This window comes from Cantharellus anzutake (genome assembly GCF_015039405.1).
Source record: "Cantharellus anzutake strain C23 chromosome Unknown EI90scaffold_77, whole genome shotgun sequence".
Classification (NCBI taxonomy): domain Eukaryota; kingdom Fungi; phylum Basidiomycota; class Agaricomycetes; order Cantharellales; family Hydnaceae; genus Cantharellus; species Cantharellus anzutake.
In genome coordinates this window covers 1-112,417 of record NW_024067027.1, presented here as the reverse complement: position 1 = coordinate 112,417, position 112,417 = coordinate 1, and the positions used below count along the sequence as shown (strand labels likewise).

Genomic DNA, 112,417 nt, shown 5'->3' with positions numbered 1-112,417 from the left:
CCTTCCACCGCTGTTCCGTACTTCGTACTCAGACACCGCTCGTACCTTTGCTCCGAGCCTCCGTCACAGTCCCTACCTCGGACTTTGACTCCACCTCGGTCTTAGTCCATTGCATTGGTGACCTCATACTATGTAAACACCATTGCCAATATCCCTTGGACTTTCAACCCCACCTCCGTAACCTCCGTAAGCTCCGCAACCTCCGAGCTTCGCGGATCGCCTTCGGCACTTTCGCTGCTTGTAATGTATCTCTCGCATTTTCCCCTCATCCCTATTTGGACTACTGCTTCTTCCCATTCTAGCCAGTTAGTCATCACCCCCACTTCTCCTCATCCTCCTGCCCCTCTGGGCCTCGCCCTCCCTACCTCCTTTCAGACGTATCACAGGTCCTGCCTTATGACCTTCGGTACCGCTCCACTTCTTTTACCCTTTGTTCCCGTTCGGACGTCTTCGTTCCGATTCGGTTTCCCTTTGTTTCCTTGTGCTTTTGCCCCCTCCATTATATATATCGGCGCTTGTACATACTCATTTTGGTTCAGTCCAAAATCGACCTGAAATGCCCCCTAGAGACTTCCTGCTCACCTACTGTGAAATTAAGGACCAAATGGACAAACAGCAATGGCACAGCGCTCCGCTTGAGTCGCTGAGGCCAAGGTCCCTCCACGCTAAGTCTCCGATTCCACTCCGGAGTCGTCTGTATCCGCCCGGTTCTAACAGGAAGCACAGGCTTGAGACCACCCCACTCCCACAGCCCATACCCATCCGCAATGTCGATGGCACCCCGAACGAGAATGGGGCCATAACCGAAGAACTGGAGGCCCTCCTGACGTTCGGACGACATACAGAGTGGGCCTGCTTTGCAGTTGCAAACCTGGGACGCCAATCCCTCATCATAGGGCACTCATGGTTGCTGCATCACAACCCAGAGGTGGACTGGGCACGACAGAAGGTCGTCATGTCCCGCTGCCCATCCTCTTGCAGGGGGCCACGAGTGGGAGACAACCAAGACCTCACGGTAGAGCCCGGAGACGGGATCTATGCTGCGATCATTCCCCCGGGGTGGGGACACGACCTGAGAGCAACCACGATGCCATCTCAGCAGATGGCCCAGGAGGCCCATGACCCAGGGGCAGAGCCCGTGCCGTTCGAGACGTTGGTACCAGAGCACTACCAGGACTTCCGGGACGTGTTCTCTAAGGAAGCCTTTGACCAGCTACCCCCCCGAAAGCCCTGGGACCACGCCATAGACCTGGTACCAGATGCGAAGCTACCCAGAGGAAAGACCTTCCCTCTCTTGCGACCTGAGCAGAAAGAACTGGACGAGTTCTTACGGGAGAACCTGCAGAACGGATGTATACGCCTGTCCAAATCCCCGATGGGGGTGCCAGTCTTCTTTGTCAAGAAGAAGGACGGGTCGTTGTGCTTGGTCCAAGACTATCAAAAACTGAACGAGATCACGGTCAAGAACTTGTACCTGCTCCCCCTCATCTCAGACGTTCTCGCCCGCCTTTGCAATGCCAAGTACTTTTCGGCCCTGGACCTACGTTGGGGGTTCAACAACATCCAGATCAAAGATGGGGACGAGTGGAAGGCAGCGTTCGCGACCAACCGGGGGTTATTCGAACCCATGGTGATGTTTTTCGGCCTGTGCAACTCCCCTGCGACCTTCCAGACCATGATGAACGACATCCTTCGGGATTTCATCGACCGGGAAGTCATCATTTGCTACATGGACGACATCCTCATCTTCACCGCAACCCTAGAGGAACATTGGAGGGTAGTACGGGAGGTCCTGGAGATGCTGCAAAGGAGGAAGCTCTTCCTGAAGCCCGAGAAATGTAAGTTCGAGCGGACACGGATCAAGTACTTGGGTGTCATATCCCGGAATCCCGACCCTGCGCACTCCCACCACACCACACCTTCCTAACAACTTCACCATCCCCTACACCATGCCTCCCCACTCCCCAAGTCACCTTCCCTCCTGACTGTCTCAGCTCCGGTCTGGTTGCGGCACACCGAACCTTGGCTACTCCCATCCGGAAGCTCGGTCCCGAGTCGGAACATTCAGAGACCCCGGATTTGCTCCGATATCCCGACGGACCTCCAACATCCCGTGACATGCCCTTAAACCATTCCTCCACCCATTTCATTTATTTGAGTCACCTAACATCCTTTGGATATGCAACTCCGGTTTCGGAGTTACCCGCATCCTTCGGTGATCTCCCTCACATTATCACTTATTAGTCACCTTCCATTCTTAGCACGACTACCTTCTTACTACCATTCAGTCGGCTAACCCCCTTTGCCCATTTGTCTTCCCCATTCATTTTCTGGCCTCCAACTCCACCCTCCTTGGCCCGACACCTCGGTTCCCCGTTTAAGATATCGTTCAGGACCTTTCGGTACCTCTTGGTATCATTTGGCACCTTTTGGTGTTGCCCCATTGTCATTCGGACTTTGACTAAGTCCTTCCCATTCCCCTTTATAAATACCCATAGATTAGAACCTGTAGTTCCTCAGTTCTAATCTCGACTAAAATGCCACCCAAAGTCCCTCTGAGTGAATCCTGTTCCTGTTCTACAAGATACCTCAGACATAAGAAATACAAGGACTAACTGAGACGTAACGGAGGCACAGCGCTCCCTCCGAGTCGCTGAGGCCGCGTCCTTCTTAGAGCCTCTTGTACCACCCAGCAGAACCAGGCTCCCTGAGAAGCTTCGGTTCACTACCGGAGCCCTCGGACCCCCCTCTAGTTGAGCCCCACCTGCATTCGGACTCACGCATTTACGCCCCCCCTTCGAACTCCGGGGTTTTTGACATTGGGCCTCATCATCTCTGAGGGCAATGTGGCGATGGATCCGGTGAAAGTCTGTGGAGTTCTTGACTGGCCGATCCCAACCAAAGTGAAGGAGGTGCAGTCCTTCCTAGGGTTCGTGAACTTCTATCGCCGGTTCATCAAGGACTTCTCAGAGAAAGCACGCCCCCTCCATAAGCTGACCCGGAAAACTCAAGCCTGGAATTGGGGCCCGGATGAGGACGGTGCCTTCCAAGCCCTTAAAGAAGCCATCACCACTGCACCCGTCCTCTCCTTCCCTTCAGACTCCGGCCGCTTCAAGCTCGAATGCGACGCTTCGAACTTCGCAACCGGTGCAGTCCTCTCCCAGCTCCAGTCGGATGGGGAGTTCCACCCAGTAGCGTTCATGTCCAAAAGTTTCACGGACATAGAACGCAACTATGAAGTGTACAACAAGGAAATGCTGGCGATCGTCCGAGCCCTCGAAGAGTGGCAGCACTTCCTAGAGGGCACTGAAGAGAAGCTTGAGATCTACACCGATCACCGCAACCTGAGCTATTTCCGGACGGCCCAGAGGCTGAATTGACGCCAAGCTAGATGGACCCTCTTCCTCTCCCGCTTCCACTTCACCCTCGTCCACTGTCCTGGGAAGCTCATGGGAAAGCCAGATGCACTCTCCCATCGTGCTGACCACCCGAAGGGGAGAGATGACAACGAGGGGCTAACTCTTCTCCAACCCGCCTGGTTTGAAGCCCGTGCGACAGAGGCAGTTTCGGTGGAAGGTGAAGAGGTGGATATTCTGGGAAGGATACGTGAGGCAAAGGACCACGACGAGAAGGTAGTGAAGGCCATGCGAGAGCTAGGAGAAGGGACGTTAAGGTCGGATGAATGGGAGAAGCAGGGTGACCTGATCCTGTACCGGGGAAGGGTGTATGTCCCAAAAGACCCCCAACTCCGCCATGATCTGGTATGGCTACACCACGACTCATGGGCGACGGGGCACCCAGGGTGATGGAAAACCCTGGAACTTGTCTCCCATGACTACTGGTGGCCCCGGATGGCTGAGTATGTCGGGCGATACGTACGCAGATGCAACACCTGCAATCGCATCAAGTCCTTCCCCTCACGAAAGGTCGGGAAGCTTACCCCGAATAAGATCCCCACCCATCGTTGGCAGGTCATCTCAGTGGACATGATAGGGGAGCTCCCAGAGTCCAGGGGATACAATGCCATCCTGGTCGTAGTGGACCGGCTGTCCAAACGCATCCATGCGGTCCCCACTGTGATGACTGTGGATTCGGAGGGTATTGCACAACTCTTCTTGGAGCATGTCTGGAGACACCACGGGCTCCCTGAGGAAATCCTCAGCGATAGGGGGAGCGCTGTAGGAGAAATAACGGTCACACTATGGAAACCCATTATGGAAATATGCCAGATAAATCACAAAACCTCATATGACAAGTAGATATAAGAAAACTGAAGGACACGAATTTTTACGAATTTTTACGAATTATTATGACTATACACGATAAATCGAAAGAAAGAAAAATAGCAAAAATACTTCAAGCTTACCATCAACGAGACGGAATTCCCGGGGGAATTTATAGCAAATATTAAAACAAGAATTAGGACAATCGACCAAGATTTGACTATAAAAACAATTAGAGAACCTCCACGGAAACTACTTTCCCATGTCCGCACACGTAGCCAAGGATGGAAGTACCACGGAACAAAGATTCCTCAGGAACTAATGCAAAATTCAAAGTCGTGTTTATAATAGGAAATGTAGATGTCCCCCAAACGGACCCAATGAGAGTAATTACAGGGGAAACTACCCATAAACGACGGAGATATGACTAAAACTCCTGCAAAATGAGGACAATATCTAAAAGGCAAGCGCGAAAATTAACCAGTAACGACCGAGACAAGCTTGATAGGCCATTAGAAAGGAAGGGATCTAATCTTAATCCTCCCAAATTTTCATAATAAAAGGATCATGCGTTAATGAGATATCCAATAATGGGAATAGCGACATCAAAAGTCCGAGCTCAGGGAAAAGACGATGTTTGCGTAGGATCCATAATTAAAACATACAACGAAATTTACACGGAAATTATTAAAAATGGGGAACTATATTTATGCAAATTTTCAGCCCAAACGGTCCAGCCGTTGTGAAGTTATACCCATGACGGGAATATAGAAAATCCGCATCATGTGTAATGACACGTGAGGGTGGTGATGTGCAGGGAACCGGCCGTCGGAACCGAGATCCGCACTTCGGCAGATCGCGAAGACCAATTTCCATCCAAATAAGGAAGAGCCCGGTCAAAACAAAGCATGGAAAGTGCAAAACTGTCAGAACCGTGCGAAGGTTCGCCGAGGGTAGCCATAGGCGACCGAGCGTTGCCCGCTAGTGGTAAAGGCGTCCTACACCCGACCGAGCTTTAGCAAGGGATAAACCCCACTGATCTCGAGGCCGAGGCTACTTAGGCAAGTGAGCCGGGATTTCGGCTTCAACGACTCTAGGAGGAGCGTTGCACCTCGTTCTCGACGCGGTCCCGATACTTCAGAAGGTCAGAGGTCTCACGGGGACAGAGGTAAGCTTTGGGGGGTAATTCTAGTTGATTTCGAACTACAGTACAAGCATTAGTTACAAGCTGTATATAAGCGCTAGGGAACTGAATAGGGAATAAGTCGCCAGATCTCGCGGAGATTGCGGGCGGAGAAAAGAAGGAGGAAAACAAACAAAGGGCACGTGTTCAAGACAGCGAAGGTCAAGCGTGACCTTCGCCGCGAGGTAACAAGGTGCAGAGAAACATGGGACAACAGGTCGTGGCGCTCTGCGCCGCTAGGTCGTTCAACGACAATTAGGAGAGGGGTTGTGGAGAGGTGGCGGGAAGTGGTTAGACGGTGACGGGTGGTGAGTGGAGTGTGCAGGGAGTGTTCGGGCATGGGAGAAGGTCAGGGAGGAGGTCATCTGGCCCTGGGGAACGCTGGGTCGTGACAAAAACAACCTTAGATCATGAGGGAAAAATCTGAAATAAATCACAGAAGCCCATATGAAAGAAATAAAAACCCGTGCATATCATAAATCCCGAACAATTAAACGGAAACGGCGCCCGCATACGAACGACTATGGGAATGACGCATGTGATTACCGAATGTGCGCGCAAACTTTTGCTAACTCAACGAATACCAGGAAATAGGACACAACCTTAGTACCATTGGAAAGGTGGGAATAAATGAAAATTTATGATACCAAGAACGAGAGAAAACATCCAGAAATGAATGAGATATAGGGACATGAAGTTAGAAACCTGAAAACGCGCGGGAAAACAGCTTCAAGAGGTCCAGAGTCCTAAATAAAATACATAAAAATATGATATCTTCAAGGACGGCCTACTATAGCAACAAACAATACATATGGAGGATTAGGATGTGATAATACAAAGGGGAATCAGGGAATATGAACGAAATTCATGAAAACCACTAAACTACGACAGACCATGGCGGGAATTTTAGGGAACGATATTCTAATGAGGTGGAGAGCTATAACACATTCATTTGAGTAATTCTTGACTACTAGCAACTTTTTCTTTCAGTTTTAAACCTGAATAATTCACTCATTTACCATTTCAGTCTCATTTTAACTAAATGTCACTAAATAAAAATGGAATAAATCAGCTGAAGGTCTCAGCACAGCCATACGCATAGTAATGCGAAGTTTGAATTCAGAATCATCGAGTCATAGCAAATTTAATGGTATATATAGGGAATTTGAAATAGGTAACTGCGGCAAATGCAGTGCAGCCAAGTTCTAATTAACCATTAAAATAGCTTAGGCGAGGGAGGACAATAAGGATTCTAGGCGCAGTCTGACCGCAGTAGAACTGCAGTTCAGCGCAGCAAAAGCGCAGTAGAACTATAGCGTGAAATTTTCATTTTTTATTCAGTTTGAGAAAAATACACTGTAAATATGCGACTTTTCGCCCCCCTTAGAGAAGTAAGAAAATAGAGTATTATTTTTCTCAAGCATTTCTGGTTGTCACTCCAGTGCGAAAAAGTGATATACAGTTAAGATTGCCACTGTAGTAAAAGGCAGCAATTAAGGAGAGAAATATTAAGTAGATATTTCAACAGGAGAGCTGGTTAACACTCCAGATTTCAAAGTGTAAACACAAAACAGTTATCTTGCTACTGTTAAAACAAGCAATAAAATAAGACAAAAATAAAATAAACCCAAGGGACACTCCAGACACAATCCAAATTCATTAACTGAATAGAATCTTTGAAACTTCACCAAGTAGAAGATTAAATTCAAGTTTAAATCCAAATTAAACAACGCTACACAGAATTACACCTAGACAAATTAATAAATTTCAATAAAGAAACAGCTCTGCAGGGCTCGGTTTATCTGTAAGTCAATTCCCAGGAACTTTGAAACTAACCCATAAAAATAGAATTAGCCAAAACACTCGGATTGGTACTATATTTACAATAAATAACACTAGTACACTTCCCCATCCTAACTAAAGAACCAGGGAACAGCTTGGTGGTGGTCTTGTCCGAACCTCCCAACTGACCTTCCTTCGTTCTCTCCTTCAGCGCCTTTGTCTCCCGCTTCTCGAAGGAGCTCGCAGACCTCCTAGGCATCAAGCTGACCCCTTCAACGCCCTACCACCCCCAGACGGATGGTCAGATGGAACGGGTCAACCAAGAGATCGAGGCCTACCTCCGGGTGTTCGTCAACCACCGCCAAGACAACTGGGCAGACTGGCTCCTGCTAGCAGAATTTTCCTACAACAACCACGTTCACTCCTCCACTCACCGAACCCCCTTTGAACTCGACACTGGCCAACACCCTAGGATGGGGACAGAACCCACGCGCACATCCGAGGTGGAAGCCACCGATGCATTCTCGTCAAGGATGATGAAAATGCAAGAGGAGGCAAAGGCAGCCCTAGAGCATGCAGCGGACGAGATGGCATGATATTACGACAGGGACCGTGACCCGGCCCCTAAGTATCGAGAGGGTGACCAAGTCTGGCTCAATGCCCACAACTACACGACCGACCGTCCAACTAAAAAACTGGACCACAAGTGGCTTGGCCCCTTTAAGATCACTCAAGTCATCTCCCCTGCCACCATTAAGCTCCAGCTCACCGCCCAACAGAAGGGAATCCACCCAGTCGTGTCCGTGACGAACGTCAGGCCACACCTCCCGGACAGTATTGCAGAAAGACCCACTGACCCACACCCAGGCCCGGAACTAGTAGAAGGAGAAGAAGAGTATGAGGTTGAGAAGATATTGAACTCTAAGTGGCTACGCCGGAAACTTTGGTATCTGGTAAAGTTCACTGGCTGGCCAAACTCTGAAAACCAATGGCTCCAGCGGGACCACCTAGCCCATGCCCCCGACCGGATTGAAGAATTTCACAGGACGCACCCCCAAGCCCCAGGGAGAGAAAGGGAGAACCACCTGGCCGCTTTGAGGCGAAGCGGCTTAAGGGGGGGGTGATGTCAGGGCACACCTGCCTGACCCGGCTCCACCCAGCCCAACCTGACCCGGTACCCTGCTGCCCACCCTTCCTTGCCTCCTCCCCCTTTCCCTTCCTCCCTCCTCATCCTCCCCTCCTCACTTCCTCCTTATCCTACTTCTTCTTTATTTCTCTCTTTATTCTACATGGATGACTTTCTTTGTATCAATGTACCATTGACCCATCTGCAGCGCGCCCACCATGCACCCGGACTGGGCACCTCGGGTGACTTCCCGCTGTGCCCAGTACGCGTGCCTGCACCGGATGCCCTCGGGATCTCCCACAGAGATACCCGGGTGGTTACGGCTGCGTGTGAGGGTGACGTGGCATCCATCATGTGATCTAAGCCGCATGTATATAAACAAACCTGAAGTGGGAACCAAAGAAGTAGCCTTCTTCTCAACTTTCCACTTCAGTCTAAGTGGCCAGGGACCACTGTCCCGCATCAGGCCTGTCAGTACGCATGCCCGATCCGCCCCCCGCCAGGCTCTCAGCCCCAGACGCTACACCCGGGCCCCTCAACCCTGGACAAGTCCCTGACAGGCACCTAAACATGCCCGCAAGGGCAAGGTCGCATCTGCAGCGACAATAAAGAAAAACAAGCAGTTTATAAAGAAACCACAATCTCCCATCATGGGAGATTCAAATCAACAGCTGTCATCAGAGACAATGAGGATCAACATGATCCGGAAAGAGCAACCACCTCAGGGCTGGTCCCTGAAGGTTTTAAAAACTTACATGGAGTAAGTGCAAGGCCCAATACCCCTAGAACTCCACGTCACATCGATCTCACCCAAGCTGGGGAAGATCTCTTACCTCCTCAGGAGGTGATCGACTTGTGTGATAAACATGTAAGCCTGAAAAGCTGATTGGATAGAGTCGCAGGAAACTCCAGGGCCCCCTGGAGTCCTCCCCCATGTCCCCAAGTCAAGCCCCAAAGGCAGACAAAGGGAAACAGAGGGAAGAACCTCCATGTCAGCTATCTGAAAAACTACTGGACTTGTTCCAGGTTCCATCTAAATGGAGGACAGAAAACGAAGACCAACTTCTTCTCAGGCTAAAAGCCCAAGAAGGCACAAAGAAACACCCTGAGAGCAGGATCTCCCAGAGCGTGGAAGCTCCAAAAGAACTTCCGCTGTTTACACTACCCCACACCATGCCAGACAAGGCAAGGTCGCCAACCTCAGAGGAGGTCTCCGAGATCATGAAGAGGAGGCGAACAGAAATGAGGGAGTTCGCTGTGGAAGCCTTACAGAAAAGTAAGGAAAAACCAGTGAACAGACCCCTCTATGAAAGGGAAGCACCCTCCACAATGGCCTCACCTAAACAAAGCGAGCATGGAGTTTTTACTCCAAGAACCCCTTCTGGAACCCCCAGAAGTGGCAATGTCAACTGGGGAGAGTCACTGCTCACCCAGCCAAATTTCCTCCTGGAAAACCAGGAATTGTGCATAATAAATGCGATAAACTCGATCCAAAAAAAGATCGAGGAAACGAGCCATAATAGCATGGCTCGTCTAGAGATCACTCTAGAAAGAATGGCCAACGCAATTGACACATTGACTGACAAAATCAGCGAGCAGATGGACTTGCTGAAGGAAATAAACTTCTCACAAAATAGTGAGGAAACAAAAAAATATCCCTGGGCCATGGGCCAGGACAAAACCAGAACTCATGAAAAATTCACGAAAAGAACAACCAGTGAAAGTACACTGGAGTATCATCAGCAACTTGACAGAGATGCTAAGGAGATCCTTCTCCCAAGGATAGGAGAAGATGATGCCGAAAGAAGGCACCGTTCAGAAATCAGGAGGAGAATTGGCATGTACCAAAGGTTTGGCCAAACATCCACCTTCGATGAACCTCTCAAACAGAGAGGTAACACAACCACACTCTCTCAAAACAATGAGAGAATCCAGATACAACTTCAGGCGAGATCACCCAGAACTAAAGAAACGCTGCAAGGAAAATTCCCTCCAGTGAAAACCCCCCAAAGGAGGGATCTCCATTGGATAGCAGCCCCATGAAGGCAGGGGAGCAAGAGGAGTACCTGGAGAAATGGTACGAAAAGGCCATAAGAATGGCTGAAGTGAGAATACTCACCCCCTACCCAGAGGGAGTGAAGCCTGAAGCTCTAAAGAATGGGCCAGCTTTCCCTGACAAGAAATGGTCAGGGGAGAATGACATGGAGTTGTTCTGGCAGTGGCTCACAGAACTACTGGGATTCCTCACCTTGCGAGGATGCAAAGGTCCCCAATTCAACGAAGTCCATCTGGACTGGTTAATTCGTGGATTAGGGGGACCCATGTTCAACCTTGGAATAAGACTCCGAGATGAAACTCTCCTCAGAGGAGACAAGGGCATGTTCCTCGAAGTTCTCAACATACTGATGAGAACTTTCATCAAAGCCTCTGCCACATTGAATGCGACAAAGAAATACTGCAACGTTAAATACGAAGTGGAAAAAGGCCTAAACAGTTCTACTTAGAACTGTCTAAAGCAGCATCCCAGATGGTGATGCTACCAGACCAGGCATCCTTCAATGCCAGGTTTTTAAACAACATTCCCCTTGAATGGAAGAGGGAAATGATCGCTCATGACAGAATCAGAGTGGACTTCTCCTCAAATGAGGAGATGTTAAAAGCAATATCTTGTGTAGATGAGATAATTGATGGGCTGAAGATGTCTTCAGCCTGCAAATCGGGATATTATACCCAAACAACCACCATGGCAACCATGGGCCATGGTAGAGCTCTCCCATCAGGAAAGAAGGCTGAAGAGCCGAAACCCAGATGGAAAGAGGATATATATCCTCGAAAAATTTGAGGAAAACCAACCAAAAGTCAGTCCCAATTTGCGGCAAATGCGGCAAAATAGGGCAAATGAAAGATTGCCCAAAATATAATGCAACGAGCGATGAAAAACCAAGGTGCATAGCCACCATGGAAATCGCAAACACATCAGAAGAAGAGTCAGAAGACTCATCAGATGAAAAACCAGAGAACAACTCTGGTGACTCCGGAGCATCAAGCTTCGAAGTAGAGGACCCATATGAGGGACCTCAATACTCAGGGTGAGGAAGTTAACATCGGGACCATAAGGATGGGCCCAATGTCAGTCATCGATCACAATGACATAAATTATAGAATCAAACTGGCTGTAGCATGCCAGTTAGAAAACACAGCAGATGAGAAAGTTGCCAAAGCCTTGGTGGAAGCACCAAGAAAAGACGCCTTGGGGAAATACACCAAAGTACCCAAGGAAAACAAGGAGAAAGGGAAGAAGGACCAAAAGTCCAACGAAACCCAAACCCCCTTATTCAATGCGAAATTCTGCATCTCAAAAGATGCAGGAAAATACCCCACAAACAGACCACTCTCAACAAAGAGAATGCTGATGGCTCACATAAAAATAGCAGGTGTGAAAGCCTACACGCTATTTGACAGTGGAGCTGAAACGGATGCTATATCGCCGGTCTTCATCCATGCAGTCCATATCCCAATTCTCCAATTGGAGAACCCAGTTGTCCTTCAAATGGGGATGAGAGGAACAAGATCACAGATCCTGTTCAGAACAAATGTGGACGTTGAGATCAATGGCCACATAGAAAAACACTACTTTGATGTAATTAACATCGATAGATATGACGCCATATTCAGTGCCCCCTGGTTAAACAAAAACCAGGTAAGTTTAGACTTCCGGTCCCACAAAGTGAGAACGGTGAACAAGGGTAACATAGACACCCTTGGAACCAGTGAAGACCATGTGACGAGATCACATGGGTGGAAAACTCAAGCAAGGGCTCAAGAACAGCCAAAAAAGAAGCTCCCCTGACAGGGAGGCGAGACTAAAACACACCTCAGGGTAATTGAAAGAAAGTACCCTGAAGGTTGGCCCAATCCTAGTCCAGAAGGACTAGAACTTCCAGATGTACCACATCTGGAAGGACTCTCCATGAACAGCCCTGAGTTTGAAACACTCAGGGAGTGGTGGAGAGAGAAATTTGAAACCATAATGGTGCCAGTGCCATTAGAAATGCCTCCCTTGAGGGAGGTGAACCATCAAATCCCATTAAAGGATCTGAACAAGAAATTTCGGGAAAACACCCGGAGATGTCCTGCAGCACTGCAGGAAGCACTAGCAACCAAAATAGATCGCTATGTAAAAGCAGGATGGTGGTATCCCACAAGCAGTGAGCAAGCATGCCCACTACTATGCATCCACAAAGCAGATGGATCTTTGCACATGGTAATCGATGCGAGAAATCGTAATTCAAACATGATCCTCGACGTCACACCAATGCCAGACATGCGACTGATCCAAGAATCAGTTGCCAGAGCAACATACCGATCCAAGATCGATATGTCAGATGCATATGAACAAATACGCATGGATCCAGACGACATTCTCTACGCCCCACGGGACATACAACTCAAACAAGATGCAGCAAGGAGACTGCAATGCTCCCTGTACTTTCCAGTGCGTGTTGACCTGGGAACTATGAGGAGAAGTAGGCAGATGCCTACACATCTGGTTTGACGATATATTCACTAGCACAAGCTCGGTGGAGAACCACAATAAAGCACTATTGTGGTTGTTTGCTCACCTCAAGGGGGAAAATGTCATATCCATCCCCAGCCATTGACTTCTGATCCCTCCGACTCCTCCGCTCTGCCTCTGCTCCTTCTTCACTAACCTCAGAGCTCCCGTATTCCGCAATCCCCTTGGTACCCCTCGATGGTCACCACCCCCTCCTTTCAATTTATTACCTACACCTCCCTAAGTACGGAGCCCTGAAGGCTTCCAGACAGCTCCAACGTCCACTAGTGCACTCCCGCCTCCGCTGGCCAGTACACTCGCTTGCCCTGCAGAGCCCACCTTCAGGTCTATCCCTCCTTTCCATTTCTGGGTTATCGCCTGCCTTTCCGTTAACCCCGTAACCCAACTCGTCAGTAATATTCAATCGGCTAATGTTTAACCCCATTAGCTCCACTCCGCTCGGCTCCACCATTTGCAGACCCGCCTTCGCTGTAACTATATATACCCAACTTGTACATAGGTTACACTTCAGTAATAAAATCGACTAGAGTTTATCCCCCTCAGTTCTGGTTGCCAGCTTAGTAAGTTAGGGCACGGACGTGTTACTTGGCACAGCGCTCCTGGCACAAGTCGCTGAGGCCAAAGCCCTCCGCCATGGAGACACTCCTTCGTCTCGACCTGGTCTCTGACAGCAAAGTTTTATATAAGCCAGAAAAAATTCCAGCCATTTGCTCCAATCCTAGACATTCTAGGAAGCCACATGGATGAACAAGGCATCCATGCTGAAGGGGAGAACGAAGGAAGGTCAGTTGGGAGGTTCAAACGAGACCACCACCAAGCTGTTCCCTGGTTCTTTAGTTAGGATGGGGAAGTGTACTAGTAATATTTGTTGTAGTTATAGTACCAATCCGAGTGTTTTGGCTAATTCTATTTTATGGGTTAGTCTAAAAGTTTCTGAGAATTGACTTACAGATAAACCGAGCCCTGCGGAGCTGTTCCTCTATTGTAATTTCTTAATTTGTCTGGGTGCAATTCTGTGTAGAGTTGTTTAATTTGGATTTTAACTTGAATTAAATCTTCCACTTGGTGAAGTTTCAAAGATTCTACTCAGTTAATGGATTTAGATTGTGTCTGGAGTGTCCCTTAAGTTTGTTTCATTTTTGTCTTATTTTATTGCTTGTTTTAACAGTAGCAAAATAACTGTTTTGTGTTTACACTTTGAAATCTGGAGTGTTAACCAGCTCTCCTGTTGAAATATCTACTTAATATTTCTCTCCTTAATTGCTGCCTTTTACTACAGTGGCAATCTTAACTGTATATCACTTTTTCGTGCTGGAGTGACAACCAGAAATGCTTGAGGAAAATAATACTCTATTTTCTTACTTCTCTGAGGGGGGCGAAAAGTCGCAGAAAGGGTCTCCCTTTTATACTCCTTGGGTTGCCTTCCTTTTTCACACTCTACCTTGTATTTACAGGATTCATTTACAGTGTATTTTCCTCAAACTGAATAAAAAATGAAAATTTCACACTATAGTTCTACTGCGCTCTGCTGCAGCTCTACTGCAGTCAGACTGCGCCTAGAATCCTTATTGTCCTTCCTTGCCTAAGCTATTTTAATGGTTAATTAGAACTTGACTGCACTGCATTTGTCGCAGTTTTTCTATTTCAAATTCCTCATATTTACCATTAAGTTCACTATGACTCGGTCATTCTGAATTCAAACTTCGCATTACTTTGCATATGGCTGCACTGAGACCTTCAGCTGATTTATTCTATTTTTATTCAGTAAGATTTAGTTGAAATGAGACTTGAAATGGTAAATGAGTGAATTATTCAGGTTTAGAACTGAAAGAAAAAGTTGCTAGTAGTCAAGAATTGCTCAAATGAATGTATTATAGCTCTCCACTTCATTAGAATATCGTTCCCTAAAATTCCCACCATGGTCCATCGTAGTTTAGTGGATTTCGTGGATTTGTCCATCTCCCCTGATTCCCTTTTGTATTATCACATCCTAGTCCTCCATATGTATTGTTCGTTGTTATAGTAGGTCGTCCTCGAAGATATCATATTGTATTTTATTTGGGGCTCTGGACCTCTTGAAGCTGTCTTCCTGTCAGGGACGTGTCCAGGGTAGAGGAGGCCTGGGTGAGATGCCTGACACTAGAAGTCAAGCAGGGTGTGGAGCAGGCATGTGTACTGGCGGGCCTGACTCAGGAGACAGTCCCTGGCCACTTAGACTGAAGTGGAAAAGGGTGTTATTATTATTGAAAGGGAATGCTATGCTACTTACCTGAAGTGGAAAAGGGTGAGAAGAAGGCTACTTCTTCGGTTCCCACTTCAGGTATGTTTATATACATGCGGCTTGGGTCACATGATGGGTGCCATGTCATCCTCGCATACAGCCATAGTCACCCAGGTGTCCCTGAAGACGTCTGCTGTGAACGCGCAAGCTGGACATAGCAGGGGGTTGCCTGAAGCGCCCAGGCTGGGCGTGTCGTGAGCACGCTGCAGGTGGGTCAATGGTACATTGATACAGAGAAAGGTCGTCCATGTAGAATAAAGAGAAAGTGAAATAAATGAAGAGGAAGTGAAATGGGGAAGGAAAGAAAGAGGAAGGGGGAGGAGGTAGAAGAAGACTGGGTGGCAGGGTACCGGGTGAAGTGGGGCCGGGTGGGGCCGGGTGGGGCTGGGTCAGGTGGGTGTGCCCTGACACTCCCCTGTGACCAACTGACCCACGCCCCCGACTGAATTAAGGAGTTCCACCAGACACACCCCCATGCCCCAGGGAGAGAAAGGGAGAACCCCTTGGCTGCTTCGAGGCAAAGCGGCTTAAGGGGGGGGTGATGTCAGTGTTACAGATACAGAGTCTCCAATGACCATATCCATAACATAGTCAAAGACTTCCCCTCTCTATCGCTCCCCCTCTCTCTCTCTTTCGCCCTCTATCCCAATACCCTACCCTCCTTACTTGTTCTACTCCTTTCCCCCCCTCGTGCAAAGCTTTCCCCATTGGGGTTTTGGTGCTGGCCAAGGTTACTTGTGTTTTGCAGGATTTCCTGCGACCTTTCCATTTGTAGATAGTCACGCATCTTGTATGGAAACTGCCAAAGGCGGTTCCTGCTAACTACAACTACTCTCTACAACTGTCTTGTGTGCTGTCCCTTGTAACAACCCCTTCTTGTGACTCAACTGAACCTGTGTGACTGTACAACTCGCAACATGTCCTATAAGTCTGGTTATGTTGAGTCCTCTAGCGGTCCTTGCCGTGAGAACTCGAAGTCGCGAGTCGAAGACTCTCAACTTGTATATCATCCTATGGAACCTGTATCCTATGGGACTTCATCACTCAGCTCTCCCCCCAGTGCTCAACGGACGACGTCATACCACAATCTTAGAGATCGTGAATACTCTGAGGCCCACATTCCCGTGATGCCAGTATGCTCGCTACACAAGTGCCAAGTAGCCATCCATCCATCGTCTGTTCCCTCCCTTGTCAGTCATCATATTCCCTCACCAACAGTGTGTTCCCTTTGGGAATGCCAAGTCACCGAAGGCCCCACTAGTCAGTCCTCATTGTACACTCATGATATCAACCCGCTACTGGTACATTCGCGCTGTGAACGCCAAGTAACCGATGGCAACTATACAAAGTTTTCACCCACCTCATGAGCCACAACCGCACACATGGTACGCTCCATTGAGGAGTGCCAAGTACCCATGGCTGACCCATCCATCCTGATGTCTCCGACTACCTACCTGTCAGGGCACACCTGCCTGACCCGGCCCCAGCTGACCCAATCCCCTGTCACCCACCTGACCCAGTTCCCCGCTACCTACTCCTTCCCTACCTCCTCTCCCCTTTTCTCTTCCTCTCTTTCTCCCTCCTTTCTCTTTCCTTACTTATTACATGGACGACTTCTCTCCTATCAGTGTACCATTGGCCCGGCTGCACTACGACATGCCCGGACCCACCAGGTGGCCTCCCACTCACTGGGCGCTCCTGGGATCTCTTGCAGAGATACCCAGACGGACATGGCTGTGTGCACAGATGACGTGGCCTTAACTACATGTATATAAACACAGCCTAAGTGGGAACTGAGAAGCAACCTTCTTCTCACACTTCCCACTTTAGGCAAGTAGATTACATTCCCCCTGATAATAATATGTAATAACACACTTCCCACTTTAGCCTAAGTGGCCAGGGACCCTTGTCTGCTTCAGGCCCATTGTTACGCATGCCTGCTGAAAGAGGGCTTGCAGCTCTCTATGCCGACACAGCTCGTGGGGGACAAACTCTCCAAAACTCCTACTTCTTGACTAGACTTCACTATGCTCTCGATCCTAAACTCCATGGTGGGTTCTCCGGGATTTCCGCAAGGTCCGGGCTCAGTGTCCACTACTCACTCGTTGTGAGCTAGATCACTGCCCTTATTCCTACTGTTGGAATTCTACACACTCACACCCTCTCTAGCGCGTCCTAGCACCTTAGAGAAAATTGGGGGAGGGGAGAACTTCTTTTCCAAAATCCGGTATGTACAGGATTATAAGAAATAATTATTTTTAGAAATAATAGATGGGGAATATTGGTACCATATGGCACCTGGATACCTTATTAGGCGAAATAATAAAAAAGGGTAACAGTAACAATAAAAGAATATCAATCAATATCTGAAATGATGGCAAAATATGAAAATAAAAGAAAATAAGCGATTTCTCAACGGATTTACAGAATTAAGATTCGAAATTGGAAATGTGACTGAATAGAACTATTATGCAGCCAATGAGCATTTTTACCAATTTATTAGACGCCGTGGGAACGAGTGAGGCTGGAATTCTGGGTTGCCACTTGAGATTCCATGCCCGCACATGCCCATGACTGTTAGAACCGGGCGGAAACAGACGACTCCGGAGTGGAATCGGAGACTTAGCGTGGAGGGACCTTGGCCTCAGCGACTCAAGCGGAGCGCTGTGCCATTGCTGTTTGTCCATTTGGTCCTTAATTTCACAGTAGGTGAGCAGGAAGTCTCTAGGGGGCATTTCAGGTCGATTTCGGACTAAACCAAAACGAGTATGTACAAGCGCCGATATATATAATGGAAGGGGCAAAAGCACAAGGAAAACAAAGGGTAACCGAATCGGAATGAAGATGTCCGAACGGGAACAAAGGGTAGAAGGAGCGGAGCGGTACCGAAGGTCATAAGGCAGGACCTGTGATATGTCCGAAAGGAGGTAGGGAGGGCGAGGCCCAGAGGGGCAGGAGGATGAGGGGAAGTGGGGATGATGACTAACTGGCTAGAATAGGAAGAAGCAGTAGTCCAAATAGGGATGAGGGGAAAACGCGAGAAATACATTACAAGTGGCGAGAGTGCTGAAGGCGATCCGCGAAGCTTGGGGGTTGCAGAGCTTATGGAGGTTACAGAGGCGGGGTTGAAAGTCCGAGGGATATTGGCAATGGTGTTTACGTAGTATGAGGTTACCAATGCAATGGACTAAGACCGAGGTGGAGTCAAAGTCCGAGGTAGGGACTATGACGGAGGCTCGGAGCAAGGTACGAGCAGTGTCCAAGTGCAAAGTACGGGACAGCGGTGGAAGGTCGTAACTTGGCGGAAGGGTGGCGGAGGAGTAACAGAGGGAGGAGAGAGGGGAAAGGTAAGGGAGAAGGAGTGGCGGAAAGGAGAGTAGTCAGGTCCGAAGGTGAGTATCGGAGCGGACAGGGGAAGCGTAGGAGGATGACGGGAGGGTGGAGGTGTTGTGAAGGGGGAGCGGAGTAGTAGGAGGGTGGCGAGAGGGGTGGTGTTCAGTCTGAGGTGAGTATCGGAGCGGACGGAGATAGGGTCGGAGAGGTAAGGAGGAGATGTGTTGCCAGGACCGAAGGTGAGTATCAGAACGGCAGCGGTAGGTTATGACTCCGGAGGTGAAGAGGGTGGAGGTCCGGAAGTCGGGTCGGGGTCGGGTATGCACGGATATGACAGTGACCTGCTGTGCCTAACTTCTCCAACACGGAACTCCATCAAATCTCCACCGATTGGGACGTTCTTGATATCGTCAGAATCGTACGAATTAGGACTGTTTTTAGATACCAAATTTGTACCGAGTCATCGCGTGAATGAAAGTCGTTTCCTAATCATAGAATCGGGTATCCGAGCCGGGTCTGTGCGTGGGCGATTATCCCACCTACACCGCGCTACACCCTGCCAGGCCCTCAGCCCCAGGCGATATACCCAGATGCTCTCGACCCTGGGTCAGTCCCTGACACTACCATCAATTCCTTAATAGCTCACTACATCACCAACCATGATCGATGGGAATTTGATCATCCACTCCCATGCAAGACTGGGAACACTCATCGATTACATATCCCGTTATGGTACAGACTGGATACAACGATCGTCATCCCTCTATAAGAACGGATCGAGGAAAGGGGAGTTCTCCCCATCCTCGTAACAGTCAGGGCACACCCGCGCCACCCGGCTCCACCCAGCTCCACCCAGCTCCACCCGGTTCCACTCCACCCGCTACCCCCTTCTCCCCCTTCCTATTTCCTCCTCCTTCTACTTCCCCCCTCTTTCCATCCTTCCTCTGTATCATTCTTTATTCTTTCTATTTCTATTTACATGGACAACTTTCCTTGATCGATGTACCATTGACCCGCCCACAGTCCACACACGACACACCCAGCCCTGGATACTCCAGATGACCCCCAGGTGTACCCAGCACGCACGCCTGCAGCAGATCTCTTCAGGATCCCCACAGGGATACCCGGATGGCTGGGGCTGTGCATGAGGATGACATGGCAATCCTCATGTGACCCAAGCACCATGTATATAAACATACCTGGGGTGGGAACCAAAGAAGCAATCTTCTTCTCACTATTCCCACTTCAGGGACATCTGCCTGTGCCGGACCTGCTGCCATACATGCTCGCTTCATACCTACCAGGCCCTCAGCGCTGGGCGATATACCCGGATGCTCTCGACCCCGGACCGGTCCCTGACAGAAAGGAGGGGTCTTGAATGAGGGAGATGAGAACATCAAATGTGCAAGGTGAGATACGGAGATTTCGACGGAAGCGCACAGGGTCATCATCTTTGTAACATATGAGGACAAGCCCTAGCTGGCTACATTTTGAAACCTCATGTGGAAATAGGACACAGGTGGAAAGGAGGCCAGAGAGAAAGGATCATGCATGGAACATGGACTGGAAGTAGGAGTGATGGAGAGACTGCAGAGCATGGCCACATTCAGCATTAGATGACAAAGATAGACCGGAGGTGTTGTGGTTGCCACTGTTATCACCATTGTCACCATTGTTGTTGGTGCTGCTGCTACTGCTACTGCTACTGCCACTACCGCTTGACATGAATGTCACACTGTTGTCACTGGAGTTGTCAGTGTTTGAACTAGAACTCAAAGAGCGGTTCCTTGATCTTAGACGTTGGCATTGTTGATGGTGATGTGCATGTATTCGAAGAGTGTGCTGGAGGGCTGCATGTATGAGGAGCTGGCAGTCGGAAGTAGATGGCATTCAGAAGTATAGTGATTGCATGACCACGGAACGGAACGGACTTATGAGATCCGGGTCCGAGCTACTTTGGACACACTTTAGAACCACCCCAACTTTGAATGCCCTTGAAGTGACCTAAACTCAACCTAAACTCGCTCTAAACTCGGGCCCCACTTGAGGTGGAATTTAGGTCAATTTCAAACTACTTTGGAAACCAGTTTAGCCCCACTTTAATCAACTGTGAGGCCCCCTATTATGTATTGCCCCACATGTTTGGGATTTGTGTACCACTTCGAGTTCATTTTTGCAGAAACAAGGTTGGGCTATGATTAGGTAAGTCTACCATGTTTTTCCCTTGACTGGGCTCAATAATGACAAAGTGCTGAGTGCGCGATACAAAGTTCCAACATAATTTTAGCACATAAGGACAAGAAGGGGCTGGGCTGGGATAATTTTGGGTGGGGTTAACTACTACATTTGTTTTGGATTTTTTCTGTGTTGGGTTGGGGAGGGGTGTGGTGATTAGAGCCCTTGAAGCAAGCCTTGTTTCCTGTGGGAAGACAGGGGCCGGAAAGTGCCGTAGCACTGCCATACTACATTTCGGAGGAGCGAAGTGTCGCATGTGATCTTTTGTATTGAGTACAGAACGTGAGAACGTTTATCGACTGGATACGTTTTTTCCATTGATTCCTCTAATTGCATAAATATGCCAGTGCGTGTCGCAGTCGTTGAACAAGTAGTTTCTCCTTATTTAGCACCTCTATCCACTTCATTCGGGGACTATGTAACGAATGAAACCACCTAGCTTCGGCCCAACTTTCCGGCTCTGGGATGTGGAGAAAGTGTTTAAGTACTGCATCGCTTGCGTTGCGTCATGTTCCCCGTGCGCCAGACGCTTCCTTTTGGGGCTCCGGACCGTAAGGCACGTCAATGAATGCGTGAATATGTTTTGTCTTATTTTTACAGAATGTATATATGTAACACATAAGATCCTTTTTTATGTAAGTCACAGCCCAGCCTAATCTAGGCCTCAAAGGCGTAATGTATTGCTCAATTCTGGAATAGAAAATGAAATCAGGGCGCACCTACAAGTATAAGCGAAGCTGAATTGCACTTATAATTGAAGATTCGGGTTACCATCCGGTATTAGTATTGAATGTACTGCCGGTTGGGATGTCTCTTGGCGGGGGCACAGGTCGTTGAGCGATCGAGGGAGATCGGGAGTGGAGTAACTAGCGGACGAGGTTCAATACTTCTTCCCTCGGTGGGGACTGCCTTCGGTGCCACGGGCTGTCGATCCGAGATTCGCTAGAGAAAGACTGATTATTCCGATCCGGAATATTTGATGGCAGACGATCGGTGACCCACTAGCTGGCGAAGGGGGCTAGTACCTTTGAGAAATGACCGGGTGGACCTCCAAGCACCGTCCGATCATCAAGCCGATTCCTGGATGTAAAGCTAGCGCTCTGTGGGGCAGGCCGCATGTCTGGGTTTTGAGATAGCCGACTTGGTGAAGACTTTAACCAACTTCAAGGTGAACAGCTTTCTTTGGGCGTCACCAAAGCGCCAGTCGGGAAATGCTGCTTTCGCTTCAGACTGCCAGTGTCCAGACGATGCCAATTGGCATGAATAAAGCCGAAGATTTTAGCGGCAATCAGCGACAAGTATATACATACGATAAAGTTTCAATGGAGGAGGTGCTTCCCCTGGAAGTAAATTCACTCACTGCCCCAACCATTTGTTCGTCAAGGACCGGGAAAACACTGCATGAATTTGCAGCGAGGCGCGCAAGCGATCCGAGGCTACCGTGCACCAAATCTATTCTTCTTGGGTTGTCAAAAATGATTTAAGAGAAGGGGGGCCCATCATTCCTTCGGCCTTGTACTTCGCCAGCTAGTTCCTCCGACTACGTTCGCCCGATGCCTTCATCTTCATGCTTTGTTTGCCGATTGAGAGGAAAGGTGCGTGCTTTACACTGTGAACACACTTTTACGACTTGCATGTTTCTTCTCGGTCTCCATCCAACGTTTTCTCAGGGCTCGCTCGCCTTGGGGTGACGCACAATATTATCATGAGCAGCATAGATCCGAGGATCTTGTGCATCCGGTCATTCAAAAGGCCAACTCCGTCAGCTCAACCACCCAACTTCCAACGTAGTCCGGCCCATTTCTCATCCAACAGTTCTGACCCATGCGAGTGGACCTTTTCCTCACCGGTTTTTTTTCTTGAACTCTGTAGAGATGCGTTTGGCTTCCAAATCACCAAGGCTGTGATGCGTGCAAGTGGATGCGAGTTGAGTGCATTGCGTGTCCGATCAAGATCCCCAATGCAGTCAGGGTAAGTATTTTGACGGGTGCGCCGATGGTTCACCTCACAAATGAAGTTTGGGAAACATACAGGCGTCTGTGAGAGCCCAGGAATGTCTGCAGGAGGTTAGAGTACTGGCTGCTACTAGACATACCAGACGTGAAGGCGTAGAGACAGGTGCGTGGCGTGCTACATAGTTCATGTCCCTTGCATGCTTTATCTAACACCCATTTCCTCCATCATTCTGTAGCGCCTCTTCCAAAAACACGCGATTTTCTCTCAGGTTTGCAATCGAACTCTGGGGATGACACCCGTCAGCTTGCAAGTGGTTCAGGAACACTGGCACCGTCCACTATTACTTCTCCGACCCCCTTTCACGCATCGCAGAGTAACGCGGAGAATCTTTCGTTGGATGGACCACTCCCTATTGCAGTCTCATCAACAAATAACTTGGGCACCATCCCTTTCCTTGGTAATACCTCTTCCACTTCGACGATGATCCTCCCAACGCCTGTACTCGGGTTGTCTCCACATGCGCTCGGTGGGAATAGGGAAGGGCCCATCCTGGACGCCTCATCCCTCGCTTACTCGGAGCATCTTCCCCATGGTGAATTTGCCTTCCCCAACCTCGCATCTTCCTTCTTCGACATCACTCCTCACTGGGGAATGTCAACTTATAATAGCGAAAACTTCGACCCTACTACTGCAACGTCATCGCACCGCGCTGCCAACGATGAACTTCCTGCTGGACCATCTCGCGCTCGCGACCCACCATTGAATAGCACGCCGGCTGAAACTCGCCTAGAAACGTGTTCGAGTTCCTCGACGAACTCGGATGCTTATATTTGGCTTTCTGGTTTGGCTGGGAGTATGGGATATCGTCTTGTTCCGCTTTGAAGTTACTGTTTCTTTTTTTTCCCGAATGTGATCTCCTAGACTTTTTTTTTTTACCCTATGGTTCTAGTGTGAGTGTCCTTTTTCCATTTCAGAATATCCAACTGAACGTCGCCGAGATACAGATAGTTCTGCCATCTTATCGTCGTCTGTAGTAACTATTTCCCCGTTTTGGAACATTTCTGTAGTTTTTATTCCTGAGTGCTTGTACGTCAGACTCGTAATCTTCTGGTACCGCTGTTTTCCCCTTCTCGACTCTCTGTGGCACATGTGCTTGCTATACATCCACTTGGCATCGAGACCGCCGAAATGTTCATTGTCTGCATTTGTCAGTACCTTCTAGCGTCCATTCAGTTAAAAACTGTGTCTAATCACATTTCCAAACAACTTTCTACCTACCATACGCAGTCTCTTCCAGATTGTAACATTCGCGCCACTGATGCGCGCGCACTTGCCTCTTGGCTCCGGCCGAAGCGGCCTGGCCTTCAGACCCCTGAGCAAAATGCCAAATCAGAGAAGCACGTTGACAATCGTTTGACAGCTCTCTTTAACCCCAAATCTACCTAACTGGAAGAGTATGTGCGTGGTTTTAAATAAAACCGTTTTCGATGACCGGTATCATAGCTTCCAGGGCGTGATGGGGTGGTACCCTTTTATATACTTCCACCCACTACCCACTGAACTCATTCTGACTTGACGAGGCGACTGGCGGCACGGGACGGCCCGGGGAACCCCGACAAACTTTTCCCACGAACAAGAAACCATGCCTCAGTTCAGAGTACGTGAGCTGGCCGCTTGCATATCGAAGCTATCTACCCTGAAACCCGATCTGGATACCAACCTGTAGCCTGGCCTCAGTGGGCTGTAGCACAGCTTCGGTTATGAGCAGCTCCTCAAGTACAGTGAACCGGCAGTTTTGATGATCCAACAAGAACACGACGACGGCCCCGGCCCGCCAGCACGTCAACTGAAACAGCCAGTATGTCCGTGCTGTGCTCACTTTACGGCCGTTGCTAGAATGTTACTATTAGCAAGTCAAACAAATCTGCCGGCTCATCGCTGGGGGAGAGAACGGTTCCGTACATTCACATAGCTTTCGCTCAATATAGGCGTTGATCCGCTTTCACCTTCCCCAATCTCATCTTCCACACACATTTTTTTCCTATCGAGCTCGTCAGTCTTCAGTCCCTACCCCTTTCCCCCTTTCAAATGGCTTGCCTGTGATTCTGGTGCCATCTCACAACACCAGGTTCAACACACGCGGGTGATTTGCTCTCTTGCCGCTTCATCTCTGGACTTGGCACTCTTAGAGAGCTGGTGTGGAAACGTGGTCTCGCACAACCGGTTTATATAATTCATAGCAGCTCAAGCTGCTTACACGTGCAGGGTCCTTTATAGAAGGTCAATATGGCAATTATAAGTAGAGTGGGGTACTGTGCTACTAGGCACAACGGGTGAGTTTCGACATCGGCTCCTGTAACACGCTCCCCGACCGCAGTTGATCGGATGCTAGCTGAAGCCTTAGAATACTGTGTATCCTGGACTAGCCCACGTTGGATGATGAGAATCCACGGGGGGTCGAGGACTGGTTCACAGTGTTGGGCATTGATTTCTGCGGAGGCGCTCACACTATCTGGCGGTTGGGATGAATTGGGTGTACTTGAACCGTATCAATTGGCCACAGAGATATGAAAGTGTGATACCGCGCGGCCATGCCAGAAGCTTCTAACAGGTGGGCGCTTATCGGTGTATGTAAGTCTCGCAAGTCAGCCTCTTGAGATGTCTGGACGACAAGCGATGATAAATAAATTTCGTACGGGTCGCAAGGTAAAGAGCGTACCAGAGCCTGAGCGCTGCGCGCAAGCGCAGCGCACGCGCGGGGATGAAATACATTATTCAACAGACTCAACACATAAGACACGTCTCTGAAGCATGCATGTGTAGCTCAGGATATCGACTAGGAGGTCGCGAGACTCGCATAGAATTCATGATCGTGTAAGCGCTGTACACGTGGGGCGGCTAAGATAAGTTCGTGAAGGCCGCGCGTCAGCACCTATTATATATAGGTCGCATTGCCTAAATCGGTCTAGCGCGAGTAATCCTATGACAATTAGACAAGAAGCCCTTCTCCGGCCTATATGACGTCCGTGTTCTAATTATAATCTCCGGATCAAACTTTGGACTGCACATCCAAGTCGCGAGGAAAGAATTTTTCAAGGATTTGGCGCCAACCTTGGGACCATATGCGATCAGGAGTTGGACAGATTTCTGAAGAGTTGTCAAGGCAAGAAACTCGTTTATTCTAGTAACAATGTCGGCGATAGGGCATACATTTGCCACCCCGAGGTCTCAAGTTAACAGCCTGTTGAAGGCCACCCGTCACAGTTGATTCGTGAAAGCTGACCGATTAAAACGAGAATCCCAGCAGAACCCCGCGACAGAGCAGGAAATCTAGCCAGGCAAGACTGCACCCTCAATTAAGTGAAGCTGTCGTGCGTCAATCCAAGGTGAGTAAGCACCGAGGCCGAAACATTTCAACCTACGAGGCACTCCCTGAAGCAACCTGAATGAGGTACTTACCCCCATCTTCGAACTATAGGTACTGGCTCATGTGGTGGACCTATTGCCAAATAAATCCTTTTAATAATAATCTGGATTATGCATATAATGTGACGCACAAAATGGTTTCGGCACCTCTGAATCACACGTTCATGCTATTCAGCTTTTATTGGGAAGGGGACGCTTTGCGCGGCGGACACCGATGCCACCACCCCCTCCCGACCTGCCACGCCACCGCCCAAACTTTGCCCGAGGGGCTGTGTGACTGAAAAGGCGATCCATGCCCATATTTGACGAGTGGTTGTGTCATTGGAAATCGTCGAGGATAGAATGAGGATGATGGAGTGTATAAGCCGCCACGACTACAAAAGTCGTCACTGTCGAGTGGCGTTCGCTAGTCATGATGACCTCAAGCAGCGTCATGCATAACATTACGAAGTCATAGAGCTGGAGTACTGCCGATGCCGAAGAGCACGACTGAATTGAATCCGGAAGTTCTTACCGAATACAATTGTCGTTGTGGGGCATCACCTTCTCTATCCAAATTGCCTCTCCATCATTCACTCCGGAGAGAAACAATTATCACGCGTAAAATTTCAAGCTGCGCAAAGAAGATACGATTTCAGACAGAAATATTGCCGATTCGTGATTAGAATGGGTTTCTCATTGCCAGGTATGGTTTTTGGCCGATGCACGCCATCTCGCATGGAGTGAGATGACAGTGCTGGCACTGATCATTTTCTTATCATCCTCCCTTCATTCCGCATCATTCAATTCTTTATTTCTCGTTATCGCCCGGCCCCCACCCATGTACAAGGCATCTTCGTCTCCCATTTCACGCTGAATTCATTCTAATCATCATCTCCAGGACTTATAAGGTATCAGCGCACTCCAACACAATTCGGTATGTCGGACGCTCACCTAGGCAGGATCCCAGCCTCTACTAAAGTAGAACGCTTACTCATCTGTGAGGATTTGGCAGACACAAACGATTATATACCAGCCGCCTTTACTCTACGCCACAAATTTCAAGATACGGACTTTCCCTACAAGCACGCACATGGAAGCTAAGTTGCGATGCAGAGGATTCCTTGTGGGGAGTTGGGAATCTAGCGCCAGCAGGACTCGTCCTAGTCCATTTCTATTTTGAACTCAGCAGCACATCTCATGTGCTCAATATCATTGACATCACTTGCATGAATGCTTATTGTCAGGACTGTTGTATTTTGTCTATTCGGTAGAAAATGTACTGCCGCATTTATAGAGAATGGGGGGACGCTTTGAAGGAGTAGGGGTGGCTAAGGATGAAGTGGCGACGCATAGTATGTAAGTTGCGTGGCGGGCGCCTTGAACTCGTCCCAATGATTGGGACTCATGGTGCGCTGCGGGCCTGGACATGATGTTGGACGGCGTTCAATTAGTTGAGGGGTGCTGAGCCAAGGTGTCCGAACAGTGTTCTCACACCGAAGGAGACATGTCACAAGGGGAGAGGGATGTGCAAGCTGGCATTGTTGGACACGCCTGAGCAATCCGGAGCACGTTGAGTTGATACTGAAGTCCGCGGATCTCTCATCGAACCAGGCACTCCAGATTGTCCCTGACCTGCTTGGAGCTAGATCAGCGGCTGTGTCTGAGCCTGAGCTAAATGCGTCCTCCGTATCTCCCAGCAGCTTCATGTAAGCATCCTGAGCACCAAATATGTTCATAGTTTTGTTCCGATTTACCAGGGTCCGACCCACCGACCTAGTTGCGGCCTCGCAGAACACGTCGGATGCAATCGAGTTCACCGTCGGCAATATCCTCACCCGCGAGGCACTTCCAACGGAAGATCTCCGTTCGGTGGTTGCGAGGGTTGGTTGCGATCTTGGGTGTCTCAAAGGTTATCAACCATGTCGGCGGCAAGCGGAATCCGCGGGGTCCTCATCGGGTGGCTGGATTCTGGTTTACTTTGCAAGCACTAGCAAGGCGCTAGTAGCGCTCGTGAAAACTCCTGGCTCCAACGTGTGGAAGTTCAGGGTAATCCGATGGACTGCAGAAGAATCAAGGGAATCACTAATCCCTAAAAGAGTCGAGCTGAGTAACAGTCAAGGTTTACCAACAAGAGGAGCCCGCCCTGGTCGGGTGCAGCTCACTGCACCTAGCGGACGGAGCCGAGCCAGCCTTGCTTCCGAAGCAATATTGTTGTTCATAGAGACGTACACAATATTGTGAGTGCACGAGGCAACATGTTTAATTGGTTCACTACCAGAACTCAAGAACAACCGCTTTTGGAGAGCAGAGGCAGTGCGATGCTAGTTGACAAGTCGGTCGCCTTGAGACCAAGTAAGGAATCGGATGACTAACTAACACAGGTATGGGAGCAAAAAAAAAGATGCGCGAGGTCGCGAGCCTCACAAGCACTCGAGGATCGAACTGATGGCGCGGGACATCCAAACACTGAAGCCATTGGGGATAGAATCGGCTAGCTTTCACCAATAATTCATCGTCACTAAATCATGCAGAGAAAAGAAAGATACTTACGCTCAAACCATTAAATGAAAAGAGCGCCACCATCGGAAATGCTGGCTCCCCGAGGGATGAGGCAGTATCCCATATCCCAAGCCAGATCTCTAAGCAAACTCGCGACGTTGAAGTGTGGATAGAGGGCTGTAGGCCCAACATCTCCATAGTTAACGGCGCTATGCGAGCTGTCTGGCACCGGAGGATTCCGATTCTCGTTGTAGGATACCACCCGATGGTTGGGAGTCGCTGAGTGGAAGGCGGGCGCCAAGCTAGGGAAGATGGTCTTACTAATGGAGAAGCTTGTCCCAGGAGTGGGGATATGGGTGGTATAAGGGGAGCCGACATGCAGTAAGGTGCTTCATCAAGAATCCATATGACCCCGACATAGAGGATGGCGCCTCATTGATAACTGGCACGTCTCCGAGATCGTTTGTTGGCAGAACTGCAACAGACATCTCGCAGGCCAAAACAGCATCCATTTGGATTCCCCATCCGTGAGTTGTGTTTGACAGGAGGCCATTGCGGGGATTCTCGGGTCAGCTACAGGCTGAGTTGCTGCATCTCCGAGGCTCGATTGCTCCGATTTCCAATATGAAATAAACTGTCTTGTGCTATCGAACGAAGAGAAGCGGAACAAGGTATGCATGCAATGTCAACACAACAGAAAATGGGGACCCATCACATACCGGTCTCAACACGCCGAGGACGGATTATGCACGGTCCCATGTTTTATAGTTACGCTCGTGGTATTCAGCACCTTGTACCTCATCCCGAACAAGTTAGGTTTTCGATTGACCAGAACTATAGGTACTGGCCTATGGAAAATATGTGATCTGAATTCCGTGGGTGAGTCAACACATTTATTTCGTCACCAAACAGATCCCTTTCATGACTGAAATTAAGAAATGAGACGCACTGAATGACTCTAGATCTAAACCATTCATGCTATTCAGTTTTTTCCAGTTCGCACGAAGCGGACGCTTTACGTGGAGAACCTCGTCGCTACCTTTCCTATCCGTGACGTTATCGTCCGAACTTCGCCTGAGGCTAGCGGCAAGGATATGATCAGAAGTTTGAGGATAGGGTGAACCGCTGGGCCTCATGCTGTTTTCCGCCAAAATTAGACAGTCAGGACCCAATCAATAAAGCATGAAAATAATCTGCTTACATTCATTCATCCCAGGGCCCACCTTCAGAAACAGATCACTTGGTCTTGCAATACGAAAGGTTCTCCAAAGGGTGGCCGGCCACCTTACTGAAAAACCGTTCTACCTGGCCCCTGTCCCGGATCGCGCCCCCATTGGAATTGTCGAGTCTCCGGAGGACAGGGTGGGAGTTATATTACGAAGTCACGGAGGCTGGAGTCCGGGAGTGACGGCTTCATTTAGCATCCTGTGTCTGTGATGGCAGGTGCACGGCCAGGGCTGAATCGAGAGATAGAGGAGATAATTGGCCGTAACTCAATTGCACTTAAGTCGTCATGGTCATTCAAGGTGGCGGATGCCGAAGAGCGCGATTAAATTGAACCGCCTGACGGAAAGCATGAGACTCTTTCACCACAAACCCTTATGCAGAACCCCATCTAACCTGCGAAAGCCATAGAGGGTTCCACCAGAATTCGAAATTGAGGGCGGCCTACTCAGAATCCGCGGACCAGCTTTGCGATCATCCAGCTTTGATCCAGCTCCGATGCCAGGATCCCAGCCTCTGCCACACTCTTCCCTCCTCTTGTAACAATTTAATCACCCCCCACCATTCACTCCGACTCTGAACCGAACCAGAAGAAAAGCAATGAATCTTTCTGGCATCAGGCAACAACGAGGTGTAGAAACAAACATCGCCACACATCTAGCGAGAAGAAGAGATCACCGACTCTATACATAGCATGGGGAAGGCAAAACAACACAGAAAACACGAGTCGGAAGACCACTGGTAATATGCAGACCAATCACACACTACGGAGCAAACTGAGTCATAAAAGCAATTTCCGAACATTCAAAGTGGCGAGGAATCAACTTGCACGTACAGTACATTTCTCAGTCCAGAAGAACCACCGCCGCCCACATCGACTCAGAGAGGGACAAGGAGATACCCTAACCTCTGGGCCAGGCCTTGAAGCCAGTAGACAACATCCTCATTTGAGTTCGTCCCCAACCACCTATCTTGTTGACGATCAGGAGTTTCAAATGCAGCAACGATTGCCTCTGGATCGACTATGCGAGATCTGGAAGGCCCAGCAAGATCCTCCTGGATCACGTTACTGTCCAACACAAGGTTTGAATTCTCGAAATGGAAAGTCATTTCGGGGTTAGGGTTGAATTGGGAGAAGAGCGGCGTCATATTAAGCGGGGTAGGATCAATGGAAGCGGGCCCATCCCCCAATCCTAGGATAGGGTGGGGTAGGGTTTGTGTTTGGAGGCCAGGCAGCACTTCTATCTCCACAGGAAATGCGTGGGGAGGCCCATTAACAGCTGACGCGGCGTCGATATAGTTCGCCGAAACGGCTGTAGTAGGCAGTTCACCATTGGGCAAGTCGGTGGGAGCTTGGCTCTCTAGCATATGAGGTGCTTGAAGCGGAGCCGCCACCGGCAAGGCAGCAGTGGGCTGGGTGGGGCCTCCTTCAGCTACGCTTTGACCCATTGAGTCTTCAAGGATTGATTGCAAGTCTAGAAGGAACTTGCGAGTCTTTGGAAGTTGTGCTACATACAGAGACAGAGAAGGGTGATCACGGTGTTGAACGGGGTCTTGAGTGATCATACACACCGATCCATGCACGCCCAGGTTCTGCCAGCCTTTTAACCTCACGCAAACACTCCCGGGCCCTAGCCGATCTCTGTGAATCATTCCGTTTGTTAAGAGAATCTATCAACCCAATAGCGGAAGACATACCTTCACCTCACTGGATATTGTCATCGGGCAAGCAATGCATTCGATCCGCATCCTGTCACATGGAACGCAAGATTGGGAATTTGGGGGCTCGATGCATCCCTAAAAACCGATGTGAGCAAGTGTCCCTTCCAGCTATGACTGCCATAAAAGGAAGTCACAACTTTGTGACATAGTGACATAGTAAACAACATAAAACAAATCCACGGTCTGAGCAACGCGATGCGTCTATTACCACCTCCTCGACCTCCCCCAACCTCCAGACAGCCGCAGGCTGTCCAGTGAATGTCATCATGGTAGGTTACACAAAAAAAGAAGAGAAAGGAAATAGTTGACGGAGGCAATGGAAGTGGTGGAGGCTACAAGCCCAAGCCAGGCATCTCTGACATAGAACACGATGGTCCACACCACAAGGTGAGAGCCAAGAAGTCAGATATCCCCCTGCAGGCATCATTGCACCACCATGCCGGGTTCTCCAATCGAGTGAAGCCTTGTTGTACTCCAAGGAAAATATGCACATGCGCAGCGGACCAGCAAGGGTTTGTGGTAGGTGGTTAAATGGTTAATGGAATCTGGGGGAACACACCTTTCCTTTGAGTCGACAGGTAAAGCAACGTGAAGGCATCAAGTCTCAGGTTAAAATGATGAAGATGATGCTGGAGGGGGGTATTTACGATCAGGAGAGAAGATAATGCTATATATGGAGAAGTGTGAGGAGGAAAACCGGAATGAATGGCACGTCGGAGCCAAAATTAAGACTTCACAGCACAGTGCAATATTCAATATGTTTATGATGAGTTGAATCGACTTGCCTTTCTCAGCCCTCAGCAAAAATAATATTTATTTTGTCATTTTATTTTACACCCAAACCGGTGATGACATAAGCTAGCTCTACCCAAATGGGTGATGGTGTAAGCCTAACCCATCTAAACAGGCGATGACTTAAGCCCAGACTCGTTCCCGATCGTAGGGGCTCACATACTAATAGAGGCTGGTAGGAGCTCACACCAACACGCGGTTTCCTTCGAAATCGCGTTCGTTCTCATTCCGATACAAGTCACGTTCTAGTCTCAATACAAAAGTCACATGCTACGGAGTTACACGCAATGTATTGGAAACAAACGCACATGAACCATGAAATGAGTGAGAGAAAGCCCGAGAGAGCCAAACAAACACGACTCGGAAGACCAGTACTATACACGCAATCACACGTCACCGAGCAAACCAAGCCGTATGTCACGGACCTCTCGGAGCTAAGACAAGCTTTTATACGGGGACAAGACGAGAGAAATCACAGGGAAATCACGAGGGAAGATCATGAGATGTCAATTGAGGTTGGTGACCTGTGTTGACATGCAAGCTTTCGCTGGTCAATGGTCCTAAATACATGGGTGGAACCCAATCTGGACTAGAACTCGAAGCTAATGGTCGATATGGGAATCAGCCTGAATCGCTCTTCTGCTCGGTATTCCGGTGTTATGTCTTAACTGTAACACCGTAGCAGCAATTCCGAGCATTCAATCAAACCTGAGGAATCAACTTAGATGCAGCACAGTTCTCGAACTCAGAAGGGACAAAGTGATATCCCAGTGTGAGAGGGGGCAGATCTGGAAAGCCCAGCAAGTCATTTGGATTGTATGAAGCATGGCACGGCCGATGGGAGAAATGGAGAGCAATTGGTAAACTTATCTGTGAGATAAAGCATCGGAACAATCTTTACAGCAGTGCAATTCAGATGGGGTTCTTCCTCAGTACAACATTGTGAACGATAGAGGCAGATTCGTAGCCATTTGCCTAGATAATGTGAGGTGATGGTCGTAGTCGCGTAGAATTCTTTGCAGGTCCCATTAGAGAGAAGTACAAGTTCGTCAACAGTTGGCGCTGCGACAACCAAGAGCATGTTGTGTCAGGATGACTTTCTTTCTCTCAAACATCGCCTCCAACTCTTGCCCCTATACATACATAATCGGGGGTCATTGGGGTTGTAGTCAACAATTCCCTTGCCGACACGAGGAACATTTAACAATATTGACACGCATCATCTCGTGCCCCTAGTGCAGAGTCCTCATTTCCGGGTGAACCTTGAACTGGGCGGGGCCGCTCACTGCCATTCATTCCACCGTTCATCCTTTCCACCATTCACTCTAAGTACAGCCGATTTGATTTCATTGGAAGAGGGTTCTTCCTTCCGGCAGGATCATGAAAGGAGTCTCCTTACTTGGATAGATCTGCGTAGCGCTGGGGTCTCTGTTTTCATGACATACGCCACCTAATGAGGGCACATTTTGGTCGGACTATGGCATGATGTGACCGCACAATTACACTCAATGTGCATGCGTTGGCATGCATCACAGGTCTGGAGGTTTGGGGCCTGGACACATCCCTGGAGGGTTGTCAAGAGAAATTAGGCAGGTCTCTGTTAAACGGAGGCCGAAAGCAGGCATAACAATTTGGCCAAGCAGAATACGCCTTTAGCGCCTTCCAAGCCGAGCATCCTCGATCAGGTGAAGCTGTCGCGTGTTCCTTAAGGTGGGTAAGCATCGAGGGATGAAAAGGGGACTGGTATCCGGGTGAGGATGGAATGTAGAGAATTTATTCGCGCCATGCTACATCGAGGAGCGCACCTTTCGTCTCAGTCGACAGACAAAACACCGTGAAGGCATGCAATCGAAATGGTTAGGGGAATCAGGAGAAGTGCAACGCTAAGGGGGCCGATCCCTCAAAGTTAAGTGTATATATCCAGGAGGATTACAACGAGCAGTAAGCCATCCATCGATATTGGTATTGAGGGTTCCTACTGAATGGGATCTCTTGGTGCTTTAACGTTACCCAGTTCTCAGTTCATCTTAGCCCCTGTTCGGTACGGCCCGATCGCGCAACCCGCGACCTCGGCCGTATTATGTAACGATGTCCTGATCCTGACACGCAACTACTCCAGAAGCCCGCGTTCCATACCCCAACCAAACAGACGAGCCGTCTTCAGGAAGGAAGCGGCCTTGCGCAAGCAGCATGGCATCAATTACCATGCAATTGGTGTATGATTCAAGTCATGACACCCCCAAAAACCACAACGCCCCTCCATCCGCAAAGTAGCAAGACAGCACCAAAAAGGAACGCAACTGCAATATCTTCAATGGAGATTAGGAGGCTTTAATCGACTGGTCCTGCGGCGATTCTCGTCGCGGAGGTGAGAACGCAGCATCCTTTTTGGCTCTTGTCTATAGGGTTTGCGCACAATTGCTGAGCCCAATAACCAAAAAATCTCTCTTTTGTATTTTCTTCACGTACTCTGAACTGGGGTATGGTTTCTTGCTTGTGGAAAAGGCTTGATTGTCTACCATAGAGCACGTCGGATTTTTTTGGGGTGCACTACGCGATAGTCACCATGTCCTTCGACATTGGGCTTGCATCCTGCCGCTCGGCCTTTCCAAAAATGGCACTTAGCGGTCACGAAAAAAAGAAGGCGACTGACTACGTCCTGCGGGACTTTTTTGGCTATGTTCCCTTGCTGGGCTCGGTACACTTGGAGAGATGTGGTCTGTGTGCGGATCCAAGCTGTTTATAAGTAGGTGCGCATTCCTTCCTATACCAGATTAGAAGCCCAGTATATCAATTGAAATGCTATGCTTCAATGCAAAATCAGCGCCTATGACTGCGTTTCCCTACTGCAGTTTGCCAAAACAACAGCTATAGCTGTGACGTTGGATTGTCATAGCCCACGAGAGGGAAGTGGAAATTGATGTAAGTGTTGGACGGTGATCTCCGAGTCTACGGGAGCGGGAATGGGCACATTGTTTGGTGGCTAGGGTTGTACATGGACTATAAATCGGCCACAGGGAATTTGAAGATGAGGTAGCGTGCGGTCATGGCAGAAGGCTGCAACGAGCCGGTTACCTGTGCACCGAATCCTCACAAGTCAGCTTCTTGAGATGTCTAGCGACAGGGGTCAATACATTGATTCATGGGGTAAAGAGTGTACTATGGACCTGAGCGCTGCATGCGTGCAGAGAGCAGCGCGCGCGCGCGCGCATGAACGGACCATTCAAGTCTGAGCTGATAAGGCGCTCACATATTGGTATATGTGGCTCAGCATATCGACGTTACGAGACTCTCATGGGCTCCGTGATCATGTTGGCACCCCGCGCGGGCGGCTGGGGTGAGTTGATCAGGTACGTGAGATTGCAAGGCCGAGCAAGTTGAATGCCGCGCGTCAGCACTTACATATTATGGCTCCAAGTGTGCTTGATTGCCTAAATTAATCTAGTAAGATGACGTAACCCCGCTGAGCAGTCTTACGGTAAGAAGTTCAGGGTTGGTTGCCATGTGCGTGTCTAGGTTCTCGTCTATGAATAAAACGGTATGGGCGGTGCTTCCAAGCGAATTTGCGATGGAGAGATTTTCTTGCGGACAGTCCAGAATCTAGCGCGCAAGTTGGACAAGCCAACCTCTGACATCCTGTCAGCCAGACTGAGTGCGTTTTTATTTTCCAGGGGGCAGCACACCGTGAACCCACGGCATCCGTCGACAAAAATTCCCATCGATTCCACCAAGATGATATAGATGGTACACCAAGACCCGGCCAGGGAACCAGTTTAGGAGGATGTCGGGAGTGTGAGATTCGGAATGGTAAGCGAACGCCCCATCACAACCTCAAAACGAAGTTACCAAAGAAAGAGTAGAAATCGGATTGAGATGGGAAGCGAGCGGAGGTCAAGAGGAGCCCAAAAGCAGTGGCGGTAAAGCGAATGGGCTCCAGGAGGGTGTCAGAAAGATACACGTCCACTGCTAAATAGTTACGGAACGGAAACGGCCCAGCACAGAAAAATGGACCTGACAGAAATATTGTTGGCTGGACACCGCTGAATCTAATTCGTATTAGGCGCTATGAGCGCTCATTTACTATGACCTGTTGCCGAGATAAAGGAAGCAACAAATAATGTAGTTGCGGTCACAGCAAGCGAAAACAGAGGAATCCATCAAGCGGCGAGGGAAATATAAAGATCGTATTCAACCAATGGGCAAGACGCCAATACACATCCTGACTTAATGACCTTTACGCTTAACGAGCATCCTTCAACATCAATAATGAACTTGCCATAAGCGTACGACTCATGGGATGCGAGCGCAAGGCTATACGGTGGGGCTGAGGGGCACACCCATCACACTGCGTTCGGGGTTGCTGGGTGCTAGCGCCTTGGCCTCTTGTAGAAACTCCTAAGCACTGGCCAACTCCCGTTCCCCAGATCTTTGTCGATGAGACGATCCATCATCGCAATGGCCAAAACGTGGACAACGCAAGCATGATACGCTCCTCTGGCATGGATCACAGAACCAACAATTTGGAAGCTGAACACATCGAAGAGAATGTCATGTAAGACATTTGTTTTACTCATAATTTCCGAGTGACGACGCGTAGACCAGACGTGCTCCATAGTGCGTCTTTCCAGATCATTGGGAGGTTGACTCGGGCACGGCGGAGCTTGCCGATTACATGAATGGCAGACGCCGACTCATTGCATTGTTTACGACTAGGTTTTTATACTCCAGAGGTTGCTCATTGATCAGGCCAGGGGTTTCTTCCCGTCACTCCCTCTTCTACCACCGTGCTAGTATGTCTTACCAGACAGGGGCAGGTAACTTGTGCGCGCGCTTCAGACCTTGCTTCATTCGTGCAGCCATGCGCTCTCCAATTATTCTCCCTTTCTAGCGTAGGAGTTGCCTTATGTCGCGCTTTTCCCCGATGTCATTAACAGCACCTATTTCTGCGCTTCCCTAGCCGCTGCTGATTGAATACCAGCCCGAGCTGAGCTGTGTATTTCAGATTGGCTGTAAGGGACCAGTGTTGCATTGAATAGTCACAGTGCACGGGAATTGGTGCTAACAATCGATGCTTGCTGTTGGACGTTAGTTTCTATGGGCAGCGATTGCCTACGGAACTTGCTACGGGTCAGCGCCGAAGAGTTACTCAGACAGCGAACGGTCTATGGAAGAAAGACCACTATGAAGGTGAGAGATGCATGAGCGCTACCCCTGCTTCCTCATGAATAGATCACTTAAGTCAACTCATAAGTCCTTTCAAAATCGTAGTACACACCAGCCCATAGAACGCCGGCAACGGACTTGTGACATGTGCATTGACTCGTTGACCCTAATGGGGCTGCTTCTCAAACGTGTTGTACGAACAAAACTGCATGAGGCAGATTCCTTGTTTCTGAGACTGAAGGCTCTGAGGGTCGCCAGTGTGGGAAATTGGGTGCCACACATCAGCACTTGTTATATACTCAAGTGTGAATGATCGGGACGCCCCCAAGACACCTTCTGGTGATACCCCTGGACGGCCTTACAATCCGACAAGAAACTCCGAGACTAGATAGCTGGAATACAGTGCCACGCGCGTGTGCGAAGTGCGGAACTGCTGGTATCGAAATGCGAAAAAGAAACCTGGGGGGTTTTTCGCTGGTAACTCACTACGTGGATACGGAGGCCATGTTTTGCTGTACGGCGCGTACTCGTGCGATGCTGAGGCTGTGAGGTTGGGCTACGAGCGGGTCGATGCTGCGCATCTGCATAAGTGTGTGAGTAGTTGCTGGGGCGTCGGACGGCATCATGACTTGCTACTCAAGAGCATGTGCAAATTAATTAAAGCGACAACAGAGATATTCCTCATGAAAAACCTCCAATGAGATACAACCCAGAGAAAGTGAATGTTGGGGGAGGGTTCGCTTTGGGACCGCCAGAGTGACATGGACGGCCGCCTCCAAAAGCATCACGTCACAGGTGAATATCAAGCCAGGTAATAACGACATCGAGACCAAGTAATGAGGTGGGATATATTCACAAATACATTACCTCAGGGTAACAAAAAGAACAACGACACAAGATATACAGGAACTCGAAGATACGTACAAATGTCAAGCAAATACCAGAGGCATCAAATGACGGCACAGATGGCGATACACAGACTATATCTTTATGATCATTCGATGAGTCCTGCTAAATCAAGACAGACAAAGCCGCAGAACAAAAACCATCAGACCGAGGGGGTGGTGCGAAAGGGCAGCTCAGAGGGGGACAAGGCGGTATCCCATACTTCGAGCCAAGCCTCTAAGCCAAATAACAGCATCCGAGCCTGAGTCCGAATACTCTTCCAGGAGCCCCTGGTTGGCTTCGGCCATAAATGCATTTGATCGCGGGTAGGGAGGTAAATGAGAAGGTCCAGGAAGGTCATAGTCAGCGTGTGAGGTGCCCAGTGTTGTGGGGGTCCATTGTTCGCTGTGGAATGGTATTCCTGGGTTAGGAGTCACTTGTGGTGACGAAGATGCGGAGGGGCGGAAGGCAGAGTCAGTGCTAGTGAAGGAGCTAGTGCCGAGACTGGGCACATGTGGTGGATGCGCGAGAGGCCCAACACTCAAGATGGACCATTCGCTGATGCCATTACTAGCATACCCAGGCGAGGGGAGAGGAGCTGAATGGATATGATGAGTAGCCGGGGAGTCTTGGACGGACCGAACCCTAAAGGAAGATGTATCGTTGGGCAGAGGGCCCTCTCCTCCACTCGGCCACCCATAGGAGTTATTTGGTGGTTTTAGCGACGAGGCAATGGTGGACGGTGCAAGGGTTGCTGGATCGCGACATATGGCACTCCCAAATACCAACTGCAAATCTGAGAGAAACTGACGAGTTACTGGAAGAAGCGCTGTGGAATCGGGAGGGAAAATCGCAATTACAGTACGGTATCAGACGAGGTATAAAAGATGCAGGAATGAACGGCATACTGATCCCAGTACGTCCAGCTAGACTGGAAGCTAGTGTTCTAACCTCCTGCAGGCACTCCTGAGCTCTGGACGACCCCTACAAGTCTTTCAGGCCTTCGTGCATGAGATGAGCCACGAAACCTACTTTTACCATGCTGGGAACCCTGATCGGACAGGACATACATTCGATTCGCATCCCTTCACATGCATCGCAGCCTTGACGATTTGGAGATTGAACACACCCCTAGAGGGATAAACAGTGTCAGTAAGGTTGAAAAAGGTCATTCGAACAATTAGAAGATAAGGCCCCTGGGCTCGTCCCGAAATACCACCCATAACAAGAAAATTCAGAATTTGTGTGCGGGTAGGTGAAGTCGTCGCATCCCCGGAAAGATTATATCACAGAGTATAGATCATGCAAATCTGGAAAATTTAGATGCCGCAGAAGGACACACCTTTCCCCTCAGTCTGCAAACAAAACAGTGCGGCGGCATCGAAGAGGGAAGGGGTGCGTGATTGGGGTAAGTTGATAAACTACAAGGCTGGAGAACCGCAGGCTCGCCCACCTTAAATCAGTATGTGGTAAGAACCTTTCCAACATTTCGTGATTGCTATCGCAGAATCCCTGAATCAACGTATGTTTGCCGCCGCGGGATCAGCACGTCAGTGTTCAATCACCGTATTCGGTTAGTTCCATAAACAACCACACGTTGACATTGGGTTCTCATCAAACCAGGGTTGTATTAATTCGTCGAATGCACATCATCAGATTTACGTTCAGAGCTTATTACAGAGTTCACACTGGGAAAACCTTATGCCTGATCTACAGTCCGTAGTGATGTAGGCATACCGAAGCTAATCACTTTGTGCTATCTATCTGTTGAACGCTGCTTGAAAAATGTAAAGGTTATATCGTGTACTCAGTCTCGCGGGAGAGATTTGATGACAATTACATTTACTTCATATGGTTCGCGTAAAGCCGCGTAAAGCTGCGACACAACTACATAATACAAAGATGTCAATGTTTTTGTAGATGGAAGAGGCAGCTCTCAACGAGAGCAAGTTCAAAATCGTTATACGGAGCCAGCACTCACTGGCGAGGCCGCCGAACCAGGGGGAAGGGGAAACGAACGCCACTGGATCGCCATGGTTGTTGTTGATATTCCAATACCTGGAGCCCCGCGGCCTATCTTCTAATCTGTGGGCGAGTTCCTTCCCAATTCGGATCCGGTTGCCACCCGAAGAATGGGCAACGGCACGAATCGAACGCCGCCGCCGCTGCGCAAACTGCAGTTCCACGTGATTAAACTTAATGGATCGTTTGATTCATGAGTGGCACCTTTAACGCTTTGCGCGCGCGTTTTCAACCTTCGTGACCAATAGCTACAGAAGGGCCTTGTATACAACAGGATGACGTCATTAGGGATATGAGGCCTCAGCAGGTTGGAGTGAAGATACCCGGTGGGTGGATACTTCGGCTTTTTTGAGTTCCTCTGAAAAATTCGGTGAAGCCTGTCTAACTATTCGCAATGGCTAAATAAATTTCGGGGGACAATTTTCGCGACCTATTTTACCTAGGTTAAGAGTTTCCGTTGGGTGATATGTATACTGAGTTTCCGACTTTGAATGGAGCTTGTCTTCGACGTTTATTGGCCATCCTATGTCTGATTCGTTCTTGAATCGATTCGTGATGGCGATTCTTGCGATATGAATATCAGATGGCGGGTACCGTTTAACTCGAATGGTACTGAAGTCGATATTACTGGGAGCTCGATCCACCCAGTCTTGATACCCCTTGGCGCCGATTCAAGTTCGGGCAAGTGTGGGAAAGGTCACGACAAGCGCAGATGAGCAATCGATCGGTCATCTGCCAATTCATACGACTATGCGTGACGAACGTTCAAAGGTTATGAAGTTCATCAACAGTTGGCGCTACAGTATTATGGCAACCAAGAGACTGGGGTCTGTCCCCGTATGTAATGGAGGTAACAACTTCTTGCAGATCCGAGAACATTTGGCATACCATTATCATTGGAGTGTTTCTGGTGTCCAACCCGAATTTGGCGCCGGTACTAACTGCGCCGCCACCTCATTCACTCCGTCCAGAGCTATTGCTCCAATTTTATGGGTTTCAGTCGTTCAAATGGACGTATCGGCCTATTGCCATCTGTGAATCTCATTCACACACTCCCCAAGTCAGTTCTCTCACCACAACTGTTGTTCCATTTCGATCATCCAACTCCGATGCAGCCGCCGCATTATTATTGCCCTCTGTAACACCTCCCCCTTTCCCTCTGAGCCTAGACTAGAAGAAACTGTTGGGGTTCAAGCAACACAAGGTGTATTGGAAACAAATGAACCGCGTGTCAACGGAACAAGGAGAGATCACCGACTCTACACATGGCACGAGAAAAGCAAGACAAAACGAGCCGGAAGACCTCTAGTAATAATCCAAGCAGTCACATACCACGGAGCAACTGAGCCGTACCAGCAATTCCGAGCATTCAAAGTTGGTTGGTAGATCAAACACGCGGAATCAACTTACATGTACAACACTTCTCTCGATCCAGAAGAACCACCGCTAGCCACACCAACTCAGATAGGAACAAGGTGATATCCCAGCCTCTGAGCCAGGCCTCGAAGCCAGTAAACAACGTCCTCATTCGAGTTTGTCTTCATCCATCCATCCCGTGGACGATCAGGAGTTTCGAGCGCGGCTTCGATCGGCACAGGATCAACGATGCGAGAGGGACCGGATCTGGAGGGCCCGGCGAGCTGCTCAGGGATCGCGGTGTGGTGGAAAGTGTCCGAAGACACAGAGCCCAAATTCTCGAAATGGTGTGTCATTTTGGGACTAGGATTGAATAGGGAGAAGGGTGGCACCATGTCTCGCAGGGTAGAGACAGTGGAAGCGGGTTCTTCCCAAAAACTTTGGATAGGATGGAACTGGGTTTGTGTTTGGGGATCCAGTTCATTGAGCGCAGATGTCCCCATGGGAAATACATAAGGAGGCTCATTAACAGCTGACGGAATACCAATATAGTTCACCGGAAAGGCTGTAGTAGATGGTGAACCATCGGGGAAGCCAGTGGGCGCGTGGCTCTCTTGCATATGAGGCACTTGGAGTGGAGTCGTCATCGGTAGGGAAGCGGTAGCTCCTTCATGAGCTGCGCTCTGACCCGTCGAACCTTCGAGGACCGATTGCAGTTCTAGAAGAAACCTGCGAGACCTTGGAAGACGTGCTGCATACGGAGACAGATAAGTACAATCAGGATGTCGAACGAGAGATCTTGAGGAAGCGTACACTTACCGATCCATGCACGCCCAGGCTCAGACAGCCTTTGAGCCTCACACAAACACTCTCGGGCCCCAACCGATCTCTATAAATCATTCCCTTTATCGAGAGAGTCTACCAGCACGATAGGGGAAGGCATACCTTGACCTCACTGGAAATTGTCATCGGGCAGGCAATGCACTCAATCCGCATCCTGCTGCATCGATCACAGGATTGCGAATTTGGGGACTCGACGCATCCCTAAAAGCAAAGTGAGTCTCTCCTTCGTGTCATGACTTGAAGAAGATGGCTATGTCGTTAATGTCACATTATGTGACATGGTGACATGTGAGCGATTGCTAGCCACAATGCATGCAAGTTGAAAAGTGCCCGTAAATGTCGCACTGCTTCCATTTCCGGGCTGTGCTCTCCAATCGAGCAGCGAAAGGAGGACCAGGAATGACAGTGTAAGTTTGAAAGGGAGTTTGGGGCTGGTGGTTAAATGCTCATTGGAATCGAGGACATACCTTTCCTCTTAGCCGGCAGATAAAACAGCGTGGAGGCATCAACTCGAAACGATGAAGATGACTGGTGAGGTGTGTGGTAGAGGGACATTCCACCTCAGAGATTTTATTTAAGGATGAACTAGCTCGATACTGCTTATGGAAAATATGTTTCTTTGTTAAATTTAAATTTCTGATTTTTTAATTGGAAATATCATTAGTATGGGACAGTTCCGCCGACCCGGGTCCGGTATACCCACTAGATATTCAGCCAGCTATCTGCGAGCCTCTGTAGGTTGCCACTCCAGGTGTGCAGTACGAGTTTCGTCGGTAGCGCCTTGCGTCTGTATCTCTTTCGGCTCATTGACGTGAGGCTGGCTCGAACATGATATGTTCAATTCAGCGTTAACCATGAACCATCTCATGGTAGCTGGCACCCTACCCTTGGTGCTCCCACCAGCGATAGCCTGAGGTCTTTATGCCCGAACCGGAATCAAGTAGCAAAAAAACATCAGCACTAAATCTCATCGGAAAAAAAGCACAAAATGCATACGCCCTAGCGTAATTTCTCAGGGTCTGTAGAATGCTCACCTCAGTATACATGTGCGGATTCGATTTAGGGATCATTGCTGAGCGCCCCGCAAATCATTGCAAGGATGGTCAGTTGATTATGCTGACGAGCACAGTCATCGTGATATCCCGCAGTGAGTGTCATAATGGTCATTTGGACATCGAAGTGATGGCTCTATGATACAGGTGCCACGACTTCTCGACCTTTGTTTATAATGGTTGCCGATGCCACTTCCGGAGTCCAAATCTAAAGACCCCTTCCGTAACCTGTATTCAGTTTCCTAACGCTATCGATCGAATGGACGTTCTAAACGATTCATCAGGGACTTACGGTGCACTGATTTATACCTCGCAGGGACAATGATGGCTGGAATGACTAGGAGTGTGCTTAGGCCGTAAAGGTGGATTTGAAGGCGGTAGAGCAGTCATGGTGGGTTGAGGCTTACCTGTGTCTGTCGCTTCTGGTTCAGCCTTGCACAATCGTGCACTTGTGAATATGTATTACCTAGGGGAAGCAAGAACGCATTGGCCTTTCGCCCTCCAGGAGTATTTTCATCTTCTGCGTACATTCAATGCCCGAACGTGCAGTGCTCGCCACATCAAATTCACCGGAAGCGCTATATGATGGTTGTTTTGAAAGTCAGTGACAGTGTCTGTTCTGGGACATACATGATCCAATCATAAGGACTGGTAAGAAAGGGGTTGTGTCGAGGCTTCGGAATCCCAAAATGTGTGGGGTTGTTTGGATGGCAAATGACAATATTAGGATGCTATCTGAGCCATGAAGAAAGGCCCGTCCACCTGCAAGCCCGAGCCTCAGTGCCGCACGCTAGCGCTGATGCGCATGTGTGTGGATAAATATGTCAGTTAGGCCGGCTATAAAAAAAAAAGGTGTTTATGGATCGTGTGCAGGGCAATTTAAGACATGGTAGGGTGCACACGTTCACTGGAACGTAGGCAATGAACATTCGAAGATTATATATGCACATCAACGTGGAAATCCGGTCGGCAAGGGCCCACAGCTGGAAGAATGTAGGGGTGGAGGATTGTGCTGGTTTAAATGCATAGAGTCAGACCTAAGATTGAGCACAGATGTAGGCCATCTCGCACGACTTCTCAGTCTACTCTCAAGTCTGACCTCATGATCAACGTTTTGTCCGCAGTCTCTCGCTCTCTTTTCGCGATCGTTGTATTATCCCCGCCCAGGAAAGGCTAGTGTACAACCGATCCGTTCAGAAATAGAGTCAGCGCGACTCCCAAAGATAACGACGCCATTCTACCCAGGAAAAGCTCGGGCATATATGTGGTACGGAACAGCAGGAATCCTCGGATGGCTGCCCCCGACCGTCTCTGCTCATTCCGTCAAGCGTTCTTCTGCTTGACGGCTTCCCATATATTCAGGATTCGTCCAGAATCGGTGAAGGTGGAAATGCATCCGCCCTTGGCAGTAAGAGGTCATCTGGCACGGTTGGATAAGATGTTCGGAACCCAGAGGTGAGGGTCTAATGCATGTTGCTGGACGTACATTAGCTGGCAGGTGGAGCAGCATAACATCTTAGGATGGGACCGATAGTAGCGACACGACTTCGAACTCCGCATCGCGCCGCGTCTGAAGCCGCGCCGAGTCAACACATGCCCATTACCCAGAGACATCAATGTGGATTTCCAAGTCATCTGAAAAGCAATCTTTACAAGCGATGCCATGTAGTCAATATATAATTTCTAGGGATATGTCACAAACGTGTTTGTATGATCATTGGCGCGGCGCCCGCGCACACCTCGTGACCCTCTGAATACGCCATCTAAGCATAACTGCCAGTGGTCTACAATACAGAGGACATTCCCAGATTGTGTATGCACATGTTATCCGCAGAATACCAAGAGCCTAGTATGGCCTAGACTCAGGCTCTCTACGGCGGCTGGCGCGCACGTCGTGATCAGCGGTTGTATGGGTGGCTAACGGCAAGTCGCGCGCCTGCGAGAGCCACCGCTGAGACATACATTGCACGGCAAAACCGACAGTGTCCGTCAAGTGACACATCGACACCTAGAGAGTGGGGTATCGGGAAATGGCGCCTGTAGATGTGACCTGGACGTTCAATTGGGGAAGTTGCTTAAATTGATAAACGTTCGATATGCTGCAAGACGGAGCAACGAGATGAGAATGACAGCACAGGAGGAACTGAACGGCTATTGTATACGAGGTGGGTGTATATGCATATGCATGCATCCCCAGCGGTGACGAGCTCAGTGAGGCTGCGCAAAAGATACAAGGTTGGCGATCGCTCCACGTGGCGAACTGAGGGAAAGTGTATGCAGATGAAAGGATTTTCACGCTTATAGCACAGTGCTTTCAATTGCAGGGTATTCAAAATACCAAGAAAGGAAGTGAGAGGCCACACTAGCCAAGAACAAAAGCTGAGTCAATACAATAGCCAGCCCAGGACCCGATCTGCAGACTGGACAACGTGAGTGGACAAGCACAAATGCTTGGAACATTATTCGGTCTAAGGGAATGCATCGTCCACAATCCAAATCAAGATGCGAGGATTCCAGACCACGAGCCTCGCTCTACATGAAAATTCAACGTGGTGCAGAATATTCAAGTAACGGAGCCACTCATGATGACACAACTGAACCAATCAGTCTACGCCAACAATGTATCATCACCAGATTGTACAGAGAAAAGAAAGACACTAACGTTCAAAAACATGAAGTGAAGCTCCTAAACAAGAGCACCACCGGGAATGGCAGCGCCGCGAGGGATGAGGTAGTATCCCATACTCCAAGCCAGTCCCTTCAGCCAGCCCACAGTATCCTCGCCCCAATTCGCTCCATTGCCTAGAGTTCCGGCACGAGTTTCATTTGAAGAGGCATGGTAGGTCGCTGTAGAAGGTCCAGCACTTCCACGGTTGGCAGTGTCATTCCAGTTGTCCGGCATCGGAAGATTCCAATTCCCGCCGTAGGGTACCGTCGCGTGGTTGGTGGTCGTTGGCTGAAGGGAACTAACATGTGAGAGGTTCGCTTCATCAATGGTTCCGACATATCCAGATAAGCCCAAGGTGGATAATGAGGCCTCATCAATGACCGGCATGTTCCCGAGATCGTTTGCTGGTGGGAGTGCAGCGGACACCTCATAGGCCAAAACAGTATCCACTCGGTTCCCCCATTCGTGAGTTCCATTTGGCAAGACAGCCGCTGGGGAAAAGATAGTAGTCATTGCGGGGACTATCGGGTCAGCTACAGGCTGAGTTGCGGTACCCAGGGGGCTTGATTGCAAATATGAAAGAAGCTGTCGCGTCTTGGGGAGCAGTGCTATGGAACAAAGAGAAACGGAATAAGCTCTGCATGGGACGAGGACACTCAGAGAATAGAACCGTACGTACCTATCCCAACACGCCCAGGATCGCCGGAAGCCAGAGCCTTGACCTCCTCCAGACACTCCCGAGCCCCAGTTGATTTCTATGGGGTTAGTCTCAGCCTCCGTCCACCACACGAACCATTGCTGCATTGGCGAAAACGCACTCTAACAGCATTGGGAATCTTGATTGTGCAGGACAGGCACTCAACACGCAACTGTTGACATGCAGTACAGGATAATTGATTTGGGAGCTGGACACATCCCTGGAAAGTGGTGAAGGTGAAGTTAGAGAAGGAACTTGTTTACTCTAATGATCGACTTTGGAAGGTCAAACAGAGCAACCACGGAGTTACCCGATCATGCGAAAAAATGGCCAAAGAACGCACCTTTCCTTTCAGTCGACAGACAAAACAATGCGAAGGCATGGAAGTGTTTTATTTTCTCGGAGGGGGGGGTTGAGAAGTGTGAAGCCCAAGTGATTCCTCTTAAGTGTTCTACGTATCTTCCCAACCTTTCCCAACCCAGTCCCAGAGTTCAATTCAAATTTTTGAATTGATTAGTCAACGGAGATTTGTCCTCGTCAAACAGCCATATTGTTACAGGGTAATCACAAACAACCCTAAACAGGAAGCTTGTATGAAACGCGAGAGGGCACCCGTTTTTGCATAGTAGCACAGCACCTCACTCTATTTATAATTATCATATTCCCGGTTATGCGAGACCACGCTTCCACAACAACTCTCTAACAGTACCAGGGGAGCATGCCACCCACATGTGTTGAACCTGGGGTCGTGAGCTGGCACGGCAAGCCATTTGAAAAAGGCAACGCGGAAGACTGACGAGCTCGACGGGAAGATGAGATTGGGAAAAGCGAGAGCGGAGCCCAGTTCTCAACGTTTGTATTGAGCGAAAGCTATGCGAATGTACGGAATCGTTCTCTCCCACAGTGATGAACCGGTAGATTGGTTTGACTGGCTAAGAGTGACATTTTTAGCAACGGCCGTAAAGTGAGCGCGGCACCCACATGCTGGTTGCTTCAGTTGACGTGCTGGGGATCATCATCCTGTATCGTATTGGATCACAAAAACCTCCGGTTCATTGTGCTTGAGGAGCCCGCCCAGGGCCGAAGAACCGCTACGCTACAGGCCAGGCTGCGGGTTACTAATGCGCGCCCTTCCCAGTCGACATTTGACACCCAATCGGGTTTCAGGGCAGATGGCTTCGATATGCAAGCACCCCATGGTGTCGGGACAAGTTTGTCTATTGACGCCAAGCTGGATTGCAATTCAAAAACTTGAACTCCACCTTCCCATCACAGTACTAGACGCAACCGAGGGTTGGAATTGACGATGTTAGACACCTTGTCGGACGACGGTCAATATTACAATATTACAATATCATTCGCAAACCACCAGCGGTGTTGGCCGAATGTTGCCGCATCGGCTCCTGTAACCACGTTCCCCGACCGTAGTTGATCGGATGCTAGCTGGAGCTTTAGAATGCTGTGTACCCTGCACTAGCCCCAAAGGCCATTTGTTACCTTGGATGATGAGAATCTGCGTTAGACTGATTTAGGCAATGCGATCTATATATAATAGGTGCTAACGCGCAGCATCAACTTATCTTAGCCGCCTACGTGTGCACCCCCTACCCGATCATGACGTCTACTTATGCGGGTCTCGCGACTTCCTTGTGGATGTCCTGAGCTGCACGTTGGTCCTATACGAGCACCTTATGAGCTGAGCCTGTTGAATGATGTATTTCATCCCCGCGCGTGCGCTGCGCTTGCGCGCAGCGCTCAGGCTCTGGTACGCTCTTTACCTTGCGACCCATACGAAATCTACTTATCATCGCTCGCCGTCCAGACATTTCAAGAAGCTGACTTGCGAGACTTACATACACAAGTAAGCGCCCGTCCGTTAGCGGCCTTCTGACATGGCCGCACGGTATTACACTTTGATATCTCTGTGGCCAATTCAAGCACGCCCCTGTTCATCCCAACCGCCAGATACTGATAGTGTGGGCGCTCCCGTGGAATCAGTGTCCAACGCAGTGCACCAGTCCCCAATCCCCGTTAGTGATCCTATGACAATCAGATAGAAGCCCCTCTCCGGCATATATGACATCCGTGTTATAATCCATGAATCAAACTTTGTGGACCCGTCGCGATTCTGGATACTCTAGAATCTAGCGCCAGCCTTGTGACCGTATGCGATTCAGGAGTTGGACAGACTTCTGAAGAGTTGTCAAGGTAAAGATAGGCAAGGAACTCGATACTAGTAACAATACAATAGAGGTGATAGGGCAGGCATTCGCCACTACGAGGTCTTAATGAAGGCTAACAGCCTGTTGAAGGCCACCCGTCACGGTTGGATCATGAAGTTGACCAATTAATTGAGAATCCCCCACGACAGACCAGGAAATTTAGTCAGGGAGGACCGCGCCCCTAGCGTCTTTCAAGCCGAGCATGCTACTCTGAGACGAATATGCACCGAGGCCGAATGGAGGACCGTTGTAGGCAGGACGAGTGGTGGGACCATGTGGAAACCATTTCAGCCCAAAAGAGGTACATACTCCCATTAGGTCTTCGATTAACCAGAACTATAGGCACTGGTCTATGTGGTGAATACAAAATGAATTCTCCTGTATGGACCTCCATTTCCGTTCGTTACCAAACAGATCCCTTTAATGATAATGTGGATTAAATAATGTGACGTACAAAATGATTTCAGGCTGCGAGTCGCCAGAAAGGAACGCTTTGAGCGGCGGGCCATGCCAACCGCTCGACCTCATACTGTGTTCCATTAGACAGTCAGGACCAAGGACCCCATCAATAAAGCACAAAAACAATCCACTGATTTACCCTTGCTGCACGCCCAGGTACGCTTCCAACTCTGCACCTACCGCTCTGGGGTCTTTCGCCCGAATGTAGATGCTCCCTTCGCCGAAGATCTAAGATGGTGGAGGGTTCGGTAGTGGAGGCGTCAATGCCCCGTGCCAGCTAAGAATGGCCATGTTGTAAAACCCCAACCCTGGCAACACACCTAGCGCGACCGTTAGCACATATGCAGTGCTCGGGTATCCGGAAGAAACAACAGACGTACTCTATGTGCGTCGTCATTTTAAGATTCACCCGGTCCTGTATGTTCCTGCTGTGAAACAAAAGGGAATCAATTTGAGCGGTGCCTCCTAATAATGACAGCTGATTGAACGTGCCTCCAGAATAGAGCGATCTTCCGATCTACCATCATCTACTTGGTGTGGTATGGTATGTTCCGAGAATAGGCTGGTCACTTCCATATCAATGTTCGGGAGAAAACTTAACCGCATCGCCAGAATAGGCTCGGGAAGGGACGGTGACATTATTATCCCTTCGATCAAAGGCGCCACGGTCATACATTGGCAACTTGAAAATGATCTTATCCCCATGCTCTCCAGCTCACTGGATGGGCCCCTTTATAGCACCGGCTGAGATCTTGGACGCTAAACTAGCCTCCCAGTAATCTGAAGTTGGACAGAATTCTAAAAGCAAGTCAAGGACCGTACTCGTCACTAGGAACAATACTTAATTTCTTAGCTTGTTGAATCAAGTTTTCCATGCAGCGAACAATGTCGGGAATTCCGCAATGATGCGGGTATGGAATGGTCGAGAACGGAATAACACCTGTGAGCGGGGGTGACGCCATCCTAAGCGTATCAACATAAACCTACGCAGGTTGGACGCTCATTTAGACCGCGAGACTCATAGCAGCGAGCCCAACCCACCGATTAGATCACTTGGGCTTTTGAATGCCGGAAGGCTGTTGCACTTTGCTCAATACCCCCTAGAGAAATGATCGCTTCGACCCCTCCTTTCTAGTTGGTTGTTTCCTCCCTTCCAGCAATATATATGGACACGATTGGCTTCCAGGAATGTCTGGATATCTGGCTGTGTAACTGAAAAGGCGATTTGTATGGCTCTTGTCTTTCATCTCCGAGGTGGTTGTGCCATCGGAAATCGTCGAAGATAGGATGAGGATGATGGAGAGAGAAGGGAGCGGATAAACCGAAGTCGTCACTGTCGAGTGGCGTTCATTAGTCATGATGACCAAGCAGCGTCATATTACAAAGTCATAGAGTCCTGCCGATGCCGAAGAGTGCGATTGAATTGAATCTGGAATCGAGGGCGACTTCTCCTTAATTATCGTCCATGTGGGCCACAGACTCGCAGCTTGTGCTTCCATTTCGATCATCGGACTCCGAGCCGAGCTGGAAGAGAAACAATTGATGGCCCTTTCACTGCGGATCGCGTAAGCGCTTAAAAGATCCAATTTCACACACTCAAAGCTATTTTATAGGTCTCGGTGGTCAATTGAAATGGACGTATCACTAGTATAGCAGAGTACTATCTGTGAGTATAATGGTTTTCTCATTTACACGCTCGCTAGGTCACTTCTCTCCCATGTGACATTATTTTTTTCCCCTGTAACACCTCCCTATCTTTCCCACATTCACTCCGAACCTAGGCTAGAAGGAAAGTAGTGAATCCGTCTGGCCACTTGGGTTCAGGTAACACGAGATGTATTGGAAACAAACGTACATGAACCGTGTGTCAACGGAACAAGCAAGAGGTCACCGACTCTACACATGACACGAGAAATGGAAAACAAAAACACGAGTCGGAAGACCACCAGTACTATACACACAATCACACACCACCGAGCAAAGCAGAAATTCTGAGCGTGAGGAATCAACTTGGTTTTTCGGTCCGGCTGATCCGCCACCGCCCATGCCAACTCAGAAAGGGACAAGGTGATATCCCAGCTTCCGAGCCAAGCCTCGAAGCCAATAGACAACATCCTCATTTGAGTTCGTCTTCATCCACCTATCCTGTACACGATCAGGAGTTTCGATCGCAGCAACGATCGGCACTGGTCCAACGATGTGAGAAGGGGTAGATCTGGAAGGCCCAGCATGATGGAATGGGTCCAACGACGTAGGGTTCGAGATCTGGGAACGGGAAGCCATTTCGGGATCAGGGTTGAATTGAGAGAAGGGAAGCATCATGTCGAACAGTGTAGGGTCAATCGAAGCGGGTCCTTCTCCCGAACCTTGGACAGGATGGAATAAGGTTTGGGTTTGGAGATCCGGCAATTCTTCATCGAGGTTGGGATCATGTGCGGATGACGTCATGGGAAACGCGTAGAGAGGCCAATTAACAGCTGACGCGGCACCAATATAATTCGCTGGAAAGGCTGTAGTAGATAGCGAACCATCGGGCAAGCCAGTGGGCGTTTGGCTCTCCGGCATATGAGGCGCATGAACTGGAGTTGCCATCGGCACGGAAGCGGTGGGCTGGGTGGGGTTTCCTTCATAGGCTGCGCTCTGACCCGTTGAATCTTCAAGGATCGATTGCAGGTCTGAAAGAAGCTGGCGAGACTTTGGAAGATGTGCTACATACGGAGACAGAGAAATACGATCACGGTGTCCGACGAGGTTTGGAAGCATCAGACATACCGATCCATGCACGCCCAGGCTCAGCCATCCTTTGAGCCTCACGCAAACACTCCCGGGCTCTAGCCGATCTCTATAATTTATTCCTTTCATCAAGAGAGTATCAGCGCGGTGGGGAAAGACATACCCTGACCTCATTGGAAACCGTCATCGAGCAGGCAAGGCATTCAATCCGCATCCTGCTACATAGACCACAAGATTGGGAATTTAGGGAATCGACGCATCCCTTAAACCGAGGGGTGAGTAACTGCACGGTGAGGAGGTCATGTGCAAGAAAAAAGTTCTATGTTACACTATGTCACAAGAATGTGACTCTGTCCGAGGCATGCCACGGTGATGACAATGCCAAAGTTTGAAGAAATTGGAGAATCGGGTATTGGAATCTGGAGGGACACACCTTTCCTTTCAGTCGACAGACAAAACAATGTGATGGCATCAAGGCAAAAATGACGGGGGTGAGTGGTGAGCGATGGGAGATGGGGGGAATGTACCTTGTGTACCTTGCAGGCTTTAAATTCGGGTAACATTGCAAATGAATCGGGCGCAAAATACATATGTAAGATATCAAATGCAAAAATTCCCACGAAGTGTGGGGTTGATATTCAGCCCTGACCTTGCACACTTCTACAGTGCTTCCGTTTCGATCATCCAACTACATTATTTTTTCCCCGGAAAATTATCTGTCCTACATTCACTCCGAACCTAGCCTAGAAGAGAAGCAGTGAATCCCTCTGCCACCTGGGTTCAGGTAACACAAGATATATTGGAAACGAACGTACATGATCCGTGTGTCAACGGAACAACCGACCCTACCCCTACATTTGTTCGATCGCGTGGTCTTGGTACACATTTGCATTTGCATGACATGCCGTTGGTCTTCCATGTCAATGCAGCACCAGCTGTCGGTGAACTTGTATGTATGGTCTTCGAACGTTCATCAGCTACGTTTGAGCCATACCTATTGTGCTGCGCGCATATCACAATTATTACCAATTGATATATTTATCCACCTTCGATCATGCGTGGGCGCTTGCTCGCAATACGCAGTCCTTACCTGATGACTTGGATAGACGTCGAATGTTATCACTCACTGTCCAAACCACCCCAGTGGCTGACCGCTGTGACTTAGATGCGAGCGTCAACTCGTTAGCCGCCCTCCGCCATTGCTCCGCCATGACTGCAGTGCGTTTGCCGTAGTCGATTTCTATACGTTAATCAACGCATGTGAGCACTCAGGAATGACATGATTATTCTTCGGTAAAAAGCTACGTCAGCAACAGTACTTCGGTACAATTGGGTGTTCGACCGCACTACATGCTGTGTTCACAATGGAAGCGCCATCTTGCATTCGCGCGAATTCTGCATCGAGACCAAATAGTGAATTACATGGATTAGCGAACGCAAGCACGAGTCATGAGATCACAAATCTTTTTGTACAAGGACTTGAAGATTCAACAATATTCAAACACTGAAGCCGCTAATGGCGCAAGCAATGACGCACATAGGATAGGCTGATCCACATCAATAGTTTATCGTCACTAGATCATGAAGAGAAACAGCTATTCGAGGGCACCATGAGTGGAAACGGCAGCGCTGCGAGGGACGAGGTAGTAACCCATACTCCACGCCAGTCCTCTAAGCCAGTCCGCAGCATCTTCGCTCCAATTCGATGGATTACACATAGTTTCGGCGCGAGTTTCATGTGAAAGGCCCGTATTTACTTGGGTGTAAGGCGCTGTCGAAGGTCCAGCACCTCCACAGCTGACAGCGTCATGCGAGTTGTCCAGTATCGGAAGACTCCAATCCTCGCTGTAGGCTACCGTCTCATTGAAGGTCATTGGCTGGAAGGCGGGTGGCAAGTTATGGAAAATGGTCTCATTAAGGGGGAGGCTTGCTTCGGGACTGGGAATGGTATGAGGGAGTGATCCAACATGCAAGAGGGCCGCTTCGTCATCAGTTCTGACATGTCCAGATGAGCCCAAGGTAGAATATGGGGCCTCATTAATGGTCGGCACGTTTCCGAGAGCGTCTAATGGCGGGATTGCAGTGGACATCTTGTAGGCTGAACCAGTATTCACTCCGTTCCCCCATTCATGAGTCCTGTTTGGCGGGACAGTCGTTGGGGAAAAGATGGTGTTCGTTGCGGAGATTATCGGTTCAGCTACAGGCTGAGTTGCTGTATCCCGGAGGCTCGATTGTAGATATGAAAGAAACTGTCGCGTCTTGGGGAGCAGTGCTATCGAGAATCGGAATGAGTTCTACGACAGACAGGGAATAGGGACCCATTATGTACCTATCTCAACATGCCCAGGACCGCCGGAAGCCAAAGCCTTGGCCTCCTCCAGACACTCCCTAGCCTCGGTCGATTTCTACAGGGATGATCTTAGCCTTCATCCATCACACAGATCACAACTCACTCTAACCGCATTGGGAACCTTTATTAAACAAGGCATGCACTCGACACGCAAGTGTTGACATGCGGTGCAGAGTAAGTGATTCGGGAGCTGGACACATCTCTGAAAAGTTGTTAAGGCGAAGTTAGCCAAGGAACTCGTTTGCTCTTAATTGTTTGGCCCATGCAAGAACGCGCCTTTGGCGCCCCCAATCAGGCAAAGCCATCGCGTGTTGAGCAAGCACCGAGGCTAAGTGATGAAGGACTATTGTCCACGCGAAGTTGAACTGCAAAGATGCTTCACCGGAGAACGCACCTTCCCTTTCAGCCGACAGAGAAAACAATGCGAGGGCATGCAATCGAAGTGGATTGGGGGGATTGGGGAACTGTGAGGCCAAGAGAATCCATCCTCCAGACCTTTTTACAGCGTTTGTGATCCCAATTACAAATATTTGTTCCCACGGCCTTAATGTGAGGTTCCTCACATGTAGTCACCGCATCGGAAACGAAAAGTAAGTCTAAGTTTGGTTTCTTTGGCCTGTTTCTTCCAGTTTTTCAATTCAATATTTACCCGTTTCTTTCTCATTTTTTCTACCTAAAGAAACACGCAATTTTTGTATTAAGAAACAGGCCAAAGAAACCTGTTTCTTCATACCGAACGAAGCCTTAGGACAAGTGAGTCGTTGTAACTCCAACAACTCTGTGGTCATTATTTTATAGAGTCGGGTGCTCCTGCCTTCGTTCTACCTCTAGGGTCTTTGACTTTGGTTAGCGGGGCAGCCATTAGGCCCATGTTCGATGGCCAGTTGGTGCCGCTTTTGCTCGATAGCAAATTCCATAAAAGGGATTATGAATATGATGCAAGACAGCGGTGATACCGTGTACGATATAACGAATGGAGCCTACGCTTGCGGCATCGTATCTGGTTCCCTCAAATCACCTAGTGCTAGTAATAATACCTCGCTTAAGGTCATCACGCACTACGCCCAGCATCTCGGGCCGAAAAACTGCTCAATTGGAAACTTGTGTGGTCATGGCATCTAACAGTTCATCACCAGGACTGGACTAGCTGTACAGCAAGGTCCCCCCTCTGGAGTGCTCCACAGCATCTGAAGGTTTCTGGGACGCGAGTATGTTACGGTTACACCAAGGGGCCATTTTATTTTATTTTGGTGGAACCTTCGGTAGCTTTGCGGGCTCGGGGCCTGAAGGTTTGGTGGAAGGGCAGAGCCTTCCTAATAAGGGGCCATATTTTGGCTCCTAGGTAATTTACAAGGAATCACTTGTGCACATCCTGGACCGGGCTTATACAAAATATCATGAATGATCCCATGAATACTCGCTATTTTTTCCTCGGTGAAATGAATTAAGCTACGTCAAGAACAGCGCTTCGATCGCCTAAGACCAAGTCATGAAGGAACACAAGCTCACAAATTTTACTGTACAAGCACTCAAAAATTCCATGTGGCATAGAATCTCCAAACACCGAAGTCGATAATGACACAGGCAAGGACGCACATAGAATCAGCTGGCCCACATCAACGATTTATGGACACACTAGATCAAGCAGAGAGAAGAAAGACACCTACACCCAAAAAAAAAGCCATGAAACGGAACTCTTACACTAGGGCCCCGCCACTGGAAATGACAGCGCGGCGAGGGACGAGGTGATATCCCATACTCCAAGCCAATCCCCTAAGCCAGTCCACGGCATCCTGATCCCAATTCGCACCATTGCCCAAAGTTTCGGCACGAGTTTCATGCAAAGAGGCATCTAATTGTGGGTAGGGCACTGTAGAAAGTCCAGCGCTTCCATAGTTGACAGCGATATGTGAGTTGTCCGACATCTGAGGAAGATTCCAATTCTCGCCATAAGATACTGTCTCGTGGTTGGGAGTTGTTGGCTGGGGCGCCAAGTCAGAGCAGATGGCACCATTCAGTGGAATGGTTGCTTCAGGATTGGGGATGTGGGCAGGATACGGGAGGGAACCAACATGCAAGAGGTTCGCTTCATCGACGGTTCTGACATATCCAGATGAACCCAAGATAGAGGATGAGGCCTCTGAATTAATGGGTGGCATGTATCCAAGATCATTTATCGGCAGAACCGCGGCGGACACCCCAAAGGCTGAAACAGTATCTACTCGGTTTTCCCATTCATGAGTTCCGTTTGGCGGAACAGCCGTTGGGGAAAAGATTGAGGTCGTTGCAGGGATCCTCAGGTCAGCTAGAGGCAGAGTTGCTGTATCCCTGAGGTTCGATTGTAAATTTGAAAGAAATTGTCGCGTCTTTGGGAGCGGTGCTATTGAGGTGGAATGAGTCCTGCATGGGACGACGACACACAGAAAATAGGGGCCTATCTCAACACGCCCAGGGTCACCGGAAGCCAGAGCGTTGGCCTCCTCCAGACACTCCCGAGCCTCGGTCGATTCCTATGGGGTCGGTCTCAACCTTCGTTCACTATCATTGCAATGGTGAGAACGCACTCTGACCGCATTGGGAATTTTGATTATGCAGGACATGCACTCAACGCGCAAACGTTGACATGCGGTACAGGATAAGTGATTTGGGAGCTGAACGCATCTCTGGAAAGTTGTGAGGATGAAGTTAGACAAGGAACCCTCATGCGCCACGGAGTTGGCCGAGTATGCATGCAAGAATAGCGTGACGTCTGGGCAAGTCGTGATAAACCAGAATTATTTTGGCCAGTCAAGAATACGCCGTTAGCGTCTTCCATATCGAGCCCAATCTGGAGAAGCCGTCGTGTGTTGCTCCAAGTTGAGCATGAGCATGAGCGAGGCTGAGTTAAGAAGGACTGTTGTCCCGGTGAAAGTGAAAGGAGTGCGATGGATTATTGAAGAACACACCTTTCTTTTCAGCCGACAGACAAAACAGCACGAAGGCATGGAGTCGAAGTGGATCGGGGGGCTTGGAGAAGTCATCCTCTAAGGTTTTCTACTGACCACACCCATAGCTCAATTCAAAACCCGGGTGGGCAATTAAAACATGCCACTGCACCATCTCCATTCATATGATTTCATACAATTCATGCTCAATTCATTCACGTACATGTCCTTCAATTCATTTCAACACCAGCATTTTATCAGAGAAATTAAGGATACCCGAATCGGATTTATTTATTTATCTCAACCCCTGCCCTTGGCGCTCTCACGAGCAGCCTACAGTCCGCAGGTTAAATATCTATAATAACGCTCACCCTTCTGTGGGAATTTGACAGACATGAACTATATGCAATGTCAACAGCCACCTTTATTCTACGCCACAAATTTCAACGGACTTTTCCTACAAGTAAGAAACCATACCTTGGTTCAGAGCAGTGCGTGAACTGGCTGCTGGCAGCAACCTGCCGACCCCGCACTGGAAGGGTTGTACCCTAGCTTGTCACATGGAGCATCTGCAGCTTGAGCGGCTCTTCACGTGCAGTGAATCAGCAGTTTTGATGTTTCGAAAAAATGCGGCGACGACGACCCCAGCCCTCCAGCCTGTCAACTGAAACGACCAGTATGTCGGTGTCATGCTCCCCCTTAAGTTGCCAAAGTGTTACTATTAGCCAGGCAAACAAACCTGCCCGCTCACAGTTCCGTACATTTACATAGATACAGGCGAGAACTATCCTTTACGGAGCTCCGCTCCCTATGATTTCCGTTGTTTTCTCCCATCAGTCTTTGGTCCCCGCTGCTTCTCCCTCTCCAAATGACCTATCTATGATAATGGTGCCGCCTCACAGCCCCAGGCTCAACGCACGCACATGATATGCTCCCAGCTTTGAGAGCTGTCATGGAAATGTTGTCTCACATAGCCAGCTCATGTGCGAATCCATGGCAGTTCAGGCTGCTTACACTTGGACACTCCTTCCTATACCAGAGCGGAGATCATACTCGAGTAAAATGTGCTACTAGGCAAAGCAGAGCAATAGCGAGTGCTTTCATACATTTTCGATATCAGCTCCCGTGTCCACCACAGTCAACCAATTGCCAGCTGGATTTTAGAATACTAGATATCCTAGACCAGTCCCAAAGCTATCTACTATTCTACTATAGGGGCTGGGGTCCTAAGGCCATTTCTTACGTTGGATGGTTAGAATCCACGAGGGTTGGGGACTGGTGCACAGGGATGGACACTGACCCCCACGCGAGCGCCCGCATTATTTAGCACCTGGGATGAATAGAGCTGTGCTTGAACTGTATCAATTGTGCACATAGATATGGATATGGAAGTGTAATACAGTGCGGCCGGCTATGCCAGAAGGCCGCTAATTGACGGGCGCTTGCCTGTGCATGCAAGTCTCGAGATCGCCTCTTGAACTGCCTGAACGATAAGCGATATAACAATATAAATCGGACAACTCCCCTACAATACAGCTAAGGCCGAGATAACATATAGATTCCGTATGGGTAACAAGGAAAGAGCAGCCTGAGCGCTGCGCGCACGCGCGCGGGCGCGGATGAATACATTATTCAGCAGGCCCAACTGATAAGACGCCCATAGAGCATCCACCTGTTCACCATGTACGATGTTGCGAGACTTGCATAGATTCCGTGATCATGGAGGCGCGCATGGGCGACTGGGGTGAGTTGATCAGGTGAGATTACTTCTCAGGCGTAAAGCTCAAAGGCTGGGAAATCTGAATGCCGCGCATCATTGCCTAATCTATCTCGCACGATAATGTAATTCTGCTGAACAGCCTTACAATAAGTCCCTCTGACATATATGGCACCCCTGTGCTAGCCTACGACTAAACTGGGCGGACTGCATGCACATCCAAGCCAAGTTGCGACAGAGAGAATTCTTCGTGGGTAGTCGAAAATCTAGCGTCAGCAGGACAAGCCAACCTTGTACCCCCAACATCCTGTTAGTCATTCCACTCCTAGTGCACTTCTATTTTGCACATCTCATGCACTCACAGCGCGCATCGAATTATATGGGCCAAGATCCTTTATTAATTCTACTACCTCCAGTACTGAACGTGCATTCAATATCGTTGACATCACTTGCAAGGATGCTTTTTGTTAAAACTGCAGTATTTCGTCTACTCGTTAGAAGTCATTTATAGAGAATGGGAGACACGCTTTGAAGGGGTAGAAGTGGAGGAAGTGGTGACGCATAGGACAAAGGAACAATAAGTTGGGTGGCGGGCGCCTTCAACGGATGCGCTCCTTCAACGCTTGGGGCTCATGGTGCGCTGCGGACCTGGACACGATGTTGGACAGTGTTCGATTCGTTGACGGTGCTGAGCCAAGGTGTCCGGACAGTGTTCTTACACGGAGACATGTCGCAAGGGGAGAGGGGCACGCGAGCTGGCGTTGTTGGACATGCCTGAGCAATCCGGAGTACGTTGAGTTGACCCTGAAGTCTGGGGATCTCAACCAGGCTGACTTGCTTGGACCTAGATCAAGCAGACCTGAGTCAGCGACTACGTCTGAGCCTGAGCCTGAGCCTGGGCCTGAGTATGCCTGTCGTATCATCTCTAAATGTGTCCTTTGTATGAATCTCCCAGCGGCTTCACGTGAGCATCCTGAACACCATTAAATATGTTCATAGTTTTGTTCCCATTTACCAGGGTCTGACCAACCACTTCCCACCGACCTAGGGGGCCTTGCGGAGCACGTCGGGTGTATCGAGTTCTACATCGTTAGCTTGGAAATATCCTCACCTGCGAGGCACTTCCAACGGAAGATCTCCTTGGGCTCAAGGGAATATGGTCTTATCGGCCTATTGGCGGTAAGCGGGATCCGCGGGGTCTGCATCGCATCAGCGGCTGAGCAGCTTGGGGCGGGGGGCTGGGTTCTGGTTTACTTTGCAAGTACTAGCAAGGCTCTTAGCAGCGCACCCGCGAAGAGTCCTGGTTCTCCAATTGCACCAACGTGTGCAGGTTAGGGGTTATCCGATGGACTGCAAGATGGGTAATAGTTTACCAACAAGCGGAGCCTGGGATGTCCTCTAGAGGTGGAATCCTTTGTTACCTGAGACACGCGAGTAGTGGCCCCACGGTCAAAACACAGGCTAATGCGGGGCCAAAGAAATTGCTCACTTGGCTCGATTTGGTCATGGACAACGGAAAAAGCCGAACAAGAATCGGAAGCATAGAAGCACGAGGCAATATGTCTAATTGGTTAACTACTTGAATCATATTTGGTGCGTGTCAGGACTCAAGAACAACCGCCTTTGGAGATCAGGGACAGTGCAATGCTAGCCAATAGGTAGGCAGGTGACGCCAATAGGTCCCTCAACCAAGTAATGAATCGGATGACTAACACAAGCACGAAAGCCAAAAGATTAGATTGGACGTAGCGTAGAATATCCAAACACTGAAGCCATTAACGTTGATAACACAGGATAGAATCGGCTGGCTTACAGCAATAATTCATCGTCACTGGATCATGCAGGAAATAGAAAGACACTTACGCTCAAACCACCAAATGGAACTCCGATGCAAGATTGCCACCATCGGAGATGCAGGCTCCCCGAGGGATAAGGCAATATCCCATATCCCAAGCCAGATCTCTAAGCAAACTCACAGCACCTCCGTCCCAATTTATACCATTTCCTGAGGTTCTATCGCGAGTTTCATGCGAAGCGACATTGAAGTGTGGATAGAGGGCAATAGGTCCCACATCTCCATAGTCAACGGCGCTATGTGAGCTGTCTGGCACCGTAGGATTCCAGTTCTCGCTGTAGGATACCACTTCATGGTCGGGAGCCGCTGAATGGAAGGCGGGCGCTAAGTTAGGGAAAATGGTCCTGCCAATGGAGAAGCTTGTCCCAGAAGTGGGAATATGGGCGGGATATGGGGTGCCGACATGCAGCAGGGGTGCTTCTCCAACAGTTCTGACAGATCCAGATGATCCCAGCATAGAGGGTGGGGCCGCAGGAGGCGCCTCATTAATAACTGGCAAGCCTCCGAGATTGTTTGTTGGCGGAACTTCAACGGACATCTCGTAAGCTAAAATAGCATCCACTTGATTTCCCCGTCCGTGAATTGTATTTGGCAGGTCAGCCGCGGGGGGAATGATAGTGGCCATTGCTGGGATTTTCGGGTCAGCTTCAGGCTGAGTTGCTGCATCTCGGAGGCTCGATTGCTCCGATTGCAAATATGAAAGAAATTGTCGTGTCTTGGGAAGGAGTGCTATCGAACGAAGAGAAGAACAAGGTATGCACATAATGACAACACAACAGAAAATGAGGACCCGTCACATACCGGTCTCAACACGCTGAGGATCGCCGGAAGCTAAGACCCTGATCTCCTCCAGACACTCCCGAGCTCTGTTCGATGTCTATAGGGATGTTATCCCTTCGTTCATCATACTGCCACGATGGCAAAAACGCACTCTGATCACATTGGGAATCTTCATTGTGCAAGGCATACACTCAATGTGCATGCGTTGACATGCATCACAGGAGTGAAGGCTTGGGGCCTGGACACATCCCTGGAGAGTTTTCAAGCAAAATTAGGTAGGGCTCTAGTAAACGGAGGCAGAAAGCAGGCATAACAATTTGGCCGCGCGGAATATGCCTTGAGCGCCTTCCAAGCCAAGCATCCTCAAGCTGTCGGGCGTTCATTAAGGTGGGTAAGCACCGATGGGTGAAGAGGGGACCGGTGTACTGGTTAAGATGGAATGTAGAGAATTTATTCGCGCCATGCTACATCGAAGAGCGCACCTTTCGTCTCAGTCGACAGACAAAACACCGTGAAGGCATGGAATCGAAATGGTTGGGAAGATCAGGAGGAGTGCAAGGCCAAAGAGACCCATCTCTCAAAGTTAAGTCTATATATCTCCGGGAGGATGGTGCAAGACGAAACGGCCACTCTGATGGTCAATATTGACAGCTTGAAACAGATCACCTGACATTTCAAATTCCGGCCGTCAGACTTAACTACCGTCATCATTTTTTAACTGATCCCTCGTTGTCAGACGGCTCCATGAGATGTGTGGCATCTCAAAGACTCAGGGTTTTTTCCACACTGTCTGTGGCTTGATGTCAGAATTCAATGGCTATTATATAGGGTGGCGGATCGGCCACCATGGGTTTAAGGTACGCTCCTTCCAGTGCCCGGGACCTCTGATACTTCAATTGTGACCTGTGCATGTGCGCCAATCTTAAACTTCTCCACCCACCATTACCACTGGCACTGTTGAAATTTAGTACGACGATTGGAGATGCTCTTTTGCTACTCGATGGGCGGAGAAGCTCTCGCAAACCGAAGCACAACCCATTTGTAGAACTCTCACTTTGATTGAGGAGCTACTCATAGCTAGATGACGTGCGAAAAGTCGGATCATTCACGAATCAGCTTCCCGTACCACTGGCGCGATGTATGCTCGGTCAATCCTACTTCTCAACACGCTCTAAAAGGTCATGGGCTTCCTCGTGGGCCGCATGACTCTGGGATAAAACCCGGCTCACTCAGGAGGGTCCCGAAAAATGCCTTCTGCGGATTGGGCTCTCACATGCAGGGTGGGAGATCCAAAGAAGAGGTGACTGCGTCGTCCTTATAGCCGCCACAGTCAGTCTTTCCCCTATTCTGAACTCGCAGTGGCCTGACAGTGTGGCTGTTCATTAGAGGAATTATGGTCAGGCTTCGCTATTCGTATCTGTGATCGACCAAACGCGAACAGGGATTGGATGCGTTCATGGTGATGTGTACAATCAACTCTCAAACTGTGAATGTTTCCGAATGACTCGGAGTTCTATTTCCACTCCCGTCCCGCAGTATTCCTCTAATATGACCGCCCCATTATGTTGGATCTAAGGCCGTCTTTGCATCACTACCCAATGAAATCTGTGTACATGTTGGGGTCCACCCGTGCTCCTTTCCTAACTGTGCCTTTGGTATGCTGTGCGATATCGGACGGCACACAACGGATAACGATTTTACGCTGCTCTGAAGAGTGCTTATGGGTGGGCTTTGGCCCACACTACACAGGCTTTCTACCAGTCGACTAAGATCTCATCGAGAGGTTATAGCTGGATACTTAGTATGCGAAATTCAAGTGCTTTCATTCTGCCATGTTTTCACGGTTGATTTGTGGGAGCAGCAGAGCAGCGGGCACTTGGTGTCCACCGGTTAAGTCTGTGATGCGACCCAGCCTCAGTACAACCACTGGTACTGTACATATTACCACTACTTTTGAGCAGCAGCGGCAATCTGCGGGCTCCCAAGCTGGAACTCGCCCTCCATTCGAGACATTGCTGCATCCACGGGGCTCATCGGAATACAGCCACTCGTATATACCGAAGTGCTGTCTTGTGTTTCCTCCATGCATAACCATCCCAAGCCACCTCGTACGACTTCACCCCAGTACCTTGAAATTTGAACGCATCAAGAGTTGTTTGTTTGCAATCCATCACCCGTAAACCGACATGAAGCTCAAGGTGTAATAGACCCATCCCGAAATTGCAACAGCGCCGCTCAGCACGGTGAACGAAGTCACTACGGACAGGTATAAATTGATGGCGGCCTAATGATGTCTCGGGTAATTGTACTACCCAACGTCGATGATCTACTATCGACAGTCTAATCAAGCCCTGAAGCGCAAGCGCAGACAACGCCATCCCATATAACAAATGATAGAATAGATCTAAACTGTTAAATCAGAGATCTTCCGTGCCTATATCTAGGATGCGTCCGCGCTTAATCAAGTGAGCTGAGATCAGAAAAAAAATCATCATCGGCAGCAAGGGCCATTTATCGGGGTTGGATAAAAAGCTCGGAAGGTGATGGTCACTACACATTGTTATCAGTACGTGAGGGAGAACAGCGCCGCAGGATAGGAGCGACGAAATAGTTGGGGACCAAGACTGCAGCTCGGAATTCAGTATCGCGTGGCATTTGAACTAGGTGATCATCGCGACCAGTCAGCGCTGGCCCGTCAACTCCATGCGCGCCTTTCGAGTTGGCCAGGAAGCTAATGTTACGAGTGGTTTCTATATCACGAACATGCTCATGCGATCATGAGCGTGGCGCCCGCTCGCGCGACCGCTTGAATATACCATTCGGGTATAGTTTCTATAAGGAGAATTTGCAGGCCATGTATCTACATGCTGCCCCACAGAACTGTGACATGTGGCAAGAGACACCAGGCATTCCATGGTGGGCGCGCACAGAAGGCCGTGCCAGTGAGAGCTGCCGATGAAGATTGCGTGATATATCACGTCGCTAGAGTGGGCAGGCAGTGTTAGTCTAGTGGCAGGGGAAAGTCAGCAACTGGAGGAGCTATCAGGCGCCGGTGTCCGTAGATGTGACATGCGCGATGCGCGAAGCTGCCTAAATTGGTAAGGTCCGAGCCCGGTCAAAGTGCACTGTCATAGTAATTGGTGGGACCGGTGAGACGCCATTGGAAGTGGGCGTCGGTGGCATGAGCTTGGAGAGGCTGATATATTAGGTGTACGTCCAGTTCAGTCGTCTGACGTTTACTCATGATCAGGGATCGAGAGAAGCCAAGGCAATACGACAGTGCAGGTTGGTTCAGCGGTAAGATTTGGAAAAAAAAACGGTAGGTCGGACAGTGTGAGTGCAAGAGTGTATTGTAGCTTGGTTTTGAAAACTCTGATGGAATGCGCCGTCTACGTTTCGAATCACTTTCAACGCATGCGAGGATGAGGGAATGACATGAACGCGCAGAATGCAGAGCTGCATCGTAGGAAAAGTGCTCTGGGGAAATGAAGTGTGTTGACTACCTTAAGAGCAAGCAGTCAGTCGGATATATATATTAGCAAACATGCAGGCACAGGGGTTGAAAACAAGTACATTCATCGCGAGTCTGTAAAAGCACTCGAAGATTCAAGGTAGCACAGAATTTACAAATTTCCAAACCATTGATGATGTTTCAAGAAAGGGCACAGAGAATCGCTACCCACATGAATAATTCATGTCATCATTGAGTCGTGCAGGGAAACACGAGGCACTTACCCTCAAAGGAATTCCCCTATACAAGAGCACCACCATCGGGAATGGCCGCTCCGCGAGGGATGAGGCAGTATCCCATACTCCAAGCTAGACTTCCAAGGCAACTCACAGCATCCTCGTTCCAACTCGCAGCATTTCCCAGAGTCTCACCACGAGTTTCGTGAGGGGAGGCATGTGATTGTGAATGGAACGCAGTAGATGGTCCTGCAAGCTCATAGTTAGCAGCAATGTCTGGCATCAGAAAATCCCAATTTTCGCCGCAGGATGCCCTCTCTTGCACGGGAACCAGGAGGGAAACGGGGCAATGGGGAATAAACTCACGAGTAGAAGAGCTAGCTGCAGGATAGGGGACTGAACCAAAATCCAAGACGGACGATTGGTCGATGTTCCCGACGTATTCGTATAATCCCAAGGTAGAAGGTGGGTAGAAGGCTGCAGGAGCATTGGTAAGTGGCACATTTCCGAGTTCGTTTGCCAGTGGAACTATGATGGGGGATCCCTCGATGGCTGAAATAGTCTCCACTTGGTTTACCCATCCATGGGTTGTGGTTGGCAATGTCGGCGAAATGATATGAAAGGAACTCTCGCGTTCTGGGGAGCAGCGCTATTGAACAGAGTGAAATGGAGAAGGGATGACAACATTCAGAAAGAGGGACGTACCTATCTCAACACATGTGGGGTCGCCTGAAGTCAAGGCCCTGACCTCCTCCAGACACTCCCGAGCTCTGGTCGATTTCTACAAAGTTATTCTCAGTGCTTCGCCTATCATACGGACCTTCACTACAATGACGAACGCGTACTTTGACCGCATTTGAAATCTTTATCGGGCAGGGGATGCATTCAACATGCATGCGGTGGCATGCGTCACAAGGCTGGCAATCTAAGGGCTGGACACATCCCTACAAAGTTGTGAAAATGATGTTGAGCAAGAAACTCGTTTGCACTATCGGATATGATGGAGGCTATAGGGCGTGTGTCATATATATAACAAGACCGAGGCGCGATGCATCCTGACTTGGTCTTATGACACACGGAGTTGGTCTTCCCCATGCCGCGACAGCAGTGTAGAACATTAGCCACGCAAGAATGCGCCTTTAGCGCCTTTGATGCCGAACGTTCTCAATCGAGTAATGCCATGGCTGCGGAGCGAGCAAACACTGAAGCAGAATGAGGAAGGATACTTGTCCGGGTAAAGATGTACTGATAAACATATTGAAAGAGACACACCTTTCCTTTCAGTCGACAGACAAAACAATGTGAAGGCATGGAATCGAAGTGATTGAACAATACAGGGGAAGCGCAAGGCTGAAAGGATCCATCCTTCAAGACTAGGCCTAAAGGGGATGAAGGCCAACTTGTTGAGAAATTAAAAATTATCGGTCTCGAAACTCGTGAGAACAAGTGAAACTGAATTAGGTCTGAACTGAATTCTGGTGATGTTCACGTGGGGGAAGTCAACGCAAAACGATCAGGGTGATCATTATTTTTTTCCCCTATCTTTCCGAACCCAGACTCAGGCTCATATCCAGTCATTGTCGCTCGCGCTGCGATTGTTCCTGGTGCATGTGCATGTATTGTCGATCATGTTGAAGAGACTGGTCCATATCCGGAAATCTCATGGGAGATGCACAGAAGAAAGGATAGGCAAAGTGCCTTCGTTTGCGAGATCTGACTATTGCATTAAGCCTTCATAGATCAATCAGAATTGAGAGTGAATCGTGTAAAGCACTTGAGAAGTGCTACAGCGCTATTTAGAACAAGAAAATGCTGCATTGTTGATGGTGGGAAGGTTGCAGCAGTGGACAGGGAAATGTAAAGATCTGGGCATTGTCTGAGTCCAGTCGTGTGCGCATATGGTACGTGGTGTGGAAGGGAAAGTAAATGCTGGAAGCAGGCAAGTGACGCGCATGGTACTCTTCCACTCCTGAGCAAAGGTAACCTCTGAAGGGCCACCAAACTATATTCCTGTATGATTGAGAAGGTTCATCCGTTTGGAAGTCTGTTGGCAGCGGATGTTACTAAGCGCGCAGTCTGCACAGGATGCCTCTTAATTCATTCCGTTGTGTATATATATGTGCACGGACATTGCCCCAAATTATATTTCTCACTTCTATCTCACATCTGTGAACCTTAGTATGGCCGCACCCGGAACAGTGCTTGGATTCCACAGTAGGGGACAGGGTGTGGTATTTTTTCTCGACCTAGACTTTGAGCTTACCGCTACATGTCTATAAATACGTCAATTGCATTTTTAACGACTCTGGCGCTGTTGTGAACGCACTAGGCACCACACCATCACTTTTTTGCTTGTTCGGAGTGAAATTCGTACATTGCATACCTGCATTATTGTGTGAGAAATGCTAGCACGGTGTAAGCACTCAGTTCTTAGCAAGTGAACTAAATTGTTTTTTTTATCTGCTCAGCACGGTGTAAGCGCTAGGATATTTAAGTCATTGTCCAAGACAATGAAGAACAAGATATCTCATCTCAGTTCTTAGCAAGCGAACTGAGAGAGATAAAGACGAAAAAGTTTCGGCTTTTAAGCCTTCTGCGATGCAGCTGGAAGAGAATTACCAAGAAGGGAATCATGTAGATCGTGCATCTGTGCATGAGGTATGTGGGACGTCCACCTTTCTCCTAATATTTTGAGCTCACCACTGTGTGTCTATACCTACATCGCTTGGGTTTTTAGCAACTCCAGTGTTATTGTAAGTACTCTAGGCACTACACCGCTATGTTTCAGGCCAAAAATTTTTCACAGGGTTGGTTCAAATGTGCGTCCAAGTGCCACACATTGTATGAGGTCATTCATATTACCAATAGCTCCAAAGGTATCACAGCCTTTCGGAAGGATCTGTCTGATCAACAATTGTGTTGATGATATTTTTGGAGCTGTTGGTATGTAATATAATTCACCTACATACAGATGTGTAGAAGCAGCTCAAAGTGGAGGTATACAACGTGCAGCGCTTGGACGCATATTTTAAACCAGACTTGTACCCAGTTGGAGGAGCTCCGTGGACACGCAAAATAATAGCTCTTTACGCAATGTTCTCACATTCTGTATTCAATACAAAAGATCACATGGTACAGAGTTAAACACATAGCCGATCACCTACTCTGGAAATTTGGATGTGACACTTCGCTCCTCCGACTGGGGCAAAATGTAGTATGGCTGTGCTATGGCACTGTCCGGCCTCTGTCTTCCCATGCCAAACAAGCTCGCTTCAAGGCGCTAATCATCACACCCCTCCACAAGCCATCACAGAAAAATCCAAAACAAATGTAGTAGTTAACCCCATCCAAAATTAACTCAGTCCAACCCAGCCCAACCCAATTCATATGCTTCTTATCCTTATGTGGTAAAATTATGTTGGAATCTTGTATTGTGCGCTCAAAATAATATTCTTTTTCACCTCATCGGCCAATTTCTTGGGGTGAGGATATTGTAGTGATCAACACCAGAGCAGGATTGGACTATGATTAGGTAGTTCTACCATGTTTTTCCCTTGACTGGGCTCAATAATGACAAAATGCTGAGTGTGCAATACAAGATTCCAACATAATTTACCACATAAGAATAAGAAGCATATGAATTGGGTTGGGCTGGGTTGGACTGAGTTAATTTTGGATGGGGTTAACTACTACATTTGTTTTGGATTTTTTCTGTGATGGCTTGTGGAGGGGTGTGATGATTAGAGCCTTGAAGCGAGCTTGTTTGGCATGGGAAGACAGAGGCCGGACAGTGCCATAGCACAGCCATACTACATTTTGCCCCAGTCGGAGGAGCAAAGTGTCGCATCCAAATTTTCGGAGTAGGTGATTGGCTATGTGTTTAACTCCATACCATGTGATCTTTTGTATTGAATATAGAACGTGAGAACATTGTGTTGTTGTGGGGACAACTCCATGTACCGCAAAAAGTCGGATTCTGCGGAATTTGGTCACCAACATGCAGTACATACCCGCTGACGCTTCCGATACTCATTCTATCACTATCCAACACTCCATACACTCACTCCATATTTTTCCTTATTTTCCCCATCATTCCTGACAACCCCAAGCAAAATTCCCATGCCCAACCATGCCCCCAATTTCACCCCCTCTCCAGACCTCCACACCCACACTCACAACCCAGCCGTTTTTCCACCTGATAGTGATGCTCTACCACCCTTCTTCACCCCTGGAGCATTTCCCAGAATGGCAATCCCATATCCGGATGGTTCAGCATAGAGTATACTCTCACATGGTCTTGACAGCACCTGTCAATGGCCACATCTCAAGAAGTACTGCACCAAATGGGATGAATAGGGGCTCGTTGGAAAGCTGGAGATGAGGAGATTGCTGATGGGAGGATAGGCGGGCGCTGTGGCGAAGCGTTGCGGAGTTAACTTTTACATTTCCCATTTCGGACCCGTTATCACATATTCCCCATTCATTCATTTTTCTTTTATTGTTTCTTTGTTCCCAATTGGATATTCATCATTTACGGTTGCCTAACGGCCCGTTTAGATCCCCCCATGCCATTCATTCCATTTCAAACATATATAAACTAGATAACAGCTTGTACATAACAAGTTAGTATTGAATAGACCCGTGAAGGGACAAGCAGAAGTTGCATCCAAGTGGCAAAGATGCCATCCACGACCCTAACGCCCCCATTGAGCTAGTTTCTTACGTCTAAGACCCCTCACATCATAATACTCAGCCTTGATGTCCAAGAGAGACGTAGGTGAGTGTTTGTTTGAGGTTTTTGCAGATTCGGTAGTGTTATAAAAATGGGGCCTAATTGGCCCATTTCTATAGCATCCGGGTGCAGGAGGGGGCCGTGACATTGAGAAGATGTTACAATTAATGTAACAGATGTTGTAACAGTGGGGTTTACAATAACATGGACATTGAGTGTTTTGGGTGATAATAGTTGGTTCAGTTGTTATTATTTACATGTCACGTGATATTGTACTGCATAGAGCCCATAAGAGGCTAAAAATGGGAAAATCCCATTTCCATAACATCGCCCCCCAGGCTCTTATGGGTCTCTGTGCAGGACATCAACAAGAGAAAAGAAAAGAAAAGAAAAGAAAGAAAAGTTGTGAGAAGCCCCACAATACAGAAAAATTCCCTTGGCCAGCACCAAAACCCGGTGGGAAAGCTTGGCACAAGGTTTAGATTAAGAAATAAATTTTATGAAAAATTTTAAGAAAATATAATAATAAAAAAAAAAAAAAAAAAGGGTCCCAGCCCCCCACAGTCCAGCCTCCAGGGCTCTGAGAGTGGCAAACGCGGACTTGGGGGTGGTGGCTCACCTGGTGGATGCAGACGACTTGGAAGGTTGGAAGGGGGAAGTGGTACCGGGTCCGTGCGCGGCTGGATGGGCGTCAGACTCGCCCATTTTGACGGTGGGCACGGCTGAGGGGGGGCAGGGCGCATCTGTCGTGGTACTGGACGCGTCAGAGTCGATAGACGCGCCAGATTTGGCGCGGGAGGGTGTGGGGATGGGGACGGGGACGACGACGACGACGACGGCAACGCGTTTGCCGGGCGCGCTGGAGTCGAAGATGGATGTGGGGGAGGGGCCAGACGTGGTTGGAGGGGCAAATGACACGTTGTGAACGATGCGCACGTTGTGATCGGGCGCGAATTCCATGGGATTGAGGGTGGAATGGCCAGGCGCGGTTGGATTGGGCGCGAGTGCCACGGAATCGACGGTGGGACAGCCAGACACGGTCGTGGTGGGGCCGTTGGACGACGCAGAGAGGTGGTGGGAGAGGGAGGTGGGGCTGCCGGGTGCGGTTGGGCGAAACCAGGAATGGATCGCGTCGCAGTGGGCTGACGCGTTGTTTCCTGGGGTCGACGCGACGATGGAGGGAGGGGAGCTGAGCTGGGAGGGAGGGCTGGGCTGGGCTGGGTCGTTTGGACTCGGATCGGGTTGGGGGAATGGCCCAGCGACTGGGACGACGCGATTGCCTTCTGCGCGCGTTCCAGATGTAAAATAAAATCAGTAAATTTCATTTTTAAAACACTCCAAGCTGAAGCGAAGGTACGCAGCTCAGAACCCTCTGCCAAGGCCCACCAAACATCTCCCAACGGGTCCACCTTGAAGTTGGCAGGGATGACTCCAAACTCGGACGCGGTCCGAGTGAATTCGCGAATGGCTTGAAAAATCGCCATTAATTGATTGCGGCGCTTGTCAACGATGCGACAGGCAATAGATTGCCTTGAGAAGTCGTGAAAGAACTCAACCCCCACTGTATCTGGGGTCAATTTCCCCCAATCCGCCAGGAGTGTGAGAGGGGCGCGCGGGAATGCAAATGACGGTCTCAAAAACCGTTCCAGAGTGCATTCCAAATAGACTATTGAATAACAGTCATTTAGCAATCCGCGATTTGGTCCGGCTTGAGTGTCATCCTGCACAGAAAGCTGCATCGTCGATTGCTGATCAGATGCAGAAGTGGCTGCGACACCATTGTTATAAAAATGGGGCCTAATTGGCCCATTTCTATAGCGTCTGGGTGCAGGAGGGGGCCGTGACATTGAGAAGATATTACAATTAATGTAACAGATGTTGTAACAGTGGGGTTTACAATAACATGGACATCGAGTGTTTTGGGTGATAATAGTTGGTTCAGTTGTTATTATTTACATGTCACGTGATATTGTACTGCATAGAGCCCATAAGAGGCTAAAAATGGGAAAATCCCATTTCCATAACAGGTAGCACCCCAGGACCAAAACCCAGCCCAACGAACCACACCCACGCACACTACCACCCTCCCCCTTCTCTCTGTCTCGAGTCTAGGTGATAGACCCATTACAAAACTGGTGGTCCTTACAGGGGAGGGATTTCAGCAGTGTTTGCACCTCTCCATTTTCCCCAACTTCCATACCCATTCCAAACCTCACATAGATGGACATAGCGCTCGTACGCGCACTTAGAAGAACTTTTATTGGATTACAACCCAAGTTACTATAGTACACGCAAGATGTCTCACACCTCTCATGCCGTTCCCACTGCTGGCTCTGCTGGCAACCCCATCCCCACAATCCACACTACTACAGTCAGCCATATGCCCAGTGCCCGCTCCAGGGAAGCCCCCAGGTTCAAGGGAACCAAGCTGAAGAAGTTTCTACACGACTTTGAACTTCAAGCTAGCTCCATGAACCTTACCAACCGACAAAAATGCAACTACATCATTTCCTACTGCACAGAGAAGGAGGCCAAGTTTATTTGCACTCTTGACAGCTTTGAGAACAAAGATTGGGATGCATTGAAGCAAGACCTCCTCAACTTTTGCCCCGCTGAACAAGAAGACTGCGTTTACCACCCCAATGATCTCAGAAAATTCGTCGAAAAGAAGCGCAAGCTTAAGCACCGTAAAGACTTTGACGATTACCGCAGACAGTTCCAGGTTATCGCCAAATCACTTGAGCAAAGGCACGCACTCAATTCCGGTGACAAGGATGATTATTTCTATCGAGGAATCAAGTCCCCCGCATTCCACAAAAGTGTTAAGCAAGAATTGAAGGCCCACAACTGTTGGACCGACCTAACTCATGCACCCCCTATGGATCATGTTGTCACTACGGCCAAGGAGCTCTTGCAGCATGACCTGTACCATGCAGACGACTCTGACAGCTACTCAGACTCCACAAGCGAATATTCCCCAGAGAGTTCCCCAGAAGACAGCGATTATTCCGAAGACAACGATTCAGATAATGAGGCAACTGAGGCTGAGCCAGAACCTCCAACCTTGTCGCGTCGGAAACTAGCTAAGTCACCCAGCAAGAAGACAACGAAGAAAACCAAGTTCAGAACCGTTGAACCTAGCAAGGACACTAAAGCCGTTGAGGCCAAAGTGGAAGTACCCCAGAATCCGAACTTCAGATCCAACATGGAAGACCTTGAAGACTGTATGAACAGGCTTACTATTGCAATGGCCTGCCTCACAGACAGGACTCGCAACACTCGGCCCCCTCATGACCGCTGCTTCATGTGCGACGGACTCGGTCACCAAGCCAAGGATTGTGCTGAGACTAAAGCTTTCATCGCTGCTGGAGTACTCAGACTCGACGCATCTAACAGACTGATCATGGCTGACGGTTCTTATTTACCATGCAACCCCAATGGAGGGGGGGCAGCCCGCTTAATCCATGAACAAGCTAACATGCGTACTAGTGCCGCAACTTGTCAGAGATCTGGAATGCTGTCAGAAGACGGACTGAAGATGGACTGAAGACAGAATGGGTTTCTGTCTGAGTCAGGGTCAGAGATTGTGGCAGAGGTCTGTCGGAGTGCACATGCGGATATGTGGGCGGAAATATGTGGCATGTCTGGAAGTGCTGTTCAAGGTTAGCAGAGTGGGATCATGGCCTCAGCGACTCAGGTGGAGCGCTGTGCCCTGAGCTTGACGTTTGGGGGAGATCCCATATTTACAAACTGACACTTACAGCGGACTTCAAACAAGACTTGCAGGCAGAGCGGACCTGTAGGAGGAGTGTGGACTCCACGAGCACGGACTCAGAGGGGGGAAGCCCCCTTTGCAGAAGGAGAGACTCAGACCAGACAGGGGGATACTCTAGTTGATTTCAGACTGAGGTCCCCGAAAGTATTTACAAGGTATAAGTAGATAAGAGAAATCAAAAGAGGGACCGGTCGGTCCGGTGCAGAAATAAGCGGAAATGAGCAGGGACTTGTCAAACTAAACCAAGGACAAGAACCTGGGAAATGGGAGGCAACGAATGAATAAAGTCAAAGTGGATCAAGTACCAATATTGACAGATTAAATGAATAGGAAAGTGCAATAGCACACGGATCAAATGCCAATATTGGGGTGAACATAATAGGCACTCGGCAGAGAATGAATGTTATGTTGCTGAGTGACAAAAATGGCCAGAGGACAAAAGCGGAGGTCAGCGCGTGGTGCCGATACAAGTCCGCAAATAAGCGGGGTCGGTGTGGTGCCGACACAAGTCCGCAAACAGAGGTTGATCTGCCAGCACTGTCACACAAGGACAGCATAAAGGCCAACAGAGGTACAGAGGGGAGTGGGAGTGTTGACCTGACCAGAGGTGTCAAGGGCAACCAGAAGTGGCCAGAGGGTGCAGAGATGGGCAGAGGGTGCAGAGTGGGCAGAGGGTGTGGAATGCCTGGAAGCGGGGCATGGCTGTGACCACATAGCAGGAAGTGATGAGTGTGGTTCAGATGGAACAAGGCAGGCATGACTGAATGCTGGGAGCACCAAGGGCTCAGGAACTGGAGGTAAGGTTGGAATACCGGCAGGGTCCAGGTTCTGATTATTGGCCAAGTCTCACGCAGTAAGGCAGGGGGCCAGACATGGGGTTGGGGGCTGGTTAAGATGAGTTTCGGGTCAGCGGATTCGCCTATCGGCATTGGTTCGCCACTGACAGAGCCCCGGGATTTGTCGGTCGTGACACAACTCTAGAATGGATGCGCGACTATGAGCAAGCCCATCAAGAATTCGCTGTCTTAGGTGACAGTGAGTTTGAAGTCCTGCCCGCAGAAGCACACCCAGCCGAGAGAACTGATGCAGATAAGACTAAGCCAACTAGAGCCAAGCCGTATGACCAGGCCCCTAGTCCAGGGCCACCACTTCCCATTAGGCAGACCATTCCATCCGAGGAATTGGGGACGCCACCCAACCGCATGTATGTTGAGCTTCCTCAACGACCCGTTATCCTCAAATGGCCCCAGCCCCAAGACGTTCCAATGGTCAGCGCTGAACCCGTACCCCAAGATAAAGGGAAGCAGAGGGCGTATCCATGCCAGCCACTTGTCAATACAGCCGGCCCCTCGGGAACGAGTGGCCCACGAGCTAAGGTCACCTTTGAAGAAGGCCCTGCCCCTAATGCAAAGGCGCCACCTGCCAGAAGAACCACGCCTGCTTACAAGTTCGTGTCCGAGTTGCAGGATAAGTTAAACACCGAGTCTGCATTCGAGCAACTCATGGCACAGAATGTGATGCTGCCACTGGGCACCATCTTAGGATCCTCTTTCGAGCTCAACAAGCGCATGCAGATGGCAACAAAGGTTCAGAGGATCCCCTTGAATAAGAAGTCCAGTACTGCGAGTCTGCAGTACGCCACACCCGTCAACTACGACTCAGATGATAGCCAGCCCATCTACGAAGTCCATAACTTAGAAGCTGGTGTAGATAGTGTACTAATGCCAGTAGAGGACGAGCCAGTCCCCAGCGAGACAGTTTACGATGTCTTTGACTTAGATTCGTATTTCAACGCTGAGGATGAACCTGAGGATGATCACAAAGACCCCGATTTGGATCTGCACCTCAACAAAAATGAGGATAATTCTGAGAAACCCTTTGACACCTTTGACCTTAAAGCATGTCTCGAGGACGAGGACCTCTGCAACTTGGCCCTCCAAGTCATGGATATCTATGACCATTTTGACAACGAGGATTCCTGTCAAGTGGCACATAGCACCCCCAAACCAGTTCTGTGCCCCAATGCCGAGAAATTCAACAAGACCCTGCTTGAGAGGCACGATTTGGACTCTAATTCCAGCAATGACACTCCCTGTGCGCTTGACAAGGATTATGATTCTGATTGGGAGGAGTATATCCGAAAAACCAAAAGCCGGCAGCCACCAAGGATTATCGAGACTCAAGTAGACGATTCTTTGCCACTCACGCAAGATCCTAGCCCTAGCCAGGTGGTATTCGAGAGCTTTGGCCTTGAGTCCCAAGGCGATGACAGTAGTAGCACTTGGTCCATCAGCACGGATGACCAAGCTGAGAATTACTATCGGCAGCTCTTGGAATCTGAGCACATACGCGAATTTGGGCGCTCTTATCTTGGTGCCAGTACTATGTCTAAGAAACCTTCATTTTTGGCTATGGTAACCGCCAAGATTCTGTTGAAATCTTGGTTTTCTTGGGGGTTATAGTGCGCTGTGGCCAACTCACAATGTGATGTTGAGCTAGCGGCGCTATATTTCCTTTCTTGGTATTCCTGCTACCAAAGTCAGTGCACCATTGAGGCGACTGCTTATAAAAGCAGTGAAGAATTTTTCACTTTCGTCTCCCTCAGTTCAACAACGATTGACTGAGGTGAGACTACGCTTTTACCACATGTTGTGTTGTCACTCATGTATCTTCATATGCCCTAGCGTAAAACGCTAGGTAATTAGTTCTAATCTATTAGTTCAACAACGATTGACTGAGCGTAAATCGCTAACATCCTAATAGGTTACGAGCCTAGTTCACTCAGAACTCACCCATGTCGCAGACTACCCCCTCCACTTCTCAGCCAGCCCCTGCCCCCACCACTACAGACAATACCCGTTTCCCCATAACTATTCTAGACGCCAATGGTAAAACTTACTCCAACTGGGCATCAAGGATCCGCGGTGTCTTGAAGATAAACCGGATCTGGGATGTCGTAGAAGATGTGTCAAAAGGCGGCACTGAAAGGCCCCCGGACACTGATCCGACCTTAGCTGACTGGCTCGACAAAGATGAGAGAGCGTTCACCTACTTGAGGTGCTATGTTAGCGACTCCTGCTTGTCCATGATGAGGAACAAACCTACTGCACGTGCTGCCTGGAAAGCCCTCTCTGACCGATTTGTCGGAAAGGACGAACAAGACATGCACATGCTTCACTCTTCCCTCTTCCAATTTCACTTTGACGACTCTAAACCACTGGGTCCCCAATTCCAAGAAGTGGAAGACACGCGCCTCAAGGTCACCTCCTTAGGTCTCGAAATTGGAGACAAAAGCTACCTCTCTGCCCTCATCTCCGCCACCCCCGAATCCTACCACACCATCAAAAGCGTTGCCCTCATGCAAATGAAGAGGAACAACATCGATTCCGAAGGGTATATCGATTACGTCCTTTCGGAAGAGAAACTCCGTAATTCTGACCCAAAGACTATTGCCATGTTTGCTAACTCTGGCAAATCCAAACGTCGCAATGCAGGGAAGTCCAGTGGCTCCAAGTCTGATGCCACCACCCCTAAATCGGTAGTCCGCTGCACTAACCCTAAATGCGGCAACTTGGGACATACGTTCGAACAATGTTGGTCGGAAGGTGGTGGGTCTGAGGGAAAGAAACCGAGGAGGCAGGGGAAACAAGGTCAGAGCTCAGGCGCTCCGAAAGAATCCGCGAAGACGGCGATAACATTTGTGGATGAGGAGAAAGCCTTGGTAACTGAAACGACGGAGGAAGTAGCAAACACACTCAACTCGCTAAACGCGGGGATTACTCCTGATCATCATGCTCGAACTGAGTGGGTGATTGACTCTGGTGCCACTTCTCACTTGTGTCGCAATCGCGACTGGTTTATATCCTATCGCCCTCTTGATGTCCCTAAAAAGGTCGTTTTGGGAGATAAGGATGTGATTTTAGCGCCGGGGATTGGACAGATAAGAGTAGAGTATGACGTCGGGAACTCACAGGAAACCCTCATAATCCGTAACGTCCTCTACTGCCCCAAAATTGCACACAACCTCCTTTCCGTTCTCCAACTAAACCAATCGGGTGCAGGCGCAGACTTCTGGGACCAAAAATGTCGAATTTTCGACTCCTCCAAGAAACTTGTCACCGTCGTGCCTGTGGAAAAGGGCCTCTACCGATGGCCAGTGAGAATCCCCTCCTTATCCACAGCCTTCATCACTTACCCCTATACCGACAATGCTAACGTCGCACGCACCATCACCGCTACTGCATCCCTCGACATCTGGCATGCCCGATTGGGGCACATCGCAAAAGATTCGATCTTGAGGATGATGCGGAGTGGAATGGTTAAGGGAATGGATGTTATAGGAGCAAACGACGCTGATCGATCAACTTACTGTCCCGAATGCGAAGCCGCATCTCATCACCGAAACCCCATTCCTTCCGAAACACAAACCCGCTCCGACCAAGTACTTGGTCGTGTATTCTCTGATGTTTGCGAACTGCAAACAGTATCGAGTGAAGGCTACAAATACTTCATTACTTTCGTCGATGACTTCAGTCGGTACCTCACCATATATCCAATGAAGAACAAATCCGACGCACTCGATAAGTTCAAAGAATTCCTTGCAGAAGCCGAATGTCAAACTGGGAATAAGTTAAAGATTCTCAGGACAGATGGCGGCAGCGAGTACTTCTCTTCCGATTTCTCCAACTATCTCAAATCCCTTGGCATCCTTCACGAAAAGACCAACCCTCAAACGCCTCAGGAAAACGGTGTAGTGGAAAGAGTCAACAGAACCCTCGTGTCAATGAGTGTCGCGATGCTGAAAAGCGTCGAATCCAAAATTGGATGTACCTCTTGGCCATACGCTATCCAACACGCCACGTTCGTAAAGAACGTTTCTCCTCATGCGGCGCTCCCCAACGACATCTCCCCCCACGAAAGGTACACAGGCAACAAGCCAAATGTATCGATGCTACGTACCTTCGGGTGCAATGCAACCCTCCATATCCATCACGACCTCCGACGCAAACTTGACGATCGCTCTAAACCGGGCATCCACCTTGGATTAGCTCGGGGCAAGAAGGCATTTCTTATTTGGGATCCAAAGGCTCGAAAGTTGCACGAGTCGAGAGATGTCCATTTCTTTGAGAGCGACGAGGAGAACTCGGAACGTGTAACGATCGAGGTCGAGTCTCACAACTCCCCGACACATGTAATCGTTCCAGTGGATGAAGATGGAGAGTCGGGAGAAAGAGATGATGATGATGGAGATCTAGAAGAAGGAGAGGAAGATAATGGAGGGATGTCGGAAGTAGGAGAAGCAGAGAATGAAAACTCACCCCCGCTCCAACTTGGACCTGTAGTCCAGGACTCCCTACCCCGCCGCTCAACCAGAATCCCCCATGCGCCCATTCCAGACGACGACCCCCGATATGAGAGATCTTCTTATAATCGGACTCAACCTTCCACTGATTCAGTGAATGTCGCTTGGGTGATGACGGCAAGCATCAAAATACCACGAACGTACAACGAGGCGATGGATCGTCCTGACACGGACTCATGGTTAGGGGCGTGTACCGACGAATTAAACGCGCTAAAGGAAACAGGTACTTACCTTCCTGTGCGCAGAGACGAAGTCAATCCCCACAACGTCGTCAGGAGTAAGTGGGTGTTTGCTTTGAAGAAAGGGGCCGATGGTGAAATAGAGCGGTATAAGGCGAGAATAGTGGCGAAGGGATTTAGCCAAATCTACGTGGTAGACTATGAGGAGACGTTTGCACCTGTGGTCAAATGGTCGTCAATCCGAATCCTCCTCGCGTTAGGTGCCCGTCTCGATCTTGAAATACATCAAATGGATGTGAAGACCGCATTCCTCAACGGGGAATTGGAGCATGAGATTTTTATGCAGCCGCCTCCTGGCTCAGCAGACTATGGGAGGAGAGACATCGTATGGAAATTGGAGAAGAGTCTGTATGGCCTTAAACAGGCCTCTCGAGCGTGGTACAAGAAAGCCAAAGTCGAACTGAACAAACTCGGCTTCTCCTGCTCGAATTCAGATCACGCCGTTTTCATTCTTTCCCAACGCGCTCATTTTTGCATCGTCGCTCTTTATGTCGATGACTTAATGATCCTTTCTAACCACCTTCCCCTTCTTCGAAAGAAGAAGAAGCAGCTAATGTCCACATTTAAGATGAAGGACTTGGGGGAAATTCATTGGTTCCTTGGACTGGAAATCACGCGCGAGCGCCAAAGGCGCTTAATTTTTGTCTCTCAATCTCGCTACATATCCGAGGTTGTCGATCGCTTTGGATTTAGCACCTCTCGTACAGTCTCAACTCCTATGATGCCGAATCTCAAACTCACTCGCCACGAAACCTCTGACCCTGACATCAACACTCGCGAATACCAATCCCGAATTGGTTCGGTAATGTATGCAATGCTAGGAACTCGACCAGACACCAGCTTCACCATCACCATACTCAGCCAATATTCTTCCAATCCAGGAGAAGGGCATTGGGCCGCTATCAATCGTCTACTACACTACCTCAATGCTACGAAACATTTCAAACTGGTCTACGACGGTAATTCGAAGTCTAACGACAAGACTGGCTATTCCGATTCGGATTGGGCTGGAGATCCGAGAGATTCTCGATCTATTTCTGGATTCGTTTTTACCATGGCCGGAGCAGCGGTAAGCTGGAGTTCAAAGAAACAGACGTCGGTGGCGCTCTCAAGTACCGAAGGCGAGTATATGGCTGTTACCCATGCAACTAAAGAAGCGCTCTGGATTCAACAGTTTCTATGCGACCTTAACTTCCCTCCTTCCGACCCAACCACCCTCCTTGTCGACAATCAAGGCGCCATTGCGCTTGCCACCAATCCCGCATTTCACGCACGAACGAAACATATTGGCGTCCGACATCACTTTATTTGCGATCAAGTAGAAGATCACACGATTTCTTTACAATACATCCCTACCGATGATCAAGTAGCCGACGTATTGACGAAGGCTCTTGCATATGCCAAACATTCGAAGTTCAGAACAGCGATGGGACTGTGTGAGTAGCCACATCGAGTGGGTGTGTTGAAATCTTGGTTTTCTTGGGGGTTATAGTGCGCTGTGGCCAACTCACAATGTGATGTTGAGCTAGCGGCACTATATTTCCTTTCTTGGTATTCCTGCTACCAAAGTCAGTGCGCCATTGAGGCGACTGCTTATAAAAGCAGTGAAGAATTTTTCACTTTCGTCTCCCTCAGTTCAACAACGATTGACTGAGGTGAGACTACGCTTTTACCACATGTTGTGTTGTCACTCATGTATCTTCATATGCCCTAGCGTAAAACGCTAGGTAATTAGTTCTAATCTATTAGTTCAACAACGATTGACTGAGCGTAAATCGCTAACATCCTAATAGATTCAAGGGCAGATTAGCACCCGCCCATGCACTATGCTAATTGACACCGGCAGCGAGCTCAACATCATGACAAGTGAGCAAGCTTATGCTCTAGAACTTCCAGTCGATCCTACTGGCACCATGTGGACTCTTCGCGGTGTATCTGGACACCAAGTCGCCTTAGAAGGTCTATGTAGAGATGTACCCATTACCATCAGGGGAATTGAAGTTACCCACAACTTCTTTCTTACGTGAGATACCCTTCATGGAAAGGATATGATTCTAGGTCAACCATGGCTCTTCGGCCACTCTACTAAGATCGAGTATATGCACGATGTAGGGATGGTAATTCAAGTTTGGAATGAAGGCAATCGCGATAGTGGAGCATCTGTCCGCATCAAACTTCCGATTATGAATGCCCCACGAAATGTTTATCCTGTCCAAGCTCGTCGTTATGCGAGAGCTGCCACCACCACATACGACATTAGTACAGTGAGATGTGGGTCAGATCCCCAGACATCAGAGCCGCCACAATTCCTGAGCTGCATTCCTTCGACATTCACTGCACCACAGACAGAACTTAAAGAGCTAAGGCCTGACGGCCTTGATCATGTACTAGCGGACCATAACATGGAAGATCCAGAAGTCCTTAGAGCGCTTAAGAATGCTTGGATACCCTCCAAGATACCCCATGGTCTGGGATTCACGGACTATGTTGAACGGGTCACCCTAGTCAAGGGACTGGGCTTGAACTCAGCTAAGGAAACGTCCACTGAGATGGAATGCTTTCCATTCCCCATGCGCGATTCTGGTCTCGTATACACCTCAAATTGCCCTGAGCCGGCAACCTGAGTGACATCTTTGACAGCACCGCCGGAGCAAAAGCTTAAAGAGCCAAGGCCTGACGGCCTTGACTATGTTCTAGAAGGACGGGAAGCAGCCCATGCTGAGGATTCAAGAGCTGCTGCAGGTCCCTTGGCATTGTCTGGGTTGGATTCCATGGGAATTGTCGAGCATGTCGATATCGCTAAGGGAATGGCTGCAGCACAAGAATTCCCATGCATGCATCATGAGCCCGTTGTTGCAGAGTCGTTGCCTGTGACTGCTCAGAACTCAGAGACTGGATGTACCGTTGTCAAGCCTGAATCAACGGAGGCAGCAATGATAGCTCGCATTGCGCCGAAGTCTTTCACTGGACTTGAAATCTGTTTTCTTGCTAACTTCTTGACTGCTCAAGAGAAGCCTGTTGTCCATGCCGAAGTCACTGAAGTCATACACCCTCCAGAAGGCTGTCAACGCTCCAGCGGGAGCCATGAGGATTCCTTATGCCAATCCCAAGAGCTTAGCCCCAACAGTTATGACAATCGGGTTGAGAATCCAGATCTGGAGTTCCCTCCAAGCCAGCCGTGATGGTTCGGACCGCATACGGTAGACAAGAGACTTCGCAGTGGCGCCCTTGTGTTGCAAGAGTTAGATGGTGAAGAACCAATAATCCGAGAACCCGTTAAGTTTTCCGAAGGTTATGAGGAACCAGACAATGAGGCAAATTATGCGTCCTACACCACTAATTCTAGGCACCCGACGCCACCCAAGCCCTGGGAGCTCAAGGGCAAGAAGCTAGCTGAGTATTGGCAAAAGAAATACGAGCACGTGCATGCCAGAGCCAAGAGTCCAAACCTGAAGCTCCCTCCAAGCCAACGCGGATATGAACTCGAGAGGTTCATTGACACACGATTTCGGGATTTCCGCCATGCCACTCAGCTTAAGGAAGACGGTGACCTGAAGACTTTCCCCCCTGGCCTCCCTGACCTGTTTTATTGGCTATCCTGGGGCAGGAAGGGCTCTTATATTCTTGAAAATTCTTATTCCACGCAAAGTGATCCTGAGCATAAGTTAGAAGTCAAGTTATTATTGGGCAGGCCAACTATCAAGGTTATACACTCAGACAAAAGCCCCATGCTTGTTGCCGCTCCCACCACTGAGACCAGCGGCCCAACTAATGGAAAAACCCCCTTGAAAATAATGCAATGCGAGATCAACCATTACCCCCTGCCTCCCTTCAAGTGCTCCATGGGCTACGGCAACCCTAATGCACCACACACACGTCACTGTAGGAGTCGAGGATGCTATCGACGCCACCTGTCAGAGACCAGGTTGAGACGAGGGAGAGTCTCCATGGCAGAGGGCTTCGGCCTCAGCGACTTATGCCAAGAGTGCTGTGCCAAGTAACACGTCCGTGCCTGTTAGAATCGGGTGGATTCGGACGACTCCGGAGTGGAATCGGAGACTTAGCGTGGAAGGACCTCGGCCTCAGCGACTCAGGTGGAGCGCTGTGCCATTGCTGGTTGTCCTAGGGGTCCCTAATTTCGGATCTAGCAGAGGGAAAGTTATTAGAGACAAGGTCGACATCCCACTATTATGGCGCACGGACTCACCAGCTGCAGGAGATTTTCCACAATTCCCAATCCATCTTTCTTGTTGATAGGTGGCGTTGTAGGCTTAAAAGCCACTCGTCACGACTGTTTTTTCCTCTCTCCTCAGTTACACTATCGTGAACTGAGGTGAGGTCTCTTTTCTTGGTCTCATTAGACCTTTTTTACTTAAAAACATCTTTCATTGTCTAGCGCTGATTTGTACATGCTAGGTAATACCTTTGACAATTAAGTTACACTATCGTGAACTGAGCGCTGATTTGTACATGCTAGTTCTCTCACAAAAGTCTCTTGGGGGAATTCATGTCGATTTCGGACTGAGGTTACAAGTTACTAGGTACATTGTATATAAGGAGGGGTCTGGAATCAAAAGGAACAAGGGTAGGACAAAAGGAGACAAAGGGAGATGGAAAGAGGAACAACACCGAGGGTCAAGGGTTTGACTCAATGGTGTTTCCCAAAGGAGGAGTGAAGGGCCAAGGCCCAAGGAGGAAGGAAGGAGGTTGGGAGTGGGGAATGGCTAGCTGACTGAATAGAAAGGAAGCAGCAGCCCAAATAGGAATGAGGGAGAATAGCGGAATTGAATGGAGCAATGCAATAGTTGCAAGGTCCGACATAAGTCCGGAAAGTCCGAACTCGGAAGTTAAACTCCGGAATATTGGCAAACATAATTAAATGGAATGAGCTAACCAATACAATGGGTATAAGCGGAGGTGGGGTCAAAGTCCAAGGTCGGAGCTAAGACCGGAGGTTCCGGAGACAGAGATGCGAACGGGATTCCGGAGCGGAGGTCCGGAGTCAGGAGCATAGGTTTTGTGTACTCGTTTGGAAGGTGTCGAGGTTGGGGTCGGACCCGGAATGTTCCGGAGTCAGACCAAAGGTGGTGTCCGAGCCGGAGGTGGGATAACCTCTTGGGAGTCAGCAAGGAGAAGGTGATGGAAGGGAAGCAGGGCTCCGGAAGTCGGAGTTCGGAGTTCCGGGAGCCCGGAGCGGAGGTCGGAATTGTATGGATATGACAGTGCCCTAACTTACTAACTGGCAACCAGAACTGAAGGGGGGTAACTCTAGTCGATTTTATTACTGAAGTGTAACCTATGTACAAGTTGGGTATATATAGTTACAGCAAAGATGGGTCCGCAAATGGTGGAGCCGAGCCAAGCCGAGCTAACGGGGTTAAACATCAGCCAACTGAATATTACCGACGAGTCGGGTTACGGGGTTAACGGAAAGGCAGGTGATAACCCAGAAATGGAAAGGAGGGATAGGCCTGAAGGTGGGCTCTGCAGGGCAGGCGAGTGTATTACCCAACAGAGGCAGGAGTGCGCTAGCGGACGTCGGAGCTGTCCGGAAGTCTTTGGGGCTCTGTACTTAGGGAGGTGTAGGTAATAAATTGAAAGGAGGGGGTGGTGACCATCGAGGCGTACCGAGAGAATTGCAGAATACAGGAGCTCCGAGGTTAGTGAAGAAGGAGCGGAGGTAGACTGGAGGGATTGGAGGGACTGGAAGTTGATGGATGGGGATGGATATGACAGTATCCCCTTCTTAGGCCTGAACCCTTGAAGGCCCAGAATTAGTAAGGTGAGGGGAGCTGTACTTACAGAAAGAAAATAATGAGAAAATGAAAATGGAAGTGAGGAGTGGGGGGAAAAGTGTCAGGGCACGGACGGTTATCCGGCCAGCCTGGACCCCTATCCGGATAGGTTGAGTACCTGTAAGCCAATATCTGCATGTGATTTGCCGTAGTTAGAATGCAGGCTGTATTCAATGCACTATTTCCGCTATCATGTCATCCCTCACCCATTATCGCCCCCTTATCCACATGATCTATTCTCCTATCTCATGTCGCTTCTCTATCGGCTACCATGTGTTCCCAATGTAGCCACGCTCTTATGAGTTGCGGAACTCATGTACATATATAAGGCCTTATCGCCAGCTGGGTTGGCCCCCCAGCTTTTACAATGACTAGTTTCCCGGGGAGATTCTTATGTGCAAACTGATGCGCGGACTCTGACAAAAAGGAGAAATGGGAGAGGAGTCGGGGTTCCTAAGGAGCTTCGGGTCCAGGCTTATCTGGGTACCGAGAGTGGAACGCTTCGACGAGGTTGGAGGCATGATCGAGTTCGCTGGCAAGGAGCCATTGTGTCTCCTCATCGGTCCCTTCATAGCCTAGCCACTTGACCAGGTAGAGCAACTTGTTGCATCTACGTCGGTCGATCTTGGAGTCGAGTATCTCCTCGATCTCAAACTCCATCTTGCCTTCGATTTCTATGGGAGGTGGAGGTGGCTGGTGGCGGTTCGGAATGATGTTCAGGATGGAGGGTTCGATCTGCGAGACATGGAATACCAGGTGAATGGCTCGCATGTTTTCCGGCAGGCGGAGAGTGAGGGAGTGGGTTCCAATGCAGGCAATGATCTCGAATGGGCCGAGGTTTTTCTCGGAAAGCTTTTTGGAAGGTCGGGTGGAGTGGAAATACTTGGCCTTTACATAGACTGAGGTTCCTACTTCGAAAGCTGGGGCAGGACTCCGATGGGAGTCTGCCAGGCCCTGATAACAGGTCTGAGCGAGATGCATTTTCTCGCAAAGGAAGTGGTGGAGGGAGTCGAGATTGATGGAGTACTCTTGGGCACGTACTGATGTCAGGTCTCCCTCTGGGTGAACAGTGATGTTTGGATGGTAGCCTTTGTTGGCAAAGAATGGGGAGATGCCCGTCGTGGCATTCGGAGCATTGTTGTATGCGAACTCTGCGAGAGGCAGGAGTTCAGACCAATTGTCCTGCTGGTAATTACTGTAGATGTGCAGGTACTGCTCGAGCATCTGGTTCATCTGTTCGGTCTGACCGTCTCCTTCTGGATGGTAACCAGAGGTGAAGTGGAGGCGGATGTCGAGGGCCTTACCAAGTGAACGGAAAAAATGAGAGACAAACTCCGGACCCCTGTCGGAGGTGACATGGGAAGGAACTCCGTGCTTGGAGAACACATGGAGGAGGAAGAGCTTGGCCAGTTCCGGAGAGGTGATGGTGTCATGGGTAGGGATGAAAATGCACTGTTTGGACAGATGGTCCACGATGACCAAGATGGAAGTGAATCCGGAAGAGGAGGGTAGCTGTTCGATGAAATCCATGGAGATGGAGTTCCAAGGACATTCAGGGATGGGGAGTTGTTTGAGTAAGCCGTAAGGCTTATGACGGGGGACTTTGGCATGGGCACAAGAAGTGCAGGAGGATACGTAACTCTTGACGAAGTTACGGATGCCCGGCCAGGTATACTCACGATGTACTAGATCCAGAGTCCGGTTTTGACTGAAGTGTCCAGAAAGTTGGTGGTCGTGTTTGTCTTGCAAAATGCGGAGACGTAGATCATTAGAATCCGGAACGTAAATGCGGTTGTCCAGCCTTAAAAGGCCTTTGGCATCAATGGACCAGCGGGAATTGGGGAGGTTGGGGGAAGTGAGATGAGAAGAGATTGTGGTATCAGAGGAGAGGGAGGTTAAAATGTCTCGATGAAGAGCCTCTGTGTCAATGAGTACGGCTGCTCGGATTACTGTGGCAGCTAGGAACATAGCTCATAAGGACGCAGTGAGCTGCTCCGAAGTGAAGACTGGTCGGAAGTTCTGCAGATTGACACAAGCATAGTCCATATCCCCTTCTTTGGGATAGACGTCCCAGCGTCTAGTCAACGCATCTGGTTTTACTCCGAGTCTTCCGGGACAGAATCGGACAGTCATGTGGAATTGGGAGAGGAACTCCGACCAGCAGGCTTGCTGACGGGTCAAGAGTTTGGTGGTGGAGAAATACTCAAGGTTCTTGTGGTCGGTGACGACGTCGATTGGGGTTCCTGAACCTTCAAGGTAATGATGTCATGATCGGAACACATCATGAATGGCGAGCAGTTCCTTGTCATGGGTGTCGTAATTGAGCTCCGGCGCCGAGAGTGTTCTAGAGCGGAAAGCGATGGGGCGAATTTCTCTGTCATCACAGCGGATGGACAGGATTCCGGAGATTGCATAGTCAGAGGTGTCGGTTTCTACAATGAGGGGGGCATCGGGTAGCCAATGTGTGAGGATAGGAGCAGAAGTGAAGGCTTCTTTCAAGGTGTTGAAAGCAGAGTGACAATCGTCAGAGAATAGCCAGGGGGCTCCTTTACACGTGAGGCGTGTCAAGGGGACCACAATGTCGGAGTATTGGTGGATAAAATGCCGATAGAAGTTAGCGAAGCCAAGGAAGGATTGGACATCCTTGACTTTATGGGGCTCAGGCCAATCTTGGACGGCTTTGACCTTCTCGATGGACATGGTGAGTCCGGAAGGAGAGAGGCAATAACCGAGATATTCCATAGTGTCCATATGAAACTCGCATTTCTTCGGGTTGGCATATAGGCCGTGTTTGCAGAGTCTCCTAAGAACTTCTCGGACATGCTCCTGATGTGAAGCCATGTCTTCCGAGTAGGTAAGGATGTCGTCTAGGTAGACTACCACAGAAACGTCCAAGAGGTCGGCAAAGATCATGTTGACAAATCGCTGGAAAGCCGCAGGTGCATTTGTGAGACCGATTGGCATGACAAGCCACTCATAGGAACCATAGTGCGTGTGGAAGGAGGTCTTCCATTTGTCGCCTGCTGCAATGCGAACCAGGTGGTAAGCATGCCGGAGGTCGAGTCTGGTGTAGACCGTGGTGCAGCTAGGTGCGTCAAGGAGGTCGGAGATGCGGGGAAGTGGGTAGCGATCCTTTTTGGTGATCTTGTTCAGCCCTCGGAAGTTAATGCAGAGATGGAGGGATCTGTCCTTCTTGCAGACAAAGAGGACCAGTGCCGCATGAGCGGAAGTAGTGGGACGAATGAACCCGGAGGCCAGGTGTTCATCTAAGAACGCCTGGAGGGCCTCGAGTTCCGAAGTAGAGAGAGAGTACATAGTACCCAAGGGTGGGGAAGTGCCTTCCTCAAGGTCGATCTTTAGGTCATGCTCATGGTGTGGTGCCAGCATCGAGGCTTTGCTCTTACTGAACACATCTGCGAACTCGTGATACTCCTTCGGGACGGCCAAGAGGTCAACAGAATCGGTGTGGGATGAGGCAGCCCTCAAGCGACTGTCCTCGGAAGGGATGGTTAGGCTGAAGGATACCGATCCTTCAAGTCGACAAGGCTTCGCAAATGCAGAACGGCTGATGAACTCGATAGATGGTAACGGGGAAGTAGGAGCCTGTGACTGAGGTGCTGGCGAAACATCAGATGGTTGGATGTCGGACAACGGCAGTGGTGCCGGAGACGATTGCATCAAGGCTGAGCAATTTGAATGCCGCGCGTCAGCACCTATTATGGCTCCAAGTGTGCTTGATTGCCTAAATTAATCTAGTGAGATAACGTAACCCCACTGAACAGTCTTATGATAAGAAGTTCAGGGTTAGGCTGCCATGCGTGTGTCTAGTTCCCGTTTATGGGTAAAATGGTATGGGCAGTGCTTCCAAGTGAATTTGCGATGGACAGCGGACAGCACAAGCTGGACGAGCCAACTCCAGACATCCTGTCAGCCAGGCTGAGTGCGTTTTTCTTTTCCAGGAGGTATATAGCACACCATGAACTCGCAGCATCTATTGGCAAAAGTCCCCATCGATTCCACCAAGACAATGTAGCTGGTACACCAAGACCCAACCAGGGAACCAGTTTGAGAGGATGTCGAGAGTGTGAGATTCGGAATGGTAAGCAAACGCCCCATCACAACCTCAAGAAAGAGGTTGCAGCAGTGTCAAAGAGGGTACGAATCAGATATGACAAAACAAAAATGAGGACACACCGCCACTAAGGGTTCCAATTCAAATGCAAGAGATGTGAAGTGGCCGGAGGTCAAGAGGAGCCCAGAAGACGTGAGTGTAAAGTGAATGGGCCCCGGGTATAAGAGAGATACATGTCCGCTGCTGAATAGTTACGAAATGGAAACAACCCAACAAAGTAGAGCACAGAAAAATAGACCTGACAGAATATTGTTGGCCGGACACTGCTGATCTAATTGGTATTAAGCGCCATGAGCGCTGAAGGAGCGGAGCTGGATCACCTTATGTAACCAGTTTCCTACGTCCAATAACGATATTAGAGTTTGTGCTGATTTGCTGTCAGGGCACACCCGCCTGACCCGGCTCCACCCGGCCCAACCTGACCCGGTACCCCGCCGGTCCACCCCTCCTTACCTCCTCCCCCTTTCCCTTCTTCCCCCTCATCCTCCCCTCCTCAGTTTCTCCTTATCTTACTTCTCCTTTATTCTCTCTTTATTCTACACGGACGACTTTCTCTGTATCAATGTACAACTGACCCATCTGCAGCGCGCCCACCATGTACCCGGCCCGGGCACCTCAGGCGACTTCCCGCTGTGCCCAGCACGTGCGCCTGCACCGGATACCCTCGGGATCTCCCACGGAGACACCCGGGTGGTTACGGCTGTGTGCGAGGGTGACGTGGCACCCGTCATGTGATCCAAGCCGCATGTATATAAACGAACCTGAAGTGGGAACCGAAGAAGTAGCCTTCTTCTCAACTTTCCACTTCAGGTAAGTAGTACAATATTTCTCCTTTAATAATAATAACAACTTTCCACTTCAGTCTAAGTGGCCAGGGACCGCTGTCCCACATCGGGCCTGTCAGTACGCACGCCCGATCCGCCCCCCGCCAGGCTCTCGGTCCCGGACGTTATACCCGGACCCCCTCGACCCCGGACGAGTCCCTGACATTTGCGTACTGACCGTGTTTTGGTTGCCAAATATATGATTGTTCACTGTCTAAACAACAATAAACACCCCCCAACGATCTCACCTGATGTATAGATCGTCTACGGATAAAATTCTATATTGACTTTACTATGATTTCTAGTCAATATTACACCTATATTTACCACTTTTCAGTAGGATGTGATTTTCCTGATAATTTACTGAAGGAAAACTGCTAATAAAATAATTCCGCAATAAATGTTACTCAATACAGGAGTGACCAAACTGCTCTTTCTATCGCTTAGAGTGCGTGCTAGTTATCTAGCAGGTTCAGGATCGCTCACTTTTCTCCTGTGGTGTGATAACCAAGTATTGCTGAGAGATTATTCAATTAAGAAGTCCCTCCACCAAATTCTCACTAATTCTCACTATGACACTTTTGTTCAGCTGTGTCTAACTGACCCTAACTCATGCTTAGAGTGACGTGTTAGTTTTATATTAGCTAACAACTAATATTTGCTTTTATCTTTTGGAGCAAACGAACCAACCACTGGTGAGGAGAATTAAACTTTTATTTCTACCTGAGGTTTGAGAGGGGGCAGAAGCGGTGGCCTTTTATGCTTTTCAGAGGCCTCTCTACTCCCACGCCTCGCACTAGTTACATGTGCTACATTTGTATTATAGATAGTTCTAGAATGATATAGGGGGTTGGGCTGTGTAAGCTTAATAATGGACTTAGGACATGACTCAGCAATAAGTAATTCATTTCTTTGTCTTTTGGGCCGATCTCAGCGGGATCTTGTAGCGCTGAAGCTATGCTCTACACCGCCTTAATTACGAACGGTTATCTTTAGAAATGACTCGGCTATAAAGGAACTTTCTAGACTGTTCTCTAATTGACCCCTTTTTGTGAAGCCACATCATTACTAATGTTCTAGAGCCTTCCCAATTAATTAACTGATCCGCGGACTTCTGAATCACTTCATGCTTATGATCCGAGATCCAGATCATCAATCATTCCTTTGTTCCGATTTATTTGGGCTTAAAATCAAAAAGTTTTGATGAATCATGGGAAAATATACAAGATCCGGTTTTTTAGCATTTTCTCCTCTTCTGATGCGATCAAAAACTGTCCGCCCGCGCCGGGGAATACTCTATCATATGGTATTCGGTCCGCCAGACTCCCGGGCGCCAATATATTTCCCTTGAGTCACATTACCTTTTGTAAGAATTAGCAAATAAATATATATGAATTATAAGGTGTTTCGCCGTTTGAGCGATATCTCCGTCAGTTTTGAAGCTTTTAGAATGAAACAAAACCGTGGATAAAGTTAAGAAACAGTCCTTCCAGATGGTAAAAAGATTACAGTCAAAAGTTTACTGGTTCCCGAGATATTTACATTTCTTTCCCAATGTTCCTTCTTATTCTGCCGTCTATGTGCTATTTTCTTGTTGTAGGGATATATTCTTTGAATATTACACCTATGTCAAGTTCTAGGCATGATTGTAGTAGATTAAATCTCATACTACATGGGTGTAGATATTTTATAATGATCTTCTAATGTCTGTCCAGTCTCATAAAGATCATGAGATCTGTTAAACATCTGAACTTGTCACCTGTTCGTTGACTATTCTGATAGATCATTGTTTTATTCTTTGAATATTATTTCTCCTACAGCGCTCATTTATTATGTCGTGATACTTGTTGTTAAAATTTCAGTACTTCGTCTATTCGTTAGAAGATGCACCGCTGTATTGATAGAGGATGAGAGGCACGCTTTTAAGGGGTAGAAGTGGCTAAGGAGGAAGTGGCGATGCATAGGGCAAAGGAACCAGGGGCATATAAGTTGGGTGGCAGGCGCCTTGAATGGATGCGCTTGTTATGGAAATGGGAATTTCCCATTTTAGACTCTTATGGGTTCTGTATCACATGATTTGTATAGTAATAGAGTTTATCCAATCATTAATCAACAAAAACCCGCTGCCACACTACCTGTTCAACAACATGTTAAACCATCTGTGAAACCACCTGTAAACCCCTATGTCCAACCCCCTTCCCTATTCCTGTGCCAGAACAGACGAAAATGGGCGCCTCCAGCCCCATTTTTGTAACAGCGCTCCTTCAACGCTTGGCTGCGGGCCTGGACATGATGTTGGATGGCATTTGATTAGTTGAGGGTGCTGAGCCAAGGTATCTGGACAGTGTTCTTACACCAAAGGAGACACATCCCAAGGGGAGAGGGGAGCCTGAGCCTGAGCCTGAGTATGCCTGTCGTATCATCCCTAAATGTGTCCTCCATATTGCCCAGCAGCTTCACGTGAGCATCCTGAACACCAAATATGTTCATCGTTTTGTTCCCATTTACCAGGGTCTGTCTGACCCACCACTTCCCACCAACCTAGGGGGCCTTGCGGAACACGCCGCATGTATCGAGTTCTATATCGTTAGCTTGGGAATATCCTCGCCTGCGAAGGGAATATGGTCTTATCTGCCTATTGGCGGTGGTCTGTATCGCATCAGCAGCTGAGCAGCTTGGGGTGGGAGGGCTGGGTTCTGGATTACCTTGCAAGTACTAGCAAGGCTCTAGTAGCACACTCGCGAAAAGTCCTGGCTCTCCGATTGCACCATCATGTGCAGGTTCAGGGTTATCCGATGGACTGCAGAAGAATCGAGATGAGTAGTGACACCCATGGTCAGAACAAGGTTTCACATAGACTAATGCGGGGCCGATTTGGTCACCACACACCATCCGGCAGAAAAAGCCGAACAAGAATCGAAAGCATAGAAGCACATTTAATTGGTTCACTACTTGAATCATATTCGGTCCACTCAAGAACAGCCGCCTTTGGAGATCAGGGACAGTGCGATGCTAGCCAATAGGCCTCCTGATCGCCTTGATAATGAAATAGGAGCTATCGCGCGTAACTCAGTCTCGAAATAGAGAACTAGTATTAAGATTTTTACCTATCGCACGTAACTATTGTTACAGTTAAGCCATAACCCTGAACAGACCTAACGGAGGTCTCACATGTCACATGTCCCGCTCATCTCAGTTCCATTTCAGATCATGTACTTTGAGACTTCCTGTATGAGTAGGATGTTTCTCTTGTCTCATCTCGCATGTTTTAGCACATCTTCATGTATATAAGGAGTTGACCAGTGAAGATGGACTCTTCAACTGGTCAACACAGGTCGCTGACCTCAATAGACTTCTTGTGATCTTGTGATCTTGTGGCTCGTGATCCTGCTCCCTGTGATCTCACGACTCTCGCTTCGCTCCGCTCCGTTCCCACGCTCGTTAGCGCCGAGAGGTTCGTGACAACTATAACATGAAAATACAATGAGTTATGCGCAAACACAGATAGGAAAGAAATGGTATCACCTCAGTCTCGAAATAGAGAACTGAGGGAGGGAGAAAAATTACGGCATCCAGCGTAACTTATACGACTGGAGCCAATATCACTTAAAGCGATTGCCAGTGACAACTGGCGATATAAGACAAAGTAAATTGGGAGTGAGTGTTACGGTTTAGCCGTAACCCTGAGTGGGAGTGCGGGAGTGGACTTGACGGACGTCTCACGTGTCTTCGTCTCACGTGTCTTGCCTATTTCAGTTCCGTCTCAATTCATGTAGCTTTGCGACTACCTGTATGACTCGGATGTCTCTCTTGTTTCACCTCACATGTGTTAGCCTGTTTTCATGTATATAAGGAGCAATAATTCATCGTCACTAGATCATGCAGAAAATAGAAAGACACTTGTTGTAATGTAGGGATTCCTGATAAGGCAATCCGCTTACTTCAGCGGTTATACTCGCGAGACCAGAGGTAAGCTAGAAACTTTTTCTGATGATTTTGCTCAACGCACGTCTGTGCGTATTTATACATACACGAAATGTATTACAATGATATTATACGTAAAATAAACTGTTGCGCAAGCGCGCGTACGCAAGCACAGACTGGGCGGGAATATTCTGGCGATTTCCCACAACAATCCAGAATGCCCCGGAAGGTTCCGGTGACTCGTGACTTCAACAACACTTACGCTCAAACCACCAAATGGAACTCCGATGCAAGATTGCCACCATCGGAGATGCAGGCTCCCCGAGGGATGAGGCAATATCCCATATCCCAAGCCAGATCTCTAAGCAAACTCACAGCACCTCCGTCCCAATTTGTACCATTTCCCGAGATTCCATCGCGAGTTTCATGCGAAGCGACATTGAAGTGTGGATAGAGGGTAATAGGTCCCGCATCTCCGTAGTCAACGGCGCTATGTGAGCTGTCTGGCACCGTAGGATTCCAATTCTCGCTGTAGGATACCACTTCATGGTCGGGAGCCGCTGAATGGAAGGCGGGCGCTAAGTTAGGGAAAATGGTCCTGCCAATGGAGAAGCTTGTCCCAGAAGTGGGAATATGGGCGGGATAAGGGGAGCCGACATGCAGCAGGAGTGCTTCTTCAACAGTTCTGACAGATCCAGATGATCCCAGCATAGAGGGTGGGGCCGCAGGAGGCGCCTCATTAATAACTGGCACGCCTCCGAGATCGTTTGTTGGCGGAACTTCAACGGACATCTCGTAAGCTAAAATAGCATCCACTTGATTTCCCCGTCCGTGGGTTGTATTTGGCAGGTCAGCTGCGGGGGGAATGATAGTGGCCATTGCCAGGATTTTCGGGTCAGCTTCAGGCTGAGTTGCTGCATCTCGGAGGCTCGATCGCTCCGATTGCAAATATGAAAGAAATTGTCGTGTCTTGGGAAGGAGTGCTATCGAACGAAGAGAAGAACAAGGTATGCACACAATGACAACACAGCAGAAAATGGGGACCCGTCACATACCGGTCTCAACACGCCGAGGATCGCTGGAAGCTAAGATCCTGATCTCCTCCAGACACTCCCGAGCTCTGGTCGATGTCTATAGGGATGTTATCCCTTCGTTCATCATACTGCCACGATGGCAAAAACGCACTCTGATCACATTGGGAATCTTCATTGTGCAACCCATACACTCAATGTGCATGCGTTGACATGCCTCACAGGAGTCAAGGTTTGGGTCTTGGACACATCCCTGGAGAGTTTTCAAGCAAAATTAGGCAGAGCTCTAGTAAACGGAGGCAGAAAACAGGCATAACAATTTGGCCAAGCGGAATATGCCTTGAGCGCCTTCCAAGCCGAGCATCCTCAATCAAGTGAAGCTGTCGGGTGTTCCTTGAGGTGGGTAAGCATCGAGGGATGAAGAGGGGACCGGTGTACGGGTTAAGATGGAATGTAGAGAATTTATTTGCGCCATGCTACATCGAAGAGCCCACCTTTCGTCTCAGTCGACAGACAAAACACCGTGAAGGCATGGAATCAAAATGGTTGGGAAAATAAGGAGGAGTACAAGGCCAAAGGGACCCATCTCTCAATTAAGTCTATATATCTCCGGGAGGATGGCGGAAGACAAAATGATGGTCATTGACAGCTTGAAACAGATCACCTGACATTTCAAATACCTGCCGTCAACCGTCAGCCCCTCCATCATCATTTCTCAACTGATCCCCTCGTTGTCAGACAACTCTATGAGACGTATGGCATTTCTGGGCCGCCAAGTTTTTTCTACATTGTCTGTGGCTTGATGTTAGAATTCAATGGCTATTAGGGTGGCGGATCGGCCACCATGGGTTTAAGGTACGCTCCTTCCAGTGCCCGGAACCTCTGATACTCCAATTGTGATCCGCACGCGTGCGCCAACCTTAAACTTCACCACCTGCTACACTGATACTGTTGAATTTCAGTACGACGATTGGAGACGCTCTTGTGCTACTCGATCGCCGGAGAAGCTCTCGCAAACCGAAGCACGACCAATTCGCAGAACCCTTACTTTGATTTAGGAGTCACCCATAGCTCGGCGACGTGTGAAAAGTTGGATCATTCACGAATCAGCATCTCAATCCCGTACCACTGGCGCGATGTTTACCTCTGCCAATCCTACTTCTCCCCCTAACCCGCAAGCGCTGTCCCTTTTTGCTCCCTGCTTAATGTGCATGGGCTTCTTTTCAGGCCACATCATGACTCCACCGAAGTTCGGGATAAAACCTAGCCCAGTCAGGAGGTCCCGTTCTCGGATTGGGCGTTCACACGCAGGGTGGGAGAGCCAAAGAAGAGGCGACTGCGTTGTCCATATAGCCTCCACAGTCAGTCTTCCCCCTTTTCTGAACTCGCAATGACCTAACAGTGTGGCTGTCCATTAGAGGAACGTTCGCCATTCATATCTCTGATCGACCACATGCGAACAGGGATTGGACGCGTTCATGGTGGCATGTACATCAACTCTCAAACTTTGAATGTTTCCGAACGACTCGAAGTTTTATTTCCACTCCTGTTCCGCGGTATCCCTCTAATATGACCGCCCTGCTGTGTTGGATCTAAGACCGTCTTCACATCACTACCCAATGAAAACTGTGTACATGTTGGGGTACCACCCGTACTCCTTTACTAACTGTGCCTTCGGTCTGCTGTGCGATATCGGACGGCACGCGGCGGATAACGATTCGCGCTGCTCTGAAGAGTGTTTATGGGTGATCTTTGGCTCGCACTACAGAAGCTTTCGACCAGTCGACTGAGATCTCATTGAGAGGTTATAGCTGGATGCTTAATGTGCAAAATTCGACTGCTTTCATTCTGCCGTGTTTCTACGGTCGAGGAGAGTGAATAGTAATCGCGATAACGGATGGGAAAGGGAGCAGCAGAGTAGCCGGCACTTGACGTCCGCCAGTTATCTTCTACTTCAGTGCTTCAATTTACATATTTTCGGGTAAGTATCTGAGTCAATTAAGTCCGTGATGAGTAATACTAGTGGTTGTACTTAGGCTGGGTCGACTACTTTTGAGCAGCAGCGGCATTCTTCGGGCTGCCAAAGAACTCGTTAAGGCATGGCTGCCTCCACGGGGCTCGTCAACTTTCCTCGGAATACAGCCAGTCGCATATATCGAAGCGCTGTCTTTTGTTTCGTCCATTCATAGCCCTCCCAAGCCACCTCGTACGGCTTCTCTCAGTGCCTTGAAAGTCGTGTTGTTTGTTTGCAATCGCCATCTCATCCGTAAAACGCACAGAAGTTGGAACACAGGGTGTAACTGACCCATCCCGAAATTGCGGCAGCGCCGCTCAGCACGGTGAACAAAGTCACTGCGGACAAGTATAGATTGATGGCGGCCTAAGGATGTCTCGGGCAATTGTACCCAACGTCACCCTGATCGATGATCCACTATCGACAGTCCAATCAAGCCCTACAGTGCAAGCGCAGACAACGCCATTCCATATGATAAATGACAGAATGCAACGTAAGTACGGATGAGATCCAAACTTGCCAAAATCAGAGTTTTTCCGTGCCTACATATCTGGGATGTGTCCGCGCTCGATCAAGTGGGCTGGCATCCAAAAAAAAATCACCATCGGCAGCAAGGGCCATTTAGCGCAGTTGGATAAAGGCTCGGAAGATGATGGCCACTGCGCATTGTTATCAATACGTGAGGGAGAGCAGCACCACAGGATAGGAGTGACGAAATAGTTGGGGACCAGAACTACAACTTGGAGTTCAGCATCGCGTGGCATTTGAATCTGGTGCCGGGATATTATCGTGACTCGTCAACTCCGTGCGTCGATGGTTCAGCCTTTCGAGTTGGCCAGGAAGCGAATGTTACAAGTTGTGTTACATAGTATGTATATCACAAACGTGCTGATGCGATCATGTGCGCGGCGCCCGCGCGCAGCCCTCGCGCGATCGCTTGGATACGCCATTCAGGCATAATTACTATAAAGAGAATTCGCAGATCATGTATTTACATCCCGCCCCACAGAACACGGCATGTGGCAAGAGAAACCAGGCATTCCATGGTTTGCGCGCAGAGAAGGCCTAACCAGTGAGAGCTGCCGACGAAGATTGCGTGATATACCACGTCGCTGGTGTGGATAGGCAGTGTCAGTCCAGTGGTAGGGGCAAGTCAGCAACTGGAGGAGCTGGCATCGGGCGTTCAATTGAGATGCGCTCAGCTGCCTAAGTTAATAAGGTCAAAGTGCACTGTTATAATTGGTGGGACCAGTGCATGAGACGCCAGTGCAAGTGCAAGTCGGCGTCGGTGGCATGAGCTCGATATATTGGGTGCACATCCAGTTCAATCGTCCGATGTTTAATCACGATCAAGGATAGAAGCTAAGGCGATAAAACAGTGCAGGTTGGTTGAGCAGCAAAATTTGGAAAAAAAAAAAAAAGAAAAGAACGGTAGGCCGGACAATGCGAGTGTAATCGCAGCTGATGCGCCATCTACGTTTCGAATCACTTTGAACGCATGCGAGGATTCGGGAATGACATGAACGCTCAGGATTTTCCTCGGCAGAGAGAGCTGCAGTAGGAAAAGTGCTCTGGGGAAATGACAGGTAACAAGTGTGTTGACCACCTTAAGAGCAAGGTTGCAGACATGAAAGCATGAGGGTTGAAAGCCAGTACAGTACGTTCATCGCGAGTCCGTAAAAGCAATCGCTACCTACATCAATAATCCATGTCATCATTGAGTCGTGCAGAGAAACAGAAGGCACTCAACCCTCAAACGAATGCCCCTATACAAGAGTACCACCATCGGGAGTGGCCGCTCCGCGAGGAACGAGGCAGTATCCCATACTCCAAGCTAGACTTCTAAGGCAACTCACAGCATTCTCGCTCCAACTCGCAATGGCAATTCCCAGAGTCTCACCCCGAGTTTCGAGTGAAGAGGTACCTGATTGCGAACGGAGCGCAGTAGATGGTCCCCGCAAGCTCATAGTTACCAGTATTGAGCGAGATGTTTGGTGTCAGAAAATCCCAATTTTCGCCGCAGGATGCCCTCCCCTGGACGGAAGTGGAGCTATGGGAAATAGACTCACTAGGGGAAGAGCTAGCTACAGGATTGAGAATGTGAAAGGGATAAGGGACTGAACCGAAATCCAAGAGGGATGATTGATTGATGTTCCCGACGCATTTGTATATGTCCGAAGGCAGATGGTGGGTAGAAGGCTGCAGGATCATTAGTAACTGGCACATTTCCGGGTTCGTTTGTCAGTTGGAACCGTGATGGAGGATCCCTCGTTGGCTGAAATGGTCCCTGGTTGGTTTACCCATCCATGGGTTGTGGCCGGCATTGGCGAAAACGATAGTAGATGGATAGGGAATTCTTACGTCAGCCACGGGCTGACCCCAAGGATCGATTGCAAATATGAAACGAACTCTCGCGTTTTGGGGAGCAATGCTATTGAACAAAGAGAAATGGATAAATTATAGAAGGAATGACAGCATACAGAGAGAGGGACGTACCTATCTCAACACACGTGGGGTCGCCTGAAGTCAAGTCCCCGACCTCCTCCAGACACGCACTCTCGAGCTCTGGTCGATGATACGGACCTTCACTACAATGGCGAACGCGTACCTTGACCACATTTGAAATCTTTATCGGGCAGGGGATGCATTCAACATGCATGCGGTGACATGCGTCACAGGACTGGCGATCTAAGGGCCAGACACATCCCTACGGAAGTTGTGAAAATGATGTTGAGCAAGAGACTCGTTTGGACTAGTCATGGTTTGTCGGATGGAGGTTAAAGGGCAGGTGCAACAGCCCATCCGAGGGCGCGATGCATCTTGACTGGTCTTATGATCCACAAAGTTGGTCTTCCTTCCCCATGCCAAAGTTTCGTGGCAGTGCGCAAGATGTAGCTATGCAAGAATGCACGTTTAGCGCCTTTGAACTACTCGATTGAGAACCTTCGGGCGGAGGCCCAGAGCGAGCAACCACTGAAGCTGGATAAGGATACCGGAGTAACATTTATATTCCGTATCGATAATCGACTAGATTCCTCCAAGAACGAGAGGCTCAGGCAGAGGTAAATAGGGCGAGTGGCAGTAATAATTGACGAAGGTTCAAGGGAGGTCCAGGAGGAAGCATCCCGTTGAAATCACAGGGTAAGGACAGAGTAAATCGTGCAAGCGGAAAATGTCGGAAGAGAGTATGTTGTAATGTTCAGGGACATCAATGTTTTGAGTGGTGATGGCATGGTTTTCAGCGCTATTGAGCCCCTGGGTATCAAGGCATGAGATACAGCGGCTAGTGAGAACCCTGATTTTTTGGAGAGCCTTAGTACTTATGGCTACACGACTTTGAGCTAACCGCTACGCGTCTATACGTAAGTGCGTTGCATTTTTAACTACTCCGGCACTGTTTACTAGGCGCCAGACCATCACTTTTGAGCTCAATCGTTGGCGCGTCTATACCTACGTCACTTGGGTCCAAGCATACTAGACGCTGCACCACTATGCTTCTTATTAAAGTTTTGTGATGAAATTTCGGCCTGAGACAATATTAATAAGAAGCGCATATTGTATGCTTGGAGTTGATAAAAACCCAAGTGACGTAGGTGCTGTATATATAGATGCCCAGCGGTTGGGGCTCATAAGTGCAGGTATACATCTACTTTAATGGAAACCGGTATCCTGCCCGATACGCGAATTTCGCTCCAAGTGCACCTAGTATGTCCACAGCGCCGGAGTCATTGGAAACGCAATTGACTTATGTATAGACGCGTAGCGGTGAGCTCAAAGTCCAAATGACGCGCGGTGTTTGAGTCGGATCCTGCTTGGCAACCGTAAATACCTGAGAGAGTAATGTATAGTGGTTGCTTCACTTTTGTTCCGAAATTTTTCCCACGGTGGGGTGCACATCATACTACTCATTCGCTGTGTCAGCATATTTACTCCCGTGGGTACGAATAATGCGCAAACAGTTTTGCCCTTCCCCCACCAAAAGCATACACACAGTCCCCTCTGGGTTGACAATTAGACCAGCTTGGTACCCTTGTTTTCAGTCACGACCAAGACATGAGGTACGGTCAAAACTGTACTAAACCAAACCTTAGTCTGGGAGAAAATCATTTACGTCTGGGCCGGATCTCGATCCAGTCCTTAAATAACAACTTGAGCGGCCTACAAGCTGCTTGTTTTTTTTTTGCCCATTCTCCCAGGCTCCTCGTGTGGTTATCTTCTGGCCGATCATGAACTCACCTTCCTCTTTCGAAGTTATTGTTCCTTGTCACGCACTCAGACCTGACGACACCGCTTGGATTCGTGCGCTAGAATTCAAGCTGAACCCTTATCTTCTCGAACCTTCGGCTAGCGCTTCCATTGCGATTAACCACTCAAGATCTTGGTCTTCTGTTCTCTCCGCTTAGCAAAAAAAAACCGCACAACCTAATTTGGTTGAATGTACTCAGCTGATTGACAATAATAAGCGCTAAATCACTAGCAGGCTACCTCTTAGGAAGAAGTTCCTTTATACCCCAGCGGAGGACGGCTAAAACTAGATCATCCTCATGGGCCATTCATCCAAATCGGGTGTGCGGTTTTTTTTTTGTCGCTTGCTTCAAGTATTGAACTCTGCACTGCTTGCCACATGAATCTGAAGCCGCACAGAGCGTTTACATTTAAAAACAGCAAAAAAGGATTTATTGCGCGTCTACTTGATCAGTCTGGATCGGAACACCGGGCCGGTGGTAGATGCAACCTGGGTCCTGTTCTACTTACCATTCGTCTGTTCGGTTGGGATGCGCGAAAACTGGGTTGTGAAGCAGGGCTAAGCATCCCTAGTTAGCCAGCGGGTGGATCACAACTAAACTCACAAGAATGCGCGCCAGAGACTAGGGAGCGGAAAATGGTTGAAGGCAGGTAGGGCTGTGATCTTCATCTTCAGCTACTCGCCGGCCCACAAGAGACTTTAGTTACGTGAGTCTCATGACCATCAATGCATTCTTCACTTAACAAGATCTGGCAACTCCTTCCCACCCCCTTTCTGTTCAATCGCTCCTAGTCCTTTTTCCCCGATCCCATAAGCGCCGTGTTGGTTTGTTGAACATGTGATGCACCCAGGCCGGAATTTGGAGATCGACAAGTCCGAGCATAGAAAGCCGTTTGGATTTTGACGTGCAAGCCTCAACAGCTAACCTGGTAAAACTGACACACATTTATGACAGCCCTTGCCTTTTTTGCTTGAAAAGAAATGGGCACGTGCGCAGACGATGTTATTAATAGCAGATTCCCACGGATTGTGGACACGAAAGTGGCCTTGGAAGTACAAGGTAACAAGGCAACAAGGAAATATCCCCTTTTCCCTCTGAAGAGATAATTTATCGTAACCTACCGGAAATAGGGTTTTAAGAGCCTACTTCTCAGGCCCGCCCCTGATTCATTCTTAAACACTCTGAGGTACTTATATATCCCTCCGCTCCTACACTTCACCAGTTATACTCATCATGCCTTCACGTTGTTTCATCTGTCAACTAAGAGGAAAGGTGCGTCCCTCTGGGTTCTCCAATAAGCGAGTAACAGCCCACCACAAACTTGATCCTCCTTCGTGTGCGTCTTCGGAGGAGTACAAAATGTCTTCGGTCGATATGACGGTGCGATGCCTGCAAGGAGATACATGGCTTCTCAAACTTGCAGCGCAGAACATTGGGTCGATGTCATCTCCCTGTGACATGTTGTGACACATGGGCCGACATAAACATTAATGACATTTTCTTCTACACCCATCTTCCTTGTAACGCGAAAAAAAAAAACTTGCTCATTTCGGTTTTTAGGGATGCATCGAGTCGACACATTCCCAATCCTGTGAATCTTGTCGCAGGATGCGGATTGAATGCCTTGCCTGCTCGATGACAATTTCCACCGAGGTCGAGGTACGTCTTCCATCTATTGGGTTGATAGACTCTCTTGATAAAGTGAAAAATTCACAGACATCGGCTAGGGCTCAGGAGTGTGTGAGTGAGGCTAGAGGGCTGGCTGATCCCGGGCGTGCATGGATTGGTATGTAGGAAAGCCTCCTCAAAACAACATTCAACATCGTTCTCATGCTTCTCTATTTCTATATGTAGCTCATCTTCCACAGACTCGCATGTTTCTTCTGGACCTACACTCGACCCTTGAGGGTTCGACGGGTCAAAGCGCAGCCGATGAAGAAACCCCTATACACCCCATCGCCACCCCACTGATGGCAACTCCACTTCATGCACCTCATGTCCCAGAGATCCAAGCGCCTACTGGCTTTCCCGATGGTTCTATCACAGCCTTTCCAGCGAGCTATATTGGCACCGCGTCAGCTCTTGATCGGCCTCCCTACGCGTTTCCCGTGGCAATATCCACGCAGGGTGACACCTTCGATGGAGAATCGCCGAATCTCCGAACCCAGACCTCATTTCCCGTTCAAGGTTTAGGTTTAGGAGCAGGGCCCTCTTCCATTGACTCTACCCTGTCCGACGTGATGCCGCCCTTCTTCCATCATGCTGAGCAGTTTGCCGAGCCTTCCAGAGCTGGTCCCTCTCATATCGTCAATCCGGCACCGATTGTTGCTGCGCTCGAAACTCCTGATCGTCTACAGGACAGGTGGTCGGAGATGAACTCAAATGGGGATAATGTTGACTACTGGTTTCGAGGCCTGGCTCAGAAGATGGGATACCGCCTTGCCCCTCTCTGAGTTGACGTGGGCAGTGTAAGTTGATTCTTCGCCCTCACTCGATCTACCCAAGATGCTCAGAATTACTCAGTTTGCTCCGTGGTGTGTGCGTGACTGCGTTTCTAATACAATTCGTGTTGCCTGATCCCAAGATTTATTGCTTCTCTTCCCGGAGTCATCAGACTGAATGATCGAACGGCTGTTCCGAGGTCCGGGAGACATCTGAGTTATAAGGGGAGTAGGCAACCCTCCTCTGAGAAACAGTCTAGAAGTAGGAGGGTTCTATCAGCTCATCTCCCACCCCAACCCTTGTAGGCGGAATGGCTCGCTTGCAGGAGGGATATAAGCCCGAGCTGGGCCGATTATCCTATGTAACTTGTCGCAAAGACCATTTTAACATGCAAAAGAATTGCAATGTGTAATTGAAGAGAGTTCTAGCGCTGTTGCCAGTGTGTATATGGCTAGCTACCATTCTTCGGCAATCAGTTGCGAGCTGCCTAATTTGCCAGTGGAAGCATGATGTCGAAGCTTGTGAGAGGAAGAAGCAGATAGTAACAACGGATGCACAAAAGTGGGATGTGGAACACCGGAGTAAATAGCGAGATCGCCATGATGTAAATCTTGTGAGCTCCCTGCATGAGCGCTTGATTACGTCAAAAATAAAAGTAATAGAGATTTAAGATAATAACTGGATTCAAAGAAAACTATCGGTTGCTCTCTCTGCATGCCATGTTGCGGGCGCACGGATTCAGAGACACGAGGCGATATCCGAACCTCTGGGTCAGGCCTCGGAGCCAATAGACAACAGACTGCAGCTTGGAACTCAGCATCGCGTGGTATTTGAAGCTGGTGCTGGCGGGATATTATCGTGACTAGTGAGCGGCTCGCCCGTCAACCCCGTGCGTCGATGGGCTCAGCATTTCGAGTTGGCCAGGAAGCAAGCGTTATATATAGCTTCTATGTATATCCATGTCACGAACGTACTCATGCGATCATGAGCGGCGCGCCCGCGCGCAGCCCTCACGCGATCGCTTGAATACACCATTCGGGCATAATTGCTACAAGGAGAATTATGAGAATTCGTAGATCATGTATTCACATGCTGCCCCACAATAATAGCGACATGTGGCCAGAAACATCAGGCATTCCATGATTGGCGCGCATCGTGTAATGTGGGGGGCTAACGGTTAGGCGCGCAGATAAGTTCGTGCCAGTGAGGGCTGCCGATGAAGATTGCGTGATATATCACGCCGCCAGAGTGTAATAGGAGGGCTGACGCGGAAGCTCAGTCTCCGTAAATGAAGAACTGAATTACTACGGTTAGTACTAACCTAGCTATAGTACAAGTAAGTAATGTAACTAGTAATTTAAATTTAATGGAGGCACGAGATTAAATATGACTTGTGTGCGCCGGCCTCAGCGCCTCAGTTTTCTTCTGGGTATCCGCCGTGCCCCTTTGCTAGGTCAAGTCCTCGTCTGTACGCAATTTTCATTGCTTTATGCTTTTAGACTGTTCATCCGCGATGTTCAGTTTTTCTTAGTTGTCTGGTATGCAATTGTGTCCATGTTTCTGATACTCTGCTGCTTGTTTGGTACGTCGGTGGTTTTTCTTTCTCTTTACACGCGTCCGCTGTACGCTTCGGCCTCCGTGCCTTCTCTTCTGCGTCCACGGTACGCTTTGGCTTCTCAGCCACCACCTCTCGCGTCCGCTGCACGCTGTTGTTCTACAGTCTTTTACCTCCTCTTGCGTCCGCGCACGCTGGAGTTTATTTCCTTTTTCTATGACTCTGACGTATTTTTCTAACTAATTCTCTTATTAGTTCTGGTTAGGGTGGTTGGTTGGTGTTGAATATTCGGTCTTGCATTGGATAAGGCAGTTAGCCTTGGTTACCCTTTGCAAGTTGGATCCCGGATGTTTACGGTGTCTTTCATTTTTCGGCTCATGCCTTGTTTCTTGTAACTTCACTTCTTCTCTTTTGTTGGCGCTTCTTGCTGCTACTCTCTGTCTGTCTTCATCGTTACCCTCCACCTGCCCCATCACCTCCTTTTTTTGGGGGGGGGGTTTTTGTATCTACCAGCTCGCTTCAAATCAAGAGGCTTCTAATGAAATAGGAGCTATCGCGCGTAACTCAGTCTCGAAATAGAGAACTAGTATTAAGATGTTTACCTATCACGTGTAACTATAACATGAAAATACAATGAGTTATGCGCAAACACAGATAGGAAAGAAATGGTATCACCTCAGTCTCGAAATAGAGAACTGAGGGAGGGAGAAAAATTACGGCGTCCAGCGTAACTTATACGACTGGAGCCAATATCGCTTAAAGCGATTGTCAGTGACAACTGGCGATATAAGACAAAGTAAATTGGGAGCGCGTGGTACCGCGACTCTGAAACAAAAAGGTATAGTCGTTGTTAGTCACGACGATATTAAGTTAAAATAAAAACTCCCCAATCCACGCTGCAGCTCGGCTGTTGTCGATGAGCGTTGATATTCCAACAGCTTCGACATCTTGTCGGGGCTAAAACTAATGATACTGACCTCAGTCTCCGTAAATGAAGAACTGAGGGGAAAAAGAAAATAGACCCAAACAATTACCTATATACAATGCAGTCACGGGATCAATACAACGGAAACGAAAAGTAAGATCATGTGAGTTTGGTTAGTGAGTCACGCGTCGTTGTAACTCCAACAGAGTGGACAGGCAGTGTTTGTCTAGTAGTAGGGGGCAAGTCAGCAACTGGATGAGCCATCAGGCATCGGTGCCCGTAGATGTGATAATGAATTCGGCCAGCTCGGGAGGCCATGTTGGAATGCGAGTCACATGATGGGCATTCGGTGCCTGCATCAGCGCTTGCGCATGGAAAACCCTAGAATATTATCGCAGAGTATAAAGCCGCGTGTACTAGTTTGTTTGTTTGTTTTATTCTGGATATTTAACCTGCAAAACTTCAAGGCTGCTCACACGAGCGCCAAGGGCAGGGGTCTCGAGGAAAATACACGCAAATAAAGTAAACATAACAGATAAGTAGGTCCGATCTGAGAACACTCGTCCTTCTTCGTCCGAATGAAGCCCACCGTGGGTACTAGTGTATTACTTCTGGACTGCGAGTGAATCGGGTTGCCATATTTGGAATGCCGCGTTTACAAAAGGCAGCTATATTGCGCAGAAAAACAGAAGGCACTTGCCTTCAAACAAATGCCCCTATACAAGAGCACCACCACCAGGAATAGCCGCTCCGCGAGGGACGATGTCGTATCCCATACTCCAAGCTAGACTTCTAAGGCAACTCACAGCATTTCCCAGAGTCTCGCCATGAGGTTCGTGTGAAGAGGCATCTGTTTGTGAACAGAGCGCAGTAGGTGGTCCCGCAAGCTCAGAGTTGACAGTATCGTACGAGATGTCTGGCATTAGAACATCCCGATTGTCACCGCAGGATGCCTTCTCTTGGACGGGAATCACTTGCTCGAGGAAGGAAGTGGAGCCATGGGAAATTGACTCACTAGCGGAAGAGCTAGCTATAGGATCAAAGGGATAAGGGACTGAACCGAAATCCAAGAGGGATGGTTGATCGATGTACCCGACGTATTCGTACGATCCCAAGGTGGAAGGTGGGTAGAAGGCTGCAGGATCATCAGTAACTGGCACATCTCCGGGCCCGTCTGCCAGTGGAACTGTGATGGAGGATCCCTCGTTGGCTGAAATAGTCCCCACTTAGTTTACCCATCCATGGGTTGTGGTCGGCAATACCGCCGTCGGCGAAACGACAGTAGATGGTTGAGGAATTCTCGCGTCAGCCACGAGCTGACCCGTTGTATCCCCAAGGATCGATTGTAGATATGAAAGGAACTCTCGAGTTTTGGGGAGCAGCGCTATTGAACAGAAAGAAATGGATAAATTGTAGAAGGGATGACAACATAGTACAGAAAGAGGGACGTACCTATCTCAACACACGTGGGGTCCCTTGAAGTCAAGGCCCTGACCTCCTCCAGACACTCCCGAGCTCTGGTCGATTTCTACAAAGTTATTCTCAGTACTTCGCCGATCATACGGACCTTCACTACAATGGCGAACGCGTACTTTGACCATATTTAAAATCTTTATTGGGCACGGGATGCATTCAACGTGCTTGCCGTGACATGCGTCACAAGACTGGCAACCTAAGGGCTGGACACATCCCTGAAAATTGAGTAAGAAACTCGTTTGCACTATCGGATGATGGAGGCTATAGGGCGTGTGTCGTATATATAACGAGACCAACGGCCTCTGACGCGGGATGCATCCTGACTTGGTCTTATGACACACGGAGTTGGTCTTCCCCATGCCAAAGTTTCGCGACCGTGTGGAACATTCAGATGCGCAAGAATGCGCCTTTAGCGCCTCTGATGCCAAACGTTCTCAATCGAGTGAGTCCGTGGCTGCAGAGCAAGCAAACACTGAAGCCGAATGGGGGAGGATACTTGTCCGGGTGAAGATGAACTAAGAAACATATTGAAAAAGACACACCTTTCCTTTCAGTCGACAGACAAAACAACGCGAAGGCATGGAATCGAAGTGCCAGTGATTGAACAACACAGGGGAAGCGCGAGGCTGAAGGAATCCATCCTTCAAGACTAGGCCAATAAGTATGTGCAACCTCCAAGCCGCTGAGAAACGATTTCCCCTCCTTCCCTAGGCAGGATCCCCACTTCCCGAACCCAACTCATCTCATACCCCGGTTCTTCCTGATGCTGTTGGCGTCTATGTTGATTCATTGTTGGAGACTTTGAAGGAGTAGCAGCATGAGACACGGAAGAATAGGCAACGTAAAATGGAGCAGAGTGAAGCACTTGGGAAGTGCTGCAAAGCTATTTAGAACAACAAATGCTGTATTATTGATGGTGGGTAGGTGGGCAGGGAAATGTAAACACTTGGGTATTGTCCGAGTGGAAGAGAACCCGAGTCTCGGATCGATATCATCAAATAACGGGATCCACTTCCCCAACCCATCAGATCAACGTATCCCCGTAGTTACCCGATCTTTTGCTATAATCGGAAATGTCCATCGGGTCACCGGGGAGACTTATTTCTCTGCCAGAAACGGCAACTTTTGGGGTGTAAACCGGCAAATTAAAAACCCAATGGTACCATGGAACTCATCTAAAAAACACTGAGCGCGCATACTTGGGTCCGTTTCTCCCCCTCTAGTCAGCATGGGGAAACATCTTGAGCGCACTGCAAAAGATATTCTGGTCTTCATGCCCTCAAAAATAAGTCCGAATGTCGTTTAATTATCAACATCGGCTTCTGTGAGGGCTAATGCTTAGAAATCAGACCCGCTAAGTTATGCTTGGAACATGCCTGTGACTAACATTAATTATGGGTTATCGCAGTTTCAAGAAGCAGATAGGAGGTAGGTTATGCCCGAAGTGGCATGGGGGACATTGGTGACGTTTCTGCTGTCTTGGGTGATGGGTTGGACGAGATTAAAGGAAAATATCGGTTATCGACGAAGACAGTGGACATGGCCCAAGCGCAAAATAGGCAAAAGAGAGAGCAGCGCAAGCGAGAGAGCTGAGGACCGGCAAGTCACGATAAAGTAAACAAGAGAGAAAGATAGGCTTACAAAGAGCAGTAATTTGAGAAAGAAGCGAGAAAGCAATAACCACGCAGTAACCAGAGGAAACAGCAAGCGAGCGTGAGTTACAAGCCCTGCTGCGCTGGGGGAAACACACCAAGCACAGGCGCGAGCAGGTGGGAGAAACCAAACTCCCCATGCTAGAGGCAAGTTAAGCCCCGGCTGGTCACCATCAGCTCCAAGTCGCACGTGCCCGGTCCTGGAAATAGGCCCGGTGCTGTGCATGACATACATGATGGAGTGCATTCATCGGTTACTCTGTACTTGCACAGTTAGTAGTACTGTTCTGCGGCAACATTAATAGTAAAATCTCGATGCTGAAATTATACCATCCTCTATCCTCTTTTCATGTCCAAACAAATCACAGCTGAGAAGCTGAAGGGATTTATGTCGAGAAGCGAACCTCTGCAACGTGTTGTCAAATGATTTCAACTCTAAACTGCAGCGCCAGTTCTCAGTGCTCCCAAGATCTCAGCGCCTGACTGGACCCAGCTCAGACTCTCACCCACTGCCTTCTGCTCTAGCCGCGGTTAACGCGTACTCCACGTCCCCATCGCGCAACCCGCCGCCACCAACACAGAAGCCCCGCAACACCGCATGCGATGTCATGCTAGCTTAGAAAACCCCTGGTAGCATGGTCGTCTAATCACTTCGCTCGTGCACCCGCTCGCCCGCTGAGCAACTGACCATTACGTCATCCTCGATGCCCAGCGACGATCTGAATTGCAACCTAATGCAAAAGACCTTATCTCTCTGCATGCCATGTTGCGGGTGCACATGCTAACATCCACCCCATTGATACACTGAACAGAATGTCAGCAAGATAGAGCTCGCTACTGTAAGTGGGGAGAAGCGCTTCCTACGACGGCAACAAATAACAATTCCATCAGTTCATGAGGCACCATCACACCTTGTTCATGGGATGTCCACAAAGGTGTTGCGTATCATGACAGCCGTTTAAAAGCCTGTAATGCTCCAGCCATCGATGGCAGTGAGTAATGCAATTCAATGAAGACGTGTACCGTTTCATCAATGCTCTGATCGATGTTCCAAGGTGGGATCACAGCTCCATTTCTGCTAGACCTGCTGAAGAAGAAAAGTTTGCACCTTCCGTCCGGTCCCGTATTGGGACCCTGATAATCACTTTCGCCCCGTGCTCTGCCTTCCGTGTCGCACAAAAAAAAAAAAAACCGCTGACGCGTGGGCATTGAAGCGCACGATGATCCAAGGTCCATTAGTTCTGCGTGAGGTCATGATCCTGGCATCCAAGGAGGGCGCCGCTATGATTGGGACGACATCGCCCCATTTGTAAGTCCGTGCAATTCCGAGTAGATGCAATGATCGGATCATTTCCTATGATACACTTAGCATTAGCACTTGCGCCCGTCATACAAGGCGTAGAGCTCCAACTCCGATCCAGATAGTGGGTCGTGCCTAGCTCCTACCTACTGCGGATATTAAGAGGAAGCGAGGCATGGATGTGCCCATTTTCTGGGTCCTAGCTCCAGGTGTGGTCCCTTTTTTCTTCCCTTGCGAAGCGCTAACAGTGGGGTGACCGTGGATCACCGTTCAAAACGTCGGAGGGCGCTCAAAACCCTCAGCGCGCGGTCCCCAGCACACTGCGCAGTATTTTCCATTCTACGCTGATATTGTCTCATCTACGTCCCTTGACCCTGGTGTGCGCCTCAACGACGACTTGGGCAGTCGCAACAAGTTTGAGAAGGCAGCACTCACGACTCGGGATCAAGTAGTGGTGCATTCCTTCATCGAAGGCGAATGTGCACAGGAAATTCAACGGTAGCATCACAAATGTTGGCCTGTTAATGGCACTGTTGGATGAGCAAGTTGTACTGTTGTACGGTTCTATTCATTCACCGCATTCCACACTCACCTACACCGCCTTGGACATAATGTCCGTGCATCTTTCATCCTTAGCATGACGTCGTGTCGGAAGCAAACCTCACCCAGCGACTTTCGGAAGTACCTTCACTCACCTCACATCGGTGGCGTCTACCGCTCTCACTCTGAACGGCCACTTCGGCAACTGGCACGCCCCCATTATCCTCGTCTGTCATTTTAACCCAGGCTACGACTCACCACTTTCTGGCCTCCTCGTTCGCTAGCTTATCCTATAAAGTTCGGGCGCGCTCCACCGCGCTGATCGACCCTCTCGCTCTCTCATTCAAGTTGGATAGCCTTTTGCTTTCTCGCGTCCCCTCTCACTATCATGTCAGAAAATCATTTCCCAAATCTCTCCTATATCTGACGGACACTCTTCGATGTCATCAACGACAGAGCGAAAACGAATCGGGTGGTGAATGTGGTAGTGGAGGCACCCTCCTAAAATACTAAACGATTCACTTTGTGTACAGTGAAACTGTTCACTGACTCGACACCATCATAGACAGAGGACACAGCCGAAGGCCCTCTGCCCTTGTCCTTCCTGTCTATAGGCCTCCAAACCAAATGTCCGACGTGTCCGGCAGTTGGTAACCGGCAGTAACAGCAGGGCCTTGGGATCGTGCTCCTTGAAATAAT

At 49.1% G+C, this 112,417-nt stretch overlaps 20 protein-coding genes across 20 annotated transcripts; 7 read left to right on the top strand and 13 right to left on the bottom strand.

Moving 5' to 3' along the window:
• Positions 1-22,699: 22,699 nt before the first annotated feature.
• On the top strand, positions 22,700-23,577 carry EI90DRAFT_3131481 (uncharacterized protein; the record flags this gene model as incomplete). Its single annotated transcript, XM_039064391.1, has 3 exons — positions 22,700-22,710; positions 22,757-22,857; positions 22,931-23,577. 3 exons carry the CDS (start codon positions 22,700-22,702, stop codon positions 23,575-23,577), a joined length of 759 nt encoding a protein of 252 aa, XP_038910687.1.
• An 844-nt stretch (positions 23,578-24,421) lies between these two features.
• On the top strand, positions 24,422-24,762 carry EI90DRAFT_3078881 (uncharacterized protein). Its single transcript, XM_039061799.1, has one exon. It carries the CDS (start codon positions 24,494-24,496, stop codon positions 24,665-24,667), a length of 174 nt encoding a protein of 57 aa, XP_038910686.1. The 5' UTR covers positions 24,422-24,493; the 3' UTR covers positions 24,668-24,762.
• A 2,919-nt stretch (positions 24,763-27,681) lies between these two features.
• On the top strand, positions 27,682-28,605 carry EI90DRAFT_2498689 (uncharacterized protein). The gene has a single exon (XM_039053133.1). It carries the CDS (start codon positions 27,832-27,834, stop codon positions 28,342-28,344), a length of 513 nt encoding a protein of 170 aa, XP_038910685.1. The 5' UTR covers positions 27,682-27,831; the 3' UTR covers positions 28,345-28,605.
• On the bottom strand, positions 28,408-29,354 carry EI90DRAFT_2498712 (uncharacterized protein). Its single transcript, XM_039053134.1, has 3 exons — positions 29,322-29,354; positions 28,654-29,246; positions 28,408-28,594 (listed from the first exon to the last, which is right to left on the bottom strand). The coding sequence occupies exons 2-3, from the start codon at positions 28,978-28,980 to the stop codon at positions 28,472-28,474; spliced, it is 450 nt and encodes a 149-aa protein (XP_038910684.1). The 5' UTR covers positions 28,981-29,246; positions 29,322-29,354; the 3' UTR covers positions 28,408-28,471.
• Positions 29,355-30,672: 1,318 nt separating this feature from the next.
• Positions 30,673-31,729, bottom strand: EI90DRAFT_3078858 (uncharacterized protein). The gene is made up of 2 exons (XM_039061798.1): positions 31,698-31,729; positions 30,673-31,635 (listed from the first exon to the last, which is right to left on the bottom strand). Exon 2 carries the CDS (start codon positions 31,477-31,479, stop codon positions 30,706-30,708), a length of 774 nt encoding a protein of 257 aa, XP_038910683.1. The 5' UTR covers positions 31,480-31,635; positions 31,698-31,729; the 3' UTR covers positions 30,673-30,705.
• Positions 31,730-38,465: 6,736 nt separating this feature from the next.
• EI90DRAFT_3078839 (uncharacterized protein) lies at positions 38,466-39,579 on the bottom strand. The gene is made up of 3 exons (XM_039061797.1): positions 39,421-39,579; positions 39,297-39,372; positions 38,466-39,217 (listed from the first exon to the last, which is right to left on the bottom strand). The coding sequence occupies exons 1-3, from the start codon at positions 39,469-39,471 to the stop codon at positions 38,583-38,585; spliced, it is 762 nt and encodes a 253-aa protein (XP_038910682.1). The 5' UTR covers positions 39,472-39,579; the 3' UTR covers positions 38,466-38,582.
• Positions 39,580-41,612: 2,033 nt separating this feature from the next.
• Positions 41,613-42,865, bottom strand: EI90DRAFT_3078826 (uncharacterized protein). The gene is given in 4 exon segments (XM_039061796.1): positions 41,613-42,518; positions 42,571-42,572; positions 42,583-42,655; positions 42,712-42,865. The coding sequence occupies 4 exon segments, from the start codon at positions 42,760-42,762 to the stop codon at positions 41,871-41,873; spliced, it is 774 nt and encodes a 257-aa protein (XP_038910681.1). The 5' UTR covers positions 42,763-42,865; the 3' UTR covers positions 41,613-41,870.
• Positions 42,866-46,072: 3,207 nt separating this feature from the next.
• EI90DRAFT_2497845 (uncharacterized protein) lies at positions 46,073-46,941 on the bottom strand. Its single transcript, XM_039053132.1, has 2 exons — positions 46,324-46,941; positions 46,073-46,269 (listed from the first exon to the last, which is right to left on the bottom strand). The coding sequence occupies exon 1, from the start codon at positions 46,840-46,842 to the stop codon at positions 46,348-46,350; it is 495 nt and encodes a 164-aa protein (XP_038910680.1). The 5' UTR covers positions 46,843-46,941; the 3' UTR covers positions 46,073-46,269; positions 46,324-46,347.
• Positions 46,942-52,385: 5,444 nt separating this feature from the next.
• EI90DRAFT_3078805 (uncharacterized protein) lies at positions 52,386-52,714 on the bottom strand. The gene is made up of 2 exons (XM_039061795.1): positions 52,604-52,714; positions 52,386-52,549 (listed from the first exon to the last, which is right to left on the bottom strand). Exons 1-2 carry the CDS (start codon positions 52,652-52,654, stop codon positions 52,442-52,444), a joined length of 159 nt encoding a protein of 52 aa, XP_038910679.1. The 5' UTR covers positions 52,655-52,714; the 3' UTR covers positions 52,386-52,441.
• A 1,942-nt stretch (positions 52,715-54,656) lies between these two features.
• On the bottom strand, positions 54,657-55,284 carry EI90DRAFT_3078797 (uncharacterized protein). Its single transcript, XM_039061794.1, has 4 exons — positions 55,185-55,284; positions 54,880-54,992; positions 54,770-54,812; positions 54,657-54,712 (listed from the first exon to the last, which is right to left on the bottom strand). The coding sequence occupies exons 1-3, from the start codon at positions 55,221-55,223 to the stop codon at positions 54,770-54,772; spliced, it is 195 nt and encodes a 64-aa protein (XP_038910678.1). The 5' UTR covers positions 55,224-55,284; the 3' UTR covers positions 54,657-54,712.
• Positions 55,285-55,363: 79 nt separating this feature from the next.
• Positions 55,364-56,139, top strand: EI90DRAFT_3078794 (uncharacterized protein). Its single transcript, XM_039061793.1, has 2 exons — positions 55,364-55,380; positions 55,470-56,139. The coding sequence occupies exon 2, from the start codon at positions 55,667-55,669 to the stop codon at positions 55,910-55,912; it is 246 nt and encodes an 81-aa protein (XP_038910677.1). The 5' UTR covers positions 55,364-55,380; positions 55,470-55,666; the 3' UTR covers positions 55,913-56,139.
• Positions 56,140-56,198: 59 nt separating this feature from the next.
• On the bottom strand, positions 56,199-57,848 carry EI90DRAFT_3078790 (uncharacterized protein). The gene is made up of 3 exons (XM_039061792.1): positions 57,736-57,848; positions 57,355-57,453; positions 56,199-57,300 (listed from the first exon to the last, which is right to left on the bottom strand). Exons 1-3 carry the CDS (start codon positions 57,808-57,810, stop codon positions 56,488-56,490), a joined length of 987 nt encoding a protein of 328 aa, XP_038910676.1. The 5' UTR covers positions 57,811-57,848; the 3' UTR covers positions 56,199-56,487.
• A 3,121-nt stretch (positions 57,849-60,969) lies between these two features.
• On the bottom strand, positions 60,970-62,244 carry EI90DRAFT_3078776 (uncharacterized protein; the record flags this gene model as incomplete). Its single annotated transcript, XM_039061791.1, has 3 exons — positions 60,970-62,015; positions 62,088-62,163; positions 62,218-62,244. 3 exons carry the CDS (start codon positions 62,239-62,241, stop codon positions 61,297-61,299), a joined length of 819 nt encoding a protein of 272 aa, XP_038910675.1. The 3' UTR covers positions 60,970-61,296.
• A 3,338-nt stretch (positions 62,245-65,582) lies between these two features.
• On the bottom strand, positions 65,583-66,988 carry EI90DRAFT_3292619 (uncharacterized protein). Its single transcript, XM_039067344.1, has 6 exons — positions 66,599-66,988; positions 66,459-66,534; positions 66,120-66,389; positions 65,908-66,002; positions 65,802-65,885; positions 65,583-65,741 (listed from the first exon to the last, which is right to left on the bottom strand). The coding sequence occupies exons 1-6, from the start codon at positions 66,647-66,649 to the stop codon at positions 65,673-65,675; spliced, it is 645 nt and encodes a 214-aa protein (XP_038910674.1). The 5' UTR covers positions 66,650-66,988; the 3' UTR covers positions 65,583-65,672.
• Positions 66,989-81,687: 14,699 nt separating this feature from the next.
• On the top strand, positions 81,688-83,043 carry EI90DRAFT_3131467 (uncharacterized protein; the record flags this gene model as incomplete). Its single annotated transcript, XM_039064390.1, has 3 exons — positions 81,688-81,820; positions 81,890-82,444; positions 82,502-83,043. 3 exons carry the CDS (start codon positions 81,688-81,690, stop codon positions 83,041-83,043), a joined length of 1,230 nt encoding a protein of 409 aa, XP_038910673.1.
• Positions 83,044-94,798: 11,755 nt separating this feature from the next.
• Positions 94,799-95,483, bottom strand: EI90DRAFT_3078751 (uncharacterized protein; the record flags this gene model as incomplete). Its single annotated transcript, XM_039061790.1, has 1 exon — positions 94,799-95,483. The coding sequence occupies exon 1, from the start codon at positions 95,413-95,415 to the stop codon at positions 94,801-94,803; it is 615 nt and encodes a 204-aa protein (XP_038910672.1). The 5' UTR covers positions 95,416-95,483.
• Positions 95,484-102,940: 7,457 nt separating this feature from the next.
• EI90DRAFT_3078721 (uncharacterized protein) lies at positions 102,941-104,710 on the top strand. Its single transcript, XM_039061789.1, has 6 exons — positions 102,941-103,014; positions 103,094-103,100; positions 103,389-103,487; positions 103,545-103,614; positions 103,683-104,296; positions 104,352-104,710. Exons 3-5 carry the CDS (start codon positions 103,437-103,439, stop codon positions 104,279-104,281), a joined length of 720 nt encoding a protein of 239 aa, XP_038910671.1. The 5' UTR covers positions 102,941-103,014; positions 103,094-103,100; positions 103,389-103,436; the 3' UTR covers positions 104,282-104,296; positions 104,352-104,710.
• Positions 104,711-107,853: 3,143 nt separating this feature from the next.
• EI90DRAFT_2496618 (uncharacterized protein) lies at positions 107,854-108,925 on the bottom strand. The gene is made up of 4 exons (XM_039053128.1): positions 108,769-108,925; positions 108,343-108,441; positions 108,203-108,278; positions 107,854-108,134 (listed from the first exon to the last, which is right to left on the bottom strand). The coding sequence occupies exons 1-4, from the start codon at positions 108,805-108,807 to the stop codon at positions 107,977-107,979; spliced, it is 372 nt and encodes a 123-aa protein (XP_038910670.1). The 5' UTR covers positions 108,808-108,925; the 3' UTR covers positions 107,854-107,976.
• EI90DRAFT_2496628 (uncharacterized protein) lies at positions 108,815-109,701 on the top strand. Its single transcript, XM_039053129.1, has 3 exons — positions 108,815-109,356; positions 109,417-109,515; positions 109,576-109,701. Exons 1-3 carry the CDS (start codon positions 109,044-109,046, stop codon positions 109,656-109,658), a joined length of 495 nt encoding a protein of 164 aa, XP_038910669.1. The 5' UTR covers positions 108,815-109,043; the 3' UTR covers positions 109,659-109,701.
• EI90DRAFT_2496616 (uncharacterized protein) lies at positions 109,533-110,474 on the bottom strand. The gene is made up of 3 exons (XM_039053127.1): positions 109,868-110,474; positions 109,614-109,815; positions 109,533-109,548 (listed from the first exon to the last, which is right to left on the bottom strand). Exons 1-2 carry the CDS (start codon positions 110,123-110,125, stop codon positions 109,660-109,662), a joined length of 414 nt encoding a protein of 137 aa, XP_038910668.1. The 5' UTR covers positions 110,126-110,474; the 3' UTR covers positions 109,533-109,548; positions 109,614-109,659.
• Positions 110,475-112,417: the final 1,943 nt, after the last annotated feature.

Excerpts from the sequence above, each read along its gene's own strand:
- EI90DRAFT_3078881 (XM_039061799.1), top strand. The coding sequence starts at position 24,494 with ATGATCCAACAAGAACACGACGACGGCCCCGGCCCGCCAGCACGTCAA.
- EI90DRAFT_2498689 (XM_039053133.1), top strand. The coding sequence starts at position 27,832 with ATGTTCATAGTTTTGTTCCGATTTACCAGGGTCCGACCCACCGACCTA.
- EI90DRAFT_2498712 (XM_039053134.1), bottom strand. The coding sequence starts at position 28,980 with ATGTCGGCTCCCCTTATACCACCCATATCCCCACTCCTGGGACAAGCT. Across the intron at positions 28,595-28,653 it reads TTTCATTTAATGGTTTGAGC|CCGATTCTATCCCCAATGGC; the intron begins GTAAGTATCTTT and ends GGTGAAAGCTAG.
- EI90DRAFT_3078858 (XM_039061798.1), bottom strand. The coding sequence starts at position 31,479 with ATGATTCACAGAGATCGGCTAGGGCCCGGGAGTGTTTGCGTGAGGTTA.
- EI90DRAFT_3078839 (XM_039061797.1), bottom strand. The coding sequence starts at position 39,471 with ATGCGAATCGAATGTATGTCCTGTCCGATCAGGGTTCCCAGCATGGTA. Across the intron at positions 39,373-39,420 it reads GGGTTCCCAGCATGGTAAAA|GGGTCGTCCAGAGCTCAGGA; the intron begins GTAGGTTTCGTG and ends AAAGACTTGTAG. Across the intron at positions 39,218-39,296 it reads AGCTGGACGTACTGGGATCA|CGCTTCTTCCAGTAACTCGT; the intron begins GTATGCCGTTCA and ends CCGATTCCACAG.
- EI90DRAFT_3078826 (XM_039061796.1), bottom strand. The coding sequence starts at position 42,762 with ATGCGGATTGAGTGCATTGCCTGCCCGATGACAATTTCCAGTGAGGTC. Across the intron at positions 42,656-42,711 it reads CAATTTCCAGTGAGGTCAAG|AGATCGGTTGGGGCCCGAGA; the intron begins GTATGCCTTCCC and ends AATGATTTATAG.
- EI90DRAFT_2497845 (XM_039053132.1), bottom strand. The coding sequence starts at position 46,842 with ATGACTACTATCTTTTCCCCAGCGGCTGTCTTGCCAAATGGAACTCAC.
- EI90DRAFT_3078805 (XM_039061795.1), bottom strand. The coding sequence starts at position 52,654 with ATGCGGATTGAATGCCTTGCCTGCTCGATGACGGTTTCCAATGAGGTC. Across the intron at positions 52,550-52,603 it reads CGGTTTCCAATGAGGTCAGG|AGATCGGCTAGAGCCCGGGA; the intron begins GTATGTCTTTCC and ends AATAAATTATAG.
- EI90DRAFT_3078797 (XM_039061794.1), bottom strand. The coding sequence starts at position 55,223 with ATGCCCTCGCATTGTTTTCTCTGTCGGCTGAAAGGGAAG. Across the intron at positions 54,993-55,184 it reads TCTGTCGGCTGAAAGGGAAG|AGATGTGTCCAGCTCCCGAA; the intron begins GTGCGTTCTCCG and ends ACAACTTTTCAG. Across the intron at positions 54,813-54,879 it reads GTTAGAGTGAGTTGTGATCT|GCCAAGGCTTTGGCTTCCGG; the intron begins GTGTGATGGATG and ends TGTCTGGAGGAG.
- EI90DRAFT_3078794 (XM_039061793.1), top strand. The coding sequence starts at position 55,667 with ATGGCCAGTTGGTGCCGCTTTTGCTCGATAGCAAATTCCATAAAAGGG.
- EI90DRAFT_3078790 (XM_039061792.1), bottom strand. The coding sequence starts at position 57,810 with ATGACTTCTCCAAGCCCCCCGATCCACTTCGACTCCATGCCTTCGTGC. Across the intron at positions 57,454-57,735 it reads TCTGTCGGCTGAAAAGAAAG|AGATGCGTTCAGCTCCCAAA; the intron begins GTGTGTTCTTCA and ends ACAACTTTCCAG. Across the intron at positions 57,301-57,354 it reads AAATTCCCAATGCGGTCAGA|GAATCGACCGAGGCTCGGGA; the intron begins GTGCGTTCTCAC and ends CCGACCCCATAG.
- EI90DRAFT_3292619 (XM_039067344.1), bottom strand. The coding sequence starts at position 66,649 with ATGCATGTTGAATGCATCCCCTGCCCGATAAAGATTTCAAATGCGGTC. Across the intron at positions 66,535-66,598 it reads AGATTTCAAATGCGGTCAAA|AAATCGACCAGAGCTCGGGA; the intron begins GTACGCGTTCGT and ends ATAACTTTGTAG. Across the intron at positions 66,390-66,458 it reads CCCCACATGTGTTGAGATAG|AACGCGAGAGTTCCTTTCAT; the intron begins GTACGTCCCTCT and ends GCTGCTCCCCAG.
- EI90DRAFT_3078721 (XM_039061789.1), top strand. The coding sequence starts at position 103,437 with ATGCGGATTGAATGCCTTGCCTGCTCGATGACAATTTCCACCGAGGTC. Across the intron at positions 103,488-103,544 it reads CAATTTCCACCGAGGTCGAG|ACATCGGCTAGGGCTCAGGA; the intron begins GTACGTCTTCCA and ends AAAAATTCACAG. Across the intron at positions 103,615-103,682 it reads TCCCGGGCGTGCATGGATTG|CTCATCTTCCACAGACTCGC; the intron begins GTATGTAGGAAA and ends TTCTATATGTAG.
- EI90DRAFT_2496618 (XM_039053128.1), bottom strand. The coding sequence starts at position 108,807 with ATGCCTTCGCGTTGTTTTGTCTGTCGACTGAAAGGAAAG. Across the intron at positions 108,442-108,768 it reads TCTGTCGACTGAAAGGAAAG|GGATGTGTCCAGCCCTTAGG; the intron begins GTGTGTCTTTTT and ends CTCAATTTTCAG. Across the intron at positions 108,279-108,342 it reads AGATTTTAAATATGGTCAAA|AAATCGACCAGAGCTCGGGA; the intron begins GTACGCGTTCGC and ends ATAACTTTGTAG.
- EI90DRAFT_2496628 (XM_039053129.1), top strand. The coding sequence starts at position 109,044 with ATGAGACACGGAAGAATAGGCAACGTAAAATGGAGCAGAGTGAAGCAC. Across the intron at positions 109,357-109,416 it reads CAGAAACGGCAACTTTTGGG|CGCGCATACTTGGGTCCGTT; the intron begins GTGTAAACCGGC and ends AAAAACACTGAG. Across the intron at positions 109,516-109,575 it reads CTTCATGCCCTCAAAAATAA|ACCCGCTAAGTTATGCTTGG; the intron begins GTCCGAATGTCG and ends CTTAGAAATCAG.
- EI90DRAFT_2496616 (XM_039053127.1), bottom strand. The coding sequence starts at position 110,125 with ATGCACTCCATCATGTATGTCATGCACAGCACCGGGCCTATTTCCAGG. Across the intron at positions 109,816-109,867 it reads TTCTCAAATTACTGCTCTTT|CTCTCTCGCTTGCGCTGCTC; the intron begins GTAAGCCTATCT and ends GCCGGTCCTCAG.